Source organism: Mirounga angustirostris, unplaced genomic scaffold, assembly GCF_029215605.1.
Source record: "Mirounga angustirostris isolate CCGP_5_RB_7025 unplaced genomic scaffold, mMirAng1.0.hap1 SCAF_16, whole genome shotgun sequence".
In the NCBI taxonomy this organism is placed as follows: domain Eukaryota; kingdom Metazoa; phylum Chordata; class Mammalia; order Carnivora; family Phocidae; genus Mirounga; species Mirounga angustirostris.
In genome coordinates this window covers 40958290-41102468 of record NW_026991724.1, presented here as the reverse complement: position 1 = coordinate 41102468, position 144179 = coordinate 40958290, and the positions used below count along the sequence as shown (strand labels likewise).

At 42.5% G+C, this 144179-nt stretch overlaps 2 protein-coding genes across 12 annotated transcripts; both read right to left on the bottom strand.

The window, feature by feature from the left end:
* Positions 1–51115: 51115 nt before the first annotated feature.
* Positions 51116–51496, bottom strand: LOC123854983 (small nuclear ribonucleoprotein G). The gene has a single exon (XM_045890331.3). The coding sequence runs from the start codon at positions 51492–51494 to the stop codon at positions 51264–51266; it is 231 nt and encodes a 76-aa protein (XP_045746287.1). The 5' UTR covers positions 51495–51496; the 3' UTR covers positions 51116–51263.
* An 11501-nt stretch (positions 51497–62997) lies between these two features.
* On the bottom strand, positions 62998–134127 carry DPY19L3 (dpy-19 like C-mannosyltransferase 3). 11 transcript variants are annotated; one of them, XM_045891201.3, is made up of 22 exons: positions 132998–133225; positions 132266–132409; positions 131602–131700; positions 131145–131286; positions 127773–127906; positions 106136–106226; positions 102466–102587; positions 101366–101511; positions 99057–99180; positions 98377–98511; positions 89719–89850; positions 88278–88379; positions 86296–86369; positions 85959–86117; positions 82965–83087; positions 82510–82621; positions 81623–81679; positions 77626–77708; positions 69480–69612; positions 67048–67206; positions 65505–65662; positions 62998–63627 (listed from the first exon to the last, which is right to left on the bottom strand). In XM_045891201.3, exons 4-22 carry the CDS (start codon positions 131245–131247, stop codon positions 63474–63476), a joined length of 2301 nt encoding a protein of 766 aa, XP_045747157.2. In that variant the 5' UTR covers positions 131248–131286; positions 131602–131700; positions 132266–132409; positions 132998–133225; the 3' UTR covers positions 62998–63473. The 11 variants fall into 11 exon arrangements, 10 of the variants coding, with proteins under 10 accessions (XP_045747157.2, XP_045747159.2, XP_045747162.2 ...); XM_045891203.3 differs by having other exon boundaries at positions 132266–132333; XM_045891206.3 differs by lacking the exon at positions 132266–132409 and having other exon boundaries at positions 101366–101460; positions 132998–133226.
* Between the last annotated feature and the right edge of the window lie 10052 nt (positions 134128–144179).

Genomic DNA, 144179 nt, shown 5'->3' with positions numbered 1-144179 from the left:
CAAGCCCCGCATCGGGCACCCTGCTTGGCAGGAAGCCTGCTTCTCCCTCTACCACTCCCCCTGCTTGTGTTCCCTCTCTTGCTGTGTCTCTCTCTGTCAAATAAATAAAATCTTAAAAAAAAAAAAAAAAGAAAAAAGAATGGGAGGCTTAACCAACAGAGCAACCCAGCACCCCTGAATGTGTTAAAGAAAAAATAACTCTGACACTTGTTAGAATGGTAAGAAGGACTTTATTTGAGATTATGGCAAATTCAGGCTCAACAAAGACTAGTGGGGATTTATGGGCAAGGAACAGTGTGAGGAGGTCAGTGGTTGGGAAATTATTAAGAGGAGATGTTGAGGGCGGGGGATTTTTACTAAACTGGCCTGATGGGATTCTTGCAAAAGGCAGGTCAAGGGCTCAGACAGCAAGGGTGGGGGATGAGGAACTTGGTAAGTTATCTGGGTAGGTGATGACTTAGCAGGATTCTTTGCTAAGACTGGGCTGGGCAGGCCAAAGACAGGATGGGGGCCAAGGTCAAGACCTTGTCAATAAGAGGGCTCCGAGGATCCTGACTGATGTGTGGTCTGGGAGAGAGTATCTGTTACACCTCATGGCAGCCTCTCTCACCCACTCTGGAACTTTGCTTCTATAATTATTCTCCTTTCTCCTGCACGTAGTTTTTCTCTGTCCTACATCACTTCCATCAGCCCAGAGACATTCTACAATACTTTCCTTCTTTAAAAACACAGAAACAAAACCCATCCTTACCTTACTCCAGATAACAAAAATTAACTCAAAATGCATCCAAGACCCAAACATAAGAACTAAAACTATAGAACTTTTAGAAGAAAACTTGCAGGGGAAGCTTCAGGATATTGGATTTGACGATGACTTCTTAGATATGACACCAAAAGCACAGTCAACAAAAGTAAAAATAGATATATTGGACTTCATCAAAATTTAAATCTTCTGTGCATCAAAGGACACTGCCAACAGAATGAGGACAACCTACAGAATGGAAGAAAATGTTTACAAATTGTATATTGGATAAGGGGTTGATATCTAGACTTTTTGAAGAACTGTAACTCAACAGCAACAAAACAAACAAAACAAAAACAAACAACAACCCAGTTCCAAAATGGGCAAAGGACTTGAATAGACATTTCCACAGAGACATACAGATGGCCAACAAACACATGGAAAGATGCTCAGTATCACTAATCATTAGGGAAATGCAAATCAAAACTGCAATGAGATACCATCTCACACCCATTGGGATGGCTACTATTTTTTTTTTTTAAAGATTTTATTTATTTATTTGAGAGAGAGAATGAGAGAGAGCACATGAGAGGGGGGAGGGTCAGAGGGAGAAGCAGACTCCCCGCCGAGCAGGGAGCCCGATGCGGGACTCGATCCAGGGACTCCAGGATCATGACCTGAGCCGAAAGCAGTCGCTTAACCAACTGAGCCACCCAGGCGCCCGGGATGGCTACTATTAAAAAAAAAACAAACAGAAGATAACAAGTGTTGGTGAGAATGTGGAAAAATTGGAACCCTTGTGCACTGTTGGTGGGAACGTAAAATGATGCAGCTGCAATGGAAAGCAGTATTGTCGTTCCTCAAAAAATTAAACATAGAATTACCATATGAACCAGCAGTTCATGTCTCTATATATATACCCAAAAGAATTGAAAGCAGGCTCTGAAAAAGATACCTGTACACCCATGTTAATAGGAGCATTATTCATAATAGCCAAAAGATAGAAGCAATGCAAGTGTCCATTGATGAATGAATGGGTGAACAAAATATGGTATGTACATACAGTGGACTATATTTAGCCATAAAAAGGAATTCTGACACATGCTACAATGTGGATGAACCTTGAAGACTATGTCAATCACAAAAAGATAATTACAGTATGATTCTGCTTATAAAAAAAATACTTAGATGTTATGGACTGAATTATGTCCCCCTTAAATTCCTTTGTTGAAGTGTAGCCCCCAATGCGACCACATTTGGAGATAGGTTCTTTAAAGAGGTAATTAAGTTTAAATGAGGTCTTATTGGTGGGGCCCTAATCCAGTATGACTCGTGTCCTTGAAAGAATAAGAAGAGACACCAGGGATGTGTGCACACAGGGGGAAGACCATGGGAGGACCCAGCGAGAAAGCCGCAATCTACAAGCCAAGGGAGAGACCTCAGGAGAGACCAACACTGCCAACACCTGGATTGTGAACTTGTAGCCTTCAGTATCATGAGAGAATAAACTTCTGTTGTTTGAGCCACCCAGCCTGTGGTAATTTGTTATGGCAGCCTTAGCAGACTAAAATACACTGGAGTAGTCAAATTTATAGAGACAGTAGAATGGTGGTTTTCAGGGGCCGAGGGGAGAAGGGCATGGGAGCTGTTTAGTGGGCATAAAGTTTACGTTTTGCAAGATGGAAACAGTTCTGGAGATTGCACAACAGTGTAAATGTACTTAACACTGTAGAACTGTACATAAAAATGGTTAAGATGGTAAATTTTATGTATATTTTACCGCAGTGAAAACAAAACACCTCCCTTGAGGCTACAAACCCCTCCTACTAGGGTACTGTTTTTCTACTCTGCTTTAGAGCCAAACTCCTGGAGAGAGTAGTTTATATTTGCTGTCTCTGCTTCTTCACATCTCATTTTTTTTCTTGAACGCATTCCAATCAGGATTTTCCGAAACTGCTATGTTCTGAGTCATTGACATAATTCCAACCCATCAGCGTTTTTTTTTTTTTTTTTTTGGATCCCTTGCTCCGCAAAATACTTGCCCCCCCTTGGCTTCCTGGTTTTCCTCTTGCTTCTGCCTTGTTGGATCTGGTTAGCTCCTCCCCTTGATTCTGTCTGTGAGATACCCCAGGGCTCTGCCCCAGGCTTTGCACGCTCAGCCCATGGAAACCTCATCCAGTACCAGCTGCACACTGGTGAGTCTCAAATCCCATCTCCAGCCCCACCCTCCTTTGGAACTTAATGCCGGGACATCCACCTGCCCACTCAGCATTGTCGTGAGGATGTCTAACAGGCATCCAAAGTCAACGTGCCCAAAGCAATTCCTTGACTTCTTTAGAATCTGCCACCTCCGTTGTTCGCTCTCTCAGTAAATGGCACCACCTTGCAGCCAGGTCAAAAAAATAGGTGCCCCCATAATTGCACACCAAAGACCTTAAGAGTCACCTTGACTGGTCTCTTCCTGTCTCACCCCATATCCAACTCACTTCAATATCCTGTGTTCTCTGCTTTTAAAAATCTCTCCAGGATCTGACCCCTCCTCACCTCCTGCACTATCTGCCTTGGCCAAGGCCACCTTCTTCTCTCATCTGGATGACCGTGGCTGCTTCCTTGCTAAATGAACAAATGAATAAATGCTGTAAGTGTTGAAATTAATGATACAAAGTATAAATGTACATTCCTGAGGACATCATCAGAAATATAATTGATCACTTTACTATGCAGGGTGCAGGTGAGAACAGGTGATCATATATCAGCATATATACTCCAGAGAACTAGCAAGTATCCTCACTCCCGTCACCCAGCATCTAATTAAACCCAGTAAAATAATGCTAGCATCACCAGGAAGTCAGTTAACATGCATGGCATCTCTTTTGGCTCATTGAAAGGAAATTAGCATGGCCATTAGAACTTTAAGAGGGAAATCAGAGAATCTGAGATACCGACCATGCAAATAACCAAACTATCAGAGAATGAGCTGTTTTGCTTAGGATGGTTGATGGTTCTCAGAGGAGAAAGTGTGGTCCTCGTTTCAAAGAGTAGGATGTCTGACCCCACCCCTGGGCCTCATCTGCTTCCCCCACACCAGTCCATCTCCAGGGGTTGGGCTTATGATCTGTCACTTACCTCTTAGTAACAGAAACAGCTGAAGTTTAGGCGTGTATTTTTTTGTTTGGCCAAAACGAACACATCAGAGTTGCAGCATTAAAATGTTTCTGCTCTAGGGCACCTGGATGGCTCAGTCATTAAGGGTCTGCCTTCAGCTCAGGTCATGATCCCAGGGTCCTGGGATCGAGCCCCACATCGGGCTCCTTGCTCTGCGGGGAGCCTGCTTCTCCCTCTCTGCCCCTCCCCTGCTCATTCTCTCTCTCTCTCACTCTCTCAAATAAATATAATATTTAAAAAAAATAAAAATAAAGTGTTTCCGCTCTATAGGGGCGCCTGGCTGGCTCAGTTGGTGGAGCATGCGACTCTTGATCTCAGGGTCCTAAGTTGGAGCCCCACATTGGGTGGACAGATTACCTGAAATAAATACATTAAAAAAAATAAAAATAAAATGTTTCTGCTCTCGGTGGGAGGAGTGTTGCTGAGAAGTGACCACTGAAGTGGAGCCATGGTGGGGGGCTGGGAGTGGGGGTGGCCAGGTGCACGGGGCGGGTCCCCCTACTGCAGTGCAGAAGGTGATGTGCCTTCTGGGTGGTGCAATCTTGGTGTTACAGGAGTCAGCCATCCTTGGACAAGGCAGAACCCTGAGAACTAGCACAACTATTGGCAGGAGTCTGAAACAGAACCAGAGGAGCTTCCGGCAGGGGCTGTGTGGAAGAGAAGAGAGAGAGAGAATGGAATAAAAGAGCCACTTTGGGTGGGCACTCCTTCAGCACCAAGTCACCACTCCTGTGACATATTTCACTGGGGACACAGGTGATGGAGTCTGTCAGTACAGCTTACAGCTCCTTTGTGTTTTCCTATTCAGTCCATTTCTTGCTCCTCGTGCAGAAGCAGCTCTGATAGTCCCAGGCTCCCACAGAGGCAGAGGCTAAGAACAAGTCCGTCCCTCTGCAGTGTTCAGCCCCGTTTTTCCCCTCCCGGGACGGGCCACCTGCTCTGCTCAAGTCCCCAAAGAGCCCCGTGTGCCTGGAGTCCTGGTGTCTCCTGCCAGCAGCAGAGGGAGCCCACACTCTATGGAAAGGGATCAAGTTCCTCATAATACAAAGCAGAAAATACAATAATTGTTTTTTGCCACGCAGTATGTCCTTACAGATGACGCTTTAATCTCCCTCGTACATCTCTGTTGCTGTAAATTCATGCTCCATTATGGCACCATATGCCCGGATTCATTCCGAGAAAGCCACAGTGAGCTTGATGGCAAGCTTGGACTCCAGAGCTGTTTATGCCTCATGTTGGATTACATATTGTTCTCCCACACATTTAAGGGTTACGTCTTAATAAGTTCTTTGATAATCCGTTTATCAGCCTGGATCCTACAGTTGATTAGTCATGTCATGGGAAGGTACCACTGAACCCGCTGACAATCACAAGATGCTGGAGGCAGAAGGAAAGTTTGGCCCACTTAAAAAAAAAAAATCTGAAGGCACGAAACAACGGAGTGGGGTTTCATCTGATTGCGTAGCAGCTGCCGATTTGCCTTCTCATCTGTTTCTAAGTAATAGATATTGATGCTTCTTTGCTCAGCACAGGCCTATTTTACATACAATTGCATGCGGTACACGGAATGGCATTTTTTCAAAACCCTGTTGGGCTGTTAAAGCTAGGCTTGATGTCAGATATCAGGATTCGGGCTCTTCCTGCAGCCGAGCCATGCTGCAGATGTTCCTCACACTGTGCTCTTCCTGGGAAGAGGAAAATGTTGGCCCTTTTTCTGAAACACTCCTGCCACTCCATCTCCTTCCCAGACTGACTGACCAGCTCCTGAAACCAGTCTCAGGAGTGAAAACCCTCAGTTCCTGTATCCTGGCCCACAGAGCAGCTATCCTCATGCCTGGTGGGAAAGGGGGCCAGCAGGAAATGTCTAGAAAAGAGTTTTTCATCTAGAGCCTGCTGTAGAGCCCATTACTGCAGAAGCAGCTCCCCTTAAGCTTTCACGGCCACTTGCTGGGATGGCAGCGTCCTTCTCAGGAGGAGACCTCTGCACTGGAGGGCGAGACGTCGGCTGTGTCACCCTGTCTAGGACTCCCGCCATAGCTGGAAAGCTAACAGGCACAGGACCAATCTAAGAGCCCCTGGGGCCCCAAGGGCTTTGACTTTGGGAGCCCCACTCCATCAAATATCAAAAATATAGAAATGCCCTGCTATCCCACAGTAAGATGATAACGTATGAGGGAGTAGTAAGTGACAATACATGGGTGTGGAAACTAGTTGACTTATTATGTCTCATCAAGTGCATTAATCTTTTTTTTTTAATTTTTTTTTTTAAAGATTTTATTTATTTATTTGACAGAGAGAGAGATAGTGAGAGCAGGAACACAAGCAGGGGGAGTGGGAGAGGGAGAAGCAGGCTTCCCGCCAAGCAGGGAGCCCGATGTGGGACTCGATCCCAGGACCCTGGGATCATGACCTGAGCTGAAGGCAGACACTTAACGACTGAGCTACCCAGGCGCCCTCAAGTGCATTAATCTTGACTTTGCATTCTTTTCTCTGTGGTTCTGCCCCTATACATTATTTCCTCCCAGAACGTGTGTATACTCCCTTGGGTCTTTGGAGAGCTCTGGGTTCTGGGCCCTGGGGATTTGATGCAGATGGTGGGGCCTGAATAGTTGGAGGCCAAGATGAAGTTTGGGCTTAGTCCTCACCTGTCTGCTCCAAAGAGAACCAACCTTAAAGGAAATGAAGACCCTTACCTGTCTTTAAATAAACCGGAAGGAGCCTCACCTGTTCACAAAAAATGTACTGAGAAGGAGATTCCTTTTCTTTCTCTATCAGCCTGCTCTTTCCACTGAAGAAACATTTTATTGAAAACCACCAAGTGCTAGCTGTAGTACCGGGCATTTGGGAAACGAAGGCAAATACAACACAGTGCCTGCCCTAAGGAGCCCAGAGTCCCTCAGTCCCTCTGTCCCAGGGCTAGCTGTGTTCAGTTGGCCCCAGGATCCCACCTTTGCCTCCAGAGCCTCCTCGGATACTCCTGGCTGTTGGCTGATTTGTATCCTCCAAACATTCATATGTTGAAGTCCTAACTCCCAGTACCTCAGAATGTGACTATTTTTGGAAATAGGGCCTTTAAAGAGGGAATTAAGGTGAAATGAGGTAATTCAGTGAGCCCTAACCCAACATACATGGTATCCGTTTAAGAAGAGATCAGAACACAGATACACCCAGAGGAAAGACTGTGTGATGACACAGGGAGAAGATGATCATCTACAAACCAAAGAGTGAGGCCTCAGAAGAAACCAATCCTAGGGACACCTTAATCTCAGGCTAGTAGACTTCAGAACCGTGAGAAGTAAATTTCTGTTGTTGAAGCTGCCCAGCCTGTGGTGCTTTGTTAGGGCAGCCAACACACTGGCCCACTGGGAGGCCCAGAAGACACCTGGGGTCCTTTTCAAGAGCAGAAAGGGGATGCTCAGCCAGCCCCTCCCTCCATCTAGTAGGACCTTCTGCCGAAGGGCAACCCCACTATGCCCTTATCCACCACTTCTTTCTTTTTTTTTTTTTAAAGATTTTATTTATTTATTTGACAGAGAGATAGACAGAGCCAGAGAGCACAAGCAGAGGGAATGGCAGCGGGAGAGGGAGAAGCAGGCTCTGCACCGAGCAGGGAGCCCGATGTGGGGCTCGATCCCAGGCCCCTGGGATCATGACCTGAGCCGAAGGCAGGTGCTTAACCATCTGAGCCACCCAGGCGCCCCCCCCCCACTTCTTCAGCCTCATTTCTTCTCAGTCTGCTTCCTCCAGGTGTAGACAGACAGGTTAGTGGTGTCTGGGGGGTTTAGCTAGGGATGGGGGTAGGGTTGGGGCACCCTTTCCTCAGCAGCAACAGTGATAGTTCTTTCTAGAGCTTCCTGTGTATTACTCCTTGGGGCAGGGGGCTGCCCTCCATTGCAGCTAAGGCTCTAGGGACCTTTCTGTTCTCATTTCCCTCGTGCTCGGGTCCTGTAAATCTCTCAGACTGGCTCCTGCCCTTTGCTACCTCTTGATACTCTGAGTGTGTGTTCAGCCTATCCACTCTTTTTTTTTTTTTTAAGATTTTTTTTAAATTTATTTGAGAGAGAGAGAATGAGAGAGAGAAAGCACATGAGAGGGGGGAGGGTCAGAGGGAGAAGCAGACTCCCTGCTGAGCAGGGAGCCCGATGCGGGACTCGATCCTGGGACTCCAGGATCATGACCTGAGCCGAAGACAGTGGCTTAACCAACTGAGCCACCCAGGCGCCCAGCAGCCTATCCACTCTGCTACGGGTGTCTTTTGCCATTCACCAGCCTATCTCCTACTCACAAGAGATATGCCAAAACCCCAGCCGCCTACAAACAAAAGAAAAGAAACCCTGATTTGTCTTGTTTGGCACTTTTCATGGTGTAAATGTACCCATCATAGTCAATTTCAGGCTACCAATGTGAAGTCACTGAACCAGAGAGCTGAACTGGGAAGAGAAGTCCAGTAGCACACCATTTTATTATATTCCCACCAAGATACAACAGTCGTAAATAACCTCAAGAGGAAATAACTTAGTAAAACATAATAAAATAATTAGGGATGGTGTCCGGGGTATTTCTCACCTTTGTATTTTAATGCGATTTATTTAATCATATGCTCATATAATTTAATTTTTTAAAGATTTTATTTATTTATTTTTTTTAAAGATTTTATTTTATTTATTTGACAGAGACACAGTGAGAGAGGGAACACAGCAGGCGGAGTGGGAGAGGGAGAAGCAGGCCTCCCGCTGACCAGGGAGCCCAATGCTCCCTGGGATCATGGGATCATGACCTGAGCCGAAGGCAGATGCTTAATGACTGAGCCACCCAGGTGCCCCCATGTAATTTCATTTTTAATAATGACTATGTTTAACAATCAGCTCGCAGATTTTCTGAAAATTTAACAATCGACTCTTACAAGTCAGTGGGGTGAGCAAATGACCCCACTCTGTAAGACTGTGCGTTGTGAATGAATACATGAACCATCTGGCAGCCTCCGGTGGGAATGAGTGAGCAGAGATTGCCAGGGCCATGAAACAGTTGCTGTTTCTAACAAGCCCTGTGACCACAGCCTTGTTCCTAGACAGCCCTGAGCCCTGTCAACATGCCCTGATGGTACGTGTTCCCACGTGGTTCTAGGTGGCCTCTGCAGATGCACACCTCCATCCGGGTAGCCATAGGATAGCCTGGGCTTTCTCTGGGGCCAAAGCAAGTTTTCTGGCCCAGGGAACAGAGTACACTGTGCAGGACTGGTTTTGAACCAATGAGGAGCGGTGGCACTCGTTATGGGGGGGCCCCACCTCTCTCTCGTGTGATGCCGCAAAGCAGGGTAACGTCTGGGCTGAATTGTCTCCCAGAAGTCCACCCACACATGTTTCTTCCTGGCGTTGTGCTGAAATGCTTTATTCAGGAGAAATCGCTCCCTTATTTCTTACATAACTACATTTACTAAAATCGGCTATTATTGTGAAACCACCAAATTCACAATTATTTAAGATTTGTTAAATCATTACTAATTAAAAATGTAAAGATTCTCCTTGTGATAGAATCATTTCACAGTGAAAATCCAAAGACCAGCTCTCAATTAAAATCTATCCAACAAAACAGTCCTGCCCAGTACATATTAATAGCAATAAAGGGACAATTTCAAGACATACACTTCTTCTGCTGGGTCTAGAAGAGAAATATGATGGAAACAATAGGCTGGGATGACCCATGTCAATTAAAGAAACACAAAGCAATAAATGCCCATCTTTCCAGGAAGGCGTCATAAACATGTAGCCTGCACTCTATAAATGCCTGCTGATTGATTAACTGATACTAAACATCAAGCCTCTTAGCTTGGGCTGCTGGAGACAGACTAGTGGTGGGATTTTAATTCACAAAGAGAGTAGGCAAACCAATTTGTCTTCTTTCCCAACAAGCATTTATCTTGATATATAAGCTTGCATGTACGATGTAGATCATATATATACTTACGTACATATGTAATGTGGCATATACATACGTGCAAGACAGAGGGTTATGGACAATGAAATATCTGGATGAAACACTGAAAGCTTTAATGGGCTGACTGGCTCTTGACAAACCCTCTGTGCACATTTCGCTTCATGAAGACAGAGTATCCAGATCCGTGACTTTCCCCTGTTAGTTACTTTAACTTTCAGACTTGGCTTTCCTGTCCGTGCAATGGCCAAGACTCGTTCCTTGTTTGCCCCCTGCACCAAGTGCTGGGACCAAAGGGCTGTTCTGTGGGGGATTCATAAACACTTAGATACAAGAGGCTTTGGAAAGCACCAAAACACACATTTCCTTTACTCCCAGCTGCAGAGGCCATTCATCTCAGGTATTCTTTTATTTATTTATTTATTTATTTTTTAGTGAGAGTTTGTGTGCATGGTGGGGAGGGGCAGAGGGAGAGGGAGAGAGAATCTTAAGTAGGCTCCACGCTCAGCGCAGAGCTCCACACTGGACCTGATCTCACAACCCTGAGATCATGACCTGAGCCAAAATCAAGAGTCTGACCCTTAACCGACTGAGCCACCCAGGTGCCCCTCAGGTATTATTTTAATAGACGAATGAGTCCCTGGGTGTTTCCAGAGCATGAGGCAAAGATGTGCTGGCCTGAGACCAGACCACCTGGAGTTCCAGCCACATGGAGGCCTTGGAACCAACAGGGGGTCAGAGGAACAATTTCCACCTTTGTCTTTTCTGAATTTCAAGTTAAAAAGCAAACAAACTGTGCTATGACCCCCAAAATGTTTTCTAAAGAACCAGGTACTGTGGAGTTCATTGAGATTCGTTAGTTTACTAATTGTTGCATTTTTAAAAATCAAATTTATTAAGGTAAAATTTACATACAGCAAAATGCACACTTTTTAAAAAGTTTTTATTTAAATTCCAGTTAGTTAACATACAGTGTAATATTAGCTTTCAGGTGCATGATATGGTGATCCATCATTCCCATATGACACCCGGTGCTCATCACAAGGGCCCTCCTTAATCCCCATCACCTCTTTCATCCATCCCCCCACCACCTCCCATCTGGTAGCCATCAGTTTGTTCACTATAGTTAAGTCTGTTTCTTGGTTTGCCTCTCTCTTTTTTTTCTCTATGATCATTTGTCTCTTAAATTCTACATATGACTGAAATCATGTGGTATTTGTCTTTCTCTGACTTTTCACTTGTCTTTTTCTGAATTTCACTTACCATTATACTCTCTAGCTCCACCCACATTGTTGCAGATGGCAAGATTTCATTCTTTTTGATGGCTGAGTAATATTCCATTGGATATATATACCACATCTTCTTTATCCATTCATCTGTCAATGGACACTTGGTCTGTTTCCATAATTAGGCTGTTGTAGATAGTGCTGCTATAAACATCAGGGTGCATGTATCCCTCTGAATGAGGATTTTTGTTTCCTTTGGGTAAATACCTAGAGGTGCAATTGCTAGATAGTAGGGTAGTTCCATTTTTAACTTTTTGAGGAGCCTCTATATTGTTTTTCAGAATGGCTGCATCAGTTTGAAAATGCCCTCCTGAATCCCCATCACCTCTTTCATCCATCCCCCCACCACCTCCCATCTGGTAGCCATCAGTTTGTTCACTATAGTTAAGTCTGTTTCTTGGTTTGCCTCTCTCTTTTTTTTCTCTATGATCATTTGTTTTGTCATCACTCTAATCAATATACAGATCACTTCCATCGCCTAAAATATTCCTTGTGTCGAGTGGTATGCTGGTAAATATTTAACAGTAGGCTCTGGAAAATATGTTATATTTTAACATCTATTTAACATACAAATAATTTAACAGCTATACACACTAACTCACTTTTAAGTTTAATTGGCATTATTAGCATTTTTTCCATCACTTTCTTTGGTCTAGACAATTAAAAAATTTAAATCAAGGCATGATTTGTAAAGTTTCTTGATATCCACTACTCCCACCATGGCTGATTTCAAGTTGCCAACATGGTGTCACGAATGTGGACTTGGGAAGAGATGGCACCATTATCCAGCATTTCTACCATAGAGATACAAGCAAGTAACTGCAAGAGCACCGATAACAGTAAAACACAGTAAAATTACTGAGAAGAGATAGAAATGCATATTTATTATCTTTGTTTTAAATATAATTTACTTATTTGCAAGTTTAATTTTTTTTAAAGATTTATTTATTTTAGAGACAGAGTGAGTGAGCAGAGGGGCAGAGGGAGAGGGAGAGAGAAATTTTAGCAGACTCCACACTGAGTGTGGAGCCCAACGCAGGACTTGATCTCACCACACTGAGATCATGACCTGAGCTGAAGCCAAGAGTAGACACTTAACCAACTGCACCACCCAGGAGCCCCCTGCAAGTTTTTAAATAATGGCTGTTTAACAACTGGCTCCCCAAACTCCTGAAAATGTATAATTAATTGACTCTTGGGAGTCAGTAGGAGTCCTCAGTATACCGCTGTTTATGCCCCTTTCTGTCTATCCCCACCTCCACTCCCAGCTCTAGACAACCATTGATCTGATTTCCATAACTATTGATTAGTATTGTTAGTTCTTGAACTTCGTATAAATAGAATCATACAGTGTAAACTTCTTTTTGGCTGAATTATTTTGCTTAGCAGAATGTTTTCATAATGTTGTGATTCGGTGATTTGTTCCCTTTTATCGCTGAAAAGTATTCCATTGTGCAGCTATACCAGTTGATCTATCCATTCACCTATTGATGGACATTTGGATTGTTTCCACTTTTTGGCTATTACAAGCAAAGTTGTGATGAACATCTGTGTACAACTCTTTGTGTGGACATGTTTTCATTTCTCTTGGCCAAATACTCAGGACTTGAATTGCTGGGTCTACTTTAAGTGTATCTTTCACTTTATAAAAATTAACTTGTCTTCCAAAGTGGTTGCACCATTCAACATTCCCACCGGCAGGTTGATGGCTCCATGTCCTCACCAACACTTGGAACTGTTAGTCTCTTAATTTTTTAACAATGTGAATAGGTGCATAGAGGTATCTCATTGTAGTTTTAATTTGCATTTCTCTGATGACTAATGATGTTGAGCACCTTTTCTTAGGCTTATGGACCGTTTGTACATTTTCTTTGGTGAAGTGTCTGTTTAAGTCTCTTGCACATTTTTAAAAAGTGAGTTGTAGAAACAACCCAAATGTTAATCAACTGATGAGTGGATAAATAAAATATGATATATCCATACAATGGTAATTGGTAATAAAAAGAAATGAAGTACTAATACATGCTACAACATGGATGAACCTTGAAAACATGCTGAGTGAAAGAAGCCAGACACAAAAGGCCACCTATTATATGATGCCATTTACATGAAATATCCAGAATATGCAAATCTATGGAGATAGTAATTAGATTAGTGGTTCCCTAAGCCTCGTATGGAAGGGGGAGGGATGTGGTGGTGGGGGAGGTGACAGCTAAGAGGAGCAGGGTTTCGGGGCACCTGGGTGGCTGAGTCGTTGAGCGTCTGCCTTCGGCTCAGGTCATGATCCCAGGGTCCTGGGATGGAGCTGCGTATCGGGCTCCCTGCTCCACGGGAAGCCTGCTTCTCCCTCTCCCACTCCCCCTGCTTGTGTTCCCTCTCTCGCTGTGTCTCTCTCTGTCAAAGAAAGAAATAAATAAATCTTAAAAAAAAAAAGAAAACAAAAGAGGAGTAGGGTTTCTTTTTGGTGTAATGAAAACACTCCAAAATTGATTGTGGGGATGGACGCACAGCTCTGTAAATATACTAAAAGCCATTGAATTGTACATTTTAAATGGGTGAATTGCAGGGCATGTGAATTATATCCCGTATTAAAAATGTGGGTTGTCTCTTTATTAGTGTTTTATGTAGAGGTTCTTTCTGTATTCTGGATACAAGTAATTTGTCAGTGCTTTTTGAAGAGCAGAAGCCTTTAATTTTGATAAAGACCAATTTATCAACTTTTTCCTTTTATATTTAATCTTTTAGTTTTGTATCCCAGAAATCTTTGCCTACTCCAGGGTTCCAAAGATTCTTCCTGTGTTTTCTTCTAGAAACTTTATAGTTTCAGCTTTTACATTTAGGTCTCTGATACATTTCATGCTAATCTTTCTGTACAATGTGAGGTAAAGATTAGGTTCAGATATCCAGTTTTATCAACATCATTTGTTGAAAAAACTATCAATTAACCATACATAGTGTGGGTCTGTGGCTGAATTTCTGTTATGTTCCATTTATATATACATCTATCTTTATGCCATAAATCCTCCAACTTTGTTCTTTTTCAAAATTATGTTGGCTCTTCTAAATCCTTTGAATTTCCACATAAATCTTTGAATCAGCTTATAAATTTCTACATAAAGTCCTGTTGGGATTTTGACTTGGATTGCATTGACTCTGTACATCACCTTGGGCAGAGATACCAGGGAGGACATTAGGAGAAGGAAAGGAAGAATGAAGGGGGGGAAATCAGAGGGGAGATGAACCATGAGAGACTATGGACTCCGAGAAACAAACTGAGGGTTTCAGAGGGGAGGGGGGTGGGCGGATGGGTTAGCCCGGTGATGGGTATTAAGGAGGGCACATACTGCGTGGAGCACTGGCTGTAATACGCAAACAATGAATCATGGAACACTACATCAAAAACTAATGATGTAATGTATGGTGACTAACATAATAAAAAAAAATGTTGGGTCTCCCAACCCATTAGAAGTAGGGGTTTTTCCTTTTAGTCAGATCTTCTTAAAGTTTTGCTGTTCTCAGGGGCACCTGGGTGGCTCAGTTGGTTAAGCAACTGTCTTTGGCTCAGGTCATGATCCTGGAGTCCCAGGTTTGAGTCCCACATCAGGCTCCCTGCGCAGTGGGGAGTCTGCTTCTCCCTCTGACCCTACCCCCTCTCGTGCACTCTTTCTCTCTTACTCTACCTCTCTCAAATAAATAAAAAAAATCTTTAAAAAAAATGAAGTTTTGTAGTTCTCACTATAGATGTCTGACACAAATTTCTTTAGGCATACTCCCAAGTATTTCATGTTTTCTTGATCTGATTTCTACCACTATAGATTATCTTTGATGCTATTTTAAATGGTATTTTAAAATATTGTTTTCCGATTATTCGTTGCTAGGTTCTAGAATGAGACGTTGCTAATGGTAAGAAAACTGAGAGTCATAGTCTCCTTTGTGTGTTTCCCTTAAGAACAGCATCTTAGCTGATGGTAAAAATGTCTGTAAAGCGAGCTGAATTCTGCTTGTGTGTATGCATGTGTAGACAGCTTTTCTGATTTCAAGAATTTTATTGAGTAAGACTGATTAAAAAGAGTTGACTTTCCAGGAAAGTGGGTCCTTTATCTTTTCATCCCCCCTCTTTCCTGAAGGCAAGAAATTCTTGGATGGATCCAATTCTTTTGTTCCTTTATCTATTTCTGAGCAACATGAATGCAAATGGAGTGTTACAAAGAAAATCCAGGATATTCTCAGATGAACCAGAGCACTGGGAATATGCACAGACTTTTCTTGATCCTATATTTTTTTGATAGGCTCAGATCTTATTCCAGGAACTTAGCCTAGCAGGACAGCCAGCTCTCAGAGGGCTTTCTCTGGCCCTTGCCTGAGGGCATTGGATATCCTACCATTTGAACATGTGATGTGATAAGATCTTTCAAGAGAGATACTTTCCATCTATCACCTGGAACCTTTCCATCTATCACCTGGAACCTTTTCTGTCTGTCACAGTAGGAGCTCCACTGACCCTTGGTTACAGTTTTCAGTAGACAGCGAGGTCAGTGTTCCGTGAGCTCGGGATGCTGGGCTCATGTTCTCAGAATACCCATCTGGAAGACACTGGAGAGAGGCATCCCAGGATAAGAACTAGATTAAGGGGTGGGAGAGCCAGGAAGCTTCCCGGGCAGCAGTCTAGAAGGAATGGTAAGATATCACTGAAGTATATCAGAAATATGCTGCCGGTTAACTCAGGTTTCCACACTGACGTCCTCGCATAACTAGCAACATGTGAACTGTGCCCGTAGCGGTGGGAATTTACCTGACGCGATGGTAGCCTCCCATTCCACAGCTCTAGGCGAGAGCCCACTGAGGCCAGCTGGATGGTGCCTGCCCTCAGACAGGGCCTGCTTCACTGGAAACGAGTTATTTATCAGCTGCATTTTAATTGGTAGAATAAGCCTCCAAAGTTGTGTGGCTTGGAAATAGGCACAGACTTATTTCTGTTTTCACATATTTTATATTTTTTATTTAAAAATCAAAGAAGATCGGTTTGGAAGGGTACCTTCTTATCCATCATGCCCAGGTGCTCGAGAACCTGGCCTGACCCTGCTATGGTGACCTCTGGTGTGGGTTTCCTGCCTGCCCCACTGTCTCCAGGGCCCCAAAGGGAAGAGGTAGGTCACACAGCTGAAGGGGTTGGGGTGGGAGCGGTCACCACAGTCTTTCCCACTGCCTGCCTCCGCTTGGAGTCCCCTGCTTTTCTTCGTACCTCCCACTCACGGAGCACAGAGAAGTTGCAAGTCTCAGATCCTTGGCTCTCTGCTTTCCGGCTACTGGACAGAAGAGCACAGTGGGGTCTCTGCCTGCCAGGCCAGAGACCCCACTGGGGGTCAGCATCTCCCTTTGTGGTGAGGACACTGGTCCCCAGCAGTCAGAGGGCAGGCATTAGGCGGAGTGTGCCTGCTGGTTCCTTGGACTCTGCCTGTGGTCTAGGACCCTGGCAAGCCCTGGAAGAGGGAAGGGGCCAGGGTGTTGGAGATTGTGGGGATACGGCTGAGGAGCTGGGACTGGGAACAAGTGGACACCCTCAGTTTTGCACAGTGATGTAAGGCATTGGTGTCATTTACCTGGAAAACTGCTTAGCATGTGTCTTTACCAGCCACTCGTGGGATTAATTTTGCAACAGAGACACTGGCACGGTAGAAACCTCATTGGTTTTTATGTGGCACCTGGCAGTCTCCCGAGTCATAAGGTCAGAAGGATCCGCTGCTTAACCCAGGCACTGAAATGAACCAGGGTTAATGGCTGCTCTCTGGATGGAATCTCGAGAATGTGAGCGACGCTCTGTTCAGTTCTCCCTCCGCTGTGGAGTTGAGGTCAGAGGGCTCACCCAATGTTCCCTCCTTGTGTCGGAGACCCCAGCTCACCAAGCTGCGAAGCCAGGCTCTCTGGGGGCTCCACTCCGCTTCTGTCCTGGGCACAGCATCCATGGTTCTTTTCGGGAATGGGTAGGAGAGCTAGAGACCTTAATACACAGAAACACCCAAACGTCTCTCTTTAACATCAGGGCTGATCTTCTTCTGGCCAAACCCTTCTTTCTGGATTGCCCTTGAAGTCATGGCTCCCTCCAGTCTTTCTTCTCCTCTGGACTTCTCCTGCTGTGGTGGGTAAGCAGAGGCTGGGCAGGAGAGCGGGAGCTGAGACGGCCCACTCGGACCCTGGGTGCACCCCTCCCACAGCCCGGTCCCAAGCAGGGGGGATCTGGCATCTTCCTGCTCTTTGAGGGGCCCACAGCCATATGGGGCGCAGGCTTGTCTATAAGGAGACCCAGACAGGGAGGATGCTGGGAGAGAGGCACTGTTATTTGGCTGCTTGATATCTACATAAACATATTTTTCAGAAGGAAAAAGAAAAGAAAAAGACAAAAGCATTTTCCCCAGTCAATCCGCATTTTAGAGATAGCAGGTATTTGTCTAGAAATCATTTTAGCAGAAATGGGAGTGATGGCATCCCTCAAAAAAGTCCTGGGTCCCAGCCCCCAGAGGGGTAAAGTCAGGGACAAGGTGAAGGGGACCTCTTTGTTTCCTGGAAGATCAACAAAGTGTTTTCCAGGTAATAAGGTCACTATAGATAATAATGGTGAAAATTCACAAACCTAAACATCACTAAAATGGAGCAGGAAGGCTAGAAGAAGAGGCTGTAAGGGGGAGCCTTACCACTTAACATCAATTACAGCAAGAATTGTCAATTACAGACCCCAACAGAAGAATCCTCAACAGGAAAAAATGATCAGTTATAGGCCCCATCAGGGAAAGATGTGCATTGCATCTCCTACAAGTAATGGATTACCTGGCAACTCAGCCAATGAGAAACTGTCATCACCCTGGACTCATGCTTTTCTCCAATGTTCTTTTGTGCAAAACAACTCCTCCCAACTTCCTCCTCCCTCTCCATAAAATAAGGTTCCTCTGCTTTGTTTGTTGGACTCACCTATGATTCTACCATAGCTTGTTTGTCCCAAATTGAGATTCTATTATTCCTGAATAAATCCATTTTTGCCGTAAAATAGCTTTTATTTTATTTTATTTTTTTCTGACTTTTATTTTAAAGGTTAACAACTTGATGGGTTGTGAGCTAAGAACTCTACCGCAAACTCCAGGGGTGCACAGGGCCTAGGACTGAGTCAGCCTGCAGTTCTCCTGGCCACAGGGACCCTTCTGGGGTCAAGGAGGAAAGGTGAGGCTTGTTCTGAACTAGGGAGGGCTGGACTTGCTACAGCCTTCTTGCCCCAAGGCAGTGCCAGTGTTGAAGCTACATTTCAAGAGAGCAAATATTCAAACTACTGTGCTCAGGAATCACACAATGTCCCTCCCACACATTCTGTTATCCCAAGTAAGTCAGAGGCTAACTCAGGTTCAAGGGCTAAGTAAACAAACTCTACCTTTTTATGGGAGGAGGTATAAAATGTTGGGGCTTTGTTTTTAGTCTGGACAGCTATTTTTTCTAAGCATAACAATGTTCCCAAATTTTGACATATATTGCTCTTCCTGTCATCTGTTTATAGCTGGTGACTTTCGTTGATTTCCAGTTTGATCAGGAAAGTGACTTTCAGTTTACAAGTTACTAGTTTTTTTGTTGGTTTAACCAATCATTTTGCTTTTTTTTTTTTTTCCCAGAGTGGTAAGAGTATGTGCCCTGTTATTTTGGTAATTTTGGTTATTTTTAGGGTGTTTTGTTTGTTTTTTTTTGTAGCTTAGTGTATGATTATTTTCTATATATGCACCACGGACATTTGAAAAGACTGTGGGTTTTTGTTGTTGCTGAAAAGATGTGGAAATTGATAGATTTATCACTTTATATTTTTCAAAGATACTATATGCACTCTATCCTATATCTACAGGAATTTCGTGGCAGGCAGGCTTGGGAGGCATTATGTTGGGTAGGCAAGGAGCTGAAATAAATCAAGAAATGGTTTTCATCATAACCACAGTTGACCTGGGGTGGGGACAGCTGGGGAGCTCTGGAGTAGAGGGGAAGTGCGTGTGTTTCATGCTCTCAACAATAATCACAACCAGTGTAACAGGAGGGCTTCTTCCCAAAGAATGTCATTAGCAGTACTGAAAACAATAGGATGTGCTTATTTGTTGTATAATTGACTTGGGGAGACAGAAGTAACATAGCAAAACATAAGGGACAACAGGGGAAGTGGCAAAAAATTATGAAGCAAGGAAAGTGACGAGACTGGGGGTGGGGGCCGTGGGAAGGGAGTCAGGAGGGGGAGACTCTGGGTTGGGGTGGGTGGCTCTGGGCTTACAGAGCTGGCTGGAAGCCTGGGCAGGCTTTCCTCTGGCCTGAGGAGGGTGGGAGTTTTTCCTCAAGTTCTTCAAGCACATTAGCAGTTAAGTCCAAGTCACTGCTAGGCTTCCCAGTGAACCAGAAGGTTCCCATTTTAGGTGGAGCCATTATGCGTTGAGTTTTTAGTGGTTGCTGATACATCTTACGAACTTTGACGTACAGAACAACAAAAGCTGATCTTGAATAGAGGTGTTGGGGGAGGCATGAGTTTAGTTTTCACAGGAGAGGGACTCCATGGCTTGTTCTTGGTCCATGGAATCATATGGTGATTTCTGTGGTGTCCTCAGACTCTTCACGAGTGAAGAACTTTTTGTTAAAACATTGGAGTGCTGCTTCAGTTGTGGTGAATTGTAATTCATTTTTTTGTCTTGTGAAAATATTTGCTAGTCGATGGTTCAGTTTGACCCGTTTACTTGCCAGAGAGATGCAAATCTTAGGCCACTTAAGACTTCAAGAACTAATTCTCGGGCACCTGGGTGGCTCAGTTGGTTGGGCGACTGCCTTCGGCTCAGGTCATGATCCTGGAGTCCCTGGATCGAGTCCCGCATCGGGCTCCCTGCTCAGCGGGGAGTCTGCTTCTCCCTCTGACCCTCCCCCCTCTCATGTGCTCTCTCTCTCTCATTCTCTCTGTCTCAAATAAATAAATAAATAAAATCTTAAAAAAAAAAAAAAGAACTAATTCTCTGTGGGATGTATTTCTATGGTCAAGGTAATGACCAGTTCAATAAAGGGCCAAGCATAATCATGATGTGGAATAAAATGCATTATGCAGGGTGGTCCAAACCCGGAGAAGTTTTTGAACTACTGTGTACATCTTGATTGCTAATTAGAAAAAGGTGTTTCAGTCCAGAAACCACTGAAATATGTGAACTGAGAGGCATTGGTTATGGAAATTAGAATCAAAGGCATCAAACTTTGCATTTCTTTTTTTTTTAATTTAATTTTATTATTATTTATTTATTTGAGAGAGAGAGAGAGAATGAGAGACAGAGAGCATGAGAGGGAGGAGGGTCAGAGGGAGAAGCAGACTCCCCGCCGAGCAGGGAGCCCGATGCGGGACTCGATCCCGGGACTCCAGGATCATGACCTGAGCCGAAGGCGGTCGCTTAACCAACTGAGCCACCCAGGCGCCCTAAAAGAATTTTTTTTTTTAAAGATTTATTTATTTATTTATCTGAGAGAGAGAGCACATGAGAGGGGGGAGGGTCAGAGGGAGAAGCAGACTCCCCGCCGAGCAGGGAGCCCGATGCGGGACTCGATCCCGGGACTCCAGGATCATGACCTGAGCCGAAGGCAGTCGCCCAACCGACTGAGCCACCCAGGCGCCCTTAACATCACTTTCAAAGCTGAACCCCTAACATGTGAGTGCTCCAAAAAGGCTAGAGGCACTCTGATGAGTAGAGAATGAGAGGAGAAATCTAGGGGCGGGGGGAGTGGGAACTCACAGGTGTAAGTAAGCTGGTTTTAAATATGCCATTCTCTTGTAAAAGAAAATAGAGTCAAAAGAGATCAGTAAGGAGATAGCAAAATACTTTTTTTTTTTTAAAGATTTTATTTATTTATTTGACAGACAGCGAGAGCAGGAACACAAGCAGGGGAAGTGGGAGAGGGAGAAGCAGGCTTCCTGCGGAGCAGGGAGCCCGATGCGGGACTCGATCCAGGGACTCCAGGATCATGACCTGAGCCAAAGGCAGTTGTTTAACCAACTGAGCCACCCAGGCGCCCAAGCTTTGCATTTCTGATTACATATTCAAACCACACAATTACAGTGTATAAAATCATTTTTTACTATAGTCATAAGTAGTAATTAGACATAGACTTTTAAAATTTAAATCATATTTATAATAGATGAGATTTCTCCACTTCTTTACCCCCAAGCAGAAAAAAGATCTGAATGGGAAACCACTGCTGCTTATTTTATAGGTAGTCCTTAAAATAGTTCAGTTGTAACCCATTCAGCTCGAGGGGTACACACTGGAGAAAAAGCGAAGAAGTTGTCTCCCTTCAAATATTATACCATTTGTGTTCATGGCTGCTAATTTTTAGAGTTTCCCACGTTTTGTCAAGGAGTTGATGCTAAAGAAAGGGGAAAAGAAAATGAGGGTGGGGTAGAGAAGAGATCAAGAGGTAAAACAGCAAAGACAAGTTCCTCACTAGAGTGAGTAAGTAAGAAGGGCCTGGAAGCAATGAAAACCCTAGCACCCAGATTGTGGTCTTTAAATACCATTCCCTCCTTAAAGGAAACAAGACTGCTTGGAAAGTAGTGGATTCCAGGTCTGGAGCAGAAAATGTACAAACAAAAGCTGGAACGTGTTTTTCCCAAATGCAAGGACATGCTCCAAGATTGATGGGAAGATGGTAAAAGGACACGGGAGCTAGGTTGGAGATGTCCCCCCTGGGTGAATCTGCGCCCATTTGAGCATAAAGAATGGGTTATAACACATGGAATAAAAAGTAGTTTGAATCATAATAATACTGCTCCTTATGCCCCACCCCCATAAAAATGACAATGAATAAATACAGAAGAAATGGTAAAACTAGAAAATCACTTTTTTGCAACAAGTTTTGTTATAATTGATTCAGATGAAACTTATTGGTGGATGCTAAACCACCTGTTGTTGGACCAGGATAGTCACCTCAAAAGATTTACTAGTTAAAGGAAGAAAGAGGATCATGACAATGGAGAAATCTGGCTGATGCCACTGTAACAGATAGTCAGACTTCACCAATAATGGGACCAGCTGACACCATGGGTCTTCTGATGAAGGGCACAACATCATCTGTAAGTATCCTTGCCCAAAAATGTTTAACCTGAGTCTAGTCATAAGGAATTACCTAGAAAATCCAGACTTTGTATGAAACAACAGGCTTGGATTCTTTTAAAAATGTCAGTGTTGGCTGCCCAGCTGGCTCAGTCAGAAGAACATGTGACTCTTGATCTTGGGATTGTGAGGTTGAGCTCCACAGTCGGTGGAGATAAGATTACTTAAATAAATAAAACTTAAAAATGTCAGGGGGCACCTGGGTGGCTCAGGCAGTTAAGCATCTGATGCTTGATCTCAGCTCACGTCTTGATCTCAGGAGCATGAGTTCAAGCCGTGTGTTGGGTTCCATGCTGGGCATGGAACCTACTTAAAATAACAAAACAAAACAAAAATGTCAGTGTCAAAAAAGATCAAGAGAGACGCAGGGAACTGTTCTGGATTCAAAGAGGGTAAAGAGATATAACAACTAAATGCAATGTGTGAGCATTGACTGGGTCTTGGATTTAAAAAAGCTATAGGGCGCCTGGGTGGCTCAGTTGGTTAAGCGACTGCCTTCGGCTCAGGTCATGATCCTGGAGTCCCAGGATCGAGTCCCGCATCGGGCTCCCTGCTCAGCAGGGAGTCTGCTTCTCCCTCTGACCCTCCACCCTCTCATGCTCTCTCTCTATCATTCTCTCTCTCTCAATAAATAAATAAAAATCTTAAAAATAAATAAAAAATAAAAAAAGCTATAAAGGGTACAATTGGGACAGTCTGGGAAATTTAAACAGGGGCTATTCATTAGTTAATAAATAGTAAGGTTAAATTTCTTAATTGCAATAACTTGTGTTTTTGTAGGGAATGTCTTTGTTCTTAGGATTGATAGTCTGAAGTACTTAGGAGTAGAGTGTCATGATGTCTGCCACTCATCTTAGATACTTTAGCTTCCCTGAGAATGTGTGGGTGCTTGTGTGCCCATGTGTATAAATACAGGGAGCGTGATAAGCATTAACAAGTGGTGAATCTAGGTGAAGGATGTGTTATTATTTCAACTGTTCTGCAGGTTTGAAGATGGTTAAAATGAAAGGTTGATGGAGAAAAGCTGGCCAAATCAGGGTGACTCAGAGAAGAGTTTTAAGTAAAAAGAATGAATTTAGGTGCAATTATATTTTTAAACTAATGTCAATATGATTGCAATTAATTCTTGTTTTTCTTAAGTCAACACCTAATTAATTTTTAGACACGTTAAATTTTTTAATAGAAAGTTGTTCACCCGGGGCGCCTGGGTAGCTCAGTCGGTTAAGCGTCTGCCTTCGGCTCAGGTCATGATCCCAGGGTCCTGAGATCGAGTCCCACATCGGGCTCCCTGCTCGGCGGGAAGCCTGCCTCTCCCTCTCCCTCTGCCTGCCTCTCTGCCTACTTGTGCTCTCTATCTCTGTCAAATAAATAAATAAAAATCTTTAAAAAAAAAAAAAAGAAGAAAAGAAAGTTGTTCACCCGATTTATAAAAAGCCATACAGAGAAATTTCCTTCCATCCTTACCCTCAACTGCTCTGTTTCTGCCTCAAATCCCCCTCTGCCATTGGTTTATGATGTACCCTTTTAGAGGTCATGCATACCTAAATACAAAACATATATTTTGTTTTTCTTCCTTTGCTATACAGGACAGCTCATTCTACATACAGTTCTGCATCTGCCCCTTCACCTAACAATATCTTCGATATCTTTCCACGTAGAGCTTTGTCATCTGCATCTTTTATTATAGCTGCATAGTGTTCTACTGTATGAACATACTGTAACTTATTTAACCTTTGACAGACTTTAGATTGCTTCTTGTCTTTTGCTGTTGCAAACAATGCTATAGTGAACCCTTGAACAGACGCTTTTTCGCACGCATGTGCTGGTATGAGTCTCTGTAGAATGAAACAACAAAGTGGGATTGCTGAGTCACAAAGGATCAAGGATAAGCTTTTGTAGTTTTGGTGGACACATAGGAGACATAGTGCTCCTTCCCATACATTTCCACCCCAGGTCCTGGAAAGTGCCTTCCCCAGAGCCTCGTCAACAGAATGTGCTATCAACCCTACGGAGTTTTGTTGGTTGGATAGAGGAAAAATTTATCACGGGGAAATGTTCATTTGCCTTGCTGTGATGAATGAGGTTGAACTTCGTGTCATATGTCGAAGAACCATTTGCAGTACCTTTTCTGTGAGCTGTTTATTCACATCTTTTGCCTCTTTATCATTTGATTATATTTTACGGGAACAAGGAGTTTACTAGAGCAATTAGAGCTTACACAAATGTGGGAAGTTAGAGGCCTGGAACAGAGGTGTTGAAAGTAACGGTGACAGGCAGAAACGCTGGTGCAGCTGGGGGATCAGAGCCTGTGGGAAAGTGCCCGAAGCTGGGTGTGTGAAAGAGGAGGTCTGAGAGAGCCATGCCCTGTGGGCCCTGCAGCCGAGCACTCTGCAGGGGCCTGGGGCCACTGTTGGCTGATGGTGCCTGAAATCAACAAGTTTCTCACCAACAACACCTTCCAAGAGTAATGGTGTCCACTTTATTTCCATCCTTTCGGATGTCACACAAGTTCCTCTCTTGGCCAACTTTAACCTGGGGCCATGCAAGAGACTGGTTTCCCAGCCTTAGACCAGAATGGTGGTGTCAAGTTGAGAATATCCAGCATGCTCCACCCCTCTGTCATCGTGGAATCCATACTCACTTCCTTTCCCTATACTTAAGTCTCAGAGAGGAGCAGAATCACACTTTGACCCAACAGGAGGCAATGATCCCTCATTTACCCATCTTTAGGGGGTGTTCATTCCTCTCCTACCTGAGTCACAACCCACCTTTGATGCGAGATACAGGGTTAACTACTATTGCAGTCAGTTCCAGCTGCTCTAATGGAATACCATAGATGGGGGTGCTTAAGCAACCCACATTTATTTCCCACATTTCTGGAGGCTGTAAGTCCATGATCAAGACACTGGCAGAGCAGATACCTGGTGAGGACCTTCTTCCTGATTTGCAGATGACTGCCTTCGTGCTGTGTCCTTAGGTGTGGAGAGAAAGGGATAGGGAGCAGGAGAGGTGGAGGGAGGGGAGAGGGAGAGGAGAAAGGAGGGTAAGGGAGGGAGGCGGAGGGGAGAGGAGAGGGGAATTTTGGTGGGATTCACCCTGGAAAGCTAAAGGTCTGGCTTTCTCTCAGGAGTCTATAGTTAATTTACAGTTCTTCACAATCCAGATGCAATTTACCTACCAGGTGTCATTCTAAGCCTAAACAATGTTGCCTGGTAGCATAATTAACAGGCCATCTTATCAGGCTTCCCCCGTGAATCAGTTATAACGAACCACCCCCAAACAGTGGCTTAGAACAACAACCTTTTATTTGTTCATGATTCTGTGGATCAGCAATTCGGGCTGGTCTCGCCTGGGTGGTTCTTCTGCGGGTGACTCAAGTGGTTGTAGTTAGCTGGTGTTGGACTAGGGCTGGATGTCTAAGATGACCTCACTCCCATAGCTGGTAGGTGCTTATTGAATTCTTACAGTTTTTCAATGAATTCCCTTGAATTTTCCAATTACATCATCTACAAATAGTGATAGTATACATCTTCCTTTCTAATTTTATACTTCAAATTTTTTAAAAAGATTTTATTTATTTATTTGAGAGAGAGAATACACAAGTGGGTGGGGGGGGGTGAAGATGGAGAAGCAGACTCCCCACTGAGCAGGGAGCCCAACACAGGGCTCGATCCAGGACCCCGAGATCATGACCTGAGCCAAAGGCAGATGCTTAATTCACTGAGCCACCCAGGCACCCCACTTAGAATTCTTTCTATTAACTAATTGCATTGGCTAGTACTGCCAAGACAGTGTTATGTAATAGGGGTGATGGGGCATCCTTGTGTTCTTCATAGCTAGTGGGAATGTCCCTAGTGTATCCCCAATATGTTGAGTTTGGATTGAAATTTTTTAAAAATCACATTGAGGGGCACATGGCTGGCTCAGTTGGTAGAATATGCAACTCTTGATCTCAGGGTCATGAGTTCAAGCCCCAGTTGGGAGTAGAGATGACTTAAAAATAAATAAATACATAAACTTCAAAAAATCACACTGGAAGTAGATGGCTATCTCTTTATTTCGGTGCTTATTGAGAATGGCATTCATTGAATGTATCTTTTTAGCATTTAGGAAATAGTCTTTATTTCTCCTTAGGCTCAGTGATATGAAAACAAATCACATAGTCAGAAATCTATTCACAAAATTCAAGCCAATTTCCCATTTGATATTGGCTTTATTATAGAGTTTCTTCTAGAGAGCTAAGTCCAGGATGTCCAAGATCAGGGTTATAGGAGAAGTAGATGAATCTGAGTTACATTTTGGAAATAAAGCCAATGATGGATTCAATGTGGCAATGTGGGATGTGAAGGATAAAGAGGAATTAAGGATGATTTCTGGGTTTGATCTTGAGAAATGGCTCAGACTGAGGTCACCAATAACTTTTTTTAAAGATTTGTTTATTTATGATTTTTAGATAGAGAGTGAGAGATAGCAGGGGGAGGGGCAGAGGGAGAGGAGAGAATCTCAAGCAGACTCCCCGATGAGCACAGAGCCCCATGTGGGGCTCGATCCCACAACCCTGAGATCATGACCTGAAATCAAGAGTCTGACTCTCAAATGACTGAGCCACCAATAACTCTGATTGCCAGATGCAATGGGACCTTTCCCACCTTACCTAATACCAGAGGTCTGTGACTTTGCTGACCACTCTCTCAACTTTCTGTTCTGCAACTGTAGGGCCTCCTCCTTCACTGTTTCTTCTCAGTCTCTTGGTGGGCTCTTCCCCACCTGCCTAGGATGCCTAGGCTGAAACCCCCCCACCCTGGCTCTGTTCTTAGCTGCCTTCTGTCCCTGCACGGTCTCGGATAATCTCATCTCTCCCCAGGGTTCCAACTATGAGGTACCACTTGTGCTGCCTGATGGCTCCCAAACCTGTGTCTCTGGCCCTGTCTTGCTCCTGAGCTCCCAGCTGAAGATCCACTTGCCTATGGGACTTCTCCCTACATGAATCTTCTGCAGGTGTCTCGAATCCTTCAAGTCTAAAACCACACTCCTTATCTGCTTCGATTCTTGCACCAGTTCTGATGTGTGTTTTCGTCCATACCACCAAGCAATTCTTGGACACCAACTGAGCGTCCTAAAATTCAACTCCATTCTGACACTATCTACCTGGACACAGCATCAGACCCCACAGGTTAAGGGCCCAATTCCACAAGACGGCCCCCTGCCCCCTTCAGATGCCAATCAAGAGTTCATGTTGTCACCTGTGCTTCTGACCAGCTATGTATCGGAGGTCCCAAGTCCCCCCTCCTTAGGTTTGATTAACTTGCTAGAGTGGCTCACAGAACGCAGAGAAGCATTTCACTTACTGGATTACCAGTTTATTATAAAAGGATATAACTCAGAAGTAGCCAGATGGAGATGATGCATAGAACAGGTAGGAGGATAGGGTGTGGAGCTTCCCCATGCCCTCTCCAGGTGCGCCACTCTCCCCAAATCTGTATTGGTTCACCAACCCAGAAGCTTCCTGAACCCCATCCTCTTAGGGTTTTAATGGTGGCTTCATTACGTAGGCAAGACTGATTAAATCATTGGCTATGGGCTTTTGATTGAACACCCAGCCCTAACTCCTTCCCTCATCAGAGGTCAGGGGGTGGGTCTGAAAGTTCCAACCCTCTAATCTCAGGGTTGGTTCCCTTGGCAACCAGCTTCCAGCCTTTTGCGCTTCCCCAAACCACCTCATTAGCATAAAAAAAGACACCTTTATTTCTCTCTGCACTTAGGAAATTCCAAGTGTTTTAGGAGCTCCCTGGCAGGAATAGGAAGAAGACCAAATATATATTCCTCATTACAAATCACAATGTTACACCTACCTTATCCCGTACGTGATGGGGTGGGGTCGCTGTATCATAGGTTCCTTTCCCTCCTTCCTTTTTCCTGATCAGGCACTAAGTTCTGAAGATTCTACCATCTCAAATCTGGTCCTTTCAGCCTCTTAGGCCCTGTCCTCTGTGTTGGGACTGACATGACAGCCTCCTACATGCTCTCTCCACTTCCTTCCTGCATTCCTAACTTCTTCGTGTTCCTCGAGTGTCTTTAAAAAAAATCTGTTGAGAAAAATTTTGTATTATAAGAGACTCTAAGAATGAATTTTTGCTGGTAGAACAATGAGCTCAAGAACAGAACACTGTGTCCTCATAGATCTTTATTCTGGGCACAGAAGTGTGGGGTGCCAAGTTTCCTTAGCCTTGTGACTGGTACTTTGTAGAAGTTCACATATTTTAGGAAGGATTTCGTCAGCCAAGTGCATCACGAATCACGTGCAGAACTCTCACCGGAAAGGCATTGGTCTCTGTATCTATTAGGTTGTTTGAAGTACAACCTCTAATTGGTGAGGCTGACATGCCTTGCAGTTCCATACACTGCGATCCTATACCCTCACTTGACTTTCAAGGTTAACATTTAGAAGAATTTTTTTAAAAGAATTTATTTATTTGAGAGAGAGAGCACGAGCTGAGGAGAGGAACAGAGGGAGAAGGAGAAGCAGACTCCCCACTGAGTAGGAAGCCCAATGCTGGGGCTTGACCCCAGTTCCCCAGGATCATGACCTGAGCTGAAGGCAGACCCCCAACCAACTGAGCCACCCAGGCACAGCTTAGGAATTTTTTATGAGAAAGTGTTATCCTGAAATAGTTTTGACTAATCACAGATACCAAGAACCACTGGCATTTTGAATGACGGGGACAGGTGAGTGTCTTGAAAGGCCATCCAGGGCAGGGGGCCATGGACTTCCAGTGACTGCTGGCCTGTGGGGCTGTGCAGTGGCCTGGCAGGTGTGGGACTGGGGCAGGTGGCTGTGGGACTGAGACAGCACATTAAGGATGCCAGAGGGAGACCAATTCAGAGGACCAACCCTGGGCTTCAGGGTGAGAATCCTAGTAGGGAAGGGAGCAGGGTCGGTAAGTTTGGGAAGGCTCAGGGAAGAGCAGGGGAGATAGAGATGCCATGAGCTCTTGTTCGCAGGGGGAATAACCTCAGTTTCTGGGAGTTCCTGAAGAGAAAGGTGAGGGACAGTGAGAGACAGACAGACAGACACAGATAGTTACCATCAAGTGTGGGAAAAGCAACAAGATTCAACAGAATGCCCACTAGGCAGATCATTTAACCTATCTGTGGAGTCATTCTCAAGTGGGAAAAGAAAAAGGAAAAAGAAAAAAGCATATACTATATATTTATATTATATAGTATTACATAATATAGCCACACATATCACATTGTATATGTACTATTATTGTACAGTATATACTTTACCACTTTATTTTTTTCTAAGATTTTAGTTATTTATTAGAGAGAGAGAAAGCACAAGCCATGGGGAGGGGCAGAGGCAGAGGGAGAAGCAGACAGCCCCCCCCCCGCCCCATCCCACAAGCAGGCAGCCCTATGGGGGGGGATTGATCCCATGATCCCAGGATCATGACCCCAGCCAAAGGCAGACGCCCAACCAACCTGAGCCACCCAGGAGTCCCTATACTTAACCACTTTAAAACGATTCACTACATAATTTTTTTCTTTTTCTATTTCTATATTCCTAGAAAATCACTAACATTTACTGAAGGCTCTGTGGGCCAGGCACTGCGTGGTGTGATTCCCGGACCTTTATGCCTTTAATCCTACCACAGTCCCATTTTACAGATGAGAAAGTGGAGTCCAGGGAGGTTGAACAGCAGGTGATAGGAGAAGCTGGTATTACGGCTCAGGGGGCTGAGCTCTGAGCAGCTGCTCTGCACAAAGAGCTGTGGCTGGTGTTGCCCTTGACCTGCTTATTGGGGAGGGGGCGGTGACCATTGACAGCCCTGTTCATTTTCTGATGGTGATGAGTTTGAAAAAACAAATGATTCCTGGAGGTGGCTGATTGCTCTCCAGTTCTTGTGGCTGCTCGGCGGCATTTGGGGCTGTGAAGGTAAAGCCCATTGAGCAGTTGGTAACACAGTTAAGTAGCTTACAGACATTTTAAAATAAGGTGCTGAACCGTGTGTGAGACACCACGCCCCCTGAGGAGCTTCTGATTAAAGTCACGGAGGAATCAGCTCTTGAGAGAACGCCAGCAGCCAGATCTTTTTCTCTCCATCAGGGAGCCCGAATTAGGAAACCGGACTTGAAATCACCAGAGAAATTTATAAGATTTTAATGTCTAAGAATCCGAATTAGCATGTCTCTGTCCAAAGGGTATGAAAAACTAATCTGAGCATAATTATCATATAATGTGGTACCGGGCAGGGACCTGCAGCCGGCTGCTTGCGGTCGGAAGTTATGAACCAGGAGGGGGCGTGGGCGCCTAGCGACCCCATCAGTCAGACCCCACCTGGAGCAGCTTAGCCGAGCAGCTCGGTGGTGACCCCTGCCAGGTCTGAGAGTTCGGGGCCCTGAAGGCTGACATCACAGCGGGCGGGGCCGCTCGGAGCGAGTGTGTGCTTGGAGTCCTGGAAGAAGACGCACCTTTAAAATCAGATTTGGGAGGCTCTCGGGGAGAAGGCGCATGTACACAGCAGGGAGGGGCTGCGCTCTACCTACCTTCCGGCAGCACACCTGTTTCCCCGCTCCTCCAAGGAGCCCGCCTGTACCTTCCATTTGATTCTAAGGGGGCGGGGCCTTCTAATAGGGCGTCCATAAAGCTTCAGGATAAGTGAGTGCCTACTTGGGTGTCTAAATTCAGCTGAAGCAGTTTACATGGAATCCTGCCATGTCTGCGATGCCTTTTTTTCATTTATGTCTAAGAAGTCACACTTTTGACTTTTTATTTCGTTTCTTAAATTCCTTCGATATGACTGTGGCTGCCTGGTGCATATTTATGACCTTGGGTAGTTTGCTGTGGCCACACCGCACCATGCAAGCCAACAAGTAAATGCAGTAGAAAAATAACATGGGAAATCCCGAAAGGTAAACAACTTGGGGGATGGGGGGGGGGAGGGAAATGAGTTTAAACAAGAACTCCAGAAATTCCTTTAAGGAAAATTCTCTCAGAGGAGCACCAGTATATTTGGAATATTGATGCTCATTCCTGCCAGAGAACACTTGGCTTTTTGCTAGAAATTACATAGATTTTTATTATGGCCTTTATCAATAGACCTCTCCTTTCACCTTTGGGGAAAAAGTTACTGCCTTTCTTCAGTATCTGTGCTTTGGTTCCCATGCCTCCTGGCAAACATTTATTAAGCGCCTACTGTATGTACTGTTCCAGCTGACAACCTGGTTCGTGCTCCCAAATTTTGCCCCTCACCCTCTCCTACTTTTCTTCTTCTTTCCCTCCCCACCCAGGGAGGCATCCTGGCTCTGCACAACAGCCAGCCAGCCAGACAAGTGAATCAGGCTGGGCTCTGGGAGTGGGGCTGAGGTGGGGGGGACTTGGGCTATTTCAGGACGGTCCTTGGAGCCTTGGTCTCTCTGTTCCACATTGTCCAAGAGCCAGAGTACGGCCAGTGAAGCCCACACTTCAAGTCTTCAGTTCAGAAATTTATGTTCAAATCCCTTGGTGGGGGGTTTGCCCCAATTAGGGTTTATCTTAAGACCAAGCATTATATTTTTATTAAAAATATTAAAATGGGGGCGCCTGGGTGGCTCAGTCGTTAAGCGTCTGCCTTCGGCTCAGGTCATGATCCCAGGGTCCTGGGATCGAGCCCCGCGTCGGGCTCCCTGCTCCGCGGGAAGCCTGTTTCTCCCTCTCCCTCTCCCCCTGCTTGTGATCCTGCTCTCACTGTGTCTCTCTCTGTCAAATAAATAAATAAAATCTTTAAAAAAAAAAAATTAAAATGGGGGCGCCTGGGTGGCTCAGTCAGTTAAGTGTCAGACTCTTGATTTCGGCTCAGGTCATGATCTCGGGGTCGTGAGATCGAGCCCCACTTCGGGCTCCAGCTCAGTGGGGAGTCTGCTTCTCTCCCTCTGCTCCTTCCCCAGCAATAAATAGATAAATACATAAATAAATAAATCTTTTTAAAAAATGTATAAAATGTTAAGATGTGTCTGATGCTTAGTGTATACATTCCTCTTCTGTGTCTGTCTTTAACATGGGAAATTTCACACATACACCCAAGTTAAGAAAATATGCCCACATTTCAAGACCTATCAGCTTACAGCGGTTTGGTTTCAATTGTACTCTCTTTTCACTGGGTGTTTTGGGGTAATCCCAAACATCATGTAATTTCATCTGTAAATATTTCAATATGTATTTCTAAAAAAGAAGGACTTGTCAGAAAATCCACAGAGCCATGATTCCATTAATCCCCTCCTGCAGTTCCTTAAGATCAAATATCTAATTAGCACATGCTCAGATGATTCAAGTGCTTTTTTAGTTCGTCCGTCGTAATTGGTTTCCAGATAATGTCCATGCATTGGAGCTCACATTTGAGTTGTTCCGATTTCAACAGTGCCAACCACGGTTCCAAGTGTTTTAATGAGGATCACATTTAATCCTTAGTCCTGTGAAGTCTGTGGTATTATTATGCACCCGGTATGGAGGAGGAGACCAGGCGTGTAGTTTGTCCAGGCAGGATCCGAACCGCAGGACCTGCATGCTGAGCTTGGCATCCTTTTACTCAAGGCCCTAGTTCCTGTGAGGACCCCTCTCCTACAGCCCAGTTCTCACAGGTTCCAGAAAGACCACGCCCTCCCGTGCTCGCTTCTGGCCCTGGGAGTAACAGCTTCCTAACACTCCCACTGCCCCGGGGTGCTCCCCATAACCCAGCCCACACCGCTGTAAGGAGTTCATTAAACAGCTTGCCTTAAACCCTTGGAGCAGACAGCAGGGACCACAACGGATGCAGTCACGTATGGGGAGTGCCAGGGTGCACATTCAGCTTGCTTCTGGTAGGCTCTGCGTGCCTGTTACCCAGAAACGTATTGAAGACGAAGAAGACGATAGTTGAGAAGCCATCGAAGATGAGGATGGAGAGAGCCTAGCTTGGCGCCTATTAACCTAGTATTTAATATCCCCACATTAAAAAGAAAAAAACCTTGTTCTAATGTTATATTTACCACACTATTCATTTTGCTAGTTTATCTATTAACCACGTCGTAGCTGTGTAGTGAAACAGTTGATCTAAACAACTTCTTTTTCGAAAGGTGTCTTATAACTTTAAGTACTTGTTGTACCATTTTGGAAGTGTTTGGAACACCAGTGAGGCTCTCTGTGGTACCCCTGGGAGCTGCCAGCTTCGGCCTTCCCATTGGGTTTGAATTGTCATCACAGAGGAGAATGGTTCTTCTCCAGAGTTTAGACAGCTGGTCCTTGTTGAGGACATTGTCTTTGAAAGAGTTACCATGACAACCTCCCTCCTCAAGGTAGGCATTTGAGTTTTATCTAAACAAAGGACTTGGCTTTGTATTAAATTTGTCCCCACAGCAGTGTTCATCACCGCATGCATGGTTTACCAGCCGCCTCCGCTCCTGGGGTATTTTTACCCTGAGATCTGGGGGCTCAGCTCATGACTGGGTGGCCGCCTCCTTGCATGTTGGACTCAGACCAGAGGCCTGGTCTCTTCCAGGAAACAAGCTCCCTCGTCCCTATGTACAGCAAGTTCTCTGTTGGCTGGATAAGGCTCGTCAAATATACCACTTCCTCTTGGAATATAGGTTCTTAGATTTGGAAAGAAATTGTAATGCACTGGAACACACACTTGTTTTTTGTCTCTCTCCAGCCTCCTTCTTTTCTCCCCCTTTCTCTGAGAATAGTATTTTGCTTCTTTTGGTGGACTGGTCCATTGGTTACTCAGCAGATATTCCCAGGACAGCTGGTTATCCACTGGGGGAGAAGTCACTTTTCTGCTTTCATGCTATTCACAAAATCTGGATGGATTAAAAATCTAAGCATAGTGGTACCTGGGTGGCTCAGTTGGTTAAGGGTCCGACTCTTGATTTTGGCTCAGGTCATGATCTCAGAGTCGTGAGATCAAGCTTTGGGACAGGCTCTGCACTCAGCACAGAGTCTGCTTAAGATTCTCTCCTTCTCCCCTCTGCTTCTCTCCCCTCCTGCCTACCCCCCGGTGTGCATACACACACATACACCTACACACACACTCTCTCTCTCGCTCTAAAAAAATAAAAAATCTAAACATAAAAGAACTAAAGTAGTTGAAAGAGATAAAGAAGGATGTTTTCATAATCTGAGAGATAGAAAGAAAAGAAATCTAAAAGCAATAGAAGAAAAGAAGGGGGTGCACCTGGGTGCCTCAGTCGGTTGAGCATCAGAACTCTTGATTTTGGCTCAGGTCATGATCTCAGGGTCATGAGATTAGAGTCCTGAGTCAGGCTCCACGCTGAGCAGGGAGTCTGCTTGTCTCTTTCTCCCTCTGCCCTACCCCTCTCTCTCTCTCTTTAATAAATCTTAAAAAAAAAAAAGAAGAGGGGAATCCCAAATTTTAAAACTTATGTACACAAGCAGGTCATAAAGTTAAAAAATAAATAGCAAAATTGAAAACATACTTATGATATCTGGCAAAATGTTAATATCCATAATGTGTGAAGGGCTTCTGAACATAGATAAGACAAATATAAGGTAAAAGATACTCACGTTTATGAATCAAGTATGAATAAACTAGCAAAAATATGACCGTCACCTCTTGGGTCAGCTTAAATGTAAAAATCTAGAGAATTTACCATCTTTGGGGATTGGTAAATGTGGCACTTTGTGTCCATTTAAAATGCCCATGACTGTCAACTCCTAAATTCCTTTCCTAATAATACAGGAATACTCTTCCAGATTGAAGATGTGTGCGAAAATGTGTGAGTGTGGAAGCCTGTGTGGGTGTGTGAGAGAGAGTGTGAGAGTGTGAATCTAGCATCGCTGGTAAATTTGTTCATGGTCTCTCTCCTCCACTGGAAGCAGGGACCCTGTTGGTTCCATTCACACCTTTGTCCCCAGCGCCAGGATGGTGGGTGCCTGGCACATGGCAGGTGCTCAAATATGTAAATTAATGACTCTCAGGCAGATGCAGTTTTAAAAACTGGGGTTATGTTCTTAATCTGTGATATGCATTTGGGTGAATGTATGAATGACACAGAAGGTATGATTCATGATGATATCCATACCACTCCTACAGCTGTAGTAAATTATTGAAGCTGAAATACATAAAGCAAAAGTGGAAGAAATTCAAGAATACATTGTCTTTTTTAAAAAAAGATTTTATTTATTTATTTGACAGAGAGAGACACAGTGAGAGAGGGAACACAAGCAGGGGGAGTGGGAGAGGGAGAAGCAGGCTTCCCGTGGAGCAGGGAGCCTGATGGGGGCTCGATCCCGGGACTCCGGGATCATGACCTGAACCGAAGGCAGACGCTTAACCGACTGAGACACCCAGGCACCCCAAGAATACGTTGTCTTAAGGAAAATCAGAGTGAGACCCTGGACCACACTGTTCTCAATCTTTGACAGGTCAAATAAGAAAGACAAAAGAATCAGAGCTTTGGAATCAGCGGACTTAAGAGCCACAGAACTTTGCAGCTGTGCATCATCAGATTTTCGCCTCAGGACCCTATGAAACTCCCGCGTTCCACATGGCGGGACCCGTGCAGGGCAGTGTTCTCACAATGATGTAATAAAACTAGCAATCCATTGCACAAAGTTTATTTTAAAGATGCAGGTCCTGGAAGTTAAGCAAATAAGGCTTCTGTCAAGGGTTAACCTCTGCCAACAAGCAGTTCCGGGCTCCTTAAGAAGTTAAGAACATGAGAAGCATGGAGCCCCCAAACCTAGGAGAAGAGAAGGAAGTGTTTTCATGATTAGGCAAGAAAGGATGACAATAAATGAACTAACTATTCAATCAAAAGCTGGAAAAACAATAAAAGAAAGCCAAGAAGAACACAAAAGGGACTGCTGGGCACAAAATGAGAGGGCAACAGATTAGAGAAAAGAACTGGAGTAGAATTTTCCATACAGGGAATGGTTCTCCAGGAAAGATAAAAAGGAACTACATTTTGGCAATGCTAATCAAGAAACAGAAAGAGAAAACACTGGTGATTGGGCATCAGCAGGGAGAGGAGAGGCTAGAGTGGAACCGGAGAGGTCAAAGGCTCTCTCCTGCAAGTGGATTTAAACCTCTGAGACTCTGCTCAGTCTGTGCTCTTCCTGGAAATCAAGAACATGGAAACTTGAGAGCCGTGGATGGCCATTTTCCATAAGGATGTGGAGGGAGCCATTCTGCCCAGAGGAGATTGCAGCAGTTGTGGGGACCATGGGGGAGAGACAGAGACAGACAGACAGACAGGAAGTGGCTCAGAGCGACCCCAGACAGTGGCTGCTTCTGGAGACAAAACGGTTTCTCCCATCCTTGGGCTCTCTGATACCCATTTTTCACCTTATGTTAGGATATCATTTACAAAAGATCAAATAACACAACAACAACAAAAAAGAACAGTGTCAAAGATTTTCTTTAACTCCTAATTAATGTGGGGACCAGGAAGATGCTAAAAGTGGTTCCAAGGGCATTTGGGGAACCAGGTATTTTAGGCAATTTTAATAAAGGAATGAGGGTAGGATTGCAGGTTTAGACAGTAACTGGTTAATATCCTCCTGGGCCATACCCAGACCACCTGGGATGATTTTTTCCACCGACCGGTAATTATTTGCGTATCTAACTGAGAAAAGTCTCTAAGCTCACATCTGCCCATTCGGAGCTGTAAAATGCCCAAAGTCAATAGAAAGGCGGTTAGAGGTGTGAGCACCACACTGCACTGAGCAAACCAGCAAACCCCTTTCATCTGTTTTCAACTTTGGGGTAGCTTTTGTGGTGCTGAAAAAGAAATCCCCCTTTAATCTTACCTGAGAGGAGTTTGGGTGCTCGGAGCCTACAGGTCTGGCGGGACAGAGGGGGATCCAGCAGCCGGAGTGGCCAGGCACCAGCCCCGAGCCACAGGCTGCCACGGGAGCTCTGTGAGAGAGCATTCAGACAGATAGCAGTGGTTGCTAGTTCGTTATAAATTAAGCAATGAAACGAACAATCGACTCGTGTATTTTAGAGTCTGCTTTGTCATGACACCGGGGTCGGAAGTACAGTTGACCCTTGAACAACATGGGGGTTAGGGGCTCCGACCCTCATGGAGGTGAATATATATATATATATATATACATACACATATATATGTATAACTTGTGACTCCCCCAAAATGGAACTGCTAATAGCCTACTGTTGGCCGGAAGCCTTACCGATAGACGCACACCGTCGATTAATACACAGCGTGTATGTTAGATGTATTATATATTATATTCTGATAATAAAGTCAGCTGCAGAAGAAATCATAAGGAAGAGAAAATACATTTACAGTACTGTACTGAAAAAAATCTGAGCCCAAGGGGACCCGTGCAGCTCAAACCCGCGGTGTTCATTGTTCGAGGGACAACTGTGTACTCATGTGGATGTTCTCAAAGACCACTCTGCAAGACTTCACCAGCGCGAACACACACACACGGAAATGAGTTCCGCACATATGGCCGTACGTACGATACCTTGTCCCAGAAATCTTCATAATCATAGATGTTATTGTAACTTACGGAGAGAACAGGGATACCGGCTGCGAACTAGTAGCAAAAATTGCTAGGGAAAACATATGAGAAAAAGGTGCGTTTGTGTTTTCCGAGATTATCTCTGATAGTCACGTCCAGTGTGGTGGCATCGTGTACCACAGACTCTCTCTCCTGGGAAACTGGGCATTTGGGGATGGTGTCAGTTGTTAAAGGCTGTTTAAACAAACAAACCAGCCCCAAACGCAGTGCTTAAAAACAACAGTGCCTTATTCTTTCTCATAGTTCCAGGGGGTTTGCTGGGTTCAGCTGGGGGATCCTTCTGTTAGTCTCACCTGGGGTTGCTCACGTGACTATAGTTCTCTGGCAGCTGGCCGGTCCCCGACGGCCTCCTTAGGCCTCTGGGGCCTTGGTGTTGGCTGTCAGCCAGAGCTTCAATAGGTCCCGTGTCACCTGGAAGTCTAGGGAAGTCTTGCTCACCTGGTAAAAGGAGCATCCCAAGAGTCAGAAGAGGAAACTTCAAGGCATCTTCCACCTAACCTCACATCGACTGCATTCCATTACCCAAATTTGCAAAGTCGGCCTACATCTCAGGCTGGGAAAATAGGCCTCGCCACTTGATGGGAGGAGCCACCAAGTTATATTCAAAAGGAGGCGTGGCCTCAGAGAGGCAGGCTGATTCACTGGGGGACCTTACCTGTCTCATCCACCCTAAAAGCCCAAGGCAGTTGCTGTTTCTAAGGAACAAAATGGAACAGGCATTAGGCACTTATGCTACCTACTTAATTCAGACAGGGCCACACCTACGGGAGGGTTTTAATAAACATTGACTGTACTGCACCAGACTGAATGAATGTAGACCCCAAGTGAGTGTTTCTTCTCATTTTGTAACCTTCAGAACCTTACCTTTCCCTGACTCAATGGGCCACAAGCCCTGGAAAAGGTATTCAAAGGAGTGGGTAAAACCCTTTGCAGAATTTTTTCATTATACTTAATTTTAACAAATAGTATATATCCCAGCTAATGAATATTTCAGTCTTTCACATATGAACCAAAAATGTAATTATGGATTTGATTTTCCCAACGTTTGCTGCCTGCAGTAGTCAGTGATCACAAATCGCATTAAATGAAAGGTGAACTCCATTATAGTATCTGCAAAATGGAGCTTAATAAGTTTTGTAATTATGGGGCAAATCTATGCAAATTGCAATTTTTATTAGGCAATTTTCCATCTTCATCTAGGCTCTAATAGTCTATTAGACTGGTGGCAGTTCGGTGCTATTAAGGAAGTTCTTTAACTTCCTTTCTGTTTGGTTCCTTATAATGAAGAAATTGCATTTTGGGGTAAAATGGTCACAGGCCTGATTTACTTATCTTTTCAATCTTATTACAAAGAGGGAACTGAATTCTCTGTTAATTATTCAGCTAAAACTCTATAGAGCCAATTTCTGTCCATCTTATATACAGACTAAGAACTTAAGAGAATTTTATGCAAAAAAAAAAAAATCTTACAATCAAGGACTTTTCCATTTATTGTTCCATGTTGGGATGTTGGCCAAAAGAAAAGGAGTCAATTTCAAAATCTTTACCGGATCAGTTTTTCATCCTAGAAGTGTTGTTTCACCCCTTTGGTGATTGTGAAGCTATAGATCCTTTTCTAAAGGAATTCAAAGTTGGGAATTCAAAGTTGACACCTAAAGTTAACCATCATGCTACCCTTTTCTGTATCATTTTATGGTTGTGCTAAGGTTTTTTGATACATCAGACCCAGTAATTCTATGTTTAGCAAATCATCAGGTTTTACTGTCATATGTTTAAAAATTTTTTTGTCGTATGTTTTTCCATCATGATTCGGTGAGAAGGAAATGGCCCTGTGTCACTGTTAGGAAAAAACCTTCTGGAAGGTTCTTCCAGGTGGCTTGGGTATTTCTATATGCAGGATGGGAGGTGGTTTTGCTCCATGTTCAGTTCAAGATTTACAGCGTGAACCTGGTCTAGAAACAGAGGACGTGGCAGATGGTGCCCACAAGTGGGTCACCCCCAATGCAGCAGAACTCACCTGACCAGGCACAGGGACATGCATACTCTTGGTTTACCTTTCAGAACCTTCTGTGCCAGGGGCTGCTGTCTCCGTAGCGCTTTAGGCCTTGGGTATAGCTATCTTGTCCAACAGGCGACTTTGCATGCCATGCATCTCAACCTTGCAGAAGGTGCCAACAACCCTCCCTGGGTGGGGTCGGGGCTCCCAAGGAAATGCTGATCCGAGCTTCCTTGGGATCGGGGATCCAAGAGAATTATTAAGTTCCCCAGTATCCATATCATTCCCTCTCACAAGCTACGACTCTTGACAGCTTTTATTTCCCCCTTCCTCTCCTGTTAAGGTCATAGGGAATGTTAATTTGTTAATTGAGACTTTACATATTAGTATCTTTCTTTAGTAATGAGTTCACTAATTTTCAGATGGTCTAAAATTTCACCAGTGAATTCTACCAAACATTTAAAAAGAAATAATACCAATTTTCAACATTCTTTTCCAGAATATAGAAGCAGTGGGGACACTTAGTAATTCATTCAGTGAAGCCAGCATTAACTTAATATCAAAACCAGTTGAGACATCACAATGCGGGAAAACTTTAAAGGCCAATAGCTCTCATGCTCAGAGACACAAAAATCCATAACAAAATATTAGCAGATCAAATTCAGTAATAAATTAAAAAATACCATACACCACAACCAAGTGGGGGTTATTCCAGGTATGCAAGGCTTGTTCTGCATTTGAAAGTAAATCAAATGATATTTACCATATCAACAGTCTAAAGAAAAAAAATCATGTGATCATATTCACTGGAGCAGAAAAAACATTTGACAAAATCTAACACCCATTCATGATCAAAATTCTCAGCAAACTAGGAATAGAGGGAGAACTTCCACAACTTGGTGAAAGACATCTATAAAAAACCCTACAGATATGATGATACTTGTGACCCTGGAGAGACTGGACACTTTCCCTCTGAAACTGGGAACAAGGCAGAGTGTCTTGTTCATCACTCTTATTCAACAGCATATTAGAAGTCCTAGCTAGGGATGCCTGGGTGGCTCAGTCGGTGAAGCATCTATCTTTGGCTCAGGTCATGATCCCAGGGTCCTGGGATCGCCCCACATCAGGCTCCATACTCAGCGGGGAGCCTGCTTCTCCCTCTCCCTCTGCTCCTCCCCCAGCTCATGCTCTCTCTCTCTGTGTCAAATAAATAAATAAAATCTTAAAAAGAATAAAAAAAGAAGTCCTAGCTAGTATGCAGTAAGACCAAAACAAAGTGTACAGATTGGAAAGGAAGATAGAAGATCATCTTTATTCACAGATGATATGATTGTCTATATAGACAATCCTACAGAATTTATAAGAAACAAAACAAAATAAAGCAACATAGACTTACCTTACCATCCAGCAGTCATGTTCCTAGGTGTTTACCCAACTGACTTGAAAACTTATGTTCACACACAGGCTTGCATACTAAGATTTATAGCAGTTGTAATCATAATCACCTAAAACTGGAAGCAAGCCCAATGGAATACTTTCTTTTTTAAGTTTTTCTTATTTTGTTATTTTTAATGTTTAAGTAGGCGCTATGTGTTGCCCCCGGACCCGGGGCTTGAACTCACCATGACCCTGAGCTCAAGACCTGAGCTAAGACCAAGAGTTGAATGCTTACCCAACTGGGCCCAACCCAGGCGCCCCCAAATGGAATACTTTCTATTCACCAATAAAAAGGAATGTAACATCAAGCCACACAAAACTACGGCTGAATCTTAGACGCTTATCACTAAATGAAAGAAGCCAATCTGAAAAGGTACACATTGTATGGTCCCAAGTACATGACGTTCTGAAAAAGGCAAAACTATAAGAATGATAAGCAGGCCAGTGGTTGCGGGGCTTTGAGTGGGGTTTGACTAGGGGGATGGTTGAGGGTGTGAATGTATTCTTTGTGGCGCCCTCATGGTGAAGGTGGGTACACGACACTCTGCATTTATCGAAAACAACCCAATAGCGGTTTCTGTGCCCTTTGAAAGTTGAAAAGCACGGGTTTACCATGACCCACATCCTCAGAGCGCCTCGCTCCTCTTTTGGGGCCCCAGGACAGAGGGAGAGGGGCTCTGTCCCAGCAGTTGGCTGTCACATCCCTCCGATCTCTGCCACCAGCCTCCCCACCCCCCAGTTTGGGTCACAGGCACATCAAAGACAGGACCCCTTCCGTTGCTCTGTCTCTAAGCCAACCTGCGCTTCTTAGAACTCTGGCACAGGGGAAAGCTGGTTGCCGTGTAAGAAGTCCAACGACTCAGGGACCACCGTACTGTGAGAAAGCCCAAATTGGGCATGTGGAGGGGCCACTCGGAGAGAGAGGCGCCCCACCAGCCCCTCGCTGTCGTAGCCATCCTGGCCCAGGGACCAGATGTGTGAGTGAAGAAGCTCTCGCATGAAGCCAGCCCTGGCCATCACTTCCTGCAGCAGCGTGAGACTGGAGAACCAGGCAGCGGAGCTCCATCAGCCCACCGACTGTAGCACGTAACCATAAATCGTTGTTCTTTGCAGTCAACGCCGCAGCGGATAACCGGGCCAGAGCTGCAAGGCTTTACCTCGTTCTGGGGACTCCTGCTTCCCCCAAAGTTGCTTTGCTCCCCCAAGGAGAGAAGTGCCTGAAATACCAGAGAACAGTAGAAAAGATCTGCAGGCAGCCTTCCCAAGTCAAGGCAGATGGTCCCTCCAGCCCAATCCTCGCCCCCTTCACCTGTCCTCCAGCAGCCGAAGGGATGAGCAGATATGTCCTTGTCAGGGGCCGATAGCTAGTTCTTCACCTCTCTTTCTCAGGGAAGAATTAAAACAGTGTTCAGGTTTAAAAAGATAAAAATAAAATATAAAACAGTGCTCAGATTATCAGGAAACAAAGGTGATGACGTCCTGCTGTCTCAGGCAGGTGCAGATTACCTGCTCAGTGAGGACCAGAAAGGAACAGAACGGGACTTAGGCATAGATATTACAAAATCGGGGATGGGGAGTGCAGATTAAGAATGCACGTTTGAAGGGCACCTGCGTGGCTCAGTTAAGTGCCTGTCTTTGGCTCAGGTCCTGATCCCAGGGTCCTGGGATCGAGCCCTACATTGGGCTCCCTGCTCAGCGGGGAGTCTGCTTCTCCCTCTCCCTCTGCCCCTTACCACCACCCTTTGTACTCTCTCTCTCTCAAATAAATAAATAAAAAATCTTAAAAAAAAAAATGCACCCTTGAACAGGAATTAGATCACACGATTGAAGAAACAATTAGATAAAACTTCCCCAAACCCTCAAAGAAATTCCGCAAGACACTCACGCCTATGACGCACGAGTTCAAACAAGAGAGGGAAAAATAGAAGAGTATCAAACAGCAGAAAGAGAAGGAGAGCGGGTGTTGGAGAATGAGTGGAGGGGAAAAAGCTTTACCGAACGGAAACCTCGGAATGAAGTGTGTGCCATGGGCACGGAGATGTGGGGAAAACCCGGTGAGAGCAAGGGGCTCAGGTGGAGGAAGCCAGAGGGGATGGCGGCTGTGAAGCTGGCTTGATGATGTAACACACCGCCGGTTTTCCTGCACGGAACAGGACCAATGTGACCAAACCAAACTTACTTAAAGATGAAATGGAAGGTCTTATACACTAAAAGGATTCTCTCCCTGTAATGAGACAAATCAGGATCAAGCCATCAGGCCCAGTACAAATTCTGTAAGCATCAGGGCAGGATAAGGTCAGCTCATCACGGGGAAAATCAGGTTGGCTTCAGCCTTTCCTCCCAAACTCAAGATGCCAAAAGATAATGGAACAGTTATTTGCAGAGGGCGGTGGGGGGAGGGAGAGCCTCCGAGCTAGGAACTCCCAAGTGCTTCTTAAATTATATGCTTGAGTTGATGCAATACATATTTAGAAGAAGGATCAAAATAAAGAAGTTATGAATATGAGGAATGAAGGTTGTAGTGAGCCTCAAATAGAAATAAACAAAATTATTAGGTTAAAATGACTGGCAATCATGCCCATAAACCAGCATCTACTTATTAAAATGTTATTATTTTTACATTAGGCGGCTTATTCAAGAAATCTAAGAGATCACAAAATTCCTGGCTGGTGCCAGCAGAGGTAATGGAAGGGGAGAGAATAGGAAAGAATCTTGGCTTCTTCGCTTTTTCTATAAGGGGAATGTCTTCGTCTATTAGGCTGCTATAGCAAAATACCACAGACCGGGTGGTTTATAAAAAACCAGATATTTTTTTTTGGTCACAGTTCTGGAGGCTGAAAATCCCAGGTGAGGGTGCCAGCATGGTTGGGTGAAGGCTCTCTTTTCCCTGTGTCTCCACATGGTGGAAGGGACTGGGGTGCTCTTGGGGGAGGGAGGTCTCTTTGATAAGAACCCTAATCCCGCTCATTGGGGTTCCACCCTCATGACCTAATCAACTCCCAAAGTTCTCATCTACTAATATCATGAGCTTCAGGGGCTAGGATTGCAACACATGAATCTGCGAGGACATGCACATTCATGCCCTAGCAGGAAATCAAGAGATAATAGTTAATTTTTAAGATTTTTAATTTTTTTATTTGACAGAGAGAGAGCACAAGCAGGGGGGAGTGGCAGGCAGAGGGAGAGGGAGAAGCAGGCTCCCTGCTGAGCAGGGAGCCCGATGGGGGACTTGATCCCAGGACTCCGGGATCATGACCATGACCCTGGGATCATGACCAGAGCTGAAGGCAGACACTTAACCATCTGAGCCACCCAGGCGCCCCCATTTTTAAAGCCAATAAATATGCTTTGACTTTTTCATGCCAACCTCTCATTTTAGATGGTCACAAACTTTAAGAAATCCTTTCCGTGTAGCATAAATAATATAACAAAATCACTTCTCCATCTTCATATGCATTTCTGTACGTGGCCTGACTGGTTTTGAGAGGGGTCAGTTGTCCCCCTCTGCTGCTGGCCCATCCCTCCCTCCTGTGTTCCCTGTAAGTCTTTTTCACACATTCCAGTGCTATGTTATTTGGTGCATAAAAGTGTGTGGTGGTTATCTTCATTGTGCGCTATAACCTTTATTATTACAACTTGATCCTCTGACTCATTTAATGCTTTTTGCCTATGAGTTATATATCTGATGATCATTTTGCCACACCCATGCTTTCTTTTGTTTGCATTTGCCCTGTATATTTTTACGTGCCCTTTTGTTTCCAACTCTGTGCTGTTCTTTTGTTTGGAGTGTGTCTCATACAAACAGCATAGAGCTAGATTTAATTTTTAGACCCAATTTTGGATCTGTTTCACCTACCAGACTAATTCATTCCATTTTCATTTATCAGAAGAATCAGAAAGACTGGAGGGGACAAATTAATGGTATAGAGCAGACACAGTTGGGTCCAGATACATGATAAAGGTAGATTTCTAGGGCTGTGCAGTTGAATATCCACTGTGTATGTAAAAAAACTAACTAGAATTTAAATAAAAATTTGGAAGGTAAAACAATAAAATAAATAAATAAATAAATAAATAAATAAATAAATAAATAAATAAATTGGATCCTCACCTTTTTCCTTACCCCAAAATAAATTCCAGACAGATTTTTAAAAATTGAAAGAAGTGGTGACAAATGGCCAATAAATATAAAAGGATGTGTCATCATCAAGTTAAAGAAATTCAAATGAAAGCAAGGGGATCACTTATTTGTAACCAACTGTCGAGAAATAAAAAGACTTATTATAGCAAGTGCTGACGAGGACACGAGGAATTGAGCCCCTTCGGTTCTGCTGTGGAGTTTGTGCATTGGCATCATGCTTAGGGTTAGCATTATCAATACATTTTTTTAAAGTACTGATATATTTAATTAATTATTTTTAATTAATTTTTAAAAGATTTTATTTATTTATTTATCAGAGAGAGAGGGAGAGATCGCAAGCAAGGGGAGTGGGCGAGTGGCAGGCAGAGGGAGAAGCAGGCTGATCAGGGAGCCCGATGCGGGGCTCCATCCCAGGACCCTGGATCATGACCTGAGCCGAAGGCAGATGCTTAACCAACTGAGCCACCCAGGCGCCCCAAGTACTCATATATTTTAAAAGCATCAATAATTTTTATTTATTATTTTAAAAGATTTATTTATTTATTTGACAGAGATAGAGGAGAGCACAAGTAGGCAGAGTGGCAGGCAGAGGGAGAGGGAGAAGCAGGCTCTCCACTGAGCAGGGAGCTGGAAGTGGGGCTCGATCCCAGGACCCCAGGATCATGACCTGAGCTGACCCACTGAGCTACCCAGGCGCCCCAGCATCAATAACTTTTTAAAAGTAGAAAGCAATTCTACTTTTAGGATCATCCTCTTGACATATTCAATCAGGCTCAAAGAACAAGAAAGTTTTCAAGCATTATCTGCATTAGCAGAAGCATTAGAAAAACTGAAAGGCGTCAGTAGGAGACGGGTTAACTAGACTCTGGTAGAGCTACCATTTTGACGGCGAGGGACAGAATTTCAGCTTGAAGAAACCTCAGAAGGAAAGGGTTCCCCACCCTGTGGGGATCCCTAGGAAGGGCTAGAACGTGGGGTATGAATACTGCTAGGATTCTCTAGGATCCCCACCTCCTCCTCTCTGCAGGCTGGCTCTGTCTCCTCCCCGCTTGCTTCCCTTGGAGGAGAATGTGGGCTCAGCCAGCAACGAAGGGCTACGTGTGAGGCCATCTTCAAAAAATACTCCCTGGTTTGGATCCAGAAGCTCCGTTGCCATTTCTACCCACACCAGCGTGTATGACGCGTTTGCGGGCGTTTTCCTCTGCTGGCAACACAGTGATGCAGCCGTGCTCCCTGCGTGGAGGCGTTCTGACCGCCAAGGGCAGGGATGTTCCATCTGTGTTCCAGCCTCCAGTGAGAGACCCCTCTGTGAGAGGCGCGAGGGTCCAACCAACTCATCCTGGGTGAAAACAACAGCGGGACGGAGTAGTAGAGAATGGTGATTCCGGTAACAAATCTGTTCCCTCCCTGGCTAAAACGTGCTTCTCATAATAAGCATCTTCCCACTTTTAGGTAGCAAGTTTAACTTAAGAGTTTTTTTTACCGTAAACGAATCTCTGAAGATGAAGATGTCCTGTCAAGGCAGTGCGGGAGCAAACTCTGGGGCCAGGCTGCTTAGTTAGAACCCCGGCTTAGTTAGAACTTAGTTAGAACCCCGGCTCCAGCACGTACTCGCTGGGGGACCTTGAACACGCGAATGGGTTGGATTTTCTCATCTGAAAATGGGATCTGTAACAGTACCTTTGTCATAGGGCTGTAGTGAGGATTAAATCAATTACTATATATACAGTGCTTACAGGGATTCTTGGCAGATGAATGATGCCATGTGAATGTTAAATGCAATAAATACAACAGAGAGGAGGGAATAGGGTCAGTGCCTGAGTGCCCTCCATTTCCCCCCTGCTAGAGGGTGGGTTGGTTGTGGTTAGCCTGTGACTGTTCTATCTTTATATACTGGGAGCGAAGCAATACCTTTGGAGGTCGGATGGAGAACCTGGTGTTTAGTTCCTAATTCTCTGGATGGAGACCGTGCCTCCTTTGACCCAATTTAGAAATTCCTGTGCGCCATGCACAGGTTCTGGGCTTTAAGCCTGATGATGCCATGATTGGATGGAGCTTTTGGATTCTTCCCCTTGGGGGCAGTCGTGCAGGTATATATATTGCTTGTTGGAGAGAACGGCGGTCTAAGTACTTAGTGACAAGAAAGACAGACAGTGCGTATCTTCAGCGACCTTTGCCAGTATTTCCGCTTCTCGGGCTTTCCAGACACACTGCAGGGTGAGCTTGGGGGCCCCCTGGTGGCTGAGTGGAGCCATGCGACTATTCTGGCCAATGAGTTGTGAGCCGAAGAAACATACATTGCTTCCAGGCCAGAGCATTTAATGATGGGTATAAGACCCCCAGAAGCCATCTCAACCTCCTGCCAAAGCAACCGGGCATATCCGTACAGGCTCTGTTCCATCAACCGGTCTAGGAGGGAGGACAGCAGGATGGAAAGCCCTAGTCAACCTGCTGGTTATGCAGCAAGAAGGGGAACTAACCATTCATTGCTTTAAGTCCCTGAGATTGTAGGGTTATTTGCTTCTGCAGCAGAATCAACTGTTTCCTGCAGACACAGGAATTGTGAAGGGAACGTTGCACTTGTATAAAATTACCTTGCTCTCCATTTCCCTGTTTTGGAGCCAAAACCCTTGCCAGCGCAGAATTAGCATCGGGCTGAATGCACCGTGGATACCCAGAAGGTGGGTCATGATTGATTGGTGGACTTCATATTTTTTATGCTAGAGATTTGCGTCCATTGGACCCCTAAGGTCTCTGCTTAGCTACTGTTAGAATATAGATTGGGATCGACGGCTTTGTGGTGACCGGAATATTAAAGTTGGCAATTTCGAGGCCCTGTATTTTGAAGCCATTTGGACAGCTCCCATGCAGGTATTCCAACAGCAGAGCCACAAGAAGGGCTGGGGGGAGGGGGCGGAAAGCAGACGTGGTAAGTCTAAAATGCTGGCATCACCCTTAGGGGAACCCAGCCTCCTCAGTACTTAGTACATGATGAGTGTTGAAGGGAGGCAGATGCTCTGTAGCACATCAGTGTCCAATGACGGTTTCTTAGAGTCTAGAGAAGGAGCCAAGTAAGGTCATGGTGTAGTCAGTTGTTGGGTGTGGAGCAGGCCAAGTTCAAAGTCATCAATTTTTGTCATGACTCCTCTCAGTTGCTCTACACAATGTTTCTTTGCCTGCTATGTACCACCTTCTTAAAGGCTTCATGGAGTAAATTGAGGCTCTTATTTCACGTTGGCTTTTAATAAAGACTATGGTCCCAAGAGCAGTGAAAGTTGGAAGAAGACGCCGGAGGGGCGGCATGATCAGATTCACATCACATTTAGAAATGACTCCACAGTGTGGAGGATGGATGGCAGGCCCAGGAATAGGTGTGGATGGAAGGCTGCTGTATGACGAGGTGAGAGGTGATAATAGCTTGGATTATTCAGGTGTGATGAAGAGAGAGAAGTGGACAGATACCAGAGATGCAGAGGAAGGAAAACCACTTCTGGATTCGTTGGATCCTGGGAACAAGGATAGTCATGAGGTTTCTGGCTTGATCAACAGGACGGAGGAAGGTGCCATTCACAGAGCCAGATGTGGTGGGTTGCATGTGACCTGTGAATGTGACCTTATTTGGTCTTCGCAGATACAATCAAGTTAGGATTTTGAGATGAGGTCCTCCTGGATTTTTCCAAGTCCTTCTAAAAGAAAGGCAGAGGGAGATTTGAGACATGTAAGAAGAAGAGCAGAAAGCCATGTGACAATGGAAGGTATGCAGTGACAAGCCAAGAATACCTGGGGCCACATGCAGTGGGAAGAGGCAAGGAAGGATTCTCCCCGGATCTAGCCTCTAGAGGGAGGCTTGATTTCAGACTTCTGTTCTCTGAAGCTACGAGGGAATAAATTCCCGTTGTTTTAAGCCACCAAGTTTGTGGCCATTTGTTACAGCAGCCCAGGAAACGATACCCTAGGGAACACCGAAAAAGGAACAGGCTGATAGAAGAAATAATGAGCTTGGTGCTGGAAGTGTTGAACTTGAACTGCCTTTGAGGCATCATGGAAGAGAAGTCAAATGGGCCAGTATGTGCACAAGTCTGGGCTGGAGAAGTCAGTTTGTGAGGCGTATGCATTTAGATGGTCCTGGAAGCTGGGCCGTGGAAGATCACCAAGAGAGAGAAAACACAGAGAAGGGAAGTCCTAAGAGGGCCCCAAGGCCTGAAGGACTCCAACATTTAAAGGGATGAGTAGTAGAAAATACGCCTGCACAAGAGCTAGAGAAGGGAAGGCCAGAAGAGTAAGAAGAACCAGGACTGCTCTGTCTTACAAAATAAGGGAAGCGAGTGTTTCAGAAAGGACGGAGTGGTCCAGTGTTTAAAAGGAAGAGAACACAAGGATTAAAATATTAACTAGGCCTCAGGAAGTCATTGGTGATACCAGCAAGAGCTCTGCTGGCAAGTAATGCTGCCATCTTGGAGTGGGTGGAAAGTGACAACAGGCAGCTCCTTTTGGGGGAGGGGATGGGGAGGACATTTGGACCGTTAAATAAAGGAGTGGAATAGATAAATGTTGGAGACAGGATAAGTGAGGGTTTACACTGGTTTGTGTTTTTGTTAGTTTGTTTCTGTGAGAAGAGTCATGAGTACACAGAAAGGCTTATGGAGAAGATCCAGTTGAATTGAGAGTCTGTGTAAGAAAAGAGGGAGAATCAGTTATGCAAGCATCCTGAGAAGAAGGATCAAAATGGAAACCAAACCGCAGGTGGAAGGAAGGGCAGTTCTTGCTGCAGGAGGAAAGGGCAGGAGGTTGGTGCAGTTGAGAATGTTTTCATGCCGTGGCTTCTCTTTTCTCTGTGATTGGAAGTGCAGTTGTGGGAGGCAACCTCTAGGATGGCCCCCATGATGTCTCCTAGTGTTCATGTGCTTGTCTGATTCCCCCTTGAGTGTGGGCTGCACCTAGTGACTTGCCTCCACCAACTACAATATGCCAGACTAATGGGTACCACTTCGGACGTTAGATGATTTAAGAGGCAGATGTCTTGGACTCTGTCCCATGAATGTGCGCTTGAGGAAAGCCAGCGGCCATGTTGTGAGCTGCCCTATGGAAAGGCTCACAAGGTGAGGAAGTGAGGGAGGCCTCTTACCAGCAGCCTGCAAGGAGCTCAACACTGCCAACAACCATGGGATTGAGTGTGGAAGAAGACCCTACCCCAGAAGAGGTAGGTGACCATGGACCCCAACCACTTAGCTGAAACCTAATTGAGACCTTGAGCCAGGGGCATCCAGCACAGGCCTGGATTCCTGAACAGAAACTAGGAGATAATAGATGCTTTTTATGTGTTAGTCACTCAGTTTTGGGGTAATTTGTGACACAGCCATAGATAAGTAATACACAGTTTTATCTCCTGAGAGTGTAGGATGGGGAGGAGGCTAGAAGTTTAAAGAGAGGAGATTTTGAGAGGCGTCCGGCTAGCTCAGTCGGTAGAGCTTGCGACTCTTGATCTCAGAGTTGTGAGTTTGAGCCCCACGTTGGGGGTAGAGTTTACGTAAAATAAAATAAAATAAAATAAAATAAAATTTTTAAAAAGAGGGGAGATTTGAAATGGTCGTTGTGCAAAGTGAGACAAAGTGTAGCACAATAGGATTTCTGGGCTGTAACGAGAGCCCCTATGAGCTTAGCAATCACAGCTTTAGGGTAGAACCAGCTGGTCATAAGGCAGATATAATGGGTTATTATTATATTTTTTCTAATGGAAATTTTTTTTTTGACTATTATAAAAGTTTATTTAACAAAAAAGTTCAGCATGAAAATGCACACGACCTGATTTTTATATTGTAGTAAAACAGGTACTATGGAGGGGACATGTGGAAGCAGTTGATTTCTTCTGATGAACACACCCATTGTTTATACTCGCTCCAAGGCTTCTAACATGATGATACTATTTCCTCGTATTACTACCATTCCAATATTGTTCTGTTGCCCACTAGTTGCCATCTCCACACATTCATCTATCACAAGATTCATAAACGGATCGAACCCCCGCAATATTCCTTGGACATGCCTGCCACCATTTAATTTCAATGACAATTTCTTGTCCATAAATTTTTTCAACTCGGGAGGGTGAGCTTTGCTCATGGTGTCCCTAATGGAAACTTTTCTTATGTGTTGGTGGGCCACAGGAAATATAGCCCCCCCTTAATCCTTCCATGACATCTTCAGGGACATTTATTCATTCCGCACATTCGCTGAGGACCTATTATATGCCAGACCCTTTTTATACATCAGCAAGTATGATTGAGGGTCTAACTGGTGCCAGGCATTCCAGACACCATTCTAGCATGGGGCATGGAAAATAAATAAGTAAATGGGATGGTAACGCATACTAAAAAGAAAAGCAAAGGAGAATAAGGGATGGAGTGAAGGGGTGCTCTTGCATATGGGGGGGCCAGCGCAGCCTACAGAGGGATCTGGAAGAAGACAATAGAGCAGTGAGCAAGCTAGAGTCCTTGCCCTGTTGACACTTACATTCTAGAAGAGGAAATAGAAAATAGAACCAGCAAAATGGGCTCGCAGGTGCTGACTCACGGCACGAGGCTGGCATCCGGTGAGCAGGGCGGGCGTCTCCCAAAAGGCACTGTCTGAGCAGAGTTAAGTGCAGGGAGGGAAGGAGTCATGCAGGTGAGCGCGAAGGGTCTGGCATGTGGAAATGCTCTCAGATGAGACCGTGCTTGGAATGTTCCAGAAGTGGTCAGTGCTCGGGGAAATCAGGTTTGCTTTGTGATAACGGCTTCAAAGTGGTCATGAAGTAGGAGAGGAAGGTGGGGTGGGGCGAGGAGTGTCTATTAATAGATGGTTCGGCCCCATCAGCGGTCAACGTTGTATGCCATAGTGTAAAAAGAACAATCACACAAGCCAAACTACCTTTTAAGAAGTGTCAAATTTGCGTTAATCACAGCAATAAATATTTATTAGGTGCTTAGCCCATGCCTGGCACTGTTCTAGGAGTTTTAAATTATTAACTAATTTAATCCTTTCCAAAACCTTATGGGATGAGACTACTGATTTAATCTGTTTACAGTTCAGGAAACTGAGACACAGATAACGGGCCCAAGGTCACACTGCTGGCAAGAGATGGCGCCGAGCAGAAACCTTCACCACTGTACTGCCTTCCTCCAAATCTCTTGGAATAACATTAGAAAGTATTAGCAAATAATGTGCATTATAACTTAAGTTTAATGGAGTGCATGATAGATGTGAAGGGAAAATTAATTTCAAATATCCTAATGTAACAAGTACCATTAGGTTCTTGGCAGTCAGAAAGCAGCTTAGGTTTTATAGATGACTCACTGCTTGTTTTGGGTTAGAATTCTTAAAATACCACATACACTGAGTTTGCATATTAACCTAAAATATGAGGTTATTAATAGGCTATGTATTTATGCTGAAACCTCAGCTGCTAATATGCTGAATCCTTGAAAATGTTGCCAATCTGGAAAAACTCAACACAGAGCAAGGGTGGCGGTAATTCTTCATGTGTTACAGTTTCTGCTGTTATCTATCAAGTTCAGATACTCTGCATCCTATTCTCTTTGTTAGTTTTGAGCTCAGTCTGTTTGGGACTGATTTTCATGTAATTAACCTTTAAAAGACAGACTTTACTTTTTAGAGCAGTTTTAGGTTGAAGACAGCGGAACTGAACAGAAAGCACAGAGATTTTCCAGAAGGCCTTCTCCCCCCCCGGCCCCCCCCGCCCCCGCCCCGCTTCCTGCACTGTCAACGTCCCCCACGTGTGTTACAACCGGTGAGCCTGCGCTACACATCACCATTACCCCAGGTCCATAGTTGGCTTCAGGGTTCTGCCTATTCACCCTTCCTCCCCGCCTATGTTCTGGCAAACACCGATCCTTTTACTGTTTCCACAGTTTCACCTTCCCCAGAATGTCATACAGGTGGCCTTTTCAGGCTGCCTTCTTTCCCTTAGTCAGAGGCATGACGGTTCCTCCGTGTCTTCTGCAGGCTCGAAAGCTCAGCTCTTTTTTTTTTAAGATTATATTTATTTATTTGAGAGAGAGAGAAGGAGAGACAGAGAGCATGAGAGGGAGGAGGGTCAGAGGGAGAAGCAGACTCCCCGCCGAGCAGGGAGCCCGACGCGGAACTCGATCCCGGGACTCCGGGATCATGACCTGAGCCGAAGGCAGTCGCTTAACCAGCTGAGCCACCCAGGCGCCCAAAAGCTCAGTTCTTTTTGGCGCTGGATAATATTCCATTATCTGGGTGGACTGCACTTTCTTTCTCTTGGTTGCTTCCAGGTTTTGGCAACGATGAATAAAGCTGCTCTGGACATCCCTGGGCAGGTTTTTGCGTGGGCATACGTGGTCAGCACATCTGGGTAACCCAGGAGGAGCATGTTCGCTGGGTCATGCGGACTGTGAGATGGACAGTGTGGCCCACTTCTGAGGGACTCGCCTGCTTCAGGAGCAGGACGCTGGTCTTCCCACCCTGCCTTCCCTGGTGTGGAACCTCTGCCCCATCGGCAGGGCCTGGCCTAGTTTGTGTGCCGTCCTAAGGCAGAGCCCCCACCCTCTTGGCCACACTTGCCTGTGGCCTCCCGCACAGGCAGCTGGGGCCAGAGGGTGAGATGTGCCGGTGAGCTGCCCCCCTCCCGGAGAGACACTGCAGCGGCGACGGGGAGCAGGGGGAGCAGGGGGCCCGAGTTCTTGGAGGCACCTGCCGGCAGTGGCTTTGGTCATGCCCAACCGGGAGGGGAGGAGTGGGGGACAGGCTGTGGCTCCAGTGCCACGTTTCGATAGATTTTCTCGAAGAAATGTTTCCTTGTTGTCTGTATGTCCTGAAGATAATTTCCTTAAGATAAAGATCAGACTTCACATGGTTGGTTTTTAAAAATAATCTTCCCAGTGATGCCTGTTTCACTGAGGAACAGGTCTGCAGAATTCCTCACGCTGCCACTGTGGGAGTGGAACTCTCTGGAGAGGCTTTTAATAACACATTCAATTCTATTAAGACACTAATTCTTGGGGCGCCTGGGTAGCTCAGTCTGTTAAGTGTCTGCCTTTGGCTCAGGTCATGATCCCAGGGTCCTGGAATCAAATCCTACGTCGGGCTCCCTGCTCAGCGGGGAGTCTGTTTCTCCCTCTCCCTCTGCCCCTCCCCCTGCTCATGCTCGCTCTGACAAATAAGTAAAATCTTAAAAAAAGACACTAATTCTTAAAGTATGGTAAATAACTATCTTTGTATCTCTGTATCTCTATCTCTGTATCTAATCAATTATCTATCTATAGAGAGGGAGAGAGATTGCTTTAAGGATTACAATATGCATCTTTATACCTTCAAATAATACCATATCACTTCAGGTGAAATATAAGAACCTTACAACAGGTGGAGACATGGGTGAAGAAAGAGCAGTAAACAGAATATGTTCTGACAACATAGGAAGACTACAACTAAACAAGAAGGGGAAGAAAGGAAAAAGTCTAATATGATCACTGATTGTTGACCAGATGACAGGTGAGAATCAACACCTAATTTTTATTTTTTTAAAGATTTTTTATTTATTAATTTGTCAGAGAGAGAGAGAGAGAGGAGGCAGGCCGAGGGAGAAGCAGGCTTCCCGCCGAGCAGGGAGCCCAATGCGGGGCTCGATCCCAGGACCCTGGGATCATGACCTGAGCCAAAGGCAGACGCTTAACCGATTGAGCCACCCAGGTGCCCCAACACCTATCTTTAAAACGGAGGCACCAGATAGTAAAATTTCAATGAGTTTTTCTCATTTATGCCTAAAATAAAGAGCACCAAAGGTACACATACAAAGGTAACCCATGGAACCAAACACGAGTTTTCCTAAATATAAAAAATAATTTTAGAGGGAAGTTGACACATCATATAATGAAACACAGTAAATATGATACACACAGTAATTATAACACAACAATAGGAGAGACAAAACATATCAATCAATAAATGTTAATGAGCTTGAGTAAACAGCTGTTAAAAAGAATGGGTGAAATCTCTTTGAGAAGGTATGGAATGACTTCTAGGCTGTACTGTTAAGCAAAAAGAACAAAGTGCAAAAGAATATATATTCATTTTAAGAAAAATGGAAAATAAAACATACACACATCTGCTTATTTTTGCAAAAGAAGCAAAGAAAGGATAAACCAGAAATTAATAAAATGGATTACGTACAAGGGGGACAGGGTGGAATGGAAGGGATAATGGAGGGACTGACTGTTTTCTGAATACACTGTTTTGATTGTTTTGACTTTTGGAATCACATTAATGTTCTCAATATTAAATAATTAGAATAACAACCACAATGAAGTGGTGGGAATAGAATTAATTCAAGTGACGTTTTATCATAATACTTTGGGTATATACTCACACAAAGAAATAATAAAAGAAATGCAAACAAATATTGAACTCTTTTGAGTAGGTTTGATTTTCATAGTGATTTAGAAGTATAGCAATTCTGAAACTATTTTGTTGATTTTCTTTAAAAAAATTTTTTTTAAAAGTAATCTCTATATCTAATGTGGGGCTCGAACTCATGACCCTGAGATCAAGAGTTGTATGCCCTCCTGAGTCCCTATTTTATGTGATTTTGAATTGATAGTATTGGGAGCCAGAGTGGAAATAGGGGGATATAGATTTTTTTTTTTATTGAGAGAAGGCAAGGAAGAACCTTGTGGAGTTGGATTGGAATTGGTGGTATCAGCACAAACTTACGTTTGTGCATATGTGTATGTGTTTATATTAATTATATTATTTATATTATATATTTTTATATATTATATATTAAAAATTTTTTTTTAAAGATTTTATTTATTTATTTGACAGACACAGCAAGAGAGGGAGCACAAGCAGGGGGAGTGGGAGAGGGAGAAGCAGGCTTCCTGCCGAGCAGGGAGCCCGATGCGGGGCTCGATCCCAGGACCCTGGGATCATGACCTGAGCTGAAGGCAGATGCTTAACGACTGAGCCACCCAGGCGCCCCTATATATTATATTATATATATTATTATATTATATATATTATATATTATATTTTCTTGTGCTCACGTGTGTGTGTGTGTATGTGTGTGTGAATTTCCCCACATAGTCCAGCAAAAAATCCTAGAAGCCCATGACAATAGCAATGAGCACACCTAGCATCCAGATTTTGGTGTCTAAATAGTATTTCCCACTAAAATGACCAGGGCTCCTTGGAGAAATGGTTGATTACAGGGCTGGGATAGGGAATATACAAAATAGGCTTGGGAGGTCTTGTTGTACCAGAAAGAGAGTAAAGGCTAAGAGAAAAGACGGGGCATGTTAAAAAAACAAAACAAAACTGTAAGAGCCAGCTTGATGGACTCTCACTGTTCAAATCTGGAAGAACATGAACACTGAAATAAAAAGATCAGTGATGGGTGGTAGATCTAGTAGGAGGAGCAGGGATTGATGAAGAACAGGGTTTTTGATCTCAAAATATCTTTCCACACACCACTTACTACTGATCCTTTTGTAATTAGTAACAATACAGTAAGTAATTGGGCAACACCTTAACTAAGTGATCAAAATCAATATCACTGAAAAGGGAAACATGGATCTCACATGCCTCTAGATGGGACAGATAACCAGAGGACATAACATCACTGTTTAGTAGCACTGTATCTACCCCAGTGTGTCTATCCATGATTACATTAACATCTAAACAGACTAAACACTCTTATCAAAAGGAAAAAAAAAATGGTCAGGATGGAGATCCCCTCCAACTCTATGTTTATAAGAGACACATTATAAATATAGGAATACAGAAAAGTTCCAACAAGAAGGGTAGAGATATATATACACCATACAGACTAACTGGTATGGCTCTGCTAATATCAGACAAAGTGAGCTAAGGCAATAAGCACTACTTAGATATTAAGTGGGGGCACTTCCACAATGTTAAAGAGATTCTTCTGCCATTAAGTTATAGCAATTCTAAACCTTCATGTATCCAATAGCATTGCTTCAAAACATATAAAGCAAATTAACAGGACAAAACCAAGAAATATACAAATCCATAATCAAAATGGGAGGTTCTAACACTTTTCTCAACAACTGACAAGTAGTAATAATTATATATATCGAAAATATGAACAAAATTAAACGTGGTTTAATTAATAAATATTGGAGCAGTGCTCCTGATAATAACATAGTAGATATCCTGTTGAAATGGACATATAGTCTGTCACTAGCAGTTCTTGTTGTTGTTGTTGTTTCTGTTGACTTGATGCCTGGACGATTTTTCAGTGGAGTTTTCACAGTCATACATTCCTCTTGGAATGTGTAGTGGATCAGTTTCCTCAGTTGGCACCAGGAAAGGAAAGTTAGCTTGCCAGACATCACGGTCCATGGTCCCATTCTGTTTCTCTCTCTGGGAGGAGTCGACTAACTATAACTCGCTGAATATTATTTAATCCGATGAACCTGATCTCAACTGCAGACTCCGATGCAACAAGCCTTTATGACACACTCACTCTGAGCGTCCAATGGGAACTTGAAGACAAAAAAGAAATAGCCCCTACCCTCAGGAAGTTCACAGCACAGTGTGAAGGGTAGAAACATATGTAATTAACTAGATTCAGGGTGACAAGTGCCATGAGAACCATGTGAAAAAGGTGTAATGAGAATAAAGAACATTTAAAAAAGATGTCTGCCTCAAGAAAACCAGACTCATGAGAACTCTGCCTTCACTGAAGTGTCTTCATCAGGGATCATTTGGTTATAAAGAATGGACGCTCACACTAGCTCAAGTCAAAGAAGTAATTTACTGAAAAGGTAACAGGGGTGCTTCATGGAACCCAAGAACAGTGAGTGGAGGTAGTATGTTAATACTGATTGCAGTAAAACAGTGAAGTGGGCAGAGAGGCACACTTCTTGGACACGCCATTGATTAAGCATCTCAAATTTACCATGGCCGCTCCATAACCCTTTATTCCTTTTCCTGTAAAAGGCCTGCTCCTCCTCAGTATGTTAGGTCAGGATAAGCGATATTGTGGCGCAATAGCAAACAGCCCTGAATCTCAGTGACTTAAAACAACAGAGGTTAATTTTTCAACTGCATGTCGAATGCAAGTCAGCAGGAAGCACTGTTCCGTGCTGCCCTTATTCCAGGACCCAGGCTGATGGAGTAGCAGCCACCATCCGGGAGAGAAAGAATCTTGAGGATTTGGGGCTGGCGTTAAATGCTCTGACCCAGAAGGGACACATCTCACTGGCCAGAACTAGTCATAAGGCCACACTCAACCAAAAGGAGGACAGGAGGAAGGGAGAACCAGAAATATTTGTTGAACACCAATAATGACTACCGTACCGGTCTTCTCCATCTCAAGAGAAGGCACTACCATCACATACCCAGTTAAAAAAAAATCTAGGTGTTATCCGTGATCTCTTTCCCTTATTCCCAATGTATAATCCACCAGCAAGTTCTACACACCTTACTTCTCTTCATTCTCCACCACTACCATTCTGCTCGCCAGACTATAACCTTTCACTGGGAGGACTAAAATACCCTTAATGCAGGTCTTCCTGTCTCCAATCTTACCCTCTGCCACACCCAAGTCTAATTTCCATACAACTTTGTAGGCTGAATCTGTCCCCCATCCCCGGTCTCCACTTCCTAATCTCTAAAATTTGTGGATACATATGCTACTTGGGAGAAGGGTCTTTGCAGATCGGACGAAGGTTACAAACCTTGAGATGGGGAGATCATCCTGTGTTTTCTGGTGGGTGCAATCTAATGCTGCACACCCTTTAAAGTGGAGAACGTTTTCCAGCTGTAGGCACGAAGATGTGGCAGAGAGGAAGTAGAAAGTGGTGCAGCAGGGTGGGGAGCCAGTGCGCCGTTGTGGGTCTGAGATGGAGGGGGCTGTGCACAAGGATCCCAGGGAGGCTTCTAGTAGCTAAGGGGGGTCCCTAGCTGACAGCCAGCAAAGACATGAGAAATTTGGTTCCACAAACACATAGAACTGAATTCTGCCCACAACCTGAATCAGGCTGGAAGTGGACTCATCCCTAGAGCCCTCAGAGGGGGGCTGGCTTTCCTCGTCCTGAGACTCCAGGCAGAGAAACAGCTGAGACATGCTGACTTCTGACTACAAGACAGACAGACAGTATATCTGTAATGTTTTTTTTTTTTAATTTTTTATTGTTATGTTAATCACCATATATTACATCATTAGTTTTTGATGTACTGTTCCATGATTCATTGTTTGTGCATAACACCCAGTGCTCCATGCAGAACGTGCCCTCTTTAATACCCATCACCAGGCTAACCCATCCTCCCACCCCCCTCCCCTCTAGAACCTTCAGTTTGTTTCTCAGAGTCCATTGTCTCTCATGGTTCATCTCCCCCTCCGATTCCCCCACTTCATTCTTCCCCTCCTGCTATCTTTTTTTTTAACATGTATTATTTGTTTCAGAGGTACAGATCTGTGTCAATAGTCTTGCACAATTCACAGCGCTCACCATAGCACATACCCTCCCCAGTGTCTATCACCCAGCCACCCCATCCCTCCCACCCCCCACCACTCCAGCAACCCTCAGTTTGTTTCCTGAGCTTAAGAATTCCTCATATCAGTGAGGTCATATGATACATGTCTTTCTCTGATTGACTCATTTCACTCAGCATAATACCCTCCAGTTCCATCCACGTCATTGCAAATGGCAAGATCTCATTCCTTTTGATGGCTGCATAATATTCCATTGTATATATATACCACTAGTTCTTTATCCACTCATCTGTCAATGGACATCTTGGCTCTTTCCACAGTTTGGCTATTGTGGACATTGCCGCTATAAACATCGGGGTGCATGTACCCCTTTGGATCCCTACATTTGTATCTTTGGGGTAAATACCCAGTAGTGCAATTGCTGGATCGTATGGTAGCTCTATTTTCAACTTTTTGTGGAACCTCCATACTGTTTTCCAGAGTGGCTGCACCAGCTTGCATTCCCACCAACAGTGTAGGAGGGTTCTCCTTTCTCCGCATCCCCACCAAAAAGCTTTTGTACAGCAAAAACGGTCAACAAAACCAAAAGACAACTGACAGAATGGGAGAAGATATTTGCAAATGACAGATCAGATAAAGGGCTAGTATCCAAAATCTATAAAGAACTTCTTAAACTCAACACCCAAAGAACAAATGATCCAATCAAGAAATGGGCAGAAGACATGAACAGACATTTTTCCAAAGAAGACATCCAAATGGCCAACAGACACATGAAAAAGTGCTCAACATCACTTGGCATCAGGGAAATCCAATCAAAACCACAATGAAGTATCACCTCACACCAGTCAGAATGGCTAAAATTAACAAGTCAGGAAATGACAGATGTTGGCGGGGATGCGGAGAAAGGGGAACCTTCCTACACTGTTGGTGGGAATGCAAGCTGGTGCAGCCACTCTGGAAAACAGTATGGAGGTCCCTCAAAAAGTTGAAAATAGAGCTACCATACGATCCAGCAATTGCACTACTGGGTATTTACCCCAAAGATACAAATGTAGGGATCCAAAGGGGTACATGCACCCCGATGTTTATAGCGGCAATGTCCACAATAGCCAAACTGTGGAAAGAGCCAAGATGTCCATCGACAGATGAATGGATAAAGAACTAGTGGTATATATATACAATGGAATATTATGCAGCCATCAAAAAGAATGAGATCTTGCCATTTGCAACGACGTGGATGGAACTGGAGGGTATTATGCTGAGTGAAATAAGTCAATCAGAGAAAGACATGTATCATATGACCTCACTGATATGAGGAATTCTTAAGCTCAGGAAACAAACTGAGGGTTGCTGGAGTGGGGGGTGGGGTCGGAGGGATGGGGTGACTGGGCGATAGACACTGGGGAGGGTATGTGCTATGGTTAGCACTGTGAATTGTGCAAGACTGTTGAATCACAGATCTGTACCTCTGAAACAAATAATACAATATATGTTAAAAAAAAAGAAGAAGATAGCAGGAGGGGAAGAATGAAGGGGGGGAAATTGGAGGGGGAGATGAACCATGAGAGACGATGGACTCTGAGAAACAAACTGAGGGTTCTAGAGGGGAGGGGGGTGGGAGGATGGGTTAGCCTGGTGATGGGTATTAAAGAGGACACGTTCTGCATGGAGCACTGGGTGTTATACACAAACAATGAATCATGGAACAGTACATCAAAAACTAATGATGTAACGTGTGGTAATTAACATAACAATAAAAAAATAAAAAAATAAAAAGAATTCCAGAGGTGAAAACAAACAGCATTTACCTCTTTGAGGATAAATTCTTCTCTTCAGAAATACTATAGCCCTGAGGTTCAAGTGAAACAAGTAAGCAGCTATCAAACCAAATTCCATGAAAAAATAAACTCCTATGACATTAGCAAGTCCAGCCAAGATCTTGGCACATTCATCTTTAAGGACTAGACTCCATGTAGCACATACTTAATACACTTTAATAGATGGTTCCTTGGTTTCTGACCTTCAAAGACAGGAAAAACACTCATCTTGTGTACTTTAAAAGAGCTTTATTTAGTATATAATCTCCATACAACTCAATACAACAAATTATAAAAGCTCTTTGTAAGATTTTATCCAGAGGATGTTAAATACAGAAAGTCAATTGCCAGTTGCCATAAGAAAGCAAGCTACTCTCATCTTAAAAGTTTTTTCCATCAACAGATAAGCACTCTCTTCTGGGCCAAAAGGCTGTCATATATAAAGCATTTAGGAGCGTATTAACCAAGATACATGATCTGAAAATGTTTTAATACCTTCCTATTAATTCCAAGATTTAAATGAAATCTAAAAAATGGAGTATTTCTATGTTAACTCATGTAGGATTTGGCCAAAGATAAGCTAAAATTGGTACATCTTAGACAAAGTTCACGTGGAATCAGAATAAACATTTTTAGTTAATTGTGAAGATGCAGACCAGGTGAAATATCTACATCTTCCTTGCCCCACCCCACACACGCGCACACACACACGGCCACACACACACCCCTAGCTGACCTCACAAAGTTTAAGAAAATCATCTCTAAGTGGACAACAGATGGCTTAGATAACACCTAATTATGCTCCTGGCTCTTATATCTGAAATGAATCCCTATTTCTTAAGTCTGTAATAAAAGAGTAACTGGAACCTTTCAACTGTAGTAGAATCTCTATTAGCCACTGTGATCAGTATCAGTCATTTAATGAAGTCGTTTAATGAAGTAAGTAGATTTAAGTAGGGAATCATAACTTTAAAAGTATAATTGTCCATTCATTTGCTAATCTGCTGTGAAGCCAGGGTCTTTCCTTTGCAATAAGGGTTCAATGGTTCCAGTTCTATGCTTGCAGAAATCATACCTGTAATACGGTTTGGGTACATTTTAATACCTCTGGTCAGTCTAGATATTTTAAAGGTGGAGCGAGTACTTAAATCTATAAAGCAATCGAAGCTCAGAAATTTTCTTGAATTTTATGTTTTCCCAATATTTTAGAATTTTCCCAACCACACCTAATTTATTTAAAAGCAATTTTTATCAGCAACTCAACCTTTATCAAACCTTACCAAAGCATTCCAGTTAATGTTCACAGAAATAGCTTTTTCCACCCCGATTTCCTAGTTTGTGTTGAACTGTGTCCTCACAACAAGAAGGAGAACTGGCACAGAGCAGTTTGGCACTGGCACCGAGCACACAGCAGGGAGGGGACACGGGGAACGGCCGGGTCAGTCAGCTCACAGGACGGATGGAGACTGTCGGGGAATCTGGTGAGTCACGTAAGCAGAGGATCGGTAAGAGCACTTATTGTACTTAGAGGTTCTTCTGAATGCTAACTCTGAAGCAAAATCAAGTGGTTATTCTACCCATAAAAAACCCAGCCACAACCTGAGGCTATTACCAAATATTCACACAGCCGCTGTGACCTGCGTGGCGGGGAGCCAAGGCCCTGGCTGGCGTGCTCCAGCTTGGCAGAGGGCCAGGAGTAGTCACTCTTCCTCTTTCCTCCTGTGGACTCCAACGAGAAGGTTGTAAAAGAGAAACTGATGAGCACTAAGAATGTTCAACATGGTTTGTTGACAGACTTGGTCATCAGAAAAGAGAAATGTCTACATGGTCACAGTGTCTTGGAAAGAGCGTATGCATGGATTTTGTCTTGCAAGACTTTTTTTTTTTTTTTTTTTGGCACTTTATATTTTTCACTGAAGACTCAACACTCAGCGTCTTGGCAACAACGGCACCTAAACTAGGAGAAAGAGATCCCTGTGTGCCATCAAGGCGGTGATGATCAGTGTACAAATTTAAGTACATGTTTCTTACACTGAGACTCCACATACCCAAATGCTTAGATTAGTGCATATAGAGAAATAGTTAAAATAAAACCAGAATCTATCAGGAAGGTAATAGAGGGCTTGAAAAAAAAACTACGTGGTCTAACATGTACCTTACATGTGCTTCGTTTCAATTAGGAGTAAGGCACTCGCCGAAGGAAGTACTGACCCATGCTGTCAGCCACACCACGCATGCATCATTACTGGCTTAATTGAAGTTTTCGTACTGATTACAGTGTTTTATTATTGTATTATCCTAAACTGCAGTGGTCTCCAACCTTATTACAGGATACAGGAAAGACATAATTCAGGAGTTTCAGCTGCATAATTTAGTAACCCAGCCAGTGTCAATTTTTTTTTATTTAAATAAGTTTTGATAAAAAAGCCAAGTATCCTGGAGTCCGACATGACAGTGTAACATTTCTTTCTGAATACTGTTTAATAAGTAGTAACTGAATGTGAAATAATTTGAACATGTGATATATCTATCTTGATGCCTAGGGTAATTTACTTCAGTACAACTGCAAGGAGAAACCTTTACATCATTTCCAACTGGCAAGAACAGGGGAGAAAGTTAATTTCATTACCCATCTTGATTTAATTAAATGTGCAATATGCTTTTATCAGCAGCTTTTACATGTCCCCTCATTAGAAATTAATTATAAAAGCAATTATCAAAAAATTTTTGAACAGGTATACATAATCCTCTTTGTTGTTTACAAATAAGCATGACTTAGAGGCACTTGGTTACCTTTTAGTAAGAAAAACAGTAACACTACCCAGGCCCTCACAGTAAGATTGGAGACCACAAATCAAATTTGGTATGAAAATGCTCTCTGCCAAAAATACTGTATTAATGAATTAGTTAAGATAGAACATTTTAAAAATATTCAGACTTTGCAAGGTTCTAGGCTGTAAAAAATACAAAGGCTAAAAACAAAAAGTTTAGAAAATTTTGCAAACCCAGTAAATTTAAATGAGTAAGAAATGAAGAAAAATTTTCTTACTTGCAGGATAGGCTAAATAGTATCAATAGGTTTTAAAATAACACTAAACAGTAACAAAACCTGCTTGGCTACATCACATTTCTGCTCCTGTCACGACTTACAACAAGGAATTTGTCACACTTTCCTGTATCTGGCATTTAAACATGCACCCACATGCGCGTACACACACACGACACGTGACTCATATACTGAGGTGCTAAACTTTCCATTTCAGACAGGGCACAACAAAAAGTTTTAGATATGTACAAAGACCTAACATGATTTTTAAAAAAAATATTAAAAGCATGACAGTTGGAAAACATCATAGAATTTTTAGGTGAAACAGGATGATAAGGAGTTTTGTAAAAAGCCATCCACTGGTCTTCACTAGTGAACCAACACTAAAGAATTTAATTATGCATCCCCTTAATTCGATTCCACCATAGCTGTCTGAAGTCAATTAACAGTACTTCAATCCTGAACAGCCTCTGGATTTCCACCATGATGCGTGGCTGCTCAGGCCTCTGTGGCCCACTTGGTATTCTCCCCAGCAACGAAATTCTAGACCACTCCTAGAAAGTTGAGAAGTTTAGGCTAAAGAACATTAATGAAACAAGATAAAAAAGACAGAAGCTTGTGTAAGATACTTTCAAGGACAGTGACGCTTGTGTAAACATCTCTACAACTTACTCACATCCCAGCATTGTGCTACAGGCTACCTAACGACATATGAAATGTTACTGTTGGTTTCATTAGGATGGACTTTCACGTATCAAAAATAGAGGTTGAACAGAGAGCTTGGTTACTTGTTTCTCGATAGCTTGTAAACGTGGAATGTTTTGTTCTGGAACACTCTAGTGAAGTATGCTGTGTAGGGTGGCAGGTTTCTCTTTATCTCTTCACAGAAGCGAGGGTGGCCCGCAAGTTTCAAATCGGGATCATTCTCTCCTGGGCCATCCATCATCTAAAGCCAAAACAAAACCAAATACAATTTGGGAGAAATATCATATTTATAGGAGACAAGAGAAGTAGGAATAGGTGTTGGGTTTCTTTGAGAGTGGTATGTTAGGTGAACACAAATTGTATTATTTCAATGTCAGTGGCTACTTAAAAGATGATCTGGTCCAACTTCCCCTTGGAAGTATACATCAAGGCTGAGGAGGGGAGCTGAGTGTAACAGGATGATCACCTTTAATGGCAAAGCTAGAAGAACTTGGATCTCCTTGTTCTTAGGGATGTACTACACTGTCGCTCTCACAAAAATGAAGTACAGAGAAGAATGACTATGACCAGAGGAAATCCTCCAACTCATTAGTTAGAAAAAATTAAACACAAATCAAAATTTAAATGCATGTCTTTGGTCTGTTATCCTCTGAATTCAAGACAGTTGGGCAAAAATTTGAATCTCATGTTCTCTTTCCCCCGGGTTTACTGAGGCATAACTGACAAATCAGACTGTGTATGGTTAAGGGATGCAACCTGATGGTCTGATTCACATAGACATGGTGAAATGATCACCACAATCAAGTGAATGAGTACATTTGTGTTGGTCAAAGGACAAACTGGCAGTTATAAGGTGAATGAGTCCTGAGGCTCTAATGTACAGCATGGTGACTACAGTTAAAATAAAATACCCTATACTTGAAATTCGCCATGAGAGTAGATCTTAGGTGTTCCGAATCTCCAATTCTGTACAGTCAAGTTTTTTTTTTTTGAGATTTAGGCCAGGTTTATCATTTTTTCCCATTCATTTTTTAAAATATCTGTCAGCTTTTATACCAAATAATTATAGCACACACCACCTCTTAACGGATGAAAATCTTCTGCTTGCGCTGATCTGAGACCTGGCATAGCTCTAAAAACATTTTCCTCAGAAGGAGGAGGGAGAAATAGCTTGTTCTTCTGCTCTGGAGTGGAGGCTTGGCCGCAGAAAGCCATCTCTGTGGCACTGTGCCCATGGACAAAGGGGACAGTGACAGGAGCGCCTAGGAGGGAAGCCCCGCTGTCACAGTCACACTCACGTGCCAGTCAAAATGATGCTTTGGAGCGTAGGTTTTAAAAGGTCAAGGTTTTGTTTCTGATTTTAACAGCAAAGCTTTAAAAAATGGATGTTATGCAGAGCCTCAGGATACAAATCAGCTAAAGACAGAGCTGCTCTATTTGACATGAAGCTCCCGCATCTGTCCCCTCAGCAGTCCCCACGGCTGTCACTGAAGTGCCCGAGCCGGGAGTCCCACAGAATGCGGTGAAGCTGGGTACTCGATTCAGGCCATCATTCTGTAACGTACAGAGGTTCAGACTGGACCCCTGTCTCCAGGAGTCCCGCCCAGGACGAGGGGACAGGCTTACGTGCCCGTTGGCGACGTCCAGCAGGTCCCGCAGCCGGCAGCCCCGCTGGTGCCTTCGCTCATAGCAGATGCTGTCTTCCAGGATGACGTAGTCGGCGCCAAAGGACCTCAGGAGGGCATGCACGTCCTCTGGGGACCTCTTTGCATAAATCTGATAAACCTGCACGATGAGAGGAAAGGGGAATAGGGAAAAATGCCACTCAACTGCCAGGAAGTTAGTGGAGGGGCTCTAATGCGGTAGCGTCCCACGGGGGTTGTCTAAGACCCAGACACCTGTTTCCATGCGGGCCACTCCCTCATCCACAGATCTGCAGCACGCGGGGGACACTGCCAAAACAATACTGTCATGACTCAGCCTTGAGAAAAGGAAGGGTGAGGCATGCTGCATACATTTGGATTTAGACACCCGACAGATACGGATTTAGAACTATCACTGGGAGTTGTTCATTGGTAGGTGCCAATTCTAAGGCTGCTTCCCAAAGGTAAATAACACAGTGGAGTAAATGAGACTCACTCTCTACCTCTAAAAAGATCCTTGGACGAAAAGGGTCCGTTAAGCATGATGGTGCAGTTTGGGGCACCCACACTTGTCAGGAGCCCCAGCTTCTGACAGCAGCAGCTGTGGAGAAGGAGCGCCACAGGTCCCTGGTGCCAGGCTGGTTGGTCCCTGCGTGAGCAGCAGGAGACCCTACACTTCTCTCTCTCTCACCCTTCCCAGAGCAAGAGCACCTTGTAGCCCCCAGCGGCGGTTCAGCGGGAGGCACGTCCTTCCTGCTCATCACCAGCGTCACATCCCTTCCGTGAAGACACAGATGGCGAGCACCCTGTGTTCTGCGACTTGGCAGCAGGAGGAGGCTATGTGTCTTGTGTGTGTGTGTGTGCACGTGTGTATGTGTGCGGGGGGTGGCGGAGACGACTGCTGACTCCTTTCCGGCACACTCATTTCTAATGATGTGGCTCTGACTGAAGAGACGGGGCGCTGAGGGCCAGCGTGCCCGCACAGATGGGCGCTACGCTAGGCGGGTGGTCTGCTTCTGCTGCTGACGCCGTGGGGCCATCCTGGCCGGAGCCCAGCAGCGGGCCTCACGCCGAAGGCGTTCCCACGACTGCAGAAGGGCACCAGGACCTTCAGGACGTTAGTTCTGTGGGAGCACAAAGCTCGGTCCCCAGACACGGACAGGGTCCCGGAGGTGGTGGCGCGTGGAGGAGCCCCCTGTGCACCTGCCGTGGCTTCTCCGCCCCTCCCCCGAGTCCCAGCCACACAGGCCACCGGCCCACTGAACTCTGGGTCTGGGGAGCCAGGCACCCTCCCTGCTTCCTCCAGCTAACCTGGGGGAGATCTCGAACACTTGCACCAATTGAAAAATTCCCATTTTAGCAGGACCCTAGGTTCAGATATTCTCATAAAATCCAATGGATTTAGTAAAAATCATGTGCTTTTTTAGGCTAGTTAAATCTCAGGCCCAAACAAGACTTTTCAGCAAATTTTCAGCGACTAAGATTAAGAAGTGACTGATAGAAAACATTAAAACATTTGAGAAGCCACCGCTGGGGAAACAGGCTGCCTCCTGCACCGCTGACTGGAACGTAACTGGTATCCTCTGTACAGAGGGTGACTTAGGACGGTCTGTCTCGCTCAGTTACAAACGCCCATACCCTCCGCCCCGGCGCGTCCACCTCGAAGAATCTGATGTGCAGAGTCATACGTATGCAAGTCTGCCATTTGGAACATTGTTTACATAACTTCAAAAGACAGGGAAACAACCCCAATGGTTAAATAAAATATGCTACATTTGCATAACACAATCTCTGTAGATTTAAAAACAAGAAAGCTGTTAATATACGGATTTGGAATGAGCTGCAAAATATATTAAGTGCCAAAGAAACCAAGATGTAGTATGTGACTTGTCTTGTAAAACAGGGGGAAAAGAATATGAATACGGGGCATGTGTGTATGTATACACATTTGTATATCATAAAATCCCTCTGGAAAGATATACAATGAACTGGTAACACTGTTTGTCTCCTGTGAGGGGACCCGGTAGCTGGCAGAGGGCTGGGATGTAGGCTTTTCACTAAGTTCCCTTTGGTTTATTCTGAAGTTTGAACCATGTGGCCGTATTACCAATTAACACACACATACACACACGCACACAACGGTCCATAAAATAAGTAACCAGTGTGCCCCTACTCCTTTTCCTTCCTTCTCCGATTCAAAAGCTGACAGCTTTGTTCTCAAATGCTCTTTTCAGTACATCTCAAGCTGTTTTTCTTCTGTGATTCTTCCAACCAAGGGGAACATATATGGATGCCTGTAGTGGACGTGGGGCAGGGCAGGGCAAAGTCTAGGCTCAGGAGCCGCCAGCCCCAGGGGCTCAGGCCCGACTTGCTCTGATCAGCTACAAGGCAAGGAAAGGCCGGCCGGGTCCTCACCGCTTTGGTCCGCTCCCTCAGGCTGTTGTCTTCGTAGTGCGGGTGGTTGGTCAAGGTCCTTCCTGTGCACAGCTTGACTCCGGCCAGTAACTGCATGCTCCCAGCAAACACGGCCTTCCTTGGAGTGTGAGAGCTGAAAGATTTCAAGAGTCTGAATTAACCTCACAGCTAAGATCTCCTCACAGACAACAATGAAGACAACATCACACTCCCAGAATCACCCAGCTGTGTCAAGAAGGGCTGAGACTTTGGGAAAAACGCAGGAGGTCCCTTGACATTTGCACTCAAATTGTTCTATGAAACTTCTGTTTTTGACAATGGTTGGGAAATTTCTCATTCACTGTTTTGCTGGGTTTACTCTTATAACAAATGGTCTTAGGATGTGGGTATCTCCTGGCTCGAAGTCTTCCAGGCTAAATCCCATAATCCTCTCCTACTCTTTGACAAAAGATTCTGACAAAAAAGAACTTAGAAGACTGTCATCACGTTTTGTATTAAAGTTAACTAAAGGGCTGCCGAGAGTAAAACAAATTATAAAGCCAGAAACTGCAGCTGATCAATTCCAACAATTTCCTTGTTTTTGTTTAAAACCAGAAAAAAAGATCACAGATATTCTGATAAATTGCTTTCCAGAAAAAAAAAAAGAATTTATAAAAACAAAAGAACACAGAAGATTCTGAAAAAGCAAGTAATTTATTACTCAGTATGGGGATATACACCATTTCTGATGTGGGAACACAAGTATTTCCTATGTTCCTTTCCTCAGTCCTGATTATGAAAGTCTAAGGAACGTGGGGGAATACGGGCACTCTCATATTATTAAATCATGACCTCGCTCCCCGTGTGCCACTGAGCTGCAATTCTCTGCCTCCCTGTGGGGTGTGAAGGACAAGGAAGGAGGATGAAGGAAAGACTCCTCGATTACAGTAAGAGCATTTTTCCTTTTCCCTCTGGAAAAGAATTTTAGTAGTTGATTTTCATTCCATATTTTTGGGAACCTGGGAGTCCCTTGCAAACTGACAAGGTGTCAGTTTATTGTGAAGAACATAAGCGCCCTTCTACAGACTCTCCTCAGTGCAGCGCGTCCTCAAGAGGCCCACTGGGAGCACCACCGGCCACACGTGCCCTTCCTGTGCTCAGAAAGAGGAGTCTCGGCCTGCCAGGGGGAGTGAGAAGATGGACAGTTTTGAGAAGGAGTCTAACTGAAATTATTAAAACGCAACATGCTCTGTAGAAAGAGCTAGAGCAGGCTGTCCTCCTCAGTGTTTTTGGAGGTCAGGGCAGAGACTTACTCTGGTGCTACATTTCTAAGAGAGGCCGCCATCATATTCCCATATGGCACGAGGATGTTCCATGCACTTCAGTGTAATGCTAAGGTAAGACTACAGTGTGAATGCCATCCAATAAAGGCCTCAGGATGCCTATGAGTAAGACATCCTACAGTTTAAGTTGCAACACTTACAAATAATTTACTTGAAGAACTCAGGCTTTTCTAACAATGACACTCTCATTCACTTGGATTTCAAGGAGCTTTCTCAATGGGCACCTGGGGATGACACATAACCTGCATCCCTCCTTACTCACGCCAGAGCCCAAGGTGTGGATTCCAAGAGTAAACAGTTTTTGGTTAGCTTGGCTGTGCTCGGTAGGTTGTGAGCGTTCTAACAAGCAGACCCAGGAGCACAAGAACAGACAGATGTTTGCTCTGTCCCCTTGAACTGACAATTTACAGGGAATTCTTGGTATCTAGCCCCATGTGGTCAGGGGGACACAAGGGTTTCAATGACAACATGTGAAGGTGTAGTGCTCCTTAGCGGGAGATTTTACAAATACTTAGTTTAATTCAACTGACCCTTATTAAACACTTAGTCTGGGCCCCAGGCCTGGGCCGTTCTCATCATAGTGTGTTAGAATTGCCAAGGACGAGTAAGCGCGGGCAAATACTAATTCAAGAAAACGTCAACGTTTTTCCAAGCCAGTCTTTCTTTTTGTATACTCCTAACTGGCTTAAACCATTCCACTGCAATAAATAATGCAATAATGCCGCATATTAAATAAATGCCCCACAGTGCCTGTCTTTGGGGCCACTGACCTGAACAGATGCAGAATGCAGGAAGGAGTGAAGTCTGGTCTCCCTATCTGGCAGAGCGTGGGGTAGAGGCGAGACCTAACTGTGGCTGAGCTATCCTGGTTTCTGCCTAGAGGGTGCCCAACTGGTCCTCCTACACAGCTGAGCTGATAACATCCATTCAAATCTTCAGACTGTCTTAGCATCACCATTTTGAATTAGAACAGGGGTCAGCACCAGGGAGATGCACAGAGCTGTTGCTAGTCTACATTTGTAACTGTGGCAGACACAGATGACTGTTGTCTATTCATGGCTCATGACCAAGGTTTCATCTCCCTCCCTGGACTCTGACCATACCACTTGTATGAATTACACAGTTCACAAAGGTTTAAAATGTCCCAAGTCCTGAACTGCTTGCTGGGGAGTTAGAGAGTTATTCTTTATTCAAACTACAGCACCGAGGGCCTACAATGTGCTGGGCCGGCAAAACACCGTACGGTGATAACCTGGCTTCGAGAAGCTTACTAGCTAATAAGCGAACAGAGCCAGACTCAGCTCCCACTACAGGCAAGCACTTCCGAATAAACAAGTAGTTAGTCCAGCATGTATTTACTAGCACTTTCTGTGGGCCTTTAGCTATCCTGGAAACAGAACACACAGGGTGCAGTCCCCGAAAGAGCAGTCATCTCCAGGCAGAGCAAGGTGATGGGTCCCATGACTGCTGAGAGGCACTGAGGGAAAAATGAAATAAACTGCTCTCATCTGCGACATGTTTTAATGTTTGGCCTCACTAGTCAGAAGTCAGAAGTTTAAAAGTAATGTAATCTGTTTCAACTGTTGGTGCAACAATCTTCCGGATTGTTCACAGAGTCTTTCACTAAGGTCCTTGGTTTTATTTTAAAGGAGCAAAATACAAGTATCCTAATGCCTATCAAATGAACTAGAAAGACTACTTCTTTGAAATCTACTGACTTCCAAGCAGAGCGGAGATGATGTTTATTTGCTTTCTTCTACTGATTCGGTTTTCTGTGCGAGCCCATAGTAAATCTGGGACATTTCACTGCTACTTTAAATATTTAAGTTTACCCATAAAGCAAATGCAAAGTAAAACAAACAAGCAAAGTGGAACAGAATGAAAAACAATCACACATTTTCTGAACTTTAAAAACCTAGATTCACTGTGTTTCATATTTTCTGTGGTAAACTTAACAGGCAGAGGGGAAAGGCATTCTTTGTCCTTAACTTAAAACATGCAGTGTGACAGGTGTAATGCTTGTTCTTCTTCCTTCCCAGATACTTCTGCTGACACAGACTGTGGTCTGTGTCTAAAATAGCTAATGTGCTTTTAACCACTGAATGACACTTCTCTATTATAGAAAAACAAAGCAATTTTTACCAGTGTTTGAACAAATGATGTATAAAATGAAAGGATAATTTGTTTTTATAGCTCTCTGCCAAGCTCTATAGCAGGCTGCCCAACCTGCAAACAATTTATTCTGTAAGAAATGTCACTAAATAATGACAAGGACTCACAGGTCAAACGGATTTACATTACATAATTTAAATGTCATTCCAGGAAGACCTGATGGCATTTTGAACAAATAATCTCATTTATTTTTGAAGCTCTAAGCTTCAACAAGTTAATTACTGTTGAACTAATGGGTAAACTGAGCATTATAATATAATGTGTGAACATGTGCTTTATCTACACTTCAAAAATTTATAGAATTATGCAAATACCACAAAATGATTCATTAAATATAAAAGAGGCTTAGAGGCATTTAAGGTCTGAACTTAACCTTCATCATATTTAAAATATCCAGTAATTCTTTCTGCTTTGATAAAATGCTAAGGAAGTTTGGGCCATTTTCTTTGTCCCATTGAGAAAATATTGCACATGCTGGCTTCATCACTGAAAACAGACTACTGCTAGCGAAAACTCCTCTAAAGCCCCGTAGTTAAAATGTCACATCTCAAAATATTCAAATCTATAGGAGTGTTTTTTTTTTTTTTTTAAAGATTTTATTTATTTGACAGAGAGAGAGACAGCGAGAGAGGGAACACAAGCAGGGGGAGTAGAAGAGGGAGAAGCAGGCTTCCTGTGGAGCAGGGAGACCGATGTGGGGCTCGATCCCAGGACCCTGGGATCATGACCCGAACTGAAGGCAGACGCTTAATGACTGAGCCACCCAGGCGCCCCATAGGAGTGTCTTAACTGCAAAACGTTAGAGAAGAATTTCAGGAACCGAGACTGAAACACTCAGAGGTCACAAAAGAATGAGGTATGAAGCCTGCTGTTGTGGTGTTTGGCCTCGTGGAAGTAAATGTGCTTCCTAGTCACAGAGAAGGCCCAACAAGTACCACCCCGGGCTCGCTGAAAGTGATACCAGAACAGAAAAAAAAAAAAAGAAACCCAACAACCTCAAAAAACCAAAAAGCCCAACATATCAGGTTTTTAACCTTTGTATTTGGGAAACATTATCAGCAAAAAGGAGTTAATATGAACAAGGTGTGCAGCCCGTCAGTGTCACGTGGGAGGCAGGTGACCAAGTGAGCGAGCACACGGGTGGTATTGCGGAAGGGGTGGGGTGAACGGCCTCCCTGTTCTCCCAGGGAAGGTTCTGGGGCTGATTTCAACAAAATGTCCTTGCTGGTTAATGAGGAATTGAATCTCAAAGTGTTCTTAATTTATACTTATATTTAAATCTCTACTCCAGGGGCGCCTGGGCGGCTCAGTCGGTTAACCATCTGCCTTCAGCTCAGGTCATGATCCTGGGGTCCTGGGATCAAGCCTCACATCAGGCTCCTTACTCAGCATGGAGCCTGCTTCTCTCTCTGCCCCTCCCCCCACTCATGCTCTCTCTCAAATAAATAAATAAAATCTTAAAAAAAATAAATCTCTAAGGAACTAAAGATAGGACATTTCTGTACTAAAAATTAAAACTTTAAAAATATTTCAATTGAAACCTGGTAAGCCTCTCAAAGTCTTAAAATAGAGTCAACAATGAGAATATGGAAAAAAAAAAAAAAAGAAGACAATGGCGCTGAGATGAGGCTCAACATTTGCCCTAGCAAAGAGGCAGTATTAAAATGGATGGAGGGGCATCTGGGTGGCTCAGTCGGTTGAGTGTCTGACTCTTGATTTCAGATTAGGTCATGATCTCAGGGTCATGAGATCGAGCCCTGCATCAGGCTCCATGCCCAGCATGTAGCCTGCTTAAAATTCTCTCTCTCCATCTTCCCCTCCTCCCACCTCTCTCTCTCACAAAAAAAAGGACGGCCACCCCATTTACACATTCATCATCATGTCCTATATATAGTTGGTGCTCAGTAAATAGCTGTTTGATTGTATTCGTAAGTATACAAGTTCAGATATAACTTCATGTATTAAGGCTTTCAATATTTTCACAGAAATCTAATCCTCCCCAGTATGGCCCCTCTCATATTAATAAGTGGTATCCTAATGGAATAGGCTATCTGGTTAGCCAATAAAAGGTCATACCCGAGCCCCTCCAAAAGAAAAGAACTAAGTCCTGCTGAGGTGATGGAATCCTTCAATTCACCCTCCAACCCCGAGAAGCCCAAGTGAATACCTGGCAAGACCTAATCCCCAAACGGAAGCTCAGGGTCCCTGGAGCACAAGAGCGATGCCGAAGGCCGGCGCTAAGTACACGAAGCAGAGACCGGGACATGGCGGGTAAGCTTCCTCTCAACGTTTCACACGGGAGGTGCCCTGTGCCATAATGGAGGGTCACTCGAGGTTCCCCTAGAGTTTCTGCAGGTCACTGTTTCTCATCCTGATGCATCCTCACGGGCAGCCATCCTTAATGGAGGGTGACTCCCGCCCCCGTCTGTGCTGCTGGCGGATGGCCGTGGCATTGCCACGGTGGCTGGCTGAGGACAGCAACAGGCCAGGCCGGGAGAGGGAGGCGTTCCTCACTGACAGGGCTGGGTCCCCAGCGGAGGCCTGGAGGCGCCCTCGGACAATTGCAAATAGACTTTCGGACACACGCCATGTATCCTTAGGCCGCAGCCTGGTCTCCAGCCTAGCTCCGACCTACTCATGTCATGGGCACACGTGACTGATCAAAGTACTAAAATGAAAGCTGAAGGTCAGAGTTTATGTTTCCAAAACAGAGGAAGTCAAGGCGAGTTAAAAGAATATTAAGTACATTCCCTTGTGTTTGGAATTGAAGGTGACAGACCAGAGCCGATTTAAATGTTGATTTAAATAAATTTTGTGTCTAAATAGACTCTATTTTGGCATATATTCATCATCACTTAAGCTTATTTCACAAACATGCCCAGCAGCTATTTTTGCAAAAACAATAATTTGGATTTGAAGAATTTTAAGAGGAAAACAAGCAGGATTAGATCACAATGGAACCAACATTTTGGAACAATACAAAGCTTTCCAGTTGCTGAGGATTTTTTAAAAAGTAAAAAGAATATGTCTCCATACAGGGAGAGGACCTTGTTAATGAAAGGAGAAAGTAAGGAACAAAGATCGCTTTCCCAAATGAGAGAAATAACAGACTAACAGACTGTCTTCTTTACACCTGGAATATAATCTCTCATCCACAATTTTTCAGAACCAGAAACTTTAACTTTCTGTGAGGACAAGCACGGAAATAGAAGCTCTACAGTAAGTACACCCAGGCCGACACTGCCAAACCCGGGATCTGCCAGGACGCGTGTTGACTGACGTTACAAGTCATTCCCGTAAGACTGGGAAGTGGAGGTGGGATGTTTACAACAATGATCTGGGTAGATCTGCCAGAACTGCCGGCTTCGGGATTCTACCAGAGAGTGGGTGCCCTGCATCATTCGAATCGGGAGTGCAATTTTAAAAACAGAAAACATCAGCCTCACCTTCAGATGTACGTGTCATAAATTTCCAGCTGACTACAGTTAATGCAAAAGTAATTAGCTTTTCTTTATACGAATAACCCTCTTTCCCCATACACAATAAATACTGAAGGAATTATTTACTCTATAATTGTCTGCCATGATTTAAAGTTAAATAAATAAATAAAGACAAAGCCCTGCTTCGTAATCTCAGCACTGGAAATAGATGAAAAATTATACTCCCTGCATCCAGTCAAAGCCAGTCCGACATTGGGACCAAAGCCACATATATATTTTAGACATAAATCTCTATAAAACCCATGTATTGCACTCAAGAGACCTAAGCTATCAAACATTTACCATCTCTTAATACACAAGCGGTGCAAACTATACTGGTTAGTCAACATTAGTCACGAGCAAGTGCCAATATGGCTACTAAAATTCTAAGTAAGGGATGGAGACGATTCAGCCGATGCCTTCGGAATATGTCACACAAGATTTGCGACATGTATTTACATGTGAATAATTACACTGCTGCTTTTTGGTTATGAAGCAGGGAAATACAGTAGTACAGGGCACAGGAATACTGCTCTGGGTAGAAAAGTTTATATGTGCTGGTGGGAGGCCGGTTTCACGAACACAGAGTTCATCCTGATGCCGGATGCTGAGGCAAAGCAACAGAACGCAGGCAACAATACGAACCAATATAATGCTAAACATGACGATGTTCGAGAGAAAAGACTTTGTACTTTCAGTTTCCTTTAGGCCTAGGCTTGGGCAATATACTTCGTTAAAATGAAATGTGCACGGAGTTAGTAGGACTCTAACTGTGGTTTCCAGTGTAATTTTTACATGATTAACAAGGAAAGAATACTTCCATGTGTCAGTTGTCACAGAAAATCTGAATGGTATTAAAAGGAAAGCAACAATAAAGGTGAAATTGGCCAAGAGTAGAAAGCTTGCTTTCCACAGCTGTCAGTGGCCTGGAGTACATCCTCCAGCTCTGTTTTCCTCTCTTTGTGGGGTGTTTCCCTTCTTCATGAGATTGTGGTTAGAGAGAATATTTCTTGAATGGAAAGAAATTATTTCCAAATACAGAGTTTTAAAGAAAAACTTGAAAATGAATGTTATCTTTACAATTCGATTCAGAAAAAAGAAAACACCAAATGAGGTCTATGGTGACTCTTAAAAAGCACTTTACATTTTAAAGGTTAAAAAAAATCCTCTTACTTAATCCAGTTCATCAGCTCCACTGTGTCTGGATCATAGAATTCTCTCAACTCGGAGAGTTCATCCATCATTCCTGGCCAGAACTGAAATTAAAAACAAAACAAAAACAAAAACAAAATCCACCCCCGCGCCCACAACTATCACTAAGGTTCAAACGAAAGAGGAGAAACTGCATAGAACTTGCGAGCTAGATCAACAGGACAACAGCAGTATCAGAACGACCTCACCTCCGCAGTCCGCCCTCCTGGCCTAAGCGAGCCAACGTCTGAGACCAGTCCCCCAAATTATCTTGAGCCAAAGCTGCTCAGGGCTAGAGGGGTTGTCAACTTTTTAAAAAAGAGCTTTTATTTGAGGAAAAGTAAAATGCTGTCGTATGTGGTGTTGATATCTAGGCCAACGTTAATTTGGGTATCGGTAATGGCAACCACGAGGAAGCTCACAGGGTACCAGCAACTCTGACTTCCATCGCGCCATCTACCCTTCAAGACAGAAAGTGCCCTCACAAGACAGCACCGTTGTGGAGCTACAAACGTGCTCTGGAACACAGAACCTCCTTCATCCCTGCAGTTACCCAGGGAGAACGTGGACACAGAAGGCGTCATCCCTACTGCTGTTCACTTTTTATTTTACTAGTCAGGAGACGCTTGCTCAGGGAGATGACCTGACCAGGTCAAAAGGGGCAGAGCTACCACTTGAAACTGGACTCCAAATCCAGCCCCCTCTTCACTGTGATTACAGTGTCTGCACTGGAAATCTGGACAAATGCCTCGATGTATTTTAATGTAACTGCAGGTACAATGGGAGAAAAGAGTATTTGGAAGTAGGACTGTCTAGGAAAATCTGGGGCATTTGAATATTCTATTTATGCCACCAGTGCCTCCTACTCAACTTGAGTTAGTTAAGGTGATGCAGAGAGTGTAAACATCCCACTCCGAGTCCACGGCTTTTCTAACATAATTGCCTGTTTAATTCAACAATTAATTACATGTTCACTGCTGTATCCAATGATGATTGGCTAAGAAACCTTGATCATCTACATACACCCTAGGGTGAAGAGCAGAATTCCTATGCTGGAAGGCCACTGCCAATGGGTCTGTGCTTCATTAATGTGGAAAATGGAGTAATTGTACTTCAGAACCACTAACTAGAACCAGAGCGGCGCCCAACTCGTTGGTAGCTGTGCTTCAGCCCTGTCACTTTCTTATCTTGTCATCTCATCTTCGGCCATTTTTAGTGCTCATTCTCCTCTTGTCCCCTGGGTGCGTGAACCAGGAAAACTGCTGGTGATAGAAAATCAGCACTTCTGGCTCCGAGTTTTAGAAGAGATGTAAATCACAGGGACTCAGTGATAACCTGTGTAATATTTCAATTATCCCTACTAACTTGGATAATCAATAGAAGGCCAACTTTTTAATGATATGTCCTCATTCTTTTGGTATAAAACATATGTTGAAATCTATGAATTCAATGGATATTAGATATTTTTCTAGCTTAGAAGATGCTGTTGTTAATTCTGAAAATGTTCAAATCTAGTAACAGCATCTTGTGATAAACTTCTTAAACAACGTGAAAATAAGTGTTGGATTAACTAACTGCTGTTTCTAAATGATGTGAGATTTCAGCAATGCCAGTAAGTTAATCAACACGAGAGTAGTAATTTTATTAAGCTCCTGATTTTAGAGTGAAGTACATGCTTTTCCCTTTTAAACAGGATTGTCTTAAAGAGACATACAGCAAAACTGCTACTATCAACAAGAAAATCGGAAATCCTCATTACAATTGCTCCATAAAACTCAAAATCAGGCTTTGAAATACAGGAGTTCATTTTACTTGCAGGTAAATCTGTTCAATAGCTGGAAAACAGCCTCAGTTTCACGGTACTTCTTACTATACATAACATCTTAATTGTCTTTGTGATTTTACATTTTGAGAGGCTGGACTATCTAGACTGTTCTGTACTGTGAAAGCTGGATGCATTGGGGTTTCTTATACTGGGAAGGGCAATGCTGATGCCAGGCCAATCTTTGGAGGGAGTCTTCCGAGTTACTAATTCTCTTATTCAAAGAATGTCTACGTAGATTTCGTAAAATGATGGTTTTGGTGCTATAACTGTTTTTGTTTTTTGTTTTTAATAGTAACGTTTTTCAAGAGGGGCGCGTGGAGGGATTTTGCCCCACCCCCAAGGGGATGTTTCCCAATGTCTGGAGATTTTTGATGGTCAAGACTGGAGGGAAGTGCTGTTGGCACCCAGGGGGTAGAGAGTAGGGATGTTGCTAAACATCCTACAACACACAGGACAGCCCCCTACGACAAAGAATAATCTAGCCCAGAATGTCAAGCCCTCTGCCGAGAAGCCGAGTTCTATGCATTAGCCCCACCTAGAGGGCCGAGGAAAACACACATTTCTGGACTCCACTCCCAGAGGTTCTGATTCAGTAGGTCTGGTCTGGAGTGGGACCTGGTCTGGATCTGTATTTCTAACAAGTTCCCAAGTGATGCTACGCTGCTTCTCTGGGGACCACACTCTGGGAACCAGTGCTGTATAGCTCAGTTTATTTCTTCTATACTCTCCTTGCTCAATTTTACCAAGAACAAGAGATTTAAGTCCTCAAATAGCTGTAAAAAAATCAATAAAATGCCAAATACATAGCTGAGACCTAAGCACTCAGCCTACGCACAGAGAGACTGTGGAAAAAAGACTGATCGTGTGCGTCCGTCCTTAGTGAGAGACAAGAAGCATGATGAGCTCAATCTTTTCTTTGAGGAGGGTGTTTTATCATTCAGAACCAATGTGGAGAGGTCAAGGTATCTCATTCATTTTTAAACATACACTCTGTTTATAATCTTTAGTTGTTGCTTTCCAGAGGTTTTAAACAAGTTTCATTTATTTAAATTAGAGCAATAAAATTCCCAGAGGCGGGGGGAAGAAATAACCTATTTCTGTTTCCCAGTATCTGAGTTAGCCCAGTGCTCTGCCTGCAACAGTAGATGCTTTGATAGACAGGAACATGATAGAGCGTAATTTTCTGAAATATTTACAGTAGAATCATCCAATATAGTGATTAGCAAACATGATTTTTAGCCTAAAACCTTTGGCTTCAGATAAAATCTTACATGAAAGTATAAGCAAATAAAACCAAAAGCTGAGCTGCTCTAGCTGATCCTCTCCGTGGGTGAGCCCCCCTCCTCCCTGGAGCCCCCTACCCAAATGAGGGTCTATACACAGTAGAGTAGGAAATCTATTGTTCTAACATAAAACCAAACTTGAAGGAAAAAAATCTAAACTTAAAAAAAAAATGTCAGATTTTTAAAAAAGAGGGTAAAGGTTCAACTGGATAGCACAGTCTGGGCTTCCTGCCCAGGTATCGATTCAAGCCTCTAAATCTCAAAGATGGGACAAAAGTCACCAAATAGCCTGACTGGTGACTCCCTGTCTCTTACCGAGGGTTCTCAGAACTGAACACAGTTAAAGCTATTTCAGAAATTAGTCAACTGAGAATCTGAAGAATTTCATGATTTCCTATTGAAACTGAGGGATAGCTAATGAGGCTAATCTGGGACTGTACATATTTACATATACCCAGCCTCTTACAAAGATGATTTAAACCGTCTAATAAAATACGTAGGTTAAAGTAAGATGCATTTTAGGATCTCTTACTCTCTATAAGGCAGGTAACAGGAGAAAATTATTTTTCTACTTTATTCACCTCAATATAGGTCTGAAAACATCTTTATTTTCCGAATTTGCATCAGCTGAATAGTAAGTCAGAACCAAAATTAACTAGAAAAATTAAACTGTAGTTGTTTTTACTTGTTAAATACTATTTGGGATACAGATCAGTTTTCCCATCAATGCCAAGTGCCTTCATGAGAAGCGAAGGAGATGTTTGTAACCTCTGCAAACCATTCTATTTGCCAATAACATACAGAGTACACTGAGTCAAAGCAATTATTCTGCTAAATTAATGATGGCAAGAATGAGGAAAATCAGTCTTACCTTATAGCACAGATACAGCAGTATTAATATCGGTACTGAGTATCGCATTATACATATCTATATAAGAAAGACATTATTTAGATCACAGGTATTTTTGCCTTACAGTTTTGCTTTGTAAACACATGACTTTTTCTTCTTAAAACAACAGAAATGTACTTTAATGGAGCGTGAGTCTCCAATTTGCCCAACAACCACGTCAATGTAAGGGTCCCAATCACTCATGAGATACTCATAGCTTCTACCATATTGCCACCTTGTGAATTTATAAGGGAGAACAACTCAAAACTGCATTTATAGGCTATTAATCATAACCATACACTTACTAATATTTGTTCTAAGTATAATTTATAACAATAATAGTGATAACTCTGGATAATGGGGTTACTGGTGATTTTTAATTTTTCCTTGTATGCTTACAGTACTTCCAAATTCAGTATAATGAGCATATCTAACTTATGGTCTGGGAAAAAACAAGGGATTTAAAAAACAAAGAATAAATTTATTTAAAAAATAACTCCTTATAAAATCATAATGTGTCGGGGCACCTGGGCGGCTCGGTTGGTTAAGCGTCGGATTCTCGATTTCGGCTCAGGTCGTGATCTCAGGCTGTGAGCTCGAGCCCCGCATCAGGCTCTGTGCTGGGCATGGAGCCTGTTTAAGATTCTCTCTTTCCCTCTGCCCCTCCCCCCTTCCCCTGCTCGCGCTCGCTCTCTCCCTAAAATTAAAAAAAATCATAATGTGTCAGTTATTCTATTTTCAGCTTCAAATTTTAGTCTCCGTTTCATCAGACCGATGAACAGGCAACTACTGGAAATAACAGTAACTGGTATGAAAAAAATCCTCAAACTTGTAGCAATAGGAGTGGAAGGCAAAGCGACAGCACTGACCCTCTTTGGGTTATACAGATGGATCGACTTCAGGAGCAACTCCCATATCTCAGGGCTGCATAAGCCGAACGACGCGAACACACACATGTGCGACGTCCAGAGGTACTTCATTCTGTAAGAACAGAGACCCGTGCCAGTGGCGGACACACCGCGGTGTGACTCAGCTGCACTGTCTGTGGGAGGAAAATCTGAGCCATCCGCCAAGGGTTAGCCATGCATTTCATTGGCTTTTGAGAAAACCATGGAAGTAAAAATGGAGGAATGTTGGTAATCAGGAATAAACTGGTCACTCATGATATTTTGTACGGGAGAAGACAGTAAACAAGGGCATTTTTATGGGACCCATAATTATCAATGAAGAGGACTGTTAGTTTCCAAGTTGCATTGCTAAAATATGTCGGGTAAAGAGTGGTCGAATAAAAAAATTAATCAAGCAAACAGGTAAGACAAAATACCTCATTGTACTCAATGCCAAGAATCCAAACAGAATGGTATGTATTAGGTTGTAGGCAGTTTCTGGTTTCAGGATGATCGTGCACTTTCCCATTTGACCCCTGGATTGCTGCCTTGTAGAATCACTGAATAAAACAGCACACATACAAAATAGAAGCTAGATACATCATTTTAAGTTAGTTAAATCTTTTTTAAGGATACCAGAAACTTATGCCTTCATGTATTTAGAAATGTTACTGCTCTAAGATAAAATGAATCAGCATTAATCAATTCTGAATTCGCGAGGATAAAACTGTTATATAACATAATGCATTAATAACTAAAATTTAACAAATTTCATTTTAAGTAAAAATTTAGAATGCTTCCACCCTTTAAATTACAATAGAAAAAAATTCTTTTGGAATCACTTCAATTGCAAGATATCTTTAAAGATATTTCATGTGTTACTAGCATTTTACAAGTTTTTACAAATAAGAAAAAATAAAAATGAATCCATAAACGTGGAATTCAGTTCCCTTATGAACAAATGATCACATTTTAACCAACCAATACCTCATTAAAGATGCCTGACATGATTTTTTTAATCAAATATGGCTACATTCAAATAATTACACCCATAAAATGAACAATAATTCCTTATCATGTAACACCGAATTCATATTCTCTTTTCCGTTAATGCCATTGCTTTTTTCAGGTGGTTTCTTTGAATTAGGACCCACAGCTTTCACAATGCATTTCATCAACATCTCTTAAATTATTTTCAATCAATACAAGTATCCTCCACTTGGAGGCCGTTTACTGGTCGAAGGAAGTGTATCATTTGTCCTGTAACTACTCCCACCTTCTGGATTTGGCTGATTGTCTCCCTGTGGTGGTACTGAATACATTTCTCTATTCCCATGCTCCTTATAAACTTGTAATTAGATCTTGAGGTTAATTATTAGAGTCAAGTTCATTTATTCTGGCAAGAACACTGCATGGGGCATAGATACGCTGTGCTCTAAACTGCATCACACCGGGCAAGCGCATACTGTCCTATCCTGTTGTCTGAACTTTAGAGACGCTGAGATGGGTGAGTGGGTTCGGATGTTGCACCATTTGTTGTCAAGGGGATAAGCAAACAGCAGGAAGGGCTGCCAGATTAAGATCAAAACAATACCTTTACAAGGCCCCACTTACCCTTCATAAAATCCAACAGACCTGGGTATGTATGATGCTTCCATGCAACTAAAGAACTCTTCTTTCCTAGAAATCCCTTCACCACCCTAGATTCACATGAGAATCAAGCTGATATTGTGGAGTAATTTTCACCACTGGTAATAATCTTTACTTAGATCTTATATATTACAACCCAAACTCTGGCATCTACGTTGCTTATACTAAAAGATTGCTGCAGACAAGGAGAACATATGTTCTCATCTCCCCTTGGTACCTGAGAGAATTCTGCAACACCTCTCCCCATCTCCCCGGCCAAGCTGGAAAGCTCTTAATCAATCCCGTGAATACAGAGCCCATGAGTTAATCCCCTCGGAGTCCTATCCTTTACACTAATGCAGGTGTGTTGTGTAAACATAATAGTATCATCCTTCCCAGTACTAAACTGGTAGAAATACTTCAAATACTTGGCATTGGTAAAATATCCTTCAAATTACTTAAAAGTTATTTAATATTAAGATACTATAATTCTTGTATTACTTTAATTAATGTAATGCTTTTCTTTTAGTAAGGTTCTAATACCCCTACCTGGTAGATGAGGATGCTCTAAAATCTTTACCTACATTCATACATCAAGTCAGCTTGCAGAGATGGCTCATAGATTCACACTGAGCATGGCAGACATTTTCACAAAATACTGCAGGCCAACTGAACTTCCTGCTTTGCATGCAGTCTAGAGTCCTGTCGACACTTGGCGTGTCTGGAATAATATTAAATTACACTGTCTAGAATAATTTCCATCTATTTTCACAGGGCTAAATTTTATCTTGGGCTAGGTATCGGGCTAAGAACACTTCTGAAAGATACTAAAATAGTTTATAGTCAATGAAATATTTTCACGGTTCAATGTGGCTTCACTCTTAATAATCATAAAACATCTCAACTGATCTGGACTCATTTTAATGCCCTTTCCCAGCACAGCTCTCTGGGGGCTGCGAATCACAGCTCACCAGCACCTTAATTGGCAAGATAACTACAGAGAAAAGAGCTTCCTTCTGAGCTTCATTAAGTTTTCACAAATGACAGTAGCTTCAATTTCTTACACTTAATTTTCTTTCAATTGAACATGGATAGTAAATTCAAAAAACTCCAACAGCTTTGTAGGTAGGTATTCTACAAGCTTTAAAAAAGTCTTTATACTCCCTCACTCTTTCTTTTAGCAGATTAGTAGACACATTAAGTTTTTTAGACAGTCAATTATTACTGAAGACTTCGGCGGATGCTAATAGTTATGGTCCACTCCAACTTTATAAGCCCCTTATAGCAAGATGCAACAAAACAAAAAATAGTTAACTCTTGATATTTTAGGAGCAATAAAAAAGGCAGCTAGACGAAAGGTAGAAAAACAACAGGAAACTAATAATGAGAACAAAATAGAGACTATGAGTCCGTAATAATACCAGCTAATGACAGCTAAAATCTACAAAATGTTCTAGGAGTGAGGCAGCATTCTAAGTACTATTGTTTTAACTTATTTATTCCCCACAAAACCCTGCAGAGTTAAGTCCTCTGAGTATCCCCATTCCATAATAAGGGCAATGCAGAGCTGGCTCAAAGGGGACCTTGTTCCCAGACCAGTCTTTACTGCCTTGCCTGCTTTTTGCTGTCTCTTAGCTGGTTGATCCTTAACTACTGAGTATGGGATCCCTTCTAATCTGGTTACGATCCCCCGTTGAGCTACCCTGTCTGTGTCTGACATTTTGAATTTCAACTGTGTAGTTTTTCTGCAACACAGAACAAGTTCATTAAAGCATAGGACAGATTTCTGAAACATGCCATACCTGAGATTATGGAAGGTGACCGCTAAGGCTGCCATCACTGTGATGGACAGAACAAATATGTAAGCATAAAAAAGGAGAGTATCTGAAAGCCTTCCGAATGTATTAAAAGGTAAGAGGCCAAACGCTTCTTCACACAGATACAGATTTGCATCAAAATCTCTAGGGAACAAATGAAAAGAAAGCAAAGTTATTAAATTCAGTACAAGATAAGTAAACCACAAGTTTTTCCTCAAATGAGCCTGGAATTAATAGTTGAAGGCATAATGATAACTTAAGTTTTAAAGTCCCTGTTGATATAATATAAAAAAGCAAACATAAATTTTAAATTCAGTCATACCTTGTTGCTCCAAACCCAAATTTTGCCTTCAGAAATTTAAATATGTGTTCGTCTGACTTCAGATTAAGAAGTTTCTATCAGGGAGGGAGAAAATGAAAGTTGTTATAAGTTCCTTATGCGTGGTTTCCTGATAACTTCCCACTGAATACATATATTCATTGTCCAGTTTCATAGGATTGTGTGCACATGGGTTTATAAAATTAGCAAATATTCTCAAGAGTTGTTAGAACTGAAGAATTCTAACACGGGGACTTTCAAGCTCCCTCTGTTCCTTTTTTTTTTTTAGCAGAATCATTTTTTCAAACCATCTTACATGTAAGTTCAACATGTAAAATAGATAAAAGATGAGCTTCTTGGGTATCAGTGAGAGGGAAAGGGCTGAAGCCCGGTAGGAGTACAAATTTTTTTATCAGAATATCCGTAATAGGATGATCTGAAACCTCACACATATACAGAGCCCAAAGGGCCTGTCTGGCTTTGGGGTTTCTGTCTGCAGACACAACTGATAGAAGACTCAGCCACACAAAGACAATCGACACCCCCGTGGTGGCCCTCCTGGGGAACTGACAAATGCCAGTGCGCATCATTAATGATTGTAATTCACATCGTTTTATTTTTAATAGATGGCTTATAAGAATCCATACAACATAAATGGGTGAAGAAATCCTCTCAGAAGGAAAATGAAGGTAGAAAAGAAGATGAATCTGGAAAGTGAGGTTAGTACATAAAATACATTTGCTAGAGATGAGCCACAAATTTGGGTTTACATATTCGACTAGCAAATACAGAGGGAGATAAAAGCACAGGTTCTAAGATTAAAACAAAGCAGTTGCTCAAAAGACGTCCTAACACTCCCAGAACTGAGACTCAAGAGAAATTTTCCCCATGGGTACAGCAAAAACAGCAGGAGTCTCAAAGAAGGTTTTTTCTAACGCCTCTCATTGTACATAGTTGGCAAGACATCAAGTACAATTCAATAGATGTTATTCTTCGGGAAGTCAAGAATCAATGGTCCAGGCAGGCAGCTCTCCACTGGCTTAATCCAGGCACAGATGACTGAACATCTAGAGTGGGGGAATGGATGAACTGCGTATCTTACAGCCAATCCTTCAGAAATGCTGATTGCTCAGCTCAAATAGGCTTTTGATAAGTACTGAACTCTATGGGGTTTAAGAACATAGGGACGAGGGCCCAGAGTGGAAGTGTTTAATGCAGCTGGATGAGTGAGAGTCTTTGATAGTCATACAGACAGGAAGAGGGACTGCCATTCTCTTATGGAAGAGAAGGAGTCTGTCATGCACATGCAGATGTCCCCTGTCCTGAAACCAGCCTTCTAGGAGGGGCAAAATCATCTTAATAAATCCCTGTGCTTCTGATAGTAAAATTAGTTTACTTATCTCTTTTTTCTAAGTAATCTCCACACCCAACGTGGGGCTCCAACTGACAACCCTGAGACCAAAAGTCACATGCTCCACCAACTGAGCCAGCCAGGTGCCCTGCCAGTTTATTTAACTTAACCCAATAAAAATAATGTCATCTTTTTTTTTTTTTGTACCACAGTATAAGAAAATGCTCTCTAACTTTAGAGAAACACCTGTTTAATGCTTTTAAAGTTGAGCTTTTACAAAGTTTAACAACTCAAAAAGTGAGTTCAAGTTAGAACATACTAAAGAGTAAACAGGCGTGCCTGGGTGGCTCAGTCAGTCAAGCGTCTGCCTTTGGCTCAGGTCACAATCTCAGGGTCCTGGGATCGAGCCCCATGTCAGGTTCTGCACTCAATGAGGAAACTGCTTTTCCCCCCTCCACTCATGCTCCCTCTATCAAGTAAATGGATAAAAAAAATCTTTAATAAGAGTAAACAGAAATCAGTGACTAAAATATCAAGAAGACAACTTACTGAAACAAAGTTAAAGCTGAGCTTGTTACAAGTAAACCTGGTAATTCTGTAGTAATGTAAATTAAAGGTCATTTTATTAACCTACCTTAATAATGTTGTTGAGAAAAAGTGTCAAACATAAAACTGCAAATAAATGTACCAATAGTTTCCCAAGCCTATTAAAGAAGCTTCCAGTCTTCAGATTTTTCTAGAAATTAAGAAAGTTGAGTTTTAATTCTTAAGTTATTTCATAAACATTTAAGATGAGATTACTTAAGGATTTAAAACATTAGATCATGCAACATAGAGAAAAATATGTGGAAAATATAACCTAATTTTTATGAGGTTACAATGTCTTAATATTTGTAAATTTCTAATATAAGAGTAAATGAATTCCTTAATAATAAGTTTCGTAAGATCAGAAAACTGTCCTAGTGTTTATTTTTTTTTTTCTGCAGACCTTTGCAACCAGAGTATGGAGTCTGCCAGAAGGTACTCAGAATACACTGAACAAATCTTGCGATCATTGATCCATTAATTCATGTAGCACAGACATGGCCATAACCCAATTAAATAAAGGACCTATCAGTATAAAAAAAGGCAAACTGTGCTCTTTGATATGTAATAGTTTTCTTATAACCCTTAGATAACTTTACAGATTATCAAATATAGTATCTAAAGAGTTCAATATGCATGTTGTTTACTTATAAGTAAAGTTAGAAGGATGAATTAAAAGTCGTTGTGACAGCTTGTCCACGACAGCTCTCACTCCAAAGAAGAAGGATTTATTCTTCCCAAAGCAGAAAGTAAAACAGCTTCTTGATATAAAAGTGTTTGTGAGAAATGTTTCTCATATGCTCTTGAGAAAGAAAACAGGCTTTGTGACACTATATGAAGAAAAACAATGGACTCTTAATTAAATCTCATGTAACTTTAAGAAATGTGAATTACTGAATTAAGCCAAAAGATCAGGCCAGTGTTTTCAAACGTGACACTCTAGGAAATGTCCCCATAGTTCTAAACGTATGTCTTTGGAGTCTCAAAATTCTGAGTTAATTTTAATTCACTTACAAATCAATACCATGGTACGGAACATTGGGGTAAAGAGCATTGCTACTACACATCAATAATACGGTGTCCACCTACTTGAAAGGCACTGTGGCGAACATATTTCCCCAAGCCACAGGTTCTTCTTACTCTTCATTCACACACAAAAAAAGTTAATGATTTTTGCTCTTTTATTTCAACTTTCTATCAATGGCATTCAAATGAGCATCTCTGGCTAATCCCTGAACTAAGATTCCAATTCTCTAAGAAAAGAAACATGTCACAACAAAGGGATGGCACATCAGAAAGCTAGAAAACAGAAATGCTATACCATGCATGTAAACCACTCCCCCCGACAAAACACCTAAATAATGCCTTCAGTGCTTTTCAGTGTGCATTTGCTCAGACATCCACCTTTGTGTGCTGTATGAAAACGAGGCCCATCCAACCGCACAATTAAAAAAAAAAAAGTTTGCTTTAAGGACACAAAAATGTCCTACCTGAAGTTTTCTTGCAATTAATACGGAAAGGTTAAAACTGATAAGCAATGATCCAAGAATCATAGAATTAAAAAACTGAAGGATGCAGACCAGGAGCAAACCTGTCATTTGGATGCCGTACAGCCATGTCGCCTGCAACAAGCAAAGATCAGATGGTGAAATGGGTTTTATCCAGAGACTACTGCATGCTGACATGTTGGCCACTGGCTGGATACATTTCGAGTTACAAACAACACACCTAGCTTCAAGTAGTTCAGTCTAAAAAAAAGTCCCCGAAACCAAATCATTTACATCCTGTTTACCTTTTAAATATACAGCACTTTAAACTTTGTAACGTTAATTAAGGAGGAAACAAACAGAAAAACTGAAGCACAGGAAGCAAACAATGGCATAAATATATTCTGGAAACGGGCAAATGTGATCTGCAGCCTTCCGTTTTCTTCTAAATTCTTTTACAGTTACTGTCTACAGTATTTTCTCATCTTCTGTTATTTCTGAATGTTCCGCACTTCAGGCCTGTGTCCTTTACTGCTTCATTTTCTGTGTGTGCTGAATTCCATTACACAGACAACTGCTCCCGGAGTGAGGCCTTTGACTCTCCGCCTCGTGGGCCTGAGGCAGGCGGCACAGTGCCGCGGTCGAGAACACGAGCCCTGAGGTGAACAGCACCTGCTGCTACAGCCCCGATTCTGACATAAACCAGCAGTGGGACCTTAATGAGCTGGACACAGTTTATGTAGAAGAGGGATGATGACACCTTCTTCAGAGCTGCCATAATGGCCTGGCCTAAGGACCGGATGTGGTGATATTTTAAAATGCCTAGCACATAATGAGCACTCATTAAAGACAGCTCTTAGTGTAGAAGAATTGTTGCCAGGTTGATACTGAAAGACGCAAAACTCAACCAACTTGAACACAGAAAATATGCCATGAAGAAAAAATGACAGTCTCTAATAAAGAGTTGATACCGTCTTTTTTCTTTTTAAAGATTTATATATTTACTTGAGAGAGAGAATGCAAGAGTGTGTGGGCGGGGGAAAGGGAATGAGAGAATCCTCAAGCAGACTCCCTGATGAGGGTGGAGCCGGAGGTGGGGCTCGATCCCAGGACCCCGAAATCATGACCTGAGCCAAAATCAAGAGTTGGACGCCTAACAGACTGAGCCGCCCAGGCGCCCCAAGACTTGATACTTGGTCTCCTCTTTTAAGTTGGACAATTCCATATTCTTATTGGCATATGAAAAATTCTGCTTTTACTCAGCAGCAAATCAGATTTCCCTCCTAGTTTTGTTTTCTTCATCTCAAAGGAAACAAACCTGTATCAAGCATTTAAAGGCACACTCTGCAATGGTTCAGTGCTTTCGGTTGGTGTTAAAAGAAACTTGGATGTTAGGATCTTTATAGACACAATATTTTATTGTAGGAGATTTAGAAAATCCAGGAAAACATAAAAAGAAACAATAATGGATAGAAAGGTGGGCTCTAAAATCAAAATCCAACACCATTACCTACAGAAATAATATTGATTTCATAGTGGTGTATTTTTCATGTATCATTTTACTTATTTCACATTATATTGTATCATTTTCTCACATCAATGACTATTCTGTGAAAACTTAATTTTAAATGGCTATATAACATTCTACCATATGCCATAGTTTGTTTGCCAGTGGATTGTTCCCAGCTTTTTATCATTATTAAAATTAATGTTATGAACATCCTTTTAAAAAAAACCTCAGATCATTGTATCTGGTTACACTCATTCACCTTATCTGCCAGGGATATGTTCCAAGACCCCCCGGTGGATGCCTGAAACCATGGAGAGTACTGAACCCTGTACATAGTATTCATACCTATGATAAAGTTTCATTTATAAATGAGGCACAGTAAGAGGCACAGTAAGAGGCACAGTAAGAGGATAACCAATAACAGAACACTTATAACCATATACTGTACAAAATTTATGTGAATGTGGTCTCTCTCAAAGTATCTTCTCCTGTAATCACCCTTCTTCTTGTGATGGTGGGACATGGTAAAATAGCTAAGTAATAAAACGAAGGATGGTGAGTGCTAGAGGTGTGGTGACAGTATTAGGCCACTACTGAACGTATGTCAGAAGGTGGATTATGCTGCTCACCGTGGCTGACTGCACGTAACTGAAACTTGGATAAGGTGTGTGGGGGGGTGAGGGTGGGGACTACTGTCGCTCCTTAACTTGTTCATTGTTGTATCCCTAGCACCTAAAACAACACCCACTAGAACAGTGTGGCTCAATAAATATGGGAGGAACGAATGAAGGAATGCATTTCCTTAGGATAGATTTCCTGAAAGTACAATTACTGGTTAGTGAAGAAATAGCTTTTCTTTTTTAATAGCTTTATTGAGATATAATTCATATACCACAAAATTCACCTATTTAAAGTGTACAATTCATGAATTTTAGTATTAATAGAGTTGTGCAAATATCACCAGAATCTAATTTTAAGACATCTTCATCATTTCCGCAACACCCCGCCAATCATGGGCATTTTGGGTGGGTTCCACTTTCTGGCTGTTATGAATCATGATGCTATAAACATCCATGTACAAATTTTTATGTGGATATGTCTTCATGTTTCATGGGTATATATGTGGCAGTGGAATGCTGGATCACATGGTAACTATGTTTAACACATGAGGAGATGCTAAATTGTTTTTCAAAATGGCTGCACCACCCTGTAATCCCACCAGCAATGCAGGAGAGCTCCAACATCTTCATATCCTTGCCAACATTTGTTATCATCTGTCTTTGTTGTTGTTGTTTTTAGATTTTAGCCATCTGAGTTGGGGGGGGGAAGGTAATGGTATCTTATTTTGGTTTTGATTTGTGTTTCCCTAATGAGTAATGAGGCTGAGCATATTTTCATGTGCTTGCTGGACATTTGCATATGTTCTCTGGAGACATGCCTACCCAATCTTCTGCCCATATTTTATTGTTGAAAGAGTTGTAAGAGTTCTTTATATATTCTGGAACTGCCTTATCAGATATAGGATTTGCAAATATCCTCTCCCATTTTGTGAGTTGTCTTTTCACTTTGATGGTATTATTTTGAAGCACAAAAGTTTTAAATTTTGACGAAGTCCAATTCGTCTATTTTTTCTTTGGTTACTTGTCTTTTGGTGCTGGATCCTTACAAAAAGGCTTGGCCTACTCCAAGGTCATAAAAAATTATTCCTGTCTTCTAAATGTTTTATAGTTAAAAAAAAATTAATGTTTTATAGTTCTGGCTCTTACAACTAGGTCTGTGATCTATTTTGAGTTAATTATTGTGTATGATGAGAGAGGAGTCCAACTTCATTCTTTCACATGTAGATATCTAGTTATCCCAGCACCATTTGTTGGAAAGATTATTCTTTCCCCATAATTATCTTGGCACCCTTGTTGAAAATCAAATTGACTGTTTATTTCTGAAGATTTATTTCTGGTCTCTCAACTTTATTCCATTGATTTATGTCCATCCTTCTACTAGTATCACACTGTCTTGATTACTATAGCTTGGAAGTAAGTTCTGAAATTGCAAAGTGGGAGTCTTCTAAATTTATTCCTCTTTTTCATGATTGTTTCAGCTATTCTGGGTCCCTTGAGTTTCCACATGAATTTTAAGATCAGCTTGTCAATTTCTGCAAAACATGCACCTGGGATTCTGAGAGGAATCGTGTTGAATCTGTACGACAATTTAGGGAGTACTGCCATCTTAACAATAGTGAGTCTTCCAATCCATAAACATGGGATATCTTTCCAATTTATGTAGGTCTTTAAAACTTTCAGTGTTTTGTAGTTTCCAGAGTATAAGCATAAGCACTTCTTTTGTTCAATTTATACCTAAGTATTTTATTCTTTTTGATGCTTTTCCTTCTAGGAAATATTTTTTGCTCCCTTTCCTATTGGGGTGTAAGTATTTTTCTTACTGATTTGTAGGACCTCTTTAAGGATAACAAATCACTCATGAATACATTTAAAAAAAATAAAACAGTTTTTTGTCTGCCTTTTTTGAGTTATGGCGTTTTTTGGTGTTGCCAGTTCTTTTTATATCAAGTAGGCATAATTCTAGAAAAGAGAACAGTTTAAGTTACAACAAGATTGCACAGTTTTTATAAATGTTATTATATCCTAGATTTGTAAGAAACATTGTTGGTGAACAGCCAGAATGTAAAATTGAGCAGTACTGTGTATTAGAAAGTCCTAGATCATCAGTGGTAGATCTGATGTTTGACATTAGCTCAGCTTCCGGATTCTGTAAGTTCCTATCTTTTGTGAAATTTGGGAAGTTTTCAAATATTCCTTTGAAAAGCACTTTTTCAAATACTTTTTTCAGCCTCATGCTCTTTCTCTCCTTTGGGGATTCTGATCACAAGAATATTAGAGTTTTTTTATAGTCCCACAGGTCCCCGAGGTGCTGTTCTTTTTTTTCCAGGCTATTTTCTCTTGTTTAAATTAGGTAATTTCTAACTTGTTCTAGCTTCAAGTTCACTGGTTCTTTCTTCTGACCACTCCATTCTCCTGCTGAGCCTGTCTACTGAGTTTTTGTCATTATTGGAGTTTTTCAGCTCTAAAATTTCCATTTGCTCCTCATTTTTCTATTTTTCATTTGTTTCAAGTGTGTCTGTAATTGCTCAATGAAAAAATTTTTATAATGGCTGCTTTAAATTCCTCATCAGATAATCCAACTTCTGTGTGTTGGTGTTGGCATCTGTTGATTGTCTCTTTTCGCTCAAGAAGCTTTTCCTGGTTCTTAGTATAAGAAGTAATCTTCAATTGCATTGTATTACATTATGGGACTCTGGATCTTTTCAAAATTTCTGTGTCAGCAGGCCTCCTCTGACACCGTACCAGTGCTATGGCAGTGGGGGAAGAAGGATGCTGCTTCTTTATTTCCAGATGGGGTTAGACGTCTGGTTTTCCTCTTGACCTCCACTGACTTTTGGGAGACAGGGGAGAAGGGTGTCTCATTGCCGGGAGATGGTGAAAGCTTAGGCTCCTTACAAGGCTTCTGGCTGAGAAGGGAAAGGATGCCTCATTAAACTGCTCTTCTCACGGCCTTCATTGACTGTGGAGGGGGGAGAGTGAAGGGAGAGAGGGAGGCTTGTTACTTCTGAGCGGTGGTAAAAACCCCGGCTTCCCTGTTGATCTTTTCTGACACCATCCTGTCAGGAAGGGGGAAGGGCTAGCTCATGACCACTGGATGAGGGCTGAAGGTTCTCCCTGTGGCCCTCACTGATGCTTCTGGGAGATGGCAGACTTCCGACATGGCCCTGGCAGAAAGTGAGTAGCTTGGTAGAGCTGGGTGAGGGTGGGAGTCTGGCTTCCCCACCGGCCCTCTGCCAATGGAGGTGGGAGTGAAACTGCAGTTTTTTTCTGTGCTGTTTGGCCGAAGTACTGCAGTTAATGTCCGAATGTTTTCTTTCTTGCTAGAGATAACTTGCCTCCCTTTTCCTGGTCCTTTTGGCTTTTCCTGGGGCTTCTGACTGAGTCCATTGGTGTTTCCTGGTTGCTGACTTTTCTAGCACCTTCTCTGGGATAAACGGGGCAAAAAGAAAATCTAAGGGCCTCACTGCTGTGTTCTTCCTCTAGGCGCCAGGGCTCTAAACAGCCTGCTTTCGTTTCTTCCCCACTCGAATCTTCTTCTGTGAGTTTTATACACACTGTTCAGGGCTTTTAGTTGTACTAAGCGGGAGAAACAGGGAGAAGTGCATTCACCCCATCTTGTCTGGAACCATATGGAGTGCTCTAAAATTTCCTCTTACGTAGTGATCATTCATGTGTCTTACTGTTTTCACAACGGGTTAATAAAACTTCATTAGCCTCCATATTCTTTAACAGAGCCAAAGTATATGCCTTATACCATCTACTATTCTGTTCTATATTTAAAAAGCCTAGACATATTTTTGAGTGAAACTTGAGCTTTTGATGGTAAGAGATTTTCTATTACCCAGGAAAAGATGAAATGTACTGAAGAGGATACTGCTTCTTGTCAGCACATCAGACGCTGAATTTGCATTACCTTTTTTTATACCAACTATTCTGACTCTCCCATTTGACATGATTAGAGGTCAGTGATTCCAATTTATGAAGAAACGAAGGCTCCAAGAAGTTAAATCACTTTAAAGAGCTAGTTATTTTCATACCCAATAGCAGCAGCTTGGTTTTACAACTCAGGATTCTTTCATTACTATACTGTTCCTCCTCAAATTTTGATACTTACAACTACTACCACTAATAGTAACATAGTTTCAACTATGAAAGTTTAACAAAGGGTAAAACTGAATATGACATAAATTACCTGTATTATTCTTTAGTTTTGTGGTACGTGTGCCAACAGTATCTTTTTTTGTTTTTCATTTTAAAAGAAAACAGAAAAAGTAATACATGTTCATTACAGAAAAATTCAAAAGATTTAAAGGACAAAAGGAATTTAAGAACATCATTCACATCAATCACAGTCAGCTGACTGCTAATACTTCAATGTGTATCTTTTCGGAAACTTTTCTCACTTTCCCTATATGTGTTTTACTTTTATTTTTTTCTACTTTTATTTATGTTTTTAAAGATTTTATTTATTTATTTTAGAGATAGGGAGAGAGAGAGAGAGTGCAAGCAGGGGGAGGAGCAGAGGGAGAAGGACAAGCAGATTCCATGCTGAGGGCAGAGCCTAATGCGGGGCTTGATCCCACGATCCCGAGATTATGACCTGAGCTGAAATCAAGAACTGGACACTTAACCGACAGAGCCACGCAGGTGCCCCATATGTGTTTTACTTTTAAAAAAGAGAGAGGAAAAATGATGGTTATATAATACTGTTACACTGATATACCATATTTATTTAACAACACCCTATTGCTATTGACTTAGGTTTTTTCCAGCTAGCTTCTTCTTATTACAAGTACAACTAAAATGAACATGCTTGATTATTTCCTTAGGCTAAATCTCTAGAGGTGAGAGTGTCAGTGAAAGGGAAAACACATTTCTAGGCTTTTCTGTGAAATTACACTGTAGAAAAATTTTATATAGTTATTTTCAAAATGGCTCAATGTATTTATTTTTTATGTGACAACGTATAGAGTTCTTTTGAAAGTACTTGCTAGAAAGGGGGGAAACGTGCTATTGCATACAAAGAGAGAAAGGGAGACCAACCGGCTCCAGAGAGCAGGCCGTGGAGAAATGCAAAGGCATCCAAGCATCCCTTCCCCGAAGCTTACACGTCACCATGATCAAAGTCCAAAGAGGTTACAAAACAGGAAAAGCAAATATAAAGAGACTCTGCTTCATTTGTACACGAGACTTTCTGAGGCACCTGGAGCTCCATTACCATTATCAAATATCATATATATACCCTACACACACACACACACACACACACAACACACACTTTGCTGTGCTGTCTACTTGCTTTCCTTCCTGTATTTTACCTTCATATCCTGACCCTCCCAGCACTCCATCTTCTCATTTGTGGCCCAGCTTGAGCCTTCCACTTCTGTGAAACCTTTCTAGCCTACAACGAACCTTCTTAGACTTCTAGTGCTTCCTGTTACTACAATTAACCTCTCTAGACATACGGACATCTCGTTGTTCTAACTGTCCACATCTTTACTTCCCACCATAGCACACACACGATGTCTCATACAGGTGGCGAGTCTCTGTCGTGCCTGTCCACTGCCCGGCAGACGGACAACGCGCACTTGCTGGCGGATCTTAAGGTGTCCTAATTCAGATGCAGCCATTCTCTAAAGATTGCTGCATCTCTTTTGACACGGAATGAATGAATGCGACTCTTCTGTATTACATGATCTTGCTGCCTTAGAATTAGAATATTTTATGATACTGGGAAATACTTAAGTTACTTTAGAATAGTAACAATGAAGAGTTTTTACAACATCCACAATACATTAAAACACATTTCTGCATGTGAAAAACCCCTTGCCATGAAATGATAGCAGCACACACGGTTGTCACACACCATGAGACAAACAACGGCTTCCTTAAAATGGCGCTGTCCCAGAGGGGGCGCCTGGGTGGCTCAGTCGGTTAAGCAGTTGCCCTTGGCTCAGGTCATGATCCCGGGGTCCTGGGATCGAGCACCATGTCAAGCTCTCTGCTCAGTGGAGCCTGCTTGTCCCTCTCCCTTTGCCTGCCGCTCCCCCTGCTTGTGTGCCCATGCGTGCTCTATCAAATAAATAAAATCTTAAAAAAAAAAAAAAAGGCCCTGCCCCATGTGTGGCCTTTGGTCAGGCAATGGGGAGTCCCGCCTCATACCTGATCAATGTTACCACGAAAAAGGTGTTGTATACCCACTGATCTCCTTGGGGGACAAAGGCACTACATAATAAGACATTTTAGCTATCTTATATTTTAAAATTTAAGTCATCTCTGTAAAGGACAACTGATCTAGACATCTGTGCTCCAGATAAATCCATCTTTTACTGGAGGATAAACAGAATAAAAGTTAAGATGGTCAAACTAGGCTGCACAGATTACTCAACCGAAATCGACCACAGCGTATTTACATTAGAACTCAGAAGCAGCTTTGACTTGATTGTTAAGCATGTGCACATTTTGAACCGTTCTGTCATCTAAACCACTAAACGGCGGCTACCTCGAGGGAGAGAAGAGAGCGAAGCTTACCTTCACCGCCGGCAACATGTCCAAGGAGTCCAGTGTGAACAGCACTAATGCTTGCATCAGCATCATAAATTGATTAAATTGCCATGTCAGACTGAAGAGAAAAGTTGATATGAAAATGGCAAGAAGTGTCAGCCTCTGTAAAAAGAAAACCTTTGTGTAATTTCCATGTCTCTAGTAATAAAGGGCCCTGCCGACAAGTTCTCTCAAGAGCAGCCAATATCTCCATAAACCAAATAGAGAAACCATAAACTGTGGCTCTGAAAACCCTTGCATTTGTTATTTAAGCTCTAAATATCCTGAAGTGACACTGGGCGTATAAATATTCACATAAGGTATGTGTACTCCACAGTATTATGGAGGAGATAATGCACCATGTCACATCTCAAGGGCAATGGCTTAAGGATTCTGACAGTTCCGCAGAAATTGTGTGTGGGCTTGCTGCAACTATTTGAGGGCAGATAATGTAGGGTACATTTTTAACATCAAAAATGAAAACATTTTCTTTGCAAAGTAGGAAAGGGCTCAGAAAGGGAAAACTTAATTTAACTCAAGTTCAAAAACTGGTCATAGAATGAGAACTATTCACACACTCGATGGGACACCATGCACATCACATTTTCTGAAGCTTCTTCAACAAAACTGAATAATTAAAAAATATATAAAGTATTACCAAAACTTACCTCAGAAAAAGGCTGTAAGTTTGGTCGCAGGAAATATGTGATTGCTGCTATCTGAATTGCAAAGAATGGCAGAGCCCAATTCTCCCTCAGCGGGATGGTAAACTCAACTCTTGTGGTATCTATTCTGCACAGAGAAAACACAAACGGCCACAGGAATAATTTTTACTATAATTACCTGAAAAGACCTCCTACAGTGAAAGATGTAGGACATTAAATATACTTCAGATTCTGGTTATCAGTTCTCAACAATAATGATTTGTCCTTACTGTTATCATCCCTGTACCATCAAGTTGCTCTGAGAAAATTTAAGGACTCTGTCCACAGGTATGCAGCTAGCTAAGGGGTAGAACTGGCCTCCAAGCCATGGTAGGTTGATTCCAAAACCCAGGACAACGCACTCATGCCTAACTGCCTCCAACTTTTATTTCCCTCAAAGTTATCAGTGCAAACTGGCAACGTGTCGATTTCTCCCTCTATTTCTTTGGTGCTTAGATCTGAATCTTTGTCATTGGAATAATTTGTAATAATAATTTGTATAAATATTATACCAAAAAAAAATAATTTGTAAAAGCTTCTTGTCCCTCTGGAATGTGAACCATCAGACGGTAAGTATAGCTAATTTTTCACCTTTGTACACCCAGTACCAAGAAGCATCCCCACACAGACTAGGCATTCAATAAATGTCTTCTCTTTCCTCTTGATAGAACAACAGATTTGACTTTCATTTACTCTTAGCAAGAATACTATGTTAAAATGTTAAGAGGTAGCATAACAGTGTTTTCATACTCTGTGTTTGAATTCTGATGGAGGCTAAGCTGGGGCCGGGTGTGTGTGTGTGTGTGTGTGTGTGTATGACTTTATATATATATACAAACACCTTTACTTTTTAAGTAATATGTGTGTATGTATGTGTGTATGTGTATATATATACATAATACATACATACATACATATATATATATGTATGTATATATAAAACTTAACCTTTTAACCTTTAATTTCCTCTCTCTGGGGCGCCTGGGTGGCTCAATTGGTTAAGCATCTGTCTTTGGCTCAGGTCATAACCTCAGGGTCCTGGGATGGAGCCCCTCAGTGGGCTCCCTGCTCAGCGGGAAGCCTGCTTCTCCCTCTCCCTCTGCCCCTCCCTGCTGTTGATGTTCATTCTCTCTCAAATAAATAAAATCTTTTATTAAAAAAAATTCATCATCTCTAAAACCATCATAATATCTATCCTATAGGATTGTTAAAAGAATATATATAAAGCATTTTTAAAGTGGTTAGCATAAAGTAGCACTCAATAAGGTTATAAGAAGAAGTAATTTGCTTTGGGGCGCCTGGGTGGCTCAGTCGTTAAGCGTCTGCCTTCGGCTCAGGTCATGATCCCAGGGTCATGGGATCGAGCCCCGCATCGGGCTCCCTGCTCAGCGGGAAGCCTGCTTCTCCCTCTCCCACTCCTCCTGCTTGTGTTTCCTCTCTTGCTCTCTATCTGTCAGATAAATAAATAAAATAAAATAAAAAAAAGAAGTAATTTGCTTAGGATTACAAAATAAAATCAATATTAGAACTTGGTGCTGAAGTTTTAAGACTCCTACTGAATACTGGTGTTGCTACTGTAGGTCAAGCAATAATTCAATGTATCCTGACTATGTTTTTCAAAAAATGTTATTTCAGGGCACCTGGGTGGCTCAGTTGGTTAAACGTCTGTCTTTGGCTCAGGTCATGATCCCGGGGTTCTGGGGTCAAGCCCCATGTTGGGCTCTTTGCTCAGCGGGGAGTCTGCTTCTCCTTCTCCCTCTGCCCTTCCCCCTCTCATGCTCACTCCCTCCCTCAAATAAATCAATAAAATCTTTTTAAAAAATGCTATTTCATACTCTAGTATTTAGAATAATATTAACTAAATAATGTAAGAACCTCCTTACATTTGTACAGTGCTTTATGCTTTGCTAATTATGAGCCAAACACAATCCTATCAAGGTTGACAGTAAGGATACTATTAAACGTCTTTAAGAGAGGAGACATGTGGCCAGAGAAATACTGATCACACATCCAACTGGTAATAGCACAGGAATTATTATGATGATTCTATTGACTTGTCATTCAATGTTCTCTTCCTCAGCTGGAAATATATATATAAGTAGGACTTTCTACCTTGCTAATTATAAGACAAGTAAATACCACTAGGAAAACCAAAGAGAAAATACTCCCATACAAACCAATGTGGCCGAACAACTTCCTCTGAACTGGAAATCAAGGACCTTTGTTTTCACTTCCATCTTAGAAAGGGAGAAGGGCTACTGATTGCAACTCACCTATTGGTGACGTACCAGAACGCTGCTAGAAGCCCCGAGAGCCATGTCCCACTAAGGAGCCAGCTGGTTATGTACAGGGCTGTGACATAGATCGCCTGCAGTCCAAACAAGGTATAAATATAAAAATAAACTGGCTCTAAATATTTCTGGAAAAAGGAACAATAAAAAATATTTGTTATGGAAGCCCTCATTATCTTTTCATTGTCACTTAAAAAATATGACAGTGAGGGGCACCTGGCTGGCTCATTCGCTAAGAGCATGTGACTCTCAATCCCAGGGTCCAGAGTTCAAGCCCTACCTTGGGTGTGGAGCCTACTTACAAAAAAAAATTACAAAAAATATGACAGTGGAAATTTAATATTCAGCAACTGGGTGTTAATTACAAGCAATAAGCCTCCATCAGTCCTTTCTGGGCAAAAGTGTGCTGGCAGCCTTTCTTCTTACTAGCAGAGTGGGAAAGGGAAGGAAGGCCTGGAGAACTCTGGCTTCATTCTTTGGATAAGCCTTACATCTAACTGTGTCCAGTATTGCCTCATTCACACGGAGTAGTCACTGTGATTTGCGAATCTCCAATCTCTTTTTTAATTTAAAGATAAGGGAGGAATGATTACATGTTTCTAAATGAAAATATGTACCAGCCTCTAGGCTGCATGCATGTATTATTAGCCAGGATGCACCTATATGTAAAAAAATATCTTATAGGGGCGCCTGGGTGGCTCAGTCAGTTGAGCGTCTGCTTTTGGCTCAGGTCATGGTCCCAGAGTCCTGGGATTGAGCCCTTCATCAGGCTCCCTGCTCTGCAGGGAGTTTGCTTCTCCCTCTCCTTCTGCATCTTCCCCTGCTTGTGCTCTCTTCCTCTCTCTCTCTCTGTCAAATAAATAAAATCTTAAAAAAAATAAAATAAAAAGGAGAAAAAATATCTTATAAAAACATATATAAAAAGCAAAGTTCAAAACATATCTGGAGAAAATTAGGATTTTGTTGCTTTTCTACCAAGCCAGTGGAAGATCAGAATAACACATGTGAAAGTTGCAACTTAAAATAGCAGATTTTGACTTTCGTGTGGTATTAACAATTCAATGTCACAGAACACAACATACCTGTATGGGCAGGACTCTATACAAAATACTGAGGAAAACTTCTTGGTAAATATTCATTCGTTGAAGAAGGTTAATTGTCCTCATAGACTCAGTTTTGTTATCATATATTAAGCCATGAAAACCTAAGGTTGATATTTGAAAGATCAGGAAAAAAGAATTATAAATTATTCATTCATTTAAAACTATTCATAGATTTTTTTAGTGCGTGCCAGAGAATGTGCTAGGTGTTGGGGATATGATAGTAAGCAAATAACACAGTCCCACTCTCAAAGAGCTTACTGTATATTAGATGGACATTCACATGTTTACATAAATACAGGTAAATTATAACTTGTGTGAGTATGATAAAAAAAAAACAAAAACCCATACGTTCTTTTACAGAAATTTAGGCCAAGAGGATTTTATGTCCCCACTCTGCCCTCCCGCCATGAGACCTACAGTACCTCCTTTGGGCTGTAAGTAGCCTACGGGTTTGGCCACTGACTTTCTCTGACCAATGGCATGTGAGAGGATGTGACATCTTTTAATAAAAGACGATGTCTGTTTCCACCAGCAGTGTGATTATTTCCCTTTGTCATGACAACAGCAGGTTCCAAATAGGGGCTGGATAATAAAGGAAGAAATTAGCCTGTTGTTACAGAATTCCGCGGCTACACTGAGGTCATCTGCCACTGTAACCAAGCTAACTAATTAACAGAGGTCTGAAGAGATGGTTCACAGAAGAAAACATGCATACAGTCCTTACACGTATGAAAAGATGCTCAACCTCGCTCCTATGGGAAGTGCAAATTAAAACTACATTGAGATACCATTTCTCACCTATCAGCTTGGAAAAAAATTAAGTATGACAATGTCCTCTATTTTATAGTCCTTATGAAATTAACAGATTCAGGCAATGATCACCAATGGTGCTAACCCTAATTAGGTGAAAGGCTAATTGAGAACTTATTAATGGGTCAGTCTCGACCCTAAATGAGATAGTGCACATCATGTGCCTGGTGTGGAAGTGTACACCACCACGTAGGAAGTACTCTTGCTAAAACAGAACCGAGACCTGAGCAAGTCTCTAGATCTAACTACCAATTAACAGGAGATGCAGGCAACAGAGAATCATGAAATGACACCATGGGGCTCCAGCAATATCCAGAAAGTGAAAAACTCTATCAGACAAATGAATCTGTGTTTTCAACAAAAAAATTGAAGAAAAGAAGATGGAAAGAAATCTACAGATTAAAAGAAACAGAGAGAGGGGTGCCTGGCTGGCTCAGTCGGTAGAGCAAGCAACTCTTGATCTTGGAGCTGTGAGTTTGAGCCCCATGTGGGTGTAGAGATTACTTAAAAATAAAATCTTAAAAAAAAAAAAAGAACAAATGATTGCAATGTGTGGACTTTATTTGGATCTCAAAAACTGTATTAAAACTCTGGAAGACAATCAGAAAAATGACAACACTGACTAGATATTTGATAGTAAGAAATCTCCTAATAGTGCTTTAAGTGTGATAATAGCAATGTGGTAATATTTAGAAAAGGGGTTACCATTCTTTAGAGAAATATACTGATATATTTACAAATGCAGAAATATGATGTCTTGGAGTTTCTCCAAAATCATCCGGTTTGAAAATGGGGTACAGAAAGGAGACAAGATTGGTTATGAGTTGGTAACTGTGTTAGCTGGTGACAGACATGTGAAAATCCACCAGAGGATTCTCTCTACCCTTTTATATGTTTGAAATTTTCTAGAAGGAAGATCTTAACAAATGACTTAGAGGAAGTGAAACAGAAGAACCATTGAGATAATAATGGTAATAATTCGAAAGAAAATACCCATTATTCATCTTTAAGAGCAGAGTGTCTCAACTTTACACTACTGGTATTTTGACATTTGAGGCCTGATTATTCTTTGTTGTTGAGACATTGTAGGAGGTGTAACAACATCCCTCACCTCTGCCCATTCCAGTAGCACAATCCTCCCCAACCCAACCCAGCTGTGACAACCAACAACGTATCTGGATGTTCTAGATGTCCCCTAGGGACACAACTGCCCCTCGATAAGAACCACTGCTTTAGAGGATCCTAGAGAAGCAAATCACAATTTTGAGAACTCACTGACTCATTGCTCTCAGTAGTTATGCTCCATAAAGTTGCAGTGAACACTGAATTAGCAATACTGAGCCCTGTAGGAAATACAGGGTTATGTTCTTATGAGCCTCTGCTCATGCATTTTCATCAACTGATCGACACATGACCTTGATTTACGAGTCTTTGTTTAAAGACACCTTCTTTTATATGAGCAATTCATTAATGCTGAACACATGGTCAACAGCACTCTACCTCATGCCTGAACAAAGCTTATCTAACATATGTGTTTTCTCTGTATGCCTTCACGGCCTGCATGCACTTGGGAATTCCAGACAGCACTTTAGCATTATGCTGGGGGCCATTTCAAACTGCAGAATCACCAACAAAAAGCAGAAAAATGCAAAAAGCATGGCCCTAGGTAGACCGTGAAAAGGACACTGTAGAAGGAGAGCTGAAACGAGATGGCAGTCATCACCTCGTTCCACCTCAGCTGGGAACATGTAAGCCAGGTGACTAAACATTCTCGCTGCTCTGCACAAGCCCCTAAATACCTGCCAAAGCACCATGAGTACGGATTCTGGGGTTACAAATAGGTTTTAGTAAGTGAATTTGCAAAATTCATGGACTCCATGAATAAAGAGGATCAACTATATAGGGAAAGAAAATCAACACCTATCCTGCCTTTGTTGTATAAACTGTACCTCAGGGTCATCAAATAGTTGATGAGAAAAAGGTTTCTTAAATAACAGAGTTCCAGCTAACAAATACAAGAGGAACGCAGAATGTCACTTTTGTAACTATAGATATAGGCAACAGGCATCAATGGCTGCTAAAACAAGTAAATGAAAGGCAGATGGGTAATAATCTTATTATGGGGGAACCTGGCTATCTACACAGGAACCAACTGATTGATACTTAAGAGCGCAGAAAGAAAGATAACCAACTTTTCATGTCTCCTACTGTGATAGAATTAGAAGTGCAAAACATCACCCACGAAGGATTCTTGCCAAAAATGCATCCGAATCCAAGCAAAGCCCAGCAAATGTCTCTGTTGTGCGTGATCGTGTTGAGCATAGCAAGCACACAGCAAGTAGGAGAGATCCTTTCTGGGGTTTCAATTAGTGGAGTCAAGGTAAAGGTTATGGGCTCTAAACCACTCACAAACAGCGAAAACGTGGGGAAATGGCAATTGCAAAATAAAGGACCGAATGGGGACACTGGGGACAAGAAGGACAACTGTAATTTTTGTCTGTCTGACCAAAATGCCTCCTGTTTTTAGACAATACTCCTTTCACTTGCAAAGACCTTTTCCAAAACGATCATGAGAAAAAAACTGCAGCAAAACCAAGAAATTGCAAACAGATGAGTTTTGGGATGGAACAGAGCTGAAGAGAGGAGAGTTACATTAGGTATTACAGAACTTCTTCCAAAGCAAAACACTGGTTACTTGAGCAGGGAAAAACTGCACAAGTTTAAAAAAAAAGTGCACAAGTTCTAGAAAGCATTTAAAATGCTTGAGTGCATAAGTAGGTTTGGCTGAAATATTGAAAAGGATGAAGTAGATCCCCATAAAGCTGTTAGTTGTAATTACCTTGCATGAGGGTCGGAGCCTGCAGCATTTGCTTGTAGTAGGAGTAATACAGCCCACATTCTGTTCTGAATGAGATTTCTCGCTCCACTTCCTGAAACAAAGTTAGGTCTACTGGGTTTACGTGACCTAGTTTTTTGTTTTTGTTTTGTTTGTTTGTTTTAATATCTATTGTCACTGCAGAAACAGGATCCAAAACTACAACTTAAAAGGAAAAAAAAAAAAACTCTCGAAATATAGTCTTAAGAAATCTTAGCAAACCAAAACAGTAGGAGGTAGGTAATTGTTGAAACTGGGTGGGAATTACAGGAGTATATTACATGATTCTCTCTACTTCTGCGGATGTTTAAAACTTTCCATAACAAACGATTTTACAAAATGGAGACAACTAGTTCCATTTATGTTGATGTTTCACAGTTAACGTTTTTATTTCACACAGATTAAAACTAAAAAAAAAAAGCCACAAAACATACCACCAATCTTATGTAATATTAGTGAGAATCAAAATAGGGACAGTATAAAAAAAATCTCCCAAATGAAAAGAACTATAATTGCATTAGACACCTACCTAAAAGCTAACAGTATTGGGGCGCCTGGGTGGCTCAGTCGGTTGGGCATCTGCCTTCGGCTCGGGTCATGATCCCAGAGTCCTGGGATCGAGCCCCGCATTGGGCTCCCTGCTCTGCGGGAAGCCTGCTTCTCCCTCTCCCATTCCCCCTGCTTGTGTTCCCTCTCTCACTGTCTCTCTCTGTCAAATAAATAAAAAAAAAATAAAAATAAATAAAAAAAAGCTAACAGTATTATATAAAATTAATAACTTTCTGTTTATTCTAAGACTATAAGGTATTCTGAGTGAAACGGGGCAGATCTTTTTACATGTGAGTTTTAGTGTGCCAAGTGTCACCCTGGTGGAAAGATGCTCACATAGGCAAATGGATACAACAGTTAACTGCTTTTAAGTTAAGTATTCAATTTTAGAAGAACTGAAAATTGAAAGTGACAGCTATTAGTCAATTCGGTTGTAAGATGCTTTTATGAAATTTAAAATTTAAATCATTAACAAAATCTGGAGGCATATGGTGGTGAGGATGGGGAGGACATTCTGGAATAATCATATTAATATTCTTAAATACTGTATTTCAAATATATACACATATATTATATCTCTCTCTCTATATATATAACAGTATAAATGAATGAAATGATAATTTGTCATTACAGACTCTTTTACACCAGTGTTTAAGAAGTCAGGCTGTAGAAGTGTATTTCCATCTCTGTTTTTACTACCATAGCTGATCCCTATTCTACAAACCCAACCTTACTGGTGGAAGCTGCTAAACATAAAACATGGTACATTCTAGGAGATAAGCTTCTTTTAACACACCTTTGTTTTTTCTCCCCTACCTCCAACTATTTTTCAAACTGTAATAAACATTTCGTGGAAAGAACCACTCATGCCACTTACCTTCAGGCCTGAAATTATTTCATGTATCTCTTCTATCCTTTAAATATTTCTCCTATCCTTTCAAAAAGTATTACAAATTGATTCATGAATAAAGCACTCCAAGAAGTACTCAGTTATCTGAATATAAATATCCAATTATTGACCTTGAGAAACAAACTTGTGTTTATCATTGTTTATCACTGTTCACTCTTTCTTAAAAAACTGGGAGGGAGGGGCAGAGTAGCAAACCTTATATAATGAGCTTCCTTCTATAGAAAACAGGTTTATCTCGGGGAAATCAAACATGGAACAAAGGCCCAGTCAGGTTCTGAAATTTACTTTCATTAGCACACTTGCTTTATAAAAAGGATAATATACAACGATGGAACTCTTTGAGCTTTTGCATTTGCTACTGATTTGTGTTGTATCTTTCACAGCAGTAAAGGCAATTCTTAGCAGTCACGTTAATCCATTCATCTTTAATTTTTGAGAAAAACTGCTCTACTGCTTTTCTTAACATAAAACTAGACTGGTATCACTTTTTTCCATAATGTTCACACTCCTACTTGGTCAAGTAGCCACAGAGGCTGTGAAATGATGTTAACTGAGCAAATGTTAGCTTTTGTTCATGCAAATAAGGGGAAAAAAACCCCATTAAGTCTAATTACATTCCTTTTCTTCTCTCCAGCTGCCTTAAAGTGTTCAAAGTACGGCTGTCTTCAATGGAATATTCTAATGTCAAACCTATATCCCCAAATCAAACTGGAGAGCCAGATCAATCATTCACATGAAGGGGGCTAAGAATAAAAGAAGACTGGCCTCGCAAAGATGGGGAAAAAAGGAAAAAAACAACAACAACAAAACACTGCTCAGGGTACAAAGGCAGAAAGCTTTAGTGCTCCACCCCTCTCTTTACTATACCCAGAATGTATAAAGAACAGAGGGGGTCCTAATTAGTAAAAAAGCATTCAAACATGATTAATTGGTAATCTTGGCACCAGCTGTATGGAACCAAATGCTAGACTTTATTAGACAGACACTTGCAAGTTTTACATCTGCTTCATGCTAAGAGAACATCTGCTTTACTCATTCAAACACTTTTCCAGTTTTACAGCAATTTATACTTTGCCTGCTGGATTGTGCTTATGAAAACGTACACCAATAGAAGCTACCCTCTGATGAATGCAAAATGAACAAATACTTCATATTTTAATTCGCATCGGTTCCACAGGGAAAGCAATGTCGGGAGAATGAAAGCATCTTTTCTGAAGACAATGACAGAAAGAAACAGAAAGACGAAATAATTGTATTTTTAAGGAATTGTACAGCTAACACCATTTAAGTAGTAGTTTATATAGTAATTTAACAAAAGTACTAAAAGGAAAAAGCATTAAAAAATGCTCATAATTAGTAATTTGCATCCCCTAGAAACACACAAAATGTAACCACCCCTTTTAGACAAATGACACCAAATCTGCCAAAGGAAACCTCTCATTAGTTTTTTAAAATCTCACATAAGTAACTTTTGTTTACAGAAACTACACCCAAAATAACAAGGCCGCTGGTAGTGGGGAAGCCATGGAAAGACTAACTTCATACATGTCATCTGTTTCAGAATTGGGTAATCATTCATCTCACGAAGAAACAGTAGCTCACGCTAAGACAGCTGTTCTTGAAGTTTTGCACTGGGAATCATGCCCTTAGCAAATATATTTACGGCACATACATGGTTTATGGTCTGGTTAGATGCCTGTCCATCTGTTGGAACAGAATGATTCTTGCCCTAGAGCTGATGAATGCCTTGATGTGTGACAGCTGCCAAGCAGCGTGTGGGGGCAGGTTAGACGGCTGTTGCGGAGACCGGCACCCGCTGGGCTCGCACAGAAGCCACCACCAGTCCTTGGTACCACCTGAAGTCGCCACTTCGTGGATTCGCCCTGTTTAGTCTAAAGAGTCCTTGCTTAGCAGGAGCATTCATTCGGTGGGACGATATGCAAATTCTGTAATATCAAGCCAATATGACAATAACAGGGGAAAATACTAGCCTAAGGAAAGATTGTACAAAATTGAGTGACAGGAGTGCTTTTTTAGCCAAATGAGAATGATCTTTTCTTATCACTCAACATTTATTTGCTTGGGAAACAAAGGTGTAAAACTTCAGTCCTTGATCCCAAGGGGTTTATGTTTCAATGAGAAAGAACAATGCATTTTTTAAAAAGGAAAATGACGATTCAAGGAAGGGTATCGATTAGAGGGAAGGAAGGGCCTTTTGCCTGAACTATTAACCCAGCCCCCACTGGATTCTGTGCTTCTCACTGGTCTCTTTTTTCCTCTATCTTCCTCATTCATTCATTCATTCATTCACTCAACGAACAGCTACTGACCAACAAGTGACAAACATTCACCTGCTGGGAGATTCAGCAGGGAACAAAAGGGACACAAATCTCTGTCTTCATAGAATTTATAATCTGGAACAGAGAGATGGATTTACTTGTTTAGTAAACAAGTACAATATAAGAAGTAAAGCAGAGAAGGGGGTGGGCGAGGGAGGGGTGGTGCTGTGGTCTTGCAGGTAGGTGGGGAAGGCTGCACCCATGAAGGGACAACTGAATAGAGATGAGGTGAGGCGGTGAGCCATGTGCAGAAGAGCCTGCCAGTCAGACAGGACAGCCCACATACACCTCGAAGAACAGTGAGGAAGGCAGTGTGGTCTGAGTTGGAGGGAGCAAAGGAGGTCAGGGGCGGTAGTGCAGAGTGGTCTGAGAAGTTAATATGGGGTCAGACACCCAGTCCTGGCAGGTGACAAGGACTCTAGGCTTGTACTCTGAGCTAGGTGTGTGTGTAAGGAGCGGGGGGGGGGGGGTGTGTGGTGATGATCAGGAGCGTGGTTTCAGACATGCTGAGCTGGACTGTGAAAGATTCTGAGCAGAAAGGGAGTTGTTATAATAACCCAGGTGGGGATAAAGGTTTTGAGAGGTGATCACATTCTAGATATTGTCAAAGGAAACCTTATAGTACTTCCTGAGGCTATAAGGTGGGACTTGAGAGGCAGGACTGTGTGAGAGCAGAACCCTAAGCCACTGAAGGATGAAGCTGCAATTTACAGAGACGGAGATACCAAGAGAAACACCCGAGGGCAGGGACGGTCAGGTGGTTGATGTTGCACCTCTTAAGTGTGAAATGCCCACTGGACATCCAAACTCAGGTGGCCAAGTAGGTGGCAGTATATACAAGTCTGGAGTTCAGGGGAGAGGTCTGAGCAGGGGACAGACATTTGGGACCCATCAGCACAGAGATGGTATTTAAAGCTATAGGTAAGATTGTTCTTAGGAATGAGAGTGGACAGAAAAAACAGAGCCAAGTCCTGGGTTCTCTGCCAACAAGAAGTCAGAAGGCTGAGGAGGAGCTAGTAAAGGAGCCAAAGGATCAGCTGGAAAGGGAGGAGTAGATCCAGGAGACCACGTGTCCCTGAGTCAAGGAGAACTGCTAAGAGCCCAAGGAAAACAAGGACTGAGAAATGACCACTAAATTGAGCAACTTGGAGGGTATCAGTGACTTTAACCAGAACTTTTTAAGAGTGGTGCCATGGCTGAAGCCTGACTGGAGTGGGCTCGAGAGAGAGAGCGGGGTGAGAGGAACAGAGACTACGGGCCCACAAACTTTTGGGGGGAGTCTGGGTGTGAAGGTGAGCAGAACAATGGGACAGTAGCTGAAAGAGAAAGTGGCGCTCAAACAGCCTCCCCCACCCCCAGGACGGGAGAAGGCAAGAGACTCAATGGCTGGAGTGAGATAATTCAGGAGAAGGCAGGGGAGGGGGTCTCACACACTCAGGGGGACAAGCAGGTGTACATGAGCAACATATGGGCAGATGTGGGGTGAAAGCATGTGGAAGGTCTCTTCAGCTTGCTTCTCCTTTCTCAGTTGACAGGGTTGGGAATACGCTACCTCCAAATATGGCATGCTGGCATAACTGAATGTTTGAAGTTGAAGGAATTCAAGAAATGGTAGGTGCAGGAAGGGCTCTCTGACCTCTCCCTTCTCCCCCCGAGGCAGGTCATAAGACTCTCTTGTGAAAGCTGTACTCCCTAACCCAGGAGGAAAGAACATCCTTATCTCCAGAGATGCAGGACAGGACAGGAGTCTGAACAGCAGGCCTTCCTAAGTTCACCCCGGTTTACTACCCGTAGCTCATACCTTTTGGTCCTATTTTATTTTTCCATGGCTTTCTACTCTTGGTCAAATCTAGTATAAAAACGCTCGAGGTTTAACCATTTCTTCAGGTCTTCATTTCCTTACGAAGGTTCTAGGGTCACGCAGAACTTGTATTAAATAAATTTGGATGCTTTTCTCTTGTTAGTCTGTCTTTTAAGTCAGCTCAGTGAACAGGACCCCAGCCAGAGGACCTAGCAGGGCAGTGGGTTCCCCTCTACAGTGAAACGGGAGGCAATGCAACAGCTGACAGCCAAGACTGGGGAAGGTCTGGGGGGAGAAAGGAGGGAAGACAAGGTGAAATCGTCCCAGGAGAGCTGGGGGGGGGGGGGGGCGGGTAAATGGACAAAGGAGGTGGAATAGGCCTGCCAGGGAGCATTTTTAAAAAAGGCATGTTTGAGGTTTTCCTTCCCTATTAATTTCAATTTGACAAATTTCAAAAATATTTTGGTATCTGTATATTTAATTTTGGATTAAGTCCCTACTATTTTCTGAGTTTTCCTACTGCTTGTAATAATTTCTCAGATTATTCTCTTGTGGTTTCCAGGTATATAATGACACGATCTGCAAATAATGTTACCTCCTCCTTCCCAATTGTTAAATTTTTACTTCCCATGTTATGTTGCTGGTCCCTCCAAAGCAATGTTAAATAGTACTAACAGACAGCTTTGGCTTGGTATATGCTGCCTTTTTTTTTTTTTTTTTTAAGATTTTTATTTATTTATTTGACAGAGAAAGCCACAGCGAGAGAGGAACACAAGCAGGGGGAGTGGGAGAGGGAGAAGCAGGCTTCCCGCAGAGCAGGGAGCCCGATGTGGGGCTCGATCCCAGGACCCTGGGATCATGACCTGAGCCAAAGGCAGACGCTTAACGACTAAGCCACCCAGACGCCCCTTGGGATATGCTTCTAATGCCATGTCTCTAGCCACATGTGCCGACTTAATTAAAATGAAAAATTTAGTTTCTCAGTTCCTGAACACATTTGGCTAATGGCTAGAGTATTAATACAGCACAAAGAACTTTTCATTATCATAGAAAGTTCTACTAGATAGCACTGTTCTAGTGTTTCCCTAATGGGTAAGGTCTCAGCATTTGGTCTGAAATGTATGCATGCTGTATTAAAAAAAAAAATGCATTGATTTTTTTAAGTTTTACTGAAATAGAATTCGCACGCCATACAATCCACCCATTTAAAGTATATAATTCAATGGCTTTTACTATATTCACAAAGTTATGCATGCATCACTAGCATGAATTCTAGACTATTTCATAACCCCTACAAAGAAACACCACACCCCTGAGTTGTCACCCTGCAAATCCCTCATGCTTTCTAGCCCTGGGCAATCACTAATCTATCTCTTTAGATTGGCTATCCTGGACATTTCATTTTAATGAAATGATACAATATGTGCTTTGTGCCTGATTTCTTTCATTTAGCATGTTTTCAAGGTTCCTCTAATGTGGTAGCCTGTATCATGAATTCACTGCAAAACTGCCAAATAATATTCCATTATATGGATATGCCACATTTTACTTATCCATTCATCCATTAGTGGACATTAGGGTTGTTTCCTCTTCTTGGCTATTATGAAAAATGCTGCTATGAATATTCATGTACAAGTTTTTGTGTGGGTGTGTTTTCATTTTTCTTGGGTATTTCCTTAGGAGTAGAATGCTAAGATGATACGATAACTCTGTTTCACTGTCTGAGGGCCTGCCAGACCCTTTACGAAAGCGTTTGCGCCATTTTACATTCCCACCAGCAGTGCAGAAGGGTTCCAATTTCTCCACGCCCTTGTCAACACTTGTTATTATATGTCTTTTTATTATAGCCCTGCTAGTGGATATGAAGGTCTGATTAGAATTTCCCTGACAGGCTAATGATGTTGAGAATCTTTTCAAGTGCTTTTTGCCCATTTGTAGATCATCTCTGGAAAAATGTCTATTCAAGTCCTGTGTTCATTAAAAAAATTAAACTGTATTTTTATTATTGAGTTATTATGGTTCTTTGTAGATTCCAGACTCAAATCCCTTACCAGGCATATGATTTGTAAGTATTTTCTCCTATTCTAAGTGGTGTCTTTTTGTTTTCTTGACTGTATCCTCTGGAGCACAAAAGTTTCTAATTTTGAAGAAGTCCAACGTAACTATTTTTCCTTTAATCACTAGTGCTTTTGGTATTGTATCTAGGATGGCTTAGCCTAACCCAAAGCCATGATAATTTATTCATGTTGTCTTCTAGAAGTTTCATAGTTACTTTTAAGTCTCTGATCCACTTTGAGTTAATCTGTGTGTATGTATGAGGACGGGGCTTAATTTCCTTGTTTGCTCACAAATATCCAATTGTCCCCAGATAATTTGTTGCAGACTATTTTTTCTTAATTGTCTTGGTATCTTTATTGAAAATCAACTGACCATAAATGTAAGGGTTTATTTCTGGACTCTCAATTCTATTTCATCTCTCCTTATGCCAGTACTCACTGTCTTGATTACTGTATCCTTATGGTAAGTTTTGAAATCAGGGAGTGTGAGTCCTCCAACTTTGTTCTTCTTTTTCGAAACTGCTTTGGCTATTCTGGGTCCTTTCAGTTTCCATATAAATTTTAGGGTCAGCTTGTCAATTTCTGCAAAAACATCCACCTGGGATTTTGAGAGGGATCACGCTGAATCTGTATGCCAACTTGCCATCTTAACAGTACTGTCTTCCAATTCATGAACATGATTTATGTTTTATACTTCTTTTGCTCAATTTATTCCTCTAAGTACCTTATTCTTTTGTTGCTATTGTAAATGAAACTTTTTTTTTAAAGATTTTATTTATTTAAGATGAAACTATTTTCTTAATTTCATTTTTGGTTTGCTCATTGCTACTGTATACAAATACAATTAGTTTTTGTATATCAATCTTGTATCCAGCATCCTTGATATATCCATTTATTAGTTCTAATAGTTCTTTTTGGTGAATTCTATATGGAAGATCATGTTATTATAAACAGAGACAGTTTTACTTCTTCCTTTCCAATCTGGAGACCTTCTGTTTCATTTTATTGCCTAGTTTCCCTGACTAGGACCTCTGGTATAATGTTGACTAGAAGTGGCTGAAACAGACATCTTTGTCTTGTTCCTAATCTGAGGGGGAAAGCTTTCAATTTATCACCATTAAATATGATGTTTGCTGTGCAATTTTTGGCAGATGCCCTTTAGGAGGCTGAAGCTCTCTTCTATTTCTAGTCTGTTGAGTGTTTTTTATTGTGGAGACTTGCTGAATTCTGACAAATACTTTTTGTGTCTTTTGAGATAATCACATGGTTTTTGTCTTTTATTCCAGTGATGTAATGGGCTCATCTGGTCTATTCTTAATTTTAAGTTACATACGTCACATGGAAATGATAGGTTTTTTTTCAAATAACCTTTTTTTTTTTGCATCTTTTGAAGTACTGACGTAACAAACAAGTATATTACTAGATTTCCCAACAATTTCCTTTAGTTTCCTGGCATAAAAATGACTCTTTCATGGTGCATTATACTTCTGATATGCAACTAGATTCTCTTTTTTAGTATTAATTAGAAGTTTTGCTTCAATATACATAAGTGGGATTAGTCTCTGAACTTTGTTTTTTTTATATTACCTAGATTATATACAGTTGATTCTCATTATTCACAGATTTCTGGTTTGCAAATCTGCCTACTAGCTAAAATCTGTAACAACAAAATTGACAAAATTAATACTTGCTGTGCTTTTGCAGCCGTGTGCAGAGCAGTGAAAATGTAAGTTGCCTGATGTGCAGGGTTCCCAGCTGTGCTCGGCCCCTTGTTCCAGCTCTCACACAGAAACGATCAGAAGGTGAATACGGTAAGGGGCAGTGGGTGCAACACAGTGACTGAAGCCCCAGCTCTGAGCCCCTGTGGATGAGGTCTGAATACAATTCTGGTACCTGTTAGTGGGGCAGTCTTAGGCAAGGCACCTGACCATCCTGAACCTCATTTTCTCTTTTGTAAAATAAAGAAAACAGAAACTACCAGGAGGGGTTTTTAGAATTTAAGACCTATGTGTGATACACACACACACACACACACACACACACACACACACACACTTCCACAGGAACAATGGTTCAATATTCTCTAATTCAGTGTTCTCAGTGACTTTTAGAACATAACGTTGGGAATTAAGGAAAATTGATGGTACTTATATCCTGATCCTCAGTTCTGGTGTGTTATATCTGATTTATAAAAATAATTTGGAATTTTTCTCCTGGGTGTTCTAGAATGGCTGAAATAGTACTAGAATATTTTGTTTCTTTAAGCGTTTGGTAAAATTCCTCCATAAAATCAACAGGGTCTGCTACTTAGGGGGGTGTGGGATGGGTAGCTCTTCACGTTTTCTCTATCACATCTGCAGAAATAATTACATTTTTCTGGGGCCAGTTTTGGTAATTTATATTCCAGAAAATCATGTTTCATCCGTTCATTTAATTTGCACTGAATCAAACAAAATAGACTTGGGTGGCTATTTCTTATTTCATGGTCTCTACAGTTATTTCTCTGCTACATTTCATGATCTCTGTAATTATTTCTCTGTTATTTCTTATTTTGGATTATTTATACTTCCTACACCTCATCCTTATCCTTATTTTTCACTCCCCAAATAACCATTCATTTATTAATTATTTTCCTACTTTCTAGTTGATCAATTTCTCCTTTTACCTTTAGCCTTCCTTCCGTTGCTAGATTTTTACTTTCCAACTACTTAAGTGGATAATCCGTTTGTTTATTCATTCTTATTTCATTATATAATACTTAAAGCTAAAAATTCTTCTGAATACTGCTCTAACTGTATTCCCTAGCCCTGAAATATGATTTCCACCCTTTTCTAGATTTCATTTATAATTTCTATAAATTCAGTTTTAATTTCCTGTGACCAAAAAGTTAGGAAATATTTTTAGATTTTTAGGAAGTGACCTTTTTCTTTTTAGTTATCTCCAGTTTTTATTTAAATGAATGAATAAATTAAAAGAGTATAATGTGAGTCTGTAACCATTATCCCCAAAGTCAAGAACAAACCAAGACTTGAGATACCACCTTACACCAATTAGAATGACAAAAATTGACAAGGCAAGAAACAACAAATGGGAGGTGCCTGGGTGGCTCAGTCATTAAGCGTCTGCCTTGGGCTCAGGTCACAATCCCGGGGGGTCCTGGGATTGAGCCCCACGTCAGGCTCTCTGCTCAGCTGGAAGCCTGCTTTTCCCTCTCCCACTCCCCCTGCTTGTGTTCCCTCTCTCGCTGTTTCTCTCTGTCAAATAAATAAATAAAATTTAAAAAAAAAAAAAAAAGTTGGAGAGGTTGTGGAGAAAGGGGAATCCTCTTACACTATTGGTGGGAATGAAGTTGGTACAGCCACTTTGGAAAACAGTATGGAGGTGCCTCAAAAAATTAAAAATAGAGCTATCCTATGACCCAGCAATTGCACTACTGGGTATTTACCCCAAAGACACAGATGTAGTGAAAAGAAGGGCCATATGCACCCCAATGTTCATAGCAGCAATGTCTATAATAGCCAAACTGTGGAAAGAGCCAAGATGTCCTTCAACAGATGAATGGATAAAGAAGATGTGGTCCATATATACAATGGAATATTACTCAGCCATCAGAAAGGATGAATACCCAACTTTTACATCAACATGGATGGGACTGGAGGAGATTATGCTAAGTGAAATAAGTCAAGCAGAGAAAGTCAATTATCATATGGTTTCACTTATTTGTGGAACATAAGGAATAGCATGGAGGACATAAGGAGAAGGAAGGGAAAAATGAAGGGGGGGGAAATCGGAGGGAGAGATGAACCATGAGAGACTATGGACTCCGAGAAACAAACTGAGGGTTTTAGAGGGGAGGGTGGTGGGGGGATAGGTTAGCCTGGTGATGGATATTAAGGAGGGCACATATTGAATAGAGCACTGGGTGTTAATACGAAAACAATGAATCATGGAACACTACATCAAAAACTAATGATGTACTGTATGGTGACTAACATAATAAAATAAAATTAAAAAAAAGAACAAGCCAAGACTATGCACTATCACACTGTGATAAGGAAATATTGTCTGTAGTTTTGGATGTGAGATTTTTCTCCATGGCTTAACATATGAACATTTTAGTTAATGTTCTGCGGATATTTGAAAAGAACATACATTCTGTCTTTAGATATTTATAGATTAGAACTCTTATTTATTATTTTCCCTAGGTCTTCTATATTCTTATTTTTGACCACTTGCTTTTTTTTTTTTATGAACTGAGAAAGAATTAAAACCTGGTATTAATGTGTTTCTCTATTTTTTGTATTTCCTGTGGTTTTTGCTTTATAAATATTGGTAAGTTATCTGACACATGGTAGTCCTATCTGTGGTTGGCATCTTTATTACTGAAAAATTGCCCTTCTTCGCTTCATTTAACACTTTCTGTCTAAGACTTTCTTTCCCCCCTTTGGGGAAATATTTCAGCAAGTCCTTATCCACCTTTGGACTAATCCTTCTAAGGAACTCTGTTCTTGGGAGAATCTTATGCATATAGTACGTGATTTGGATTTTGCTTTACGACAGAGTTTTTATCAGGTGACTAAAGCAGACAGATTTATTTATACAAAAGTATTTTGACATATCTGTGTTAATACACATTTATCACATTTTTTGTTATCCTTTAGAATAAATCCTTTACTATACGGCCCGTGTCTCCATGTGTGTGTGCGTCTGTGTGTATGTATGTCTTTTAATTTGAAAGGTTTATGTTTTTGTTCTAGGAGTTACCTTTATAACTTTGAAGGATAACTTAATTCTCTATTTCTACAGATAGTATCTATTGAGTTCCTATAATAAGTAATGATAATCTCATGAAATTTATAGTTCTTCCCTGCCCCATTTTACTTGATAATACTTTTCTTGGAATTTTCTTTTACATACACTACACTTTTTTTTTTTTTTTTAAGATTTTATTTATTTGACAGAGAGAGACACAGCGAGAGAGGAACACAAGCAGGGGGAGTGGGAGAGGGAGAAGCAGGCTTCCCGCGGAGCAGGGAGCCTGATGTGGGGCGCGATCCCAGAACCCTGGGATCATGACCTGAGCCAAAGGTAGACGCTTAACGACTGAGCCACCCAGGCGCCCTACACATCTGTTTCTTGACTACGTATTTAAGTAGGCTCCACACCCAGCGTGGAGCCCAGCATGGGGCTTGAACTCACGACCCTGAGATCAAGAGTTAGACATTTAACCATCTGAGCCAGCCAGATGCCCCTTGACTTTTCATTTTGAAATGAAACTTGACTTCTATCTATAAAAAATAAATGGATTCCTCCGTCTTTTACCTTCTTTTTTCTTACCTCTTCTAACTTATTATTACATTGTTATTCTGTTACTATTTCATAGTATAACACTGCTAGGTGTTACCACATTGTTTACATCATATGTACTTTGTTTTATAACTATTTAGTGATAGTTCTACAGTTAAATATATTTGCACCTCAGGGGTAGTCTTTCTGCCATTGTTTTGCCTTTTCTCTCTCAGCTGGGTAAAGTTTTCCCTCTACCAATTTCTTCAGGTGTTCTTAAAAAATACATTTCTCAGAATCAAAACAATTTGTACGGTGCTTTATACATGATAGAATGACCAGATTAAAATGGAACACCTGGGTGGTTCAGTCAGTTAAGTGTCTGCCTTTGGCTCAGGTTGTGATCCCAGGGTCCTGGGATCGAGTCCTACATCAGGCTCCCTGATCAGCGGGGAGCCTGCTTCTACCTCTGCCTGCAGCTCCCCCTGCTTGTGCGCGCTCTCTCTGACAAATAAATAAATAAAATCTTTTTAAAAAATAAAATATATAAACCACATTCTCTTATGTGAGTCTTCTGCAGCATCATTCCAGGTCTTTAAGCATTAAATGTTACCATGGAGAAGTTGGAAGCCAGACTGACTTCTCTTATAGGTAAGGCGATCTTTGGTTTGGATGTCCAGGGGTTCCTTACTATTGAAGCCCAGCCATTTCACAGAACTATACCCAGCTAATGATTTTTCTAGGCCAAGTTTTCCTTTCCTGCGGCCCATTGTGCCCCGTCAATTTGTAGATTCAAGTCATCTTTCATTTTTCAAAAGTTTTCTTGAATCATGTCTTTAAACGTGATTCTCTCTTGTTTCATCGTTTTGGTTCTCTTCTGTTGGGACAAATTATGCATGTTTGCTGTTGTCTTCCTTAACTGTCAGTTTCTCTCTACTATTTTAACTGTACTAATTTCATTTCATTTTGTTTTCTTTTATCAGTGCAATATTTCTTACTCTATGCCTTTTGCAGATTCTAATCTTCTGTTGCTTCCAACATCACTGTGCTGTTATGGTTTTATCTTTTAATTCCATTTCTTGCCTAAGTTCTGCCAGCTCATGTTTCATTTCCTTTTGTTATCTTCCTGTATGTCCTTGAAGATGGTCTATACCTTCTTACACCCCTGCTTTGAATTCATCTTCTATGGTGGCAAATGCTTATTATATTAGTTTTTTAATGTGACATGTCTGGTCACAATCTTCATGTCTTTGCTATAAATTGTTTCTGGTGACTACTCTTCATCTATCATCTGTTCCTGTTTTTCTCTTCCTTTTTTTTCTTGCAGTTTCATTGTACAGATCCTGTGCTAGTTCCTTTCCAGTTGTGAGCCATTTCTGAATGTGGCAAGTTCTTACCAAAATCAGCTACTTGCAGGAAGTTTATGTGGAGGAGAGGCCAGGGTCACCAGGCAGGCCAGCAAGAATTTTCCTTTTGATACAGCGTGGTTTATAAGAGTGAGCTCTTTAGTCTTTTCCTCATTTTAGTCAACCAAGACTGGCAGCCTCAGAGCTGTTCAACATGCAAGTTTTCTCCCTTTATCCTGGTCTTCTTAAATGCCGCTTTTACAAAAATGGCTTGTCTCTGTGATTACTCCCTTCAGCCTGCCTAGCTTACCAGAGAGTCTCCAGGAAAGCTTCCGTCATTACTGCACACATCTGGCCCCATGGTTCTCCACAGGACACCTCAGTCTCACCCCTCAGGGTATGCCAGCAACCTCGGAGAAGTAGGCTTTGGTGACTTCCTCTAAAATCTGCAGCTCTGAGAGTCCCCCCCACTTCCCACACCCCTCTGAGTTTCCCTGGGTTTGGCGGCCCTCCCTCACACATTGTGGTTCCAGATCATAGGCCTTTCTTAGTTTCATCAAGGATGGAAAATGACTATCTGTTTTTCATTTTCCTTAATTGCTTTGAGGTAATTCTAAAAAGATGAAGGAACCGACATCTCTACACTACCACTTTCAAACAAGAACTAATAAGCAATTTGAGGGGTTTAACTACACAATTAGGAACAATTTACCCCAAGTTGGGGAGCACAGAAATAGTGAAATAACTAAGAGTATAAAAATTTCAAAAATATTAAATTATATAAACATAATCATTTACATAATAATTGTGAAAGTTAATATAAATATGTAACTACATATGGGAAAAGCGTATGATGTAACATCAGATAAATCTGATTATAAAAAGTATATTGGAGGGGCGTCTGGGTGGCTCAGTCGATTAAGCATCTGACTTATTTCGGCTCAGGTCTTGATCTCAGGGAGTCATAAATATGTAAAATATATACACATACAGGATGAAGCATGGAAGAGAAAAACAAAAACTGGTTTTTGTTAAGGGTAATGAGTACTGAGTAATGTTTTTTTATTTAAAGTTTTTATTGTTACGGTATAGTTTGTAATAAGTAACACAACACGTGTTCAAAAAATAAAAAGAATCATGCTATATATATTTTTACTCTAGCATCGACTAAACACAAGTCACTAAAAATGCACTGACTAGCACCCTACTTGCCAGTACTAACTATATCCTATCCCTGAAGGCCAGCTCCAGAAGCTGTATCCCTCTGCTCTCGTTCCAGCCCAGATCTTTTTATAGCAGCTGTTGTCCCCATCTCCCCTCTCTCCTGCTTATATCGCTTCCCTCACCTGTAGAAGTTAACTTGACTCCAAACAGACCACTGTTATTCAACACTGATGATGTGCTGGGCACCATAAAGGTAGCACAGCAAGTAAGAGCATTGGCTTTGAACCCTTTTAGTGTGTTTTGTTTATAATAAAGGGCAGCAAAAAAGCACGTTGCATTTAAAGGACAATTTAGAGTTAAAATGTTTGGGCTTTGGAGATAGCCAGATTAAATGTTTAAATTGTACCTAAAACAGTGCTAAGTACACAGTAGACATTCAATAAGGAGGAGGGCGCACCTGGATGGCTCAGTCAGTTAAGCGTCTGCCTTCAGCTCAGGTCATGGTCTTGGGGTCCTGGGAGCCTCGAGTCTGGCTCCTTGCTTAGTGGGGAGTCTGCTTCCCCCTCTGCTTCTGCCCCTCCCTGCTGCTCATGCTCTGTCTCTCTAATAAATAAATAAAAATGTTTTAAAAAAATGAGAAAGGGGAATCGTCTTGCACTGTTGGTGGGAATGCAAACTGGTGCAGCCACTCGGGAAAACAGTATGGAGGTTCCTCAAAAAGTTAAGAAGAGAGCTACCCTACTATCCAGCAATTGCACTACTAGGTATTTACCCAAAGGATACAAAAATACTAATTCTAAGGGATACATGCACCCTGATGTTTACAGCAGCACTATCTACAATAGCCAAATTATGGAAAGAACCTTAATGTCTATCGACTGGTGAATGGATAAAGATGTGGTGTATATATACAATGGAATATTACTCAGCCATCAAAAAGAATGAAATCTTGGGGTGCCTGGGTGGCTCAGTCTGTTAAGCATCTGCCTTCGGCTCAGGTCATGATCCTGGAGTCCTGGAATCAAGCCCAGCGTTGGGCTCCCTGGTCAGCAGGGAGTCTGCTTCTTCCTCTTTCTCTGCCCTTCCCCCAGTTGTGCTCTGTCTCATTCTCAAATAAATAAAAATAAAATCTTTAAAAAAATAATAAAATTATAAAAGAAAGAATGAAATCTTGACATTTGCAATGACATGGATGGAGCCAGAGTGTATAATGGTAAGCAAAATAAGTCAGTCAGAGAAAGACCAATACCCTATGATTTCAGTCACATGTGGAATTTAAGAAACAAAACAAATGATCACAGGGGGAAAAAGAGAGGCAAACCAAGAAACAGACTCTTAACTGTAGAGAACAAACTGATGGTTACCAGAGGGGAGGTGGTTGAGGGGATGGGTGAAGTAGGTGATGGGGATTAAGGAGGGCACTTATTGTGATGAGCACTGGGTGATGTATAGAAGTGATGAAGCACTAACTGTACACCTGAAACTAATATTATACTGCATTTTAACTGGAATTTAAATAGAAACTAAAACTAAAAAATATGCTAAAAAAGGATAGTATATACACATTTTCTATGACCATTTAAACCAACATCTTCAACTTTCAAGTTGCTCCCTGGTCCAGAGTTCCCACATGCAAATACTAACATTGTTAAGATTAGCAACTAACATTTAAAGTTATCATTCTGAATGCATAAACTCAATGTATGATTTGTCTATTTTGGAAGCAATGTTTTTACTCTGAATAATTACAACTAATTCAAAGTATTCAGAGAAGATCAAAGTATTTTCATAAAAAACAGCCTAGCAATTTTGGTAAGTTATAACCCATAAGTACAAAAGGAAAACAGATTTACACTTCTCAAATATTCCCATAATCCCCCAATATGAAAACGGTATAAATTAAGGAGTAAATTTCTGAAGGCGTATAAACTCTGAAAATGAGCTTTCCCTTTGGCTGACTCATGTCTCTGATCACTAATAGCTATCATTTTCATTGGTTTATTCACAGAAAATGTATACACATTTTAAAATTAAGTAAAATGTAAAATTTAGTTCCTCAGTTGCAATAGCCACATCTCAAGTGTTTAACAGCTACATTTGGCTAGTGGTTGCTACACTGAACAGTGCAGAAATAGATCATTTCCTTCACTGCAGAAAGTTTCATTGGATAGCACTGGGTTTTCCTAAGAGAAAAATAAACCAAGCGCCTATGCAGAGGTATCGTCAGGTTTGAGTAGTTGAAACATCTGAGGATTCCTCTTGTGATACAGAGGGAAAAAAAAATTCTGTGCTACAAGCTATTGCTTGAATAAAGAGAAAAAAATGCTGTAAGACTGAGCTCAACTGTACGTTTCAGGGGGCGGGGGTGTTGGTGGAAAGAAACCTGTTAGATTTGAGGATGTTCCTGTTTTATAGCTTCTCCCAGATGGTATCTGAGGCATAGACAGAAACTAGCCTAGGGTCTCTTTCTCACTCTGCACACTCCTCAAACATTCTTGCCCACACGTCTACAAGCTGGTAATATGAAAATGTCCATTTCCAACACAGATGGATCTCCTGCCTCCAGATCCATGAATCCAGCTCCCTCTACTCTCCCTCTCTCTCCTTGGACTGTTTCAAAAGTGACTCATAACGTATCCAAACAAGGATGTATCATTTGCTGTCTTGCTGTCCCCTGGAAAGAATTTGGCTGGCCTCTGTCCCCAGTTCCTGGGAGAGAGCCAGTAAATCCTCGAATTTCTCAAGTGAGAACAGTGTCTTTGTTCACAGTGGGTTCCTCAGGACGACACTTGATAGTCTGTTCTAAGGAGATGACTCAGGATGGGGGCCGACCAAGCCAGAAAGACCAGCCGTGTGCTCAGAGGGTTGGGGCTTGGAGCCAGCTGATACTGGCCCAACCCCCGGGGAGGAGAGGGGGATTGGAGAATGAATTCAACACTGGCCAATGATTCCATCAGTCATACCTACATAATGAAACTCCAGTCAAAGCTCTGGACACCAGAGCTCAGGTGAGCTTCCTTGGTTGGCAATGTTCAACACATCATCATACATCAAGGTGCCTAACTCCACAGGGAAAGGACAAGGGAAAGCCTGAGTTTGGGGTCCTCTTTCAATGAGTCTCTGCCTTTGGCTGGTTCTGATTTATATCTGTCCTAATAAAACTGTATTCATAAGTGTAAGGCTCTCCTGAGTTCTGTGAGGCATTCTAGGGAATTACTGAACCTGAGGGGATAGTAGGTATCGCCAAGTTTATAGTCTACTTGTAGTCAGAAGTGAGGGTAGCCTGAGGACCCCCAAACTTGTTAAGTGGTGTCAAAAGTGAGAGCAGTTTTGTGGCACACTGTGCCCTTAACCTGTCAAGTTCAGCTTAACTCTGGGTAGGTGGTGACGGAAGCTCTTGCACTCTAGATCTGTTCCTCCCACAGGGTTCATTATCACAGTGGATGGCATATCCACCCATCTATTCAGCTGCTAATGGGAGAAAGCAGATCATCACTGATGATTCTTCCTTCTCACTCACCATCCACACAAATGATGAATCGCTCCATCCTTCCTAAGCTCTGACTGTCTACTTCTCTCCAGCAGGATCCGGTCTTTTCTCCTCTGGTTCTATTCTCCTCTTTGCTTATAAGATTCTGGCCCCACGTGCCTTCTCTCTGATACTCAACTAGATAGGTTTTGTCCTACACAAGGGCCTTTTCACTTGTTGTTCCCTCTGCTTAGGAGACTTTCACAGACTTAGCTTGCCTGGTTCCTTCCTAGGATGTAAGTACTGATGTAGGTCTTGTCTTCAAAATGGTCTGCTTTCCCTCCCAATTTCAAGTAGCCTCCCAATAACTAGGTCACCACACTGTCTGGTTTCCACCATAATACACTTATTTTTTCCCTCCTCATCAGAATTTAGTTCCATATCCGATTCAAAGGCTATATTCTTAGGGCCTGAATCTGTGTCTGGCACACATAAAACATGCATTTACTGACATTCAGGTACTATTGAATCCACTGAGTTGGATTTTCTTGGTGGTTTCCTCTCACTTTAGTGTTACCCTCTTCAAATCCACTCTCCACACTGTAGCCGGAGCCATCTTTCTCAAACAAGATGATGACATTGCTGTTCCTTCATGACCTGGCCTCTGTTTACCATCCCAGTACATGCTCTCCCCATCTACTCGCCAGCCAGGCCAAACTACTGCCAACACCTTGAACGCTCTCAACGCTCTTGCCTCTTGAAGTTCCTGTACACGTCCCTCCCCTAGGACATTCATCTTTCCTCCCCAGTTTGTCTGGTTAACCCTTCTCATCCTTCAGGTCTCCTTAACCATTACTTCCTCTAGAAAACCTTCCCTCATCTTCCAGAACCGGGTTGGGCTACCCCTGCTCTGCGCTCCCGCAATACTCTATCCTACCCCATCAATGTACTGACTTTGGACGGGCTGTCGCTGTCCGCCTACTTGCCTATACCCTCCAGAGAGTAAAACCCTGAAGGCTGGGGCCTGGTTTTAGTTGGCAGTGTTGCCACTGGGCACCGCACCTGCTGGCATCCTACAGTGCTCAACACGTATGTACAGAATTAGCGTATTACACTGGAGAGTCTGCCGGCAAATTCATTAGTCTTCGTTACTCTCTCCATGTTCCCCACAGTGTTTAGATCAATGCTACCACAGAAGAGGCGCTCAATAAATACTGGGTAAAAGTACAATGCCTCTCTAACCTGGCGAGATTGAAGAGAAAAAATCAAGGGTGCTCAGGCTTCTTAATGATGGGGTGTATTTATTTGAGGTTATTAGCAAGGCCACTTAAAAACTTTAAAGAGCTAAAATTACAGCTTGAAAATAAGTTAGGTGATCTGTTTCAGCATCTTCTCCTTACTACAGAGTTACTAGCATTTAGTTTCAGCCATATGCCCACACAGGGATATTTCAGTCTTTATTCAAAATACTTGTGTGGATAAAAAAGTATTACATTGTTTAGTTCTAAGAAATCTGTTTATAAGCACTCCATTTTAAAGAGATAAAAGTGAGTAGAATTTTTCTTGACAAGAAAAACTACCCACTGTCCGTGAAGGGTAAGAATTATTCTTTGTACCATGATAATCTGTATGAAGGTATATACACACTACACCTATAGAGTAATAGGACAGGTTTTTAAAATAAACATACAAGAAGTTATTCCTATAAATTAAAGTTGTCATTCAAAGTAGTCTCTCCTTTGGAGACTCATTCCAATAATGGAACCAAAGCTCAAAATACTTTGGGAAAACTCTGAGAACTGTTTCAGATTCTGCACAGACTTTTAAAAATATTCACAGAGGTGATAAATATTTGACCTTTTCAAAGTGAATTTTACCTTTACCAGCAACTAGTCACTAGGAGCCACAGTAAATACGGTCAAAGATCATAACATTTTGGATCAAAAACAAAGTATATTTCGATGAAAAGTACCGGCGATGTGGGAGTTTCCTTGCATAAGTGATACTTGTTCCGAAAACAATGGCAAATTAAAAGACGCTTAGAAATGTTTAAAAAGAGAAAACAGAGAACAAGGAAACTGGGGTTTAAGAAGTCACAGACCCTCCTGAGAACGTGATGAAAATCATGACTCCCTTCCTCAGAAAACCAGTGGCTCTCCGCCCTCTCAGCACTGCATCTACGACTAGAAAGGTATGAACACACTGCGGTCATCTGTGGATCTATGGTTTACAGCACTGGCTTCTGATTTCTTTTTTACTGTACCGAACAGAAAAAAAATGTATACTGTGACCCGGTTTGCACATACATACCTATAATTAATAGTTACACAAATACCTCTCAACCCTAGCGTATGTGATAATACTCTCTCCCATCTTATTTTAACTAAGAAAAACGTTACTCATGTTTTATTGTGCCAATTTCACAATGTACAGGTTGAAAAATACTGGTTTACAGTATCTGCCGTGTAACTGGAGCAAATTAATGAAAATGAGAAAACTCACTGATTACAAAAATTCTGATGCAATTTTAAACTAACGAAGTCTTTTTACGCTACAGCCAAGGCTTTTAAGAGATTAGATTCTTTATGGCAAAACTGCATTATCTTGGTCATTCATCTATATGGTTAACTACTGGAGATACTGATGAGTAAATCATACAACAGTCATAGGAACCTCATACCTTAATATTAGAAAACCACAAATCGTTTTCATGTAAAGTGGCCAGGTAGACAGATGTTAGAAGTCCAATGCAAAGGGCAATGGTTCCACCAACCGTAAATGACAGAAGCTTCCACAACCTTCTAGTGGTACAACCTTTTAGAAAAACAAAACAAACAGCTAAGTGAGTAAAGAATGTAGAATTTACTAGTTCTACTTCAGCCTATCAGGTATGCTAAGTTCCAGCTGACTGTCACTGCTGAAGCTTTCCTTATTCCCAGGAGACACTCAGAGGCTCCTTTCTGTGATTTTGGAGACCTGTTTTCATACTTTACTACAGTTTTTATGCGACTGTATCTAATTGTTCACTTGTCCATTTTGCCAGTGTGAGCTTTTGGAGGACAAGCAAGTTATCTTATTCATTTTTTTATGTAGGGTCTGTGTTTGGCATAGTTCAATAACTGTAGTTTACCTATGAAATTCGGAGGAGTAAATGGGTTGCATGTCTAGGATAAAAAAAAGTCTCTGTGATGGTCTACATATAATTTGTCGTTTATTCATTAAAAGCTACCAAAAAACTTGGCAACTTAAAATCCAAAAACCCATCAGGGGAGAAAAATCCATCACAACTCAAGTTAAAGGACACATAAACTAGGAAAAAGTATTTATAGCACATATAAGAAAGTTTAAGTATCCTTAATACGGGATGAACACTTTCAGGATTAAAAAAATAAGTATTTCAGTTGGAAAAGATTAAACATACGAGTAGGCAAAGTACAAAAGAAAAAGACGGCCAATAATAGACAAAAATATTCACATTCATCAGTATTAAAGAAATGCAAATTGGGGCACCTGAGTGGCTCAGTGGCTTGAGCATCTGATCTTCCGCTCAGGTTTCAGGGTTTTGAGACTGAGCCCTATGTTGGGCTTTGTGCTGGCCCTTAAGCCTGCTTGGGATTTGTCTCCCCCTCTCCCTTTGCCCTCCTCCCTCCCCAGCCCACATTCTCTCTCTCTCTCCCTCTCTCTCTCAAAAAAGAGAAATGCAAATTAAAACGATGAGCTATAACTTTTTAGATGTTGGCCAATTTGATAGCTTAAAAATGCTAACACTGTTTTAATAAGGGTACAAAACATGAGTATTTCTCAAGCACTGCTGGTGGAAGAGTAACTTGGTAACTCTCTGGAATGCAACATGGCAGTAAGTAGTAAAAAGCTACCCAAATGAGCATACTATTTGACCAATAATTCTAAATCCAGGCATATACCCCAAAGAAATAAAAGTTTTAAATAAACATTTGGCCACAGGTATATTTATCATAGTTCTGTTTATATAGGTAAAAGGTTAAAAACCATCTAAATATTCAACAAGGAATTAAATTATGCTATAGCCACACAACTACTACATTGATAACTTTTCATTTTTTTTTTTTAAAGATTTTATTTATTTATTTGAGAGAGAGAATGAGATAGAGAGCATGAGAGGGAGGAGGGTCAGAGGGAGAAGCAGACTCCCTGCCGAGCAGGGAGCCCGATGTGGGACTCGATGCCGGGACTCCAGGATCATGACCTGAGCCGAAGGCAGTTGCTTAACCAACTGAGCCACCCAGGCGCCCCACTGATAACATTTTTAAAATACATTGACTGGGGCCCCTGGGTGGCTCAGTCGTTAAGTGTCTGCCTTCGGCTCAGGTCATGATCCCAGGGTCCTGGGATCGAGTCCCACATCGGGCTCCCTGCTCGGTGGGAAGCCTGCTTCTCCCTCTCCCACTCCCCCTGCTTGTGTTCCTGCTCTCACTCTCTCTCTCTCTCGTCAAATAAATAAATAAAATCTTAAAAAAAAAAATACATTGACTGACTTATGATATGTTTGTAACATAATAAAAGAAATGTAGCAAGTTACAAAACAGCTGGGATCTCAATTTTGTAAAACCACATCTGAATGCAGAGACATTTAGACAGCAAGATCAAGTTTCATGGGTGGAAGTCTAAGGATGGATTTGTTTGTGGGAGTATTTTTTCCTTCTTTCTTTCTTTCTTTCTTTTTTTTTTTTTTGCTTTTCTTTAGTTTTCAGGGTTTTTTTCAGACATGAATAAATAAATGCTGCTTCAGTAAAATGAAGAATTCTCAAAATTATGTTTTAATATAAAAAAGCAAACTTGGGGCACCTGTGTGGCTCAGTCGTTTAAGCATCTGCCTTCAGCTCAGGTCATGATCCCAGAGTCCTGGGTTGAGACCCAAGTCAGGCTCCCTGCTCAGTGGGGGGCCTGCTTCTCCCTCTCCTCCCAGCTCATGTTCTATCTCTCTCTCAAATAATTTTTTTAAAAAAATCTTTAAAAAATAAATAATAAACAAAAAAGCAAACTTGAAGTTACACTGTTTAAGTCTTTAGAAAGTACTCTGTCTTGTCCAAAATTGCTAACAGCGGAGTTGGATGGCATGACTTCTCAATACAGATTAATTTTATTTTATAAAACTGTTCCCCCAAATTACTTTACTTGTTCTGGCTGATAAGAATTAACATAGCTGCTGAGTGCCTGGGTGGATCAGTTGGTTATGCAACTGCCTTCGGCTCAGGTCATGACCCTTGAGTCCTGGGATTAAGTTCCACATGGGGCTCCCTGCTCAGCATGGAGTCTGCTTCTTCCTCTGACCTTCCCCCCTCTCATGCTCTCTCTTTCTCTCTCTCAAATAAATAAATAAAATCTTTTAAAAAAAAAGAATTAACACAGCTGCCATTAATGTAAATTCTGTCGATATCCAAAATAGTTGATAGACATGGAATTTTTTCATGCTTATTTTTAAAAACCTTGACCACGCTTAGTTAAGAAAGCAACTCTGGAGTCAGGAAGTTGGTAATTAATATTTGATGTACAGCTTAGCAAGAGTCTTTAGCATTATATAAACAACTCACCAAATTCTGACCATCCTCCCTCCCCAAACCAAAGGAGAAAATTTCAGGAATTCATATAAAGAATAAAAAAAAAGTTTGATTCATTTTTCAATACCTTAATGAAATGAGAAAGTCTCCCAAGGTAAGGGTGTCTAGAGTGAACAGAATACACAAACCCAGAAAAATTAGAAACAGACTAAACTCTGAACCATGGGGGAAAGCATTACTTTAGAAAGTCAAAGATTGGCAAAACCAGAACCTACTGAACACAAAGCTGAGAAACAAGGGGTTCTAATCAGAGCTGTTTCACCTTTTATGTGATCATAACTGAAACGCCAGTATTATCAAATTGCAATCAAATAATTTGTCGAACTAAAACATCAGGGTATTAGATCAAGTCTCAGCTGTTAGGTCTCACCAAATTCTTATCCTATTGGAGAGTGATATTTTAATATGCAGAAATAAAAGCAATCCCAAATGCTGCTTTAATTTAAATCACCTACCAGATGGCAATTTATTTTCCAACTTCACATTTGCTTCTTGTGCTGCATAATCCTCAGAAACTTCTGTGGTTTTCACTCCTTTTCTTTGCCTGATGGATATCATGGTGTCAAAGACTTACATGCATTGTTCTTCCAACCACTCCTACAAAACGACAGAAAAGTAAACTCCCTGTCCATATGCCAGTGCCCTCTCCGCAACACACCCTGTGCTCATCTGTGCTTAAGTGACTTGAAGCCTTGTCCCTGACTTAGCATGCCCTCCCACTTTCCCATCTTAACCAGCCTTCAAAGTTACTGTGAAGACACAACACAAATATTTACTTAATACATCCCAACAAGAATTATGAATACAGGTGGGCATCCCAGACAAGCCCCTGCCCTTCTTCCAAGAAGCCTTCCTGTCTGTGGTTGTGCCAGCGGCCGCTGATCTTTCTCCTTCCTGAGCCACTGCAGTTACCTTGCAATTGGTCACATAATTATGCAGTTCTGGATCATGTTCTACAGTTCCGTACCACGGGAAGAGGTATTCAGTAGTAAATCTGTTGGAATTCGGATTCTGAAGAAGCGAAATATTGTTTTGTCTCAGGTATCTGAATTTTAATACCGATGTTCTTTAAAAACAATTCATACTGGAAGCTTTAGGAATACGCCTCAGTGGTGATGGCAGCGGGGGTGTGCCAATCAGGGCAGCCTGCTATCCCAGGGAGCAAAAGTGGGAGTAAAGGCAGGGTGCAGAAGCCTGGTTTGGAAGCAGCGAGTGGGAGGCGAGGGAGTGGTGGCAGTGAGAAAGCTGGCTACAGTCCTCCGGAACATCTTGCTTCACTCCTCTGAATAATGAACAGCGTTTTACTAATTACTATGAAATATGACCAGGTGCCGGGCACCATTGTTAGGGCAGTTTATCAATTCCTAAACAAACAACTTGCTTTATAGAAAGAACCAACCAACCAACCAAAATTATACAATTTATTCGTTCGTTCAGTCATTCATACAAAAAAAAAAAAAAGTGAGACGCAAAAACAGTTAAGTACAATGAAAATGGAGAACCTGTAGCAGCGAGGGAGGAAAAGGAGTACAGGCAAAAAGTCATACTGCTGTAGATGGGCTCATCCCCCACTCACCTTATCCTAGAATCATGCCCTTTCTAAGGGCTCGGGAGGAGTTGTAAATATCCCACAGCGGATACACTCTAACAAGTTAGGACAGAAGGGCAACAAATATTTTCGTGCCAGCTCTGTGTCAGGCAACTGTGATAATCGCACGAACTACGAAACAAAAGTTTCCCCACCAAATGAAAGGGAATGCCATCTTAAACACTGGAAAAGGGAGATGAAAGCGACGCTTGTCCTCTACTCCGAGGCGCCAGCACGCCCCGAGTGTCCCGGGCGCTGCAGGGCACGTCACTCAGCATCCTACCGCACCCCAGCCCCACAGCTCCGGGTGTCCCCAGCGGACGCCGAGGGGCCGGCGGCGGCCGCCCAAGTTAGGGGACTTGCTCTGGTTGTTGGGTAGAGTCGCGCGGCCGCCGAGGCCGGCACCGACCAGGCCGGCGCGGCCGGAGCGAGAAGTGGCCGGCGAACGCGGCCCCGCCCTCGGCAAACTTCCTCACTCCCGACCTGCCGCCCCCGGCCCCGCAGTTCGCGCCGAGCAAGCGTGCGCCACGTCCCCCACCCGGGCGCCCCCAGACGCCCCGGGGCCCGGACCGCGCCCCCCGACTGCGCGGCGGGGCGGCCCGCGGGCTCCCGGTGGTCGCGGCGCATTCGGCGGAACGCCGGACACCCCGCGGCCCACAGCCGAAGCCTCGCGCCCGGTGTCCCCTCGCGCCGCCAGCGGCCCGACACGCAGCCACAGACCTGCGGCCTCAGGCGTCCTGGCGCGCGGCTCCGGGCGGGGAAGGAGGCCGGCCGGTCGGCCGGCCGGGGGGCGCCAAGGGCCGCGGGGGCGGGGCCGCAGGACGGCCCGCAACGCGCCCCGAGGACAGAGAGGACCAGACAGCGGCCACCGGGCAGCTGCGGAGCTTCGCGCGACACCCGAGAAATGGGGAACCGGGGGGCGTCCGCGGCCCCGAGGAAGGGGCGCGCCGGGGAGGCCGGGCCGCCGCGGCCGCACCCATAGGTCCCGGGAGCCGTCCGTCAGCGCGAGCCCCCGCCCCTTCCCGGGGCGCCCCGCCCCGTCTCGTGCGGCGCCTGCCGGAAGGAAGCAGCGCATTTCCGCTCGTTGCGCCGGCCCCGCCCCCCGCGTCCCGCCGCGGAGACCGCGGAGCTCCCGGCCCCCCGGCCCCCGGCCCCGCAGTGCGAATGTTGAGCCTCCGAGGCTGCTCTCGGCCCCGCAGACTAACGCCGTTCCCAGGCCAGAGCGAGAGGTGGCGGCTCAGGGGGAGGAGGAACCCGGCTCCGGGGGGGGGTCGCTTCAGGTCTGGCGGTGGCCCCACTGAGACCCCCAGGGTTGAGAGTGGGGCGCGCCTTGGGGTCGCGGAAACCTCTTGCTTGCGCCCGTGGCCGCCTGTTACCCGCCCGTGCTGGTGGGTGCGGGGGACTTTGTAAGGGCCGCGCGGACCGAAGCAGGCCGACCCCTCCGGCCTCTCCCCGCCTCCCGCGTCGCTCGGCCCGGCGCGCCCCTTCCCGGGTCTCGGCCGCCCCCCAGGCCCCGCTGCCCGCTGGCGTGCGCTGGGGAGGCGTTTGCTGACTGCCTGCCTGTGAGAGCAGCCGGGGATACCTTCGCCTCTCCCAAGACTCCCCCCTAGTGTTGGGGTGGGGGCGGCGCGCTCGTTCCTTAACCTCGCCTTCGAGCACACGCTTGTCTTGCTCTCCAAACTAGAGTGTAAGCCTTTTTTGAGGGCAGGTACTGTGCTCTTACCTGGGTTTCCTTCTCGTTCTTCACTCTGCCAAGAACGGTAGATGAAGCCTTTTGTCAGCAGATGCTCAGACCACGTGTTTAATTGATTTTTCTTAAGGGATGGTCTGGTCGTCTGGGTCTTCCACCTGTGAAAAGACTGTCCGTCTTTCTGATTCCAAGACGAAATTGCTTCATCCAGGAAGCCTTTCCTGGTCACCCCTGTTGGGTATTTTCTCCTCCTTCCTGTGTCTGTTGCTATTAATAACAAGCACACATTCTGTGCAAATGGATTGAGGTATCTGCTGGGTGGCTTTAAGAAAAATAAGTAGGTGTCTTTTCAGATGGCATTTGTCATGTTTTAACTTGATTGTTGGTGTCTTTGATGTTACGGATTGGAGAGCAGGGATTATTTTTGAAATCCGTCTCTTTCATGTTTAGATGCCTTACATAAAACACGTTTGGGTCCTTAATAAATACATATGTGAATTGATTCTTCCTTCAATAAAATTTTTCCCTTTTTGTATATAGGGTTTTGTCTAAAACTGTGTCACTCTGGGGAAGATTGTGCCTGTGGTGCAATGTACATCCTCTGAGTAAAGGAAGTAGTACTCATTAGCAGCTGCTTGGTTTAATATCATGAAATGGCTTTACCAGCAAGATAAAGCTTTGAGACTTATAAAAAGTAGGCATCCACTGCTGAGAGTTAAGTCTTCAGAGCGAATATGTCAATTAAGAAGGAGTCCTTCTCTGTGATAGAGTAACCATGAGGTGATGGATAGCAAGTAGTAGGCCCTGCCCTCCGTGAGCGCTAGTCACGACTGACTGCAGTGGTATACGGGAATACTTCTGGTTTGCATTACGTTTTGAGATCCAAATGGATTTCTCTCTCTGTTGGGGCCAGCAGTCATTAAGCTGTGATGCTCTAGAATGGTGCAGTTCAAACTGTGGTCTTGGGGAACTGTGGCATCACTGTCACCATCGCCGGGGAGGTTGTTAGAAACGCACATTATCAGATCCTGCACCAGACCTACTGAATCATAATCTGTAGGGGCAGGCCCCAATAATCTGTTTCAAGACCTTCTCCATGTGAGTCTATGCTCAGTGAAGTTTGAGAGCCTTGCTATTCCAGATGGCTGTGGGCTGGGAGCATCAGTATCACCTGGAACTTTCTTAGAAACACGATCTCAGGCCCTCCGCAAGACGTACTGAGCCAGAATCTGTGTTTTCATATAATCCCCAGGTTATTTGTATGTACACCACACTTTGAGAAGCACCATACCAGAAGTCATCAATGCTGTTCACATCCTTCCCAGAAAAGTACTCTGTCTTGGGACTGAGGGAGAAAACTCTCTGTCTCTACTGTCTTTTTCTTAGCTGATGTACAATGTTTGTTCTAAGTTGCTTGGCTTAGTGTGACCACTCTGGATCACCACTATCTTCTGTGACAGTAGACTCTCCTGGTGTTCCTCCTGTCTACCTCTCATTCCTTTTCAGGCTCTTGTAAACTCTTCCTTTTAAAAGCAACGATTCTCAGGCTCATGGCTGCCAGTTTCTACCGATATCCTGATGGCTCATGAGTTTTTATGCCCAGGCATAGCTCCTGACCTCCAGGTCCCATGGAGCCTCTGCCTATTCGACATTTCCATGTGTGCAGGCATCCCCAACTCAACTTGTTAAAAAATAAATTTTCTAAACCCCAAACCTGTTTTTCATCCCCTGTGCCCAATCACCTAATCGTTCAAGTCAAAACCCTAGGAGCCAAATGTGGTTCCCCCCATCGTGTAATCCATGTATCTAAACACTGAGTCCTGTTGGACTTGTCCCTAGATATCTCAGAACTTGCCTGACTTTTCTCCTCTTCTGTTGCCACCACCCTCATCCAAGTTACCATTCCTTGTCAGGATCATTTTAACGGCCTCCTAGCTGACGGCCTAACCTCCATCCTTACCCCCTTGTCCTTGTCCACTCAGTCCACCCTCCATGTAATAACCAGAGTTACCTTACTGAAATAGAACTCTGCTGGTGGCTTTGTGGCTTTATATAAAAATCAAGCTCCTTAACACAGCTTGGAATGATTGCCATGAATCAGCTTCCATTTACCTCTCCAGCCTCATCTCTACTTCCTATTGGTAAATTTCTTTCAAGGTTTTTGCAGGTGTCTCCTTGCACTCTCTTTATCTGACTTCCCTGCTATTCAGCCTTTGAACTTCAGCTTCAATGATCCTTGCTGCTGGTGTTTATACCCGCATAGACTCCCCTCATACTGAATTGTAGTTGTTCTGTGTGATTGATAGGGTACCGTGGAAATGACGTTGTGGGGCTTAAAAGACATCCCAGTTTCAGCCTTAGCCTCTCTTGGATTGCTCACTTCGGGGCCCCCAGCCACTGTGTTGTGAGGACACTCAAGAAACACAGCCAGTGGAGAAGGCCACCTGGACTGCACCCAGCCTCTGGCCAGCAACGAGCACCACCTTGGAGGAGGGTCTGCCAGCTCCAGGTCAGCCTTCAGATAACTGCAGCCTCAGGAGAGATCCTGAGCCAGAAATGCCCATCTGTGCCACTCCCGAATATCTGACACACAAACAGTAAGGATAATAAATGTTTATTGTGGTTTTGAGTTTGGGGGTAATTTTTATTACACAATGATAGGTAATCAATCCATTAATATTCCTCCATGTAGATGTATCATAGTTTTATTTAACTGTTCCCCTCTGGTTGGACATAATAGGCTGTTACAAACAACGCTATAGAATTCTCTTATATATATGTAATTCTTATGTATCCTTATATTTATGTAATTCTTTAGGACATATTTCAGGAAACAGAATTGCTAGAAGTCCTATTTGAAATGATAATGAACACTGGCAAACGACATCCCCAAAAGGTTAACGATTCTATTACTCTACCCTTCCACCGATGTATATTACACCCTTGCCAACAATGGATATTTTTAATCTTTGCCAATCTTACGTGACAAATGAGTGATCACTTGAAATGCTCTGTGTGAGGTGGAGACAGTTGTGTCAGGCGTTTATTGGCTGTTTGTGGTTCTTTTTCTAGGATTTGTCTTTTTGTGTTCTTTGACCAGTCATGGATTTGATGTTGATAGGAAGGGACAGATTACGGAGATCAGCCTTTAGTTCTATGCCCTGCAGATATTTCCTCATTCTCGAATGCCTCGTCAGGCGTCTCGCTACATAGCAATTTTCCATTTTTATGTTGTCGAATCTATCACCTTTCCTTTAGAGCTTCTGGGTTTTTCCGTCATGCTTAGGAAAACCGTTCCCATTGTAAGATTGTAAAATTTTAAAAATACTTAGTTCAAGTTTTTAAAAATATGGCATCTTTTTAATATGGGGCGAGATGGGGATCTGACATAATTTCTTTCTAGCTGGTTGGTCAGCTGCTTCAACATTATTTTTCTATTGCTTTGAATTACCTGTATCACACCCTAATCCCTGTATGTATATGGCCTATTTGTTAACTCACTACTATGTTTAAGTGACTTAAAAAAGGAGCTCTATACAATAGTTCTATGCATTTGTAATTACTGTTTCTTTTAGAAAGCTTTGATACTTGCGAGAACAAGTGCCCCTTTATTATACTTCTTTTTTTTTAAATTTTATTTATTCATTTGAGAGAGAGAGACAAAGAGCACAAGCAGGAGGAGAGGCAGAGAGAGAGGGAGAAGCAGACTCCCCGCTGAGCAGGGAGCCCGACGTGGGGCTCGATCCCAGGACCCTGAGATCATGACCTGAGCCAAGGGCAGACGCTTAACTATCAGAGCTACCCAGGCACCCCTATTATACTTCTTTTAAACACGTCTTGGCAAGTTTTGCATATTTACTTGCCCAGATGAACTTTATAATCTTTTAACAGTTTTTTCTTTCTTTCTTTTTTTGCTTGTTCATTTTTTTTCTTCCAAATTTTTATTTAAATTCTAGTTAACGTATAGTGTAATATTGGTTTCAGGAGTAGAATTAAGTGACTCATCACTTACATACAACACCCAGTGCTTATCATAAGTATCCTTCTTAATACCCATCACCTATTTAGCCCATCCCCCCAGCCACCTCCCCTCCAGCAACCCTCAGTTTGTTCTCTATAGTTAAGTCTGTTTTCTGGTTTGTCTCTCTCTCTCTGTTTTTTTCTATGCCCTATGTTCATCTGTTTTGTTTCTTAAATTCCACATAGAGTGAAATCTATGGTATTTGTCTTTTTCTGACTTACTTCACTTAGCATAATACCATCTAGCTCCAACCACGTTGTTGCAAATGGCAAGATTTCATTCTTTTTGATGGCTGAGTAATATTCTATTGTATGTATGTGTATATATATATATATACCACATCTTCTTTATTCATTCATCAGTCGATGGACATTTGGGCTCTTTCCATAGTTTGGCTATTGTTGATAATGCTGCTAAAAACACCAGGGTGCATGTACCTCTTTGAATCTGTATTTTTGTATTCTTTGGGTAAATACCTAGTAGTGCCGTTGCTGGATCACAGGGTAGTTCTATTTTTAACTTCTTGAGGAACCTCCATACCGTTTTCCAGAGTGGCTGCACCAGTTTGCATTCCCACCAACATGTAAGAGGGTTCCCCTTTTTCTGCATCCTCACCAAGACCTGTCGTTTCCTTGGTTGTTGATTTTAGCCATTTTGACAGTTGTGAGGTGATATCTCATCGTGGTTTTGATTTGTATTTCCCTGATGATGAGTGATGTCGAGCATCTTTTCATGTGCCTGTTGGCCATCTGGATGTCTTCTTTGGGAAAATGTCTGTTCATGTCTTCTGCCCATTTCTTAACTGGATTATTTGTTTTTCTTTCTTTTTAAAAAATTTTTTAAAAGATTTTATTTACTTGTCAGAGAGAGAGAGAGAGAGCAAGCAAGCACAAGCAGGGGGAGCAAGAGACAGAGGGAGAAGCAGGCTCTCCGCCAAGGAGGGAGCCGAATGTGGCACTCAATCCTAGGACCCTGGATCATGACCTGAGCCGAAGGCAGATGCTTAACTGACTGAGCCACCCAGGCATCCCTGGATTATTTGTTTTTTGGGTGTTGAGTTTGGTAAGTTCTTCATAGATTTTAGAAGTATCCAAATCAGATACTGGATGTACCCTTTATCAGATATGTCATTTGCAAATATTTCTCCCATTCTGTAGGCCTCCTTTTAGTTTTGTTGATTGTTTTCTTTGCTTTGCAGAAGATTTTTATCTTGATGAAGCTCCAGTAGTTCATTTTTGCTTTTGTTCCCCTTGCCTCTGGCTACATATCTAGTAAGAAGTTATTATGGCCAAGGTCAAAGAGGTTGCTGCCTGTGTTCTCCTCTAGGGTTTTGATGGTTTCCTGTGTCACATTTAGGTCTTTCATCCATTTTGAGTTTATTTTTGTGTATGGTGTAAGAAAGTGGTCTAGTTTCATTCTGCATGTTGCTCTCCAGTTTTCCCAGCACCATTTGTTGGTTTCCATTGGATATTCTTTCCCGCTTTGTCAAAGATTAGTTGACCATAGAGTTGTGGGTCCATTATTCTGTTCCATTGATCTATGTGTCTGTTTTTGTGCCAGTACCATACTGTCTTAATGACCACAGCTTTGCAATATAGCTTGAAGTCCCGAATCACGATGCCTCCAGCTTTACTTTTCTTATCTAGGATTGTTTTGGCTATTCTGGGTCTTTTGTGGTTCCATACAAATTTTAGGATTGTTTGTTCTAGCTCTGTCAAAAATGCTGTTGGTATTTTGGTAGGGATTGCATTAAATGTGTAGATTGCTTTGGGTAGTATAGACATTTTAGCAATGTCTGTTCTTCCAATCCATGAGCATGGAATGTTTTTCCATTTCTTTGTGTCCTCTCCAATTTCTTTCATAAGTGTTCTGTAGTTTTTAGAGTAGAGATGTTTTACCTCTTTGGTTAGGTTTATTCCTAGGTATCTTATTGTTTTTGGTGCAGTTGTAAATGGGATCAGTCCCTTGGTTTCTTTTTCTGCTGCATCATTATTGGTTATTTACCAGTTTTCAACAAAGAATCCATGGAGGTTTTTACTAGCATTGTATAAAATGCATAGAAACGTTTGGGCGAAGTGAGATCTTTCTAATACTGGGTATTCTTTTATAGGAACATGTATTCAGTTGAAGACAGTTTGGCCAGCCACCTATGTTTTTCTAACAGTGCTTTCACCCAATTCATATTTTTCCACAAGGGTTGACTTTTCAAGTGTCTTGATAAAAGAGCAGACTTTTTGCTCTCATACCTTTATCGGATAAGAATTGTATATACTTACATATATTTAGCTAAAGTAAATACAAATGGAAATGCTAGTATGTTCTGTGTGCATTCCACTGGATTGTTTTATACATCCTTGTGTAAGACTCACACGAGAGACCACAGAGACAGGCCATGCCTGCAGCGCTCCTCTGAGTCTGGCTTGGCATGCTTTGTCTTTGGGAACCATTGCTGAGTCCAAGGGAACGTTTCCTCAGTGCTTACAGATGATTACAGAGTTGCACAGGAATTGACCTGACACTGGAGTTCTTCCCTCCTTTAAGACATTTGTCAATATAGGGGCGCCTGGGTAACTAGGTTGGTTAGGCCTCCGACTCTTGATTTTGCCTCAGGTTATGGGATGCAGCCCCAGGACAGGTGCCATGCCATGCTGGGCGTGGAGCCTGCTTACGATTCTCTCTCTCCCTCTCCCTCTGCCTCTGCCTCCACCCTCCACCCCGCTTGTGTACACATAGGGCACTCTTTCTATTTCTAAAAAAAAAAAAAAATGAAGATATTTGTCAGTATATGGTTCCTTCCCTGTGTGATTCTTTAGAAAGGCATTATGAAATATTGTTAGTATTGATTTGTTTTTTCCTTTGATCAACTTTGTACTAACTAGATTTGTAGTGGTTTAAACAGTGAAATTCAGGGGTGCCTGAATTCAGCTGGCTCAGTTGGTAGAGCATGTGACTCTTGATCTGGGGGTTGTGAGTTCAAGCTGCGTGTTGGGTGTGGAGGCTCCTTAAAATAAAAAATAAAATAAAATAGTGAAACTCATAGGCAGATCAGCATAAGTGCGCAATTATCCGACTCTTAAAGTTAATAGTACTTTAGCATTACCAGTTTTGATTCATTTTCCTTCTTAATACCTGCTACTCATACCTCTCCTTGTCTCTTGTTCCCACCGATACCTTCTTTTTTCATTTCCATGGTTAGAATAACCATTGGACTTATATATTTTAAATGAGGACATGAGGGGCACCTGGGTGGCTCAGATGGTTAAGCGTCTGCCTTCGGCCCAGGTCATGATCCCAGGGTCCTGGGATCGAGCCCCACATTGGGCTCCTGGCTCAGTGGGGATCCTGCTTCTCCCTGTCCCTCTGCCTCTCTCCCTGCTCATGTTCTCTCTCTCTCTTTCTCTCTGTGTCTCTTTGTCTCAAATGAATAAATAAAATCTTTAAAAAAAAATGAGGACATGAATAGTCAAGTTATTCAATTAAAGCAGATGGTGATGCTTTATCATATGAGCTTTTTGCCAAATGTGATGATTCCTAGATGTTGGCTGTTCTAGTCCACAAACCAGTGGCCTTGGCTGGTCTTCGCAGTTTGTCCCTTTGGACTGCTCTAATGTCATTCCCTGCAACAGGCCTAAAACACAACAGGTGTCTAAACTCCTAGAAGTACACATTTCCTACCAACGGTTGCCAAAGCGTATTGTCTGGCTTGGGAGTTTTTTTCCGTAGGAAGAAGACTTTGAGCCAGAAATGTATATGTTTCTAACACTCTCAAACTAAGTTATTTTATCCTGCCTTAAATTATGGCTAATCTAGCACTGGGCTGGATTCGTCACTAAGTGTTCCTCTGCAACCCTCCTGAGTCCCCCATGAGCACTGGTAAGCCAGCCGGAAGGACTCCTTCTGTGTAAGGATTCACAGGTGTGGCCGCAGCTCTCCAGGCCTGCCAGGCAGGGCTCACGCAACCCCCGGCAGCTGGGTGGACGGTGTACTGGGTGAATTCAGTACTTTAGTGATCCCCACACGATGGGGGAGCAGATACAGCCCCCTCGGAGACGTTTTTACTCAAAATCTTTTGATGACCTTTTGAATTTTCAGTCTGGATATCAGAAAACAGTTTGTAGGTATCTTACTCTCTCGACAATGATCATCAACCAGGTCATTTATATAAAGGCCTGCCCTCTCCATGGTAATATTCCCCCTGACAGGGAGGAAACTGGTCTTGGGAGTTGAAAAAAATCTTACTCTTTTTATGTATCAAGCGCAGATCTACAGTATATCTAAGGTATTCAAGTTTCAGGGACTGGGGGCGCTGATTAGAGAAAAAAGATCCTTAGGGGGTGACAATGAAAGAAAAAAGGTTGAGACACTGATACGGGTTAAATTTCGGTGGCTGGAGCCCTGCCCACAACCTGGAGGTATGCTTTTCCCTTTGCTGGATTTTCTCTATACACAGAAGGGGGCCGGTGGGTGGGGGGCCGCTAGAAATGATGGCTGAGGATTCAGTATTAATCAGGATACGGGTTGGATTGCTAAAGCCACACCTCAGAAAACAGTGGCTTTCAACAAGACATTTATTTCTGTCATGGAAGCAACGCAGCTCCACAGTGTCAGGGACCCCGGGTCTGTGGCAGGGCTCTGCTCTCCCCAGGATGTCACACTTGTTCCTGCAGTCAGCGTGGGCTCGTCACCACGGTCACAAAACAGACAGTAGGAAACAGAAGGGAAGGGGAGGGAGCTCAGCCCAGTAGTTTCAGGTCACTTCTGCGCACACCCCATTAGCCTTCATGTGGTCACATGGCCTCACCTAGCCGCTAGGGAGATGGGGAAGCCGGCTAGCCATGTGGGTCCATCTAGAAACCCTCCAGCCGTGGGAGAGAGTGGGTGTCACAGCCCACGTGGGAAGTACTTTCTGCCACGGGGCGAGGTTGGACGTGCGCTGGTTCGTGCACAGCATTAGTCTCGTCTCTGATGGTCACAAACTCCGGGAGCACCGGCAGTAGAGAATCCTTCTCGAAAGCTAGAGCGTGGGAATGGCTCACAACCATGAAGCAGAACCAAAGTAACTCATAGTTGACGTGTATTTTGAAGGGTCCCAACTCGATCCGAAGGATACCTGATTGTCGAATTGGCTTCTAAATGAGGATTCCCTAGCTGTTAGTCCCCCCGGCGGCCCCTGCCTTATGGAAACCCATAGATTTCTTTTTTTTTTAAAACCAGAAATTTGATCTTATGGGGATAGGTTTTACCAGAAGAGCTCACTTGGGGGCATTAGGAACAGTCAGTTTGAATTACTTAAAAAATTACTTTAGGGACGCCTGGGTGGCTCAGTCGTTAAGCGTCTGCCTTCGGCTCAGGTCATGATCCCAGGGTCCTGGGATCGAGTCCCACATCGGGCTCCCTGCTCAGCGGGAAGCCTGCTTCTCCCTCTCCCACTCCCCCTGCTTGTGTTCCCTCTCTCACTGTGCCTCTCTCTGTCAAATAAATAAAAAATCTTTAAAAAAAAAAATCACTTAAAAAAATTAGTAGATGTTTGTTAAGTATTTGAGTAAATCAGTTGAAAGGTGCTACAGGTCACTGTATAGGTAAGATTTCGTGTCTTCTTGGAATTTCAGACACAAACCCCAAGGGGTATCTAATAACAAGGTATGGGTGTAGCTAGAATTTCATTCTGCATCTCTGCTTAAGACAAAATGAGTGTCATCGTTTTAAGGTTTTAATTGGAAATCATGCCCTTTGTATCTCACTTGCATACATATCCTTTTGTTTTGTAAGGGGTAACTCATACCTGGAAACACGGCTCCTTAAGCTTTTATTCTGTTTATTCTTTTTCTTTTTTTTTTTAAGATTTCATTTATTTGAGACAGAATGAGAGAGAGAGAGAGAGAGAGAGAGCGAGCGAGCACATGAGAGGGGGGAGGGTCAGAGGGAGAAGCAGACTCCCCGCTGAGCAGGGAGCCCGATGCGGGACTCGATCCCGGGACTCCGGGATCATGACCTGAGCCGAAGGCAGTCGCTTAACCAACTGAGCCACCCAGGCGCCCTATTCTGTTTATTCTTAAGAGCGAGTTAGACCAGCGGATAACCAGCGGATAACGCTTAAACACAAACGCCGTTTGGTTTCTTCTGTGCCCCTTCTGTCACTTTCCCACCAGATCACAACCCCCCTTGGTGGAATGAGCACTGCTGGGCCCTGG

Excerpts from the sequence above, each read along its gene's own strand:
- LOC123854983 (XM_045890331.3), bottom strand. The coding sequence starts at position 51,494 with ATGAGCAAAGCTCACCCTCCCGAGTTGAAAAAATTTATGGACAAGAAA.
- DPY19L3 (XM_064581098.1), bottom strand. The coding sequence starts at position 131,247 with ATGATATCCATCAGGCAAAGAAAAGGAGTGAAAACCACAGAAGTTTCT. Across the intron at positions 98,512-99,056 it reads ACTTACAGCCTTTTTCTGAG|AGGCTGACACTTCTTGCCAT; the intron begins GTAAGTTTTGGT and ends TTCTTTTTACAG. Across the intron at positions 82,622-82,964 it reads TTGGCATTGAGTACAATGAG|AATGAAGTACCTCTGGACGT; the intron begins GTATTTTGTCTT and ends CTGTTCTTACAG.